At 48.2% G+C, this 118,308-nt stretch overlaps 8 protein-coding genes and 1 non-coding gene across 12 annotated transcripts; 4 read left to right on the forward strand and 5 right to left on the reverse strand.

The window, feature by feature from the left end:
* Positions 1-7,463: 7,463 nt before the first annotated feature.
* Positions 7,464-7,567, reverse strand: LOC127232050 (U6 spliceosomal RNA). Its single transcript, XR_007835344.1, has one exon. It is a non-coding gene; the product is annotated as a U6 spliceosomal RNA (small nuclear RNA).
* Positions 7,568-9,617: 2,050 nt separating this feature from the next.
* S1pr2 (sphingosine-1-phosphate receptor 2) lies at positions 9,618-19,002 on the reverse strand. Of its 2 annotated transcripts, XM_051196749.1 has the most exons (3): positions 18,762-19,002; positions 12,748-12,841; positions 9,618-12,190 (listed from the first exon to the last, which is right to left on the reverse strand). In XM_051196749.1, the coding sequence occupies exons 2-3, from the start codon at positions 12,756-12,758 to the stop codon at positions 11,092-11,094; spliced, it is 1,110 nt and encodes a 369-aa protein (XP_051052706.1). In that variant the 5' UTR covers positions 12,759-12,841; positions 18,762-19,002; the 3' UTR covers positions 9,618-11,091. The 2 variants fall into 2 exon arrangements, with proteins under 2 accessions (XP_051052706.1, XP_051052707.1); XM_051196750.1 differs by lacking the exon at positions 12,748-12,841 and having other exon boundaries at positions 18,762-18,998.
* A 24,838-nt stretch (positions 19,003-43,840) lies between these two features.
* On the forward strand, positions 43,841-48,534 carry Mrpl4 (mitochondrial ribosomal protein L4). The gene is made up of 9 exons (XM_051197006.1): positions 43,841-43,912; positions 44,001-44,067; positions 44,169-44,319; positions 45,492-45,543; positions 46,399-46,516; positions 47,116-47,222; positions 47,309-47,418; positions 47,505-47,581; positions 48,200-48,534. Exons 1-9 carry the CDS (start codon positions 43,856-43,858, stop codon positions 48,343-48,345), a joined length of 885 nt encoding a protein of 294 aa, XP_051052963.1. The 5' UTR covers positions 43,841-43,855; the 3' UTR covers positions 48,346-48,534.
* A 6,016-nt stretch (positions 48,535-54,550) lies between these two features.
* Positions 54,551-62,178, forward strand: Icam1 (intercellular adhesion molecule 1). Its single transcript, XM_051196939.1, has 7 exons — positions 54,551-54,648; positions 56,537-56,797; positions 58,883-59,197; positions 59,505-59,786; positions 60,279-60,536; positions 60,630-60,878; positions 60,969-62,178. Exons 1-7 carry the CDS (start codon positions 54,582-54,584, stop codon positions 61,136-61,138), a joined length of 1,602 nt encoding a protein of 533 aa, XP_051052896.1. The 5' UTR covers positions 54,551-54,581; the 3' UTR covers positions 61,139-62,178.
* A 557-nt stretch (positions 62,179-62,735) lies between these two features.
* Icam4 (intercellular adhesion molecule 4 (Landsteiner-Wiener blood group)) lies at positions 62,736-63,880 on the forward strand. The gene is made up of 3 exons (XM_051197215.1): positions 62,736-63,102; positions 63,217-63,522; positions 63,668-63,880. Exons 1-3 carry the CDS (start codon positions 62,736-62,738, stop codon positions 63,784-63,786), a joined length of 792 nt encoding a protein of 263 aa, XP_051053172.1. The 3' UTR covers positions 63,787-63,880.
* A 1,306-nt stretch (positions 63,881-65,186) lies between these two features.
* Positions 65,187-72,441, forward strand: Icam5 (intercellular adhesion molecule 5). Its single transcript, XM_051197079.1, has 11 exons — positions 65,187-65,537; positions 66,432-66,701; positions 66,838-67,158; positions 67,730-68,017; positions 68,252-68,506; positions 68,607-68,855; positions 69,553-69,795; positions 69,875-70,153; positions 70,249-70,488; positions 71,026-71,289; positions 72,035-72,441. Exons 1-11 carry the CDS (start codon positions 65,456-65,458, stop codon positions 72,295-72,297), a joined length of 2,754 nt encoding a protein of 917 aa, XP_051053036.1. The 5' UTR covers positions 65,187-65,455; the 3' UTR covers positions 72,298-72,441.
* A 14,762-nt stretch (positions 72,442-87,203) lies between these two features.
* Zglp1 (zinc finger GATA like protein 1) lies at positions 87,204-91,625 on the reverse strand. Its single transcript, XM_051197031.1, has 5 exons — positions 91,483-91,625; positions 90,562-90,915; positions 88,141-88,223; positions 87,699-87,792; positions 87,204-87,550 (listed from the first exon to the last, which is right to left on the reverse strand). The coding sequence occupies exons 1-5, from the start codon at positions 91,623-91,625 to the stop codon at positions 87,430-87,432; spliced, it is 795 nt and encodes a 264-aa protein (XP_051052988.1). The 3' UTR covers positions 87,204-87,429.
* A 448-nt stretch (positions 91,626-92,073) lies between these two features.
* Positions 92,074-97,224, reverse strand: Fdx2 (ferredoxin 2). The gene is made up of 5 exons (XM_051197030.1): positions 97,061-97,224; positions 96,938-96,992; positions 96,739-96,845; positions 92,597-92,684; positions 92,074-92,477 (listed from the first exon to the last, which is right to left on the reverse strand). The coding sequence occupies exons 1-5, from the start codon at positions 97,176-97,178 to the stop codon at positions 92,321-92,323; spliced, it is 525 nt and encodes a 174-aa protein (XP_051052987.1). The 5' UTR covers positions 97,179-97,224; the 3' UTR covers positions 92,074-92,320.
* A 593-nt stretch (positions 97,225-97,817) lies between these two features.
* Positions 97,818-114,597, reverse strand: Raver1 (ribonucleoprotein, PTB binding 1). Of its 3 annotated transcripts, XM_051196753.1 has the most exons (13): positions 114,266-114,597; positions 112,833-112,899; positions 108,735-109,204; positions 104,525-104,716; positions 104,316-104,445; positions 104,000-104,094; positions 103,394-103,481; positions 102,900-103,111; positions 102,511-102,813; positions 100,380-100,454; positions 99,630-99,773; positions 99,268-99,351; positions 97,818-99,170 (listed from the first exon to the last, which is right to left on the reverse strand). In XM_051196753.1, the coding sequence occupies exons 1-13, from the start codon at positions 114,557-114,559 to the stop codon at positions 99,024-99,026; spliced, it is 2,301 nt and encodes a 766-aa protein (XP_051052710.1). In that variant the 5' UTR covers positions 114,560-114,597; the 3' UTR covers positions 97,818-99,023. The 3 variants fall into 3 exon arrangements, with proteins under 3 accessions (XP_051052710.1, XP_051052711.1, XP_051052712.1); XM_051196754.1 differs by lacking the exon at positions 99,268-99,351; XM_051196755.1 differs by lacking the exons at positions 97,818-99,170; positions 99,268-99,351; positions 99,630-99,773; positions 100,380-100,454 and adding an exon at positions 101,169-101,314.
* Between the last annotated feature and the right edge of the window lie 3,711 nt (positions 114,598-118,308).

The raw sequence follows: 118,308 nt of genomic DNA on the forward strand, positions 1-118,308 counted from the left end.
TCTCTCTCTCTCTCACACACACACACACACACACACACACACACACACACACGTACACAAAATTTAAAAAAAAAAAATTGATGGCCAGGTGGTGGTAGTGCAGGCCTTTAATCCCAGCACTTGGGAAGCAGAAGCAGGTGGATCTCTGTGAGTTCCAGGCCAGCCTGGTCTACATAACTAGTTTTGAGATAGGCTGCAAAAGTACACAGAAACACTGTCTTGAAAGAAAAAAAAAAATTGACAAAGAGAGGCCTCTGAAACTCTTGGATCAGTCTTAGTTATCATTACAAGTGGTAGACAGACAGACATCAATGGCTTCTAAAAATGTTTCCAGAACTATCTATGATAAGCTGAAGGGCTGAAGAGGAAGTTAAATAGCATAAGGAGATGTCAGCAGCATCTGAACTATGGCAAAGTCTCCAATTAAGCTAGTCATTCCACAAACTAATTACAAGGCTAGAGAGATGGCTGAATGGTTCGGATTGTTAACTGCTCTTCCAGAGCACCTGGGTTCAACTGCCAGCACCCACATACCAGCCCACAACCATGTGCAACTCAAGTTCCAGGCCTTTTGACCTCCATGGACACTAGGCACATGGTGCATCTATTCATGTATGCAACACACCAAACACATAAACATACACACACAAATTACAAGAAGGGGAGGGTTGGAGGTCTGAAGATCTACAGGTTAAACAAAGTCCTTGATGAAATGCCTTGTGAAAACCTTGTTTTTTGTTTTTGTTTTTGCTTTTTTAAATCCAATCCAAAGAAGGAAAGTGGAAACTAGATGTAGTGGCTCAAGTTACATTCTCAATGGTTGGGAGGCTGAAGCAGGAGCAGTTCAAGGCTAGCCTGGGCTACTTTTGTTTTGCTTGTTTTGTTTTGGGGTTTGTTTTGTTTTATTTTTGAGGGAGGGTTTCTCTGTGTAGCCCTGGCTGTCCTGGAACTTGGCCTCGAACTCACAGAGTTATGTCTGCTTCTGCCTCCAAAGTACTGGGATTAAAAGTGTGAGCTGCTATGACCCAGCAAAGCCTAGGTAGGCTACTTTAATGAGAGACCCTGCATCACAAGAAAGAAATGTGGAAGGGAAGGAAGGAAAATTTAATTTATTATTCTTTGGAAATTCCCTACATGCGTAAATGTTATTTGGTCTTTTTCTACCCTGTGACCTTCTCTCTTCCTCCTTCCCACTCTTGTTCAGTCCTCCTTCCCAAGAAGTCCACATGGGGGACTTTTAACTCTGATACTTAAAAAAAAGTTTAAATTATGACCAAAGTAGTAGAGCAAGCCTTTAATCCTAGCACTCCAGAAGCAGGTGGATCTATGTGAGTTCGAGGCCAGCCTGATCTACATAATGAGCTTTAGGAGAGCCAGGGCTACAAAGAGAAACCCTGTTTCATAGAACAAACAAACAATATTTTAATTAGGTTATTTATTGTGTGGGGGCATGGAGATCAGAGGGTACCCACTAGAGCAGTTAGTTCTCGCCTTCTAGCTTGTGGGTTCTACGGATGGAACTTTGGTCTTCTACCTCAGTCAGTGACAAGTGCCCTCACCAGGTGAGTCATCTCAGTTCAATTCTTCTTTTTTGGAGGGTTTTTGTTTTGTTTTGTTTTTGTTTTGGAGTCAGGGTCATTCAAGACAGGGTTCCTTGTATAGCCTTAGCTGTCCTGGAACTCCTCTATAGACCAGTCAGGCCTCCAACTCAGAGATCTACCTGCCTCTACTGGGATTAAAGGTGTGTGCCACCATGCCTGGCCAATTGTGATACTCTTGATAAGCGTGATGCTGGTATTGTGGTTAAGCTTTATTTTTTCCCCCATGTTGACTATTCTTTAGAAATATTTCACTTCTCATGTTTGCTTCTAAATAATGAGTGAGAATAGGGCTAAGCAAGAACTGGTGAGAAAAGGTGAGAGTGGGCTGAGTCATACTTGAAGTTGCACTCTGAGGAGATTTCACTGCAGGACCTTCACAATTATGAACCAGGAAATAGCAGCCTCAATGGGGAGGAAGACAGACAGACAGACATTGACTCAGCTAAGTGAGTGCTAGGAGTGCATAAGATCAGCAATGGGGCTGTCAACGGGTGCCTCCTGAGTATGGGAAACATCTAGGAACTAACAGACCTCTGTTCCCAATGTGTTGAGGCTGTGAAAGACCAGAGGAAAGTGATACTTCCAACTGACAGAGACACTGGACACGGGATGACCTGATCAGTAGAGAGGTCATTGGTGAAATCTGATGTGGTTTGCAGATTGCTACTTTTTAGAGTTATTGGGGTTTTGTAGAAAAGTGCCTTGATCTTAGGAAATTCGCGGGAGTATTTACATTGAATAGATAGATGGGTGGATGAACGGTTAGCTGGCTAGATGGATAGATGGATGGATGGATGAGTAAGTGGGTGGGTGGATAAGTAGATGGATGAGTAAGTTGGAGGATGAATAGGTGGGTAGATGGGTAAGATCAATGGATAGATTGTAGGTGTATGAATGGATGGATGGAAGGAAGGATGTATGGGTAGATGGATGAATAGATGATAAAATTGTTAGTACTTTGAATCTCTTTTAAAGGTGAAAAAAACTCACTTTTCCTGTCATTGAATTCAGTAAGATTAGTATCAGTAATTGTCAATTAAAACTGTGTCTAATTTAGATATCAATGAGAAAAAGAACTAACCTGAGTCATAAAGCAAAATTCAGAAATTACCCTGTCATAATCATAGCAATAAGCATGGTAGATTCCTGTTGCTATGATAATACAGTGCCAGTACACACTTGATCCAAGGCAACCCAAAGCAGAAGCATGTGTACTGGTACATGGACAAAGGTTGTAGGCTCAAGACCCTGACTTCCAAGACTGGCTATTTGGGCAACATACTACTCTTGTCTAGACTGTTTGACTTCATGCTGTATAAAATGAACATACAGGACCCACAGGAAAATGACTGCTGAAACAAGATGGACATTACTGCAGGGTTCCTGTTTCATAGAAGAGTCTGCCAGACATTCTGCAGGACACAGAGAAAAGAGACTGACAAACTGCCAATAAAGGTGGACAGTTTAAAGTTTCCTGCTTTGCTGAGGAGTCTGCCAGACACACTATGGCCTATAGGCTGAAAATGGAACATTACAGAAGAATTTTTTGGGTGACTGACCAGGCTCTATCAATGCTAGAGTTTATATATTATCCTTCTGTGGTCTTTGATGGAGTTTAAGACAGTTATGGTTATAATTTTCCTTGGTTAGTATTAAAGATAAGTTACATATAAAACTTTAGACTCACAAAGATAGATGATAGAACATTTTCTTTAATTCCTGATGTTAATAGACTAAATATTATTAACTATAATTCTTATTTGATAACTGTTTTGTTATATGTAATTTTACTATGTTAAAGTTAAAGCCTTTTTTATTTAGACAGAAAAGAGGAGATGATGGGAGATGTCATTCTGTAAATATGTTTCTCTTATTGTTGGTTAATGAATAAAACACTGTTGGCTTATAGGAAAGCAAGATAAACAGGGCTAGGAGACAAGGAGGATTCTGGAAAATGTAGTAGAAGGAGACAAGATGTATGACATGGGAGATATAAGAGGTCTTGACCCTTTTTCCAGGAAGATAAGACCATGTAGAAACACTTAGATTGATAGACATGGGTTAATATTTAAGACAGAGCTAGCCAGTAATAAGCTCTAAGCTATTGGCCAACAGCTTTATAACAAATAGACTCTCTGTGTGTTTATTTTGGGGCTGATGTGGCTGTGGGACCAGGCTGGCAGGAAAGTGCTTCTAACAAAATAAATGATAAGTGAAAAAAATTTTTTGTTCTTTGAAACAGGATTTCTCTGAGTAGCTTTGTAGACCAGGCTGGCCTTGAATTCACAGAGATCTGCCTGCCTCTACCTCTCAAGTGCTGGGATCAAAGGTGTGGGCTACCACTGCCCAGCTAATAAGTGAAAATTTTAAGACAACAAAAAAAATTGATACAAATGCCCACACATGCTAATTAAAATTAGTAGGAGGCTGGGAGAATAGCTCAGTAGATGCAATTGTCAGCAACACACACACACACACACACACACACTGGTTGATGTATCATCTGTAATTTCAATACTTGGGAGGCTGATACAGGAGGATTTCTGGGAGTTTGAGACCAGCCTGGGTCACATAATGAGTTCTAGGCTAGCCTGGGCTACAGAATAATAGTCTATCTCAAAAAAGAAATTTAAAAAGATAACTAATTAATTACAATTTAAAATTCAATCTTTATATTATGCTAATCACACTTTAAACATCCTTGAATCTCACTGCTCAGGACTAAAGAATGCTTGTATTTATTATTTTATGTGTACAAGTGCTTTGCCAGAATAAGTATCATATAGATTTCTGGGGCTTATGGAAGTCAGAAGTTGCCAGATTCCCTGGAACTGGAGTTACAAATAGTTGTTTGTGCTAGGAACCAAAACTAGCTCCTGTGAAGCCCTCCCTATAACCTGCCATGCCATGTTAGTGATGGACCCTGGGGCCCTGTGTGTGCTCAGTGAGAGCTGTGTTATGGAACTGGAGTCCAGACCAAGACCAATTACAGAAGTGGCTATTATGGTTAAAGACACTTTTATAGACAATCGATTTTTAATTTCAAATGTGGTGGCACATGCTTTTAGTCCCAGCACTTGGGAGGCAGAGGCAGGCAGGATTTCTTGAGTTTGAGGCCAGCCTGATATGCAGAGTGAGTTCCAGGACAGCCAGGACTACACAGAGAAACCATGTCTTAGGGGGGGAAAAAGTATGACCATGCATTTTTATTTATTCATTTGGTTTATTTCTTTTTTTAAAGATTTATTTATTTATTCATTCATTCATTATATATACAGTATGCCTACAGACCAGAAGAGGACACCAGATCTCATTACAGATGGTTCTGAGCCATCATGTCCTAGCTGGGAATTGAACTCAGGACCTGTGGGAGACCAACTAGTGTTTGTAACCACTGAGCCATCTCTCCATCCCCTTTTTATTTCTTTACTAGGCAGGGCTTTTCTGTGTTGTGGAACTAGCTCTGCAAACCAGGCTGGCCTTCAACTCACAGAAATCCACCTGCCTGTGCCTCCTGAGGACTGGGATTGAAGGCATATGCCACCACCACTGGGTTTATGTATTTGTTTTTATGTGTATGGGTGCTCTGCCTGCATGCATGTCTGTGCACCACATGGGTGACTGGTACCCTTGGTAGTTAGAAGATGATTTTAGATTCCCTGGGACTGGAGTAACTGACAGTTATGAGCCATCATGTGAGTGTTGGAAATCAAAATTCAGGTCATCTGTAAGAGAACTCAGCTCTTAGTCTCTGAACCATTCCTTCAGCCTCCTTTTAAGACTGTTTGGAATGTTTGATGAAAACATGTTCATGGGTCAACTCAGACCTTCTTGATTTGAAATTATTTCTTCAAGAGTTTAAGAATCTGAATGGGTGTGCATTCCTTTAATCCCAGTATTCTGGAAGCAGAAGCAGGTGGATCTCTGTGGGTTTGAGGTCAGTTTGGTCTACAAAGTAAGTTCCAGCTAGGGCTATTACTCAGAGAAATCCTGTCTTGAAAACAAACAAACAAAAATCTACATTTGTTTTGTGATAGACTTAAAAAAAAAAAAAAAAGATTTATTTATTATGTGTCCATTGTTCTATTTGCACGTATGCCTCCAGGCCAGAAGAGGGCACCAGATCTCATTATAGATGAGCCACCATGTAGTTGCTGGGAAATGAACTCCGGACCTCTAGAAGAGCAGTCAGTACTCTTAACCTCTGAGTTATCTCTCCAACCCCAAGACAGGTTCTTATGTAGCCCAGGCTAGCCTTGAACTCACAAAGTAGCTGAGGCTGACCTTGACCATCTCATCTTCTTGCTGCTACCGCCTCAGTTCTGAGAGTAGAGGTATGGGCCACCATGGTCTGTATATGCAGTGATGGAGATGGAGTACAGGACTAGACTGCCAAGCCAGTATTCTACAAACTGAGCCTAGTCTGAGGTAATGAAATCAGCTGGGGATCCAGACTCAAGTCCTGCTGCTTGAATAACAGGCACTTTGCTGAGCCACCCCCCCCCCAGCCCCAGCTGCTCCTATTCTAATGGGACAGACTAATGCTGAAGGTATAAAAGGGAATCAGGTATATTCTGAGGAGGTGGCATTTGACCAAGACTTAAATGTGTGGGTATTTGGGATTAAATTTCAGACTACACAGCAAATTTTAGCTCAGTATGTTAAACTCACTGTGTGTGTGTGTACTATGTGCAAAGCCTTGGGCTTGATTCCAAGCACTAGATAGAAAGATCCTTGATAACTGGACATTGGTGGTTCATGCCTTTAATCCCAGCTCTCAGGAGGCAGAGGCAAGCGAATCTCTGTGAGTTCAAAGCCAGTCTTGCCTACAGAGCTAGTTCCAGGACAGGCTCCAAAGCCACAGAGAAACCTTGTCTTGAAAACAAAACAAAAGATCCTTGATAAGGATTCTAGCTGGAGGCTGGAGGCCCACCCAGCACACAAAGGTAGCCAGTGGAAGGGAAGACAGGACAGGCATGTGCAACCTACAGGTTGCATGCATCTCAAGATAGCTATGAATGTAGACCAACACAAAATTAGAAACGGGCCTGGAAGGATGGCTCATTTGTTAAGAGCACTTGCTGCTCTTGCAGAGGAAGGACATGTGTTCAATTCCCAGCATCCACGTTAGGCCCCCACCACCATCTGTAACTTCAGCTCCCACAAGGTCTGATTGATATCTTTGGCCTCCTAGGCACCTGCATTCACATGCTCATTCAAGAACACACACACACACACACACACACACACGTTTTAAAAAGAAAAAAATTTCAAAATCAGAAACTTACATGATTTTTTTCTTTTTGTTTGGTTTTCCAAGACAGGATTTCTCTGAGTAGTCCTAGCTGTCCTGGAACTCACTCTGTAGACCATGTTAGCCTCAAATTCTTAGAGATCTACCTGCCTGTCTCCTGACTGCTAGGATTAAGGTGTGTGCCACCACCACTTGCCTTTTTTACATTATTTTTAACTTGTTGGCTTGGTTCTAGTTCATGAACTCTGTCAATTGTCTGTTGCAATGTTGGAAGGCTACATAAATCTGAAAGAGGACAGAGGCCACAGGCCTGCACCCCACTGGAATTTCCCCTCTCTGGACAATTTAGAGATGATCACTATTGGGTAACTTAAACCCTGTCTGGGACTGGAGTTGTATTAAAGGCCAGGCTGGAGAGCCTCTCTGTGTGTGCATGCGCGTGCTGCAGTGCATGTGTGCAGGTAAGAGTACAATTTGCAGGAGTTGGTTCTCTTCTTCCACCATGAGGTCCCAGGGAGTAAACACAGGTAGTCAGGTGGCAAGAGTCTTTACCTATTGAGCAACCTCAACAGTCCCTCTTTGTTTTTGTTTCTTCCTTAAACTATTTTGAAAACATAGAATGCTTTATGAATTTTTCTGTCATTCTCAAGTAGGAGTCATGCTAATCTCCATATTGTTCCAATTTTTGTATAAATGCTGCCAGAGTGGGGATACACACACACGTTTTAAACAGGGTTTTGGTATGTAACTCAGGCTAGCCTGGAACTCAGTATGTAGTCTGGGATGGATCCAAAATTCCAGTTCTCCTGCCTTCATCTTCCCAGTGCAGTGATTATAGATGTGAATGGCCACATCTAATTCAGATTCTTCTCACCTTTGTGTGTGTGTGTGTCTGCATATGCCTGAGTTCACAGGAGCAGGTATGTATGCAGAGGCCAGAGGTTGACTTCAGGTGTCTTTTCTCCATTTGTCTCCTCTTAATTTACTTAAGCAAGGTCTCTATCACAACCCAGAGCTCACCAGCCAGGCTGGTCTGGATTAGCCAGATTGGTCTTTTGCCCCACCCCCAAAACTCTCTGCCTCTACTCACCAGTGCAGAGATTCCAGGCAGCTTCCAAGCCCACCTGACTCTTACTACCACGTGTGTCCTAAAGATGCAAACTCTGGAATGTCAGACACTGAGCTGTCACCTCAGCCCTAGATCAAGCTCTTGGGACCCTTGCCTCTGGCAGTGGAGGAAAGATCATCCCTTGAGCCCATTTAGGGAAACAAAGAAAAACACAAAGAACTAGACAATTGAGGCTGGGGTGGGACTCAGCTGACAGAGCAATGCCTAGGATGCAGGAAGCCCTGGGTTCCATCCTTAGCAAAACATAAACCCAGTTTGTGATGTAACTCTAGTTTAGGAGGTGGAGGCAAGAAAATCACAATTTCAAGGTCATCCTCAGCTATTATTACATAGTGAATCTGAGGGGCGCCTACGCTGCATAACACCCTGTCTCTATATATATATATATATATATATATATATATATATATATACACACACATATATATATACATACATACACACATACATACATATACATACACACATATATGTATATAATCACTTCACAGTGGTAGACTGCTTGGCCAGCAGGCTTGTCATCCCCAGTAGCAGAGGAAAAAGGAGGAATGAAAAGGGACTGGAGAGCCAGGTGTTGGCAGCACACACCTTTAATCCCAGCATTTGGGAGGCAGACAGATCTCTGTGAGTTCAAGTCCAGCCTGGACTCTGTGAGTTTCAGGACAGGTTCCAAAGCTACAGAGAAACCCTGTCTTGAATAAAAAAAAAAAAAAAAAAAACGAAAGGAAGGAAGGAAAGAGGCTGGAGATGGTTCCAATGTTAAGAGCACTTGCTTCTTCTTCTAGAAGACCTATGTTCTGTTCTGAGCATCCACAACAGGTCAATTACAAACACCTCCAATTCTAGCACCAGAAAATCCAATTTCCCTGGCCTGCACATATCCATGATCTTCTCTCTCTCTCTCTCTCTCTCTCTCTCTCTCTCTCTCTCTCTCACTCACACACACACACACACACACACACACACACACATATGCATACACACATGCAAGCACATACTTTAAAACTTTTAAAACCCTTATAAAACTAAGTATTGAGTGAGCAGGGTGTTGGTGGAGCATACTTTAGTCCCAGCACTCAGGAGGTACAGACAGGCAGATCTCTGTGAGTTCAAGGCCAGCCTGTCTACAGAGTGAGTTCCAGGACAGCGTTGTTACACAAAGAAACCCTGTCTTGAAAAAAAAAAGAAAGTGATGGTAGTCAGCCATGACTTTGGGAAGTAAGAGTAGCTAGGCTTGTCTATCCCTCTGAAATCACCTCTCCAATTCCCCAGACTATTCAAAGACTTGGGATGGAGAGCAGCCTCATCTCACCTGCTAAAACATACCTTTGAAAGAAACATGGAGGCCCTGGGCCTAATGAGTCACTGTGAGGAGCAAAACAGCCTCCCAACAGCCCCAGGGAAAAGGTCAAGGCTGGCTCCTGTGTTCCCAGAAGTCACTGAGTGCAATTCCAGCTCAGGCAGAGCTAAGAGTTGGGGGTGGGAGCATGGAATAGAGAAATGGGGAAGGCTAAGGTGTCTTGGCAGTTGATAATTTCCCTTACTCCATCTGCTTCAGGCCAAGGACACTAATAGGAAGAAATGGTTGTCTATAATCCACACACACACACAACTAATAACCACCAGCAGCAAGAGAAATTGAACTGTTTATTAGCCCAGATCTGGGTCTCCAGCACAAGTAGGGTATCTGGGAAGCTATATGAGAGGAGATACACCTCCAACTGGCTCCTTGCATCCCAAATTTTCCCTTCCTCCACCTTTTCTTTCACAAACCTGAGGCAAAGGTTTCTATGTGTGGAAGAGATGAACCAGCGATTCCCAAGGGGTCTATGCATGGCCAGAGCCCACCCCTATATATCTCTCTGGCAGTTTCAACAGGGATGTGAACACAAGCAGTCCGACAACACCCACACTGGGATATGTCACACACGGGCACACAGACATATATAAATACATTTTGTACCGCATTGGACTTTCTATTTCACCACAGGATTTAGCAAAGTCCTTCAAGGGAAGGTTACATATGAGTACCCAGGAATATCCTTGGCCACCTCACATCTCTGTTAACTATGTTATTCATGATAACTTGCAAAACAGGTGTTGGTGGTGAACCCCTGTGATACCAACATCCAGGAAGTAGAGGCAGGAGAATCAGAAGTCCAAAGCCAGCCTTGGCTACATAGTGAGTTGGAGGTCAGGCTGGGCTACAGAAGACCCTGTCACAATTTTTAAAAACAACAAAGACAATTTGCAAGGCTGCCGTGCCTTAGAGGACCTGGTACCTGGGGTAAGATGAAGGTGGGAATAGTTTGTGAGGAGGGAGGCTGGATTTGGGAATGGGAGTTCCAGGAATGACCAATATCTCCCCGAGAGTTTTCTCCTGAGGAAGACCAAAGCCTCCTTAGCATCTGCCCCACATTGATTTCCCCAGCCCTCAATTGATTCCTCTGTACTCTCCAATAGAGCAAGTAGCCAATGAGGTCTGAGGATGAAGACTAGGATCCTAGGCTCCTCCTCCCTGTACCCACACAGGTTTCCTTTCCCAGAACATGAAAGGAAAGGGAAGAAGTAACTGAGTTGGTGAAATTGGGGAAGCTGTGGATTTAGGCCTCAGACAGACAGGGAGGAAGCCTTGGGTCCCCTGAGGACAGTGTTTCCACTATGGAAGTCTATGGAAGGTGGCAGGAGATGGGTATGATGGTACACAGCTTTTAAATCTCAGCATTTAGAAGGAAGAGACAGGCGACCTCTGTGAGCTCCTGGCCAGGCTGGTCTGCATAGCAAGTTCTAGGGCAGCCAGGGCAACATAGAGAGGTCCTGTCTTAAAAGCAGCAGGCAGGGAGCCAGGTGGCTGGAAGGTAGGATAGGATACTGACACCCTTTGTACCAAATGGCAAATGCTCTAGCCCTAAGCTCCAGCCTGCTGTGTCCCTGGACCCTTAACAGTCCCCACAGTTATGGTACTACAATCTGTTTAGTCAGTGTCTACATTGGCCAACTGACCTATGAGTTATGGTCAGTTCTACTAGGCCTGTGGCACTCCCCACAGAGCTCTCCCCACAGAGCTCTCTCTGTGGCTTGGTTGTCTGTCAGTTCACCCCTTCCTTTCAGACCACTGTGTTGCCCTCCAGAAATGTGGGTGATGTAGGCATATGCAAACCCCTCTCCAGTGAACTGGAGCTGCGGAGGGGCAGGAGCCGGTGACCCGGAGTCCCACCTCTACGGCCTGTCACTCTGTTTCCCTGCCGCCAGCACTGTAGGGGCCTCAGCACCTCCCTCCGAAGGTCCCGGCTACACCATGTATAGATGACAGGGTTGAGCAGTGAGTTAAGGGTGGCAAAGGCAAAAAAATAATGGGCTTTGTAGAGGACAGGACATGCCCGGACAGGACAGGTAGAGTCTAAGAGAAGGATGCTAAAAGCTGGGAGCCAGCAAATGATGAAAACACCCAGTACAATGGTAACTGTCTTGAGCAGGGCCAGTGTCTGAGGACCAGCAATATCCGCATGGCTGGAACGGACTACAAAGTAGATTCGAACATACAATGCCACGATAGCCAATAAGATGACAGAAAAGATGGTGACCACGCAAAGCACATAGTACTTGGCATAGAGGGGCAGGACAGTGGAACAGGCTTCCAGATGGTCCAGACAATTCCAGCCCAGGATGGGCAAGCCACCCAGAACCAGTGACAACAGCCAAGAGGCCCCAATGAGCATCAACATTCGACAGCTCTTGTCACTGCCATAAAGCTTGACCTTGGCGATGGCGACATGTCTCTCAATGGCAATAGCCAGGAGGCTGAAGACCGAGGCAGAGAGAGTGATGAAGGCTGAACCCTCTCGGGCAAACCACTGCAAAGGTGTCAGTGACAGAGTGACAGGCCCTGAGAGCAAGGTGTTGGCCACGAAGGCCACACCTGCCAGCAGGTCGGAGGCAGCCAGGTTGCCAAGGAACAGGTACATTGCTGAGTGGAACTTGCTGTTCCTTGCCACAGCGATTAACACCAGAAGGTTCTCCACCACAATGGCACAGCATAGGAGGATGATGAAGGCCGAGGCCACCTTGCGGGAGAGCGTCTCCTGCATGTCCAGCGTCTCCTTGGTGTAATTGTAGTGTTCCAGGACCTTCTCAGGATTGAGGTACTCTGAATATAAGCCACCCATGGTGGGGCTCAGTGGCCAGCTGGGGCCATGGGGATGAGAACTGCAGAGAAAAGGGACAACAGATTAGACCTGTGGCTTTCCAGGAACTCTACAGTGAGGTTATACTATAGAGGTTTAGGATGCGTGCATAGAGGAATCAATTCAGATTTCTTTCTTTTTTCTGTTTTTTTTTTTTTTTTTTTTTTTTTTCATGACAGGATTTCTCTGTGTAGCCCTAGCTCTCCTGGTACAGGTCAGCCTCCAACTCAGAGATTCTCCTATCTCTGCCTTCCAAGTGCTGGGATGGGATTAAACATGTGCCACCATTTATGACCTGAAATCATTTTCATACAAAAACATTATATGGACTGAACAGGTTGTGTTTATATATTTAGAAATATACATATATGTATATATGCATTTTATATACATATATACATATACATACATACATATATACATACATACATATATATATATAGAGAGAATTAAAGAAATAGAGGCCATGAATTTGAGAGAGAAGGAGGGGACTGCTAGCCTGGGCTGTATTACAAGATCCTATCTCAAGAAAAAAGAAAGGATCAGACAGAAGATTCTTGGGACTCCTAGAAACCTCACCTGCCTTCCATAGAGCAAGTCCAAGGTAGGGCTTGGACAGCTTGTCAGTTCTGTCCTACACACAGGCACCTCAGGCTTCATGCCACCTGCTGACCTGGGTAAGTGAGATTCTTAGTACCCGCAGCACCAACCCCTGATCATTACCACCCACTGCCTGATTCCTGGCTGGGTCTAAGCCTTGCGGCCATGGGCACACCCAAAGATAAGGACTTGGGGAGACACCAGGACGGCCCTGAGGTCCAAGCTTCCCAGAGCTGCATTATCTTGAAGGACATAGACCTTGGTAGCAAGTCAGAGTTTATCTGTTCCTACTCCAAGTCTGACTTTCAGACTGACCTGCTGAAGGCTCAGACTCTTGACCTCAACATATTCATTTGTACAATGGGTACCAAAAAGATCCCTTCATAAGGGATGAGAAAATCCTTTTCAAGGATGTGTGAAACCTGGATGGTGATATGTACCTGTAATCACAGCACCCCAGGGGCTGAAGTGGGATGACAGCTTGAGCCCAAGAGTGACAACCAGCCTCAGTGAGAACAAGAACAAAGGGATCATGTGAGATGGGTAGATGGGTAAAAGCACTTACTGAGCAAGCCTGACACCCTGAATTGGAGTCCCCAAAGCCACAGTAAAAGAAGAGAACTGAGTCCCAAATATTAACCTGTGACCTCCATGTTGGGTGCCAGTGGCATGGGTGTGCCCACACTCACATATACACTATGCTCCCCACAATAATAAACTTTAAAAAGAAAAGGCAAGAAGGGGAAGGAAGGAAAGAGAAAAGAAGGAAAAAGTTTCACAGATTGCCTTCTAATTGTGAAGACCAGAGTTTGATTGCCACATAAAATAAGACCAGTAGCATGCGGGAATCTGAGACAGGTGGATCCCCCTGGAAGCTCAAAGAGAAAGAATTAAAAAGAAAAGAAAAAGATACACACATAGCCTGAAGAGATGGCTTAGTAGTAGGTAGAGTGCTTGCCTTGCAAGGATGAGGACCAGAGTCCAATCCCTAACACCCACATAAAAAAGCCAAGGGCGATGGCTCAAACTTGTAACCCCAGCACTGGGCAAACAGACAGGAGGATCCCCAGGCCCGCTGGTCGTTCAGCCTAATCTACCTGGAGAGTTTCAGGCCATTGAGAGATCCTGTCTCAAAAACAAAGCAAAACAGGGTGGGATGTAATCTGAGGGGCAATAGGTGAACTCGTCCTATGTCTCCCACACATGTGTGCATACACATGCACATGTACCAACACACACAACACATACAGAGAGCATAGGAAATGTCCAACAAGTATTAACTAATGTCTTCAGTGTCCCCTTCCACAGCACACACAAGCTTTGGGGCTACCTCCACTCACTCTGGAAAAGGATGCTGATTTAGCCATTTAAAAACAAACAAACAAACCACTCCAACAGCCGTTTTCCATTCCCACCATCTCACACTACCCAAGGACACTAGGTCCCAGGTGGGTGGGCAGGGTGCTGGCACCCCCTCCAGGGCCAGGATGCAATCCAGATGTGTCAAGCACCTGGGACAAACATGGTAGAGCCCTTGTCACATCCAATGTGGGCAAGTCTGGGGGTGGGAATGGAGAGAATGAAGAGGGAATGGAGAGATTGAAGAAGTCACCAGTGACCTGGTCTTGGAGGTCCTGGCTAATAAGATGAGGCAACTGCTAAAATCATGTGAGCTGCGAAGGGCCCCCTGGAGCAATCTGTGCAGAAGGGTTGGGAGGGGGGGTTAGAAATTTGTTTCCATGAAAAGTCTGAATCACCCACCCCTCCTTTGCAAGGAAAACTGAGCATCCCTGGGAAGGGATGGGGAGGGGACCTGTGTGGGCAGAGAACATGAGATGCTGAGCACACCATGGCCAGCTAGAGTAGGAGGGGGCTGGGGCAATGCACAGAGTATGCTCCCGTCCTTGGTTACAGGGAGGGGCCACATGCTAAGAACTCTCCCAAGCCTGGGCTTGGAAAGAGGCCTGACAAGGGCCACGTGTTTCCCAGAAAGAGCACAGTTCCAGAAGCTGGCTGGAAGAGCCGGTTCCTGGTGAGTACTGAGAATGATGGGGGTCTTCCGGGGTCGCCCAGCCATCTCCTTTGCCAGATGCCCCCTCGGTAGGACACTCTGGCCTTTGACGGGGGTGGGGGATCGAGGAGGTGTTACAGACACAGCTGCTCCCCACCCCCTAGGCAAGGGGACATCCGTCCTACTTTGTGAACAGAGAAGAGCTTGTACGTGTCCTCCGGGACAGTTGCCCCACCCATATCCTCACACAGAGGCCCCTTGTTTCCCCAGCCTGGACAGAGCCCCCGGGCGCACCAATGCCCTCAGCTTGTTGCAGCCGGTCTCAGACCAGCTTGGCCCAGGACACACAGACAGGTCTTCAGGCCGAAGCAGCCTGGAGCCTGATTGGCTCATTTTCAATCCTCCAGGGTGCATCCTCGGCATCCGATTGGTCCAGCTGGGGGCGCTCTGAGAAGAATCTTACAGCGGCTCCCTTTTGAAAGCTGCTGGGACTTCTCTCTTCAGGAGCTGTGTGATTGTCCCTGTGGGGCTATTTGAACCACAGTCTGACCACTGGGTCACCCTTCCTCAGACACCTCAGTTCTGCCTTGATCGTCTGGGCCCCATATTTGAGAATCAACCCCCCCCCACAACTGCAAGCCTAGTAGGCATGAAGCCCAGGGTGTGTCCCTTAGGATCCCTCTGAGACTCCCAAGGATAGCCACCACCCCTTCTCCAGTGTCTGGTGGTGTAGAAAAGAAAGAATTACGGCCGTTTCCTGCAGAAATAAACGTGACCAGCCCCGCCAGAGCACCCCAGGGACTGACCAGAAAATCTGTCTTCCCAGAGGCGAAAGAGGGAGTGAGCGCTAGATTCACAGTTGTGCAGAAGCTAAAACTCTGCACACGGGCATATGTGCGCGCGCAGCCATACACAGTCCAGTAAAGAGGGGAAACTAGGGTCCAGGCTGTCTCCCCAGTCTCTTCTTCCCTTCTTGAACCTTCCTAACCAAAGAGCTTAAGCGGTTTAAGGACTCCCTGAAAGAGGAAGCTAGGCCCAAGGGCTAGTGCCTTGGAGGAAGAGTCTCTCCAGGCAGATAGAAGTTGGCCTGGCCTCCTCCTCTCTTTGTCCAGACTTCAAGATCTGGTTAAACCTTGAGTCTCTTCTCATGTCACCCTCCACCACAGTGGTCCAGGCTGCCTGGGGGGGGGGGGGTAGGGGAAGTTGCCACTAAACCCTGAACTGAAAACGAGCTTGACCAGGTAGTTCACACCTATAATCCCAGCTGCATAGGAAGCTAAGGAAGATGGAGAGTTCAAGACCAGCCTGGGCTACATAATGAGTTTAAAGTTAACTTGAGTAGCATAGGCAGACCTTGACTCAAGTAGAAATTAAAAGGGTGGGCTGGGAGATGTTGAGATGGTTCTTTGGCTAAAGGCACTTGCTACCAAGCTTGAAGACTTGATCTAGTCCCAGAGCCCACGTAGTGGGGAAAAGGACTGTCTCCCAAGTTATCTTCTGGCCTCCACACTCATGCCATGAACCAGACATGCCCATATAGACACAGCCACAAAATAAATAAATGTAACCTTTAAAATGTAAATATGGCCCGGCAGTGGTGGTACACACCTTTAATCCTAGCACTCTGGAGGCAGAGGCAGGAGGACCTCTATAAGTTTGAGACCAGCCTGGTCTACAAGAGCTAGTTCCAGGACAGGCTTCAAAACTACAGAGAAACCCTGTCTTGAAAAAACGAAAAGAAAGAAAGAAAGAAAGAACGAAAGAAAGAAAGGAAAGGAAATATATTAAAAAGCCCAGTGTGGCAGGGCACTTTTAATGGCAGGATTTGGGAGAAAGAGGTAGGTGGATCTCTGTGAATTTGAGGCAAGCATGATCTACAGAGTGAGTTTCAGGATAGCCACTGCTACATAGTGAGATTCTGTTTATAAATAAATAAAATTAAGAATGGGAGCTCTGTGTAGCTCGGGGGCACAACATTATTTTGAACCCCTGGGTTCCCAGGATGCAGAACACAAGTGAGAGGCTTGAGAGGGAAGGCAGACATCAGACAGGACTGCCTGGCTAAAGATTAGCAGAGAGGAAGGCTGGAGGAAGACCCAGTGGCTTAGTGGCTCTGCTCCTGTCCCACCCCTTCCAGAGCTCATCCTCCCCAGCTCTATCCTGCACTCACTCACCTTTTCTCTCTTTCGGTTACAGTGTGACTGTAGCCCCTCCCACGCTGCTGCTGCCCACCAGGCCTTCAGGGGAGAACTTAATCTTCACTCCCCACCCCCAATCTTACTGCTCCCTAGAACTTCAATGGATACCCCTCACTAACCTCCTAAGGACCATTTGAATCTCGACCTCAGGGCCTTCCCTATATCCTACAGCCACTCCCCCACCCCACCCCACCCCACCCCACTTCCCCCCATACAAACGTGTTTTCTGGCAGATGATATCATCTTTGGATTTCATTTGAATGTCACTTTCAAGGTCTTCAGAAATTACCTTCTTTTTGTTTTTGAGACAGGGTATTACTGTGTATCCTAGACTGATCAGGAACTCTATGTAGATCAGGCTGGCCTTGAACTCACAAGAATCCTCCTGCCTCAGTCTCCAGAGTGCTGGGGTTAAAGGCATAGGGCATCGTGTCCAGCCCATCCCTGAATTCTTTCTATCAGAGCATCTAGCTTTACCATCAGAAATTATCTTGTTTTCCACCGTACCCCATGAGGCCAGCTATCAAGTTCAAGCTCAGCCTCTCGCGCCTAACGCAAAGGAGGCAGACACAGAATGAATGAAAGGGCCCTAAATGAAGGGCTCCCAGGCGGAGCTTGGGGACATCTCAGTTCCCCTAGCAGCACCCCAACTCAGCCACTAGGCGAAGCCAGGCGACGACGGTAAGACCCGCCCGGCCCAGGCAGCACTCTTCGGCTCCTTATCAGGCGGAGGAATGCGCGGTATCCACACTCTCTCGCTCTGGGGCGGCGCCATCTCTCTCTCGAGATCCTGACACGCGCGCAGGATGGCCCCCTCCCCGTACCAGGCAATAGGGGAAGGCGACATCTCTACATCACATCAGAGAGCCCCCACACCTAGATTCCCCAGGCACTGGGGAGAGGGGAAGACCCAAGATGCATCCCCCCTCCCCCAACCCCCTACAGTGATGCTCCCATGTCCCGCCACAGGGGACCGTGGGCTCAGAGAGTGTCGCCTTAGGCATCTAACAAGAATACAGACGAGGGTAAGCAGGGGAGGTGGAAATCCCCGGGTGAGTCAACCCGTGCCAGAGAAGGGGGCAAGTCCCAACGCAGTGTAGCCCGCGACAATGTGGACTCCACGCCACGCGTGCCTTCCTTCGCCCCTACGCCCCATCCCTGGGCTAGGATAGGAAGAGGAGGCATCTGTACTATACAGTACTGTTCCTCTCCTTCTGAAACAAAACCGGAGGAGAGGGCCAACTTAGAGAAACTGAGGCAATAAATAAATAAATAAATAAATAAATAAATAAATACTAGCCTCACAGGCGGTGTGGGGCGATGGCCTTCCCTGGGGACCCCGCCCATGAACTCCGAGCGTCCGCCGCTCCTACGTAGCACCTTTCCTCCTACTTCAAGCCAGAAACTGGGAAGGGATGCTGTACCTCTCCCCAACAATCCCACTGCCCCAAACCTTGCTTCCTGAGAAACCCCATCCTGTCTTGCAAAGTCGCCAACCCAAAGCGCTTGGATTCCGCCTTTCTCTTCAGCACCAACTTCCTGCCCCGAGGAAGGCGGGGAGCTCTGTCTGGGGGTGCGCCACTGAGTAGGTGGGAAACTGCCTGGAGTGGTGGACACGAGTGCAGGGGGGGGGGGTGATCGGTCCCTTCCGTACAGCAGAGCCTGGAGCAGCGCATGCTAAGCCTGTATGAGCTCCTGACCCTGGGCTGGAGCTCCCAACTCGTATCCCCGCAGTCTCAGCGGGCCGCCCAGATCGGAACCTCCCCTTGGCCCCGCGCGCTCACCTGGCTAGGCCGGCCGGGGTCCCTGCCCTGGCCTGAGTGGCCTTGGCGTCTGCGCCCCGGGACAGCCAGTGACTGGGTTTGGAGGCTGCTAGCTAGGCTCGGTCTACGTCCCGGAGTTGGGGACCCAGGACAAGAGGGAGGCGGGCAGAGCCGCCGCCTCCGGCCCCCACTCCCTATTCGCCCCGCCCTTCTCTCCTCCTCTTTCCGGCGGCGACTTGCAATGAATTCCAGATGTGGTCCGCCAGTCAGCCAGGGCGCGCGCTGGAGAAGTGGAGGGCCCCTTTGTCCGCACCCCCCTCCTGTCCTGCCCCTCCCAGTCCCCACCGTGAGAACCGCCGTCTCATGATGTCACGGCAGCGTGACGTCACACCTTTCCTAACCCTAGACCTGACACAACTGTGTTCCTTTTGGAAGACAATGAAGGCCTTGCTCCAGGCTCGTGCCTGGGACCTGGAAACGGAGGAAATAGTGCTTACCTACTACGAGAAGACTTGGCAATTCAGGATTAAGCACCTACTATGTGTTCCTTCAAGAAACAAATTCCTACTTTGTGCCACGCCCAGCCCCCAAAACAGAACTGGTTGTGGTGGCACATGCACCTACACCTAGGACCTGGGATTTAGGGGGATCAGGAAATTCAGACTTGCTAGGACAGGCTGGGCAAGTGAGACCCTTTCTGGAGAGCAACAGGTTGAGATATGGATCTGGGTGGTAGAGTGCTTGCCTAGCTCACACAAAGCCCTGGGTTCCAGCCTCAGCACCACATAAGCAGGGCATGGCGGTTTGGGCCTCTAATCTCAGCACTTAGGAAGTAGAAGTAGGTTTGTTCTGAAGTTTGACTATATGATCCTGTTGTCTCCTTCCCTCTAAATAACGCTGAGTGAAAAAAATTCCAAAATTAAGAGTAACAGCAGATCAGCTACATGGCTCACTAAGCAGGGGAAAGTAATTGCCTGGAAGCCTGACCTGAGTTCAGTCCCTAGCAAAGTTGTCCTCTGACCTCCACATGACACCATGCATTGCTGCACCTGCATTTATACACAAAAACATGTACAATAATAATAAATGATTTTTTAAAAACAGTAACAGGCTAACTGACTTAGTGGAGGCCATTCTATATGGAGAGATACCTTGCTCAGCCTAGGGTTGAAGAGTCCTGCCTCAATGAAATGATGGGAGAGACTTAGTAGACTTTCTAGGGGAGGACTTACCCTCACTGAGGAGGAGATGGGAGGGGAGGGAGTGAGGGAGTCAGAGCACAGGAGGGAGGGGGAACTGGGATTGGAATGTAAAAAATAAATTAATGAAAAAAGAAAAAACCAATAGGTCTGAAAGTCTGAGTTTGATGTCTGGGTCCCACACAGTAGAAAGTGAGAACCAATTCCTACAAGTTGTCCTCTGACTTCCAAGGCCAGCTGCGACACCTGCACACACACACACACACACACACACACAATAAAGTTAAAAGTAATAATTTTTTGGGAGGGGTTTCTCTGTATTGTTTTGGAGCCTGTCCTGGCACAAACTCTGTAGACTAGTCTGGCCTCAAACTCACAGAGATCCACCAGCCTCTGCCTCCTGAGTGCTGGGATTAAAGGGGTGCACCACCAATGCCCCGTAAAATTAATAAATTTTTAAAAGGTGCACAAGACATGGCTCAATGAGCACCCACAGACCTGACAACCTCCTATGACTCCAGCCTCAGGGTATCCAACATCCCCAGCCTCATGGGCACCTGCACTCACATGCACATACCCATACATGCATGCACACAATTACACATAATTAAAAACAAAAATATTTAAGCACAACAAAACAAAAGGTAAATTACCCACCCAAACATAAGCTCCATAAGAGAGAGAATATTTTCCCCCTTGACTTATTTAAGACTGTGCCCCATAACTGCTTCAAAACATTTGTGACCAGGCACGGTGGCACACACATTGAATCTCAGCACTCAGGAGGCAGAGCAGGTGGATCTCTGTGAGTTCGAGGCCAGTCTGGTCTACAAAGCAAGTTCCAGAACAGCCTGAGCGTTACACAGAGAAACCCTGTCTGGAAACACCAAAAAACAAAAACAAAAAAACCCAAACCAAAATAAACAAACAAACAAGCAAAAAAACTCAACCATTTGTGGAGGTGTGTGGCTCAGTATTACAGAACTTGCCTCTCATACACAGGGCCCTGTGCTCCGTCTCCTGCACCACAAAAAATAAATAAGTGGTGATCTGAATACAAGCCTGTAATCCAAGCACTTGAGTAGGTGGAGGCAGGAAAATCAAGAGTTCAAGCATCTTCTGTTACACAGTGGGTTCTAGGGTTCATCACTTGCTAGATAGATTAAGCTTTTCAATAGGGTACAAAAGGTGATAGAACAATGGACTAGAATCCCCCAGTTGAGTGTCTGGAGGTGTGGCTCAGGGATAGAGGCCCTGCCTGTGATACATAAAGCCCTGGATTATGTCCCCAGCATGGAAAATAAGATAAAATGAAATAGAAGAGTACCATTTGCACAAGTGAAAGAGTCTGTGTATTTGCCATCTAAACACTCCAGTGCTTCAGAAACTAAAGGCTGGAGGCAGGACAGTGAACAGCATGGTACACCCTGTCCCCAAGGACCTTAGATTCAGTGTAAGTGTAAGTGGGAAGAGTCCACAATCACGCAGGGAAAAGAAAGTACTTGACTTCCTGGAAGAGGAACTGAGAGAAGAGCTGGGAGGGGAGGAAGGCAACTCTGCCTGCATTATGGAAATCCTTTGTGCTTCCTGGCTTTGCTGACAAGTTATATTCCAGCAACAAATTAAACCGAAGAATTGAAGACAGCCTGGGATCCAGGCGAGGTAAAGCAATGAAACCAAGGGAATGGGGAGTCTCACTCCCAGACTTCAGTAGAAAGGATCTGAAGTTGGATTGTCATCCTAGCACTCAGGAAGCAGAGAGCAGGGTCAGGAGTTCATGCTAGGCTACAAACCTATTAGGAGCCAACCTGGCACCACCAGTCCCTGTCTCAATAAATAAATAAAAATAAATAGGGCAGCCTTGATATTGGAAAGACTAAAGGCACTTGCTGCCAATCTTGACAGCCTGAGTTCCAGTCCCAGGATCCACATGATAGAAGGAGAGAACCACTCTTTCAAGTCATTTTGAGACCTCTACACACCCAGGGGGGAGGGAGGAAGGGAGGGAGGGAGGGAGGGAGAGGAGAGAGAGAGAAAGAAGGGGGCTGGAGAGATGGCCCAGCAGTTAAACCATTGGCTTCTCCTCCAGAAGACCTTAGTTAAATTCCCAGCACCCATATGGCAGCTTGCAACTGCCTACAATTCCAGCTACAAGGAAGCCAGTGTTCTTCTGACCTGCAAGGACACCTGCACACACATACATGCATGCAAGATATTTATACACAGAATAAAAAAAAAAACCAAATCTTTCAAAACAATCAATAAAAGTGCTTTTTTGTTTGTTTGTTTGTTATCAGGAGGCAAGTAAAGCATAGCTCAGCTGAGTGTGCTTGGCATGTGCAGGGGCTCTAGCTTCCACCCTCACATGGACAAGAGGGTAAATACTGAAGTGAAACTGGCATAGTAGACCATATCAGGAAAAGTGAGCTGCAAACTAATACACATGGTGAGGGTAGTTATAACGATGGTATAAATACACCCACATTTGCCTGTGAACTCATGCAAGGGAAAATTCAACAGATACTTGTCACACTTGTTACCCAGTAGGGGACCAGAAAACCATGTGAGAAGAAGCCACTTCTCCTGAGGACACTAGAGGACCCTTTTATGGTCACATTTGTATACTAACTCCAAACTTTACAAATGTGGGCTGACAGGATGACTCAAAAGGTAAAGCTGCTTATGACCAAACCAGACAACCTGGACTTGATCCCCAGGACCCACATGATTGAAGGAAAGAGCCAGCTCCTGGAAGTCATCCTCTGACCTCCACAACCACACCATGGTACATGTGTGGGCATGTGCACATGCATAAATAAGTAAATGAATATAAAATAATTTCATTACAAAGACAAAGAAAATTATGAGATCATAAAAGACAAAAAAGCAAATGCTTATCAGACTCCTAGTTGAAAAAACAATCATAATTAATAACAAACATTAATTGGTAGCTTTTTTGTAGAGCTGGGGATGGAACCCAGGACTCTTGCACGTGCTAGGTCAGTGTTTTACTCTATCACTGAGCAATCCAGGCCTAGTAACAGTGTTCACATATTGTCATTTAACAAATTGAGCACCCTAAAATTGAAGAGATGAACACTTGCTGCTCTTGCAAAAGATGGAAGATCATAGCCACCTGTGACTCTAGTTCCAGGGAACCCAGTGCCCTCTTTTGACATCAGAGGGTACCAGCACACATTCATATGCATATGAAATTTTTTAAAAAATTGAATATCCATTTTATGTAAGTTTTTGAGACAGGATCATGATATAGTAAGAATATGTTAATTGACAATGAAAGAGCTGGCGTAAGGCTGACTTAGAAGATGAGAAGTCTTGAGCTGTATCCACAGCATCACAAAAATAAACAAACAATAAAGAAATGGATATTAAGAAAAACAGGACTGGGGGAGACTTACCTGGGGAATGGGAGAGAGGATAACACAAAAGAAGAAAGAGAAGGAGCATAAATATCCCTAGAGATGTTTGAAAAAGCAATAGGGAATCATGCTATTTTATATTTACTTACAATTATATGTATGTCTTACAGCACTTGGGGAGACAATGTTCTCCAGCCCAAAACCATAGACGAAACCAACCAACCAACCAACCAACCAACCAACCAAACAAACAAACAAACAAAAAAAAAAAAAAACAGGTGTAGGAAAACTTCCTTCAAGTTATTGGTCAGGGGAGTCTGACCAACAATACAGGCTACTGCCATGGCCCTTGATTCCTGCCCAGATAGGGATGTAAGTCCCTATTGCACCTGCACTTCAGACACAGGACTTGAAGGAATCAAGCTGGAACTGGCCTGGAAGCCTCCTCCCCAAGGACTGGCTCTCATATCTCATAATACAGGAAGGTGATGTGCAAACTTGCAAGGGAGAAAAGCAATCAAGAGTCCTACCCATTAGTTAAGCCTTTGAGCCATAGCAATGAGGAGACCACCAAGATATTCCTCAAGATACAATAGTGGCACATCCATCCTCTGGGGTGACCATCTCATTGGACTTAAGGACCACTCAACAGGAGAAAATAACCTAACCTATTACCTGTGTTTCATGTGTTTGGTGAGATTATAGACCCTAGAGGAGAACCCACTGCTGCCACTTTCCTAAACCAGCATTATTTCTAATGGCTTTCTTTTTTCTTTTTTGTCTGTTTGTCTGTTTGTTAGGGACAGGGTTTCTCTGTGTGACCTTGGCTGTCCTAGAAGTTGCTCTGCAGAACAGGCTGCCTCTGCCTCCTGAGTGCTGGGATTAAAGGCGTGTACCCCCACTGCCCAGTCCTAACTGCTTTCTAAACACTTAGCCTTCTACCCACCAAAAAGACCTCACCCTCTTTGAATAGGCTTCTTTCTGCAGCAGGCAGAGACTGTCACAGAAAACCACAACTGGTCAAAATGCAGAGAACAACTGCCCTCGGGTTGCATCTACAACACAATCTGTACCTTCCAAAGCTCTGGGAACATTGCGGGAAAGGGGTGGAAAGACTCTGAGAGCCAGAGGCATCCATTGAGAGATAGTCACTCTTATGACAGGGAAGTTGCATTCATGAAATCTTAGTGATAAGTTTATTATCCACACAAGGTCAGCCCCAGCTGATAGTATGGATCTTCCAGCAAGGGGTTGGGGATGTGGCTCAGTCGGGGAACATCTGCCTAGAATTCCCCAGTTGAGAGAAAAAGGCAAAGAGTTAGTGGTTCTAGACTTTAATCCTTGCCCTGAGCAAGTTTCAAGCCTGATGTATTATCTTACCCCTGAAACCAGCATTCAAGGATGCAGAGGCACAAGGGTATGAATTTGAGGTCAGCTTGGGATGCACAGCAAGATCACAGCAAGTCTATGTGTGTGTAAGCCAGTCGGCGCAGTTCTCAGGAGATGGGGGCAAAGAAGATGTAGCAGCCAGCCTGGGCTACAGTAGACCCTGTCTCAAGAAAACAAAAACAGGAGGTTGGAAGGATGGCTCAGGGGCTAAGAGAAATTGTTGGTCTTATAGAAAACCCAGGTTCAGGTGAACCTAGTGGCTCACAACTTTCCACAAACTCCAATTCTAGGAGATTTGATGATCTTTTCTGGCCTCTACTGGCACCAGGCATGTATGCAGTACACAGACACACATGTGAGCAAAACATTCATAAACATTAAAAAAAAATGAGTCAGATGGGGTGGTACATGCTTTTAATCTCACAAGTAGTGAGACAGAGACAGGTGCATCTCTGTGGGTTTGAGGCCAGCATGGTCTACAAAGTGAGTTCCAGAATAGACAGGGTTACAAAGAGAAACCTGTTTAAAAAAAAAAACCAAGAAAAGATACATTTTATCTTTTAAATTTTCATTTATTTTTTGTTTTTGCATGCATGCGAGCAAGTGTAATCTAGCAAGCATATGCTATGGCATGCATGAAAGTCAGGTGACATCTTGTAAATGTTTTCATTTACATGGACATGTGTATCCTCTGCCAATGCAGATTTGTTCTCAGGACAGGGTCTAGAACCCAGGTATTCATCAGAGGGGAGAGGTATGCAAAGAGAAAACAATAGCCTGAGTCCTGTCCTTGGAGAAAGAGCAATTTGAACGGAAGTGTCATCTCTTTGGGAAACTATAGCAGGGAGGAAGTGCCCCCCCATGCTAGCCTCAGCTGGCTCAGCAATTTACTATCTCCCTAGAGACCTGCGGGTGGGGGTGATTTCAAAACAGCAGACATATTTGGCTGGCTGTCAGGAGACTTTCAGACAAAAGTGATGTCCCCAGGGAAATGCAGATATTTCCTCTAGTCACCTTACCCCATCTTCCACGTGGACAGTCAAGGTCTCATACTGGTCATCAGGAAAAGACTTGAGGACTGAACTCCTGGATAGCTTAAGAAGGTGGGGGTGGGGGGAAGCTAGGCCTTTTCCAGAGGCCAGAGTGAAGGAAAAGGAAGCAAGCAAAACTCTGTCCATGAAGAACTTTCAGAGAGGAGAAATAGAAACCAAGAGATTCCAGAAGCTTCTACTAATTATTGGTCACCAATGGTATTAGGAGGTAGACTGTTAGGTATCAAAGGGTGACCTTTAACCCCTGAACCTCCTGCCTCCACCTCCTGAGTGCTGGGATCATAGTTGTACTCCCAAAGCCCTGTTTATGGGGAGCTGAGTATTGAACCCACAGGTTCAAGCACATAACACTGAGCCATGCCCCTAGCCTGCCACTATAAATATTTGCCTGCATGTATGCCTGTGTATCTCCTTAGTGTTTGTTGCTCTCAGAGGTCAGAAGAAGAGTTTGGGATTCCCCAGAACTGGGATTACAGATGATTTTGAGCCACCATGTGGTTACTGGGAACTGAACCCTGGTCCTCTGTGAGAGAAGCCAGTACTCCACCCCTGATCATTCTCCAGCCCCTTGTTTTATTTTATTTATTTTGAGACAAGTTCTCTCTAGGTAGTGCAGGCTGGCCTCAAACTCACACCTCTTGCTTCAGCTTTCCAAGTGCTGGGATGACAAGTATGAGTGCCCACCTAAGAGGACCTTATTCTTGTCTTTCCCGAGTTTTATTCTGGAACTTTCTATGTAGACCAGGCTGATCTTGAACTCACAGAAATCTACCTGCCTTTGCTTCCCAGGTGCTGAGTTTAAAAGCCTGAGCCAGCACTCCCAGCACCCCTCCCCCCACCTTTTTTTTTTTTTTTTTTTTTTTTTTTTTTTTGAGACAGTGTTTCTCTGTGTGTAGCCCTGGCTGTCCTAGAACTCGCTCTGTAGACCAGGTTGGGCTTGAACTGCCTCCCCAGTGCTGGGATTAAAGGTGTGCCCCACCACTGCCATCTTCCTGCTCTCCCCCATTGTTTTGGCCATCACCCTACTTTTTTTTTCTTTGCCATCAGTCCACTTTAAGAGTGAGGAAAACTGAGCTAGCAATAGGACTCAGCCAGTAAAGCATATAATCCTCATGCTACTTACCTCAAGCCTGAGTTCCATTCCCAAAACCAAGATGATGGAAGGAGAGAAAGGCTCCTACAAGTTGTCCATTGATTCACACGTGTACAAAGACAAGCGTGTGCCTGCATACAGCTAACACACACACGAGAGAGCGAGAGAGAGAGAGAGAGAAATAAAATGAAAGTTTGAGTTATGTGGTTCAGATATGTTTGAGTGGATCTTTCAGGGTTCATTGTTAAAACATTTGGGAATGTGTCAAAATAGTAGACAATCCTACTGGTGTCTATAGGTGTGGCCTGTGGGCAGTGACTAGAATTAGAGACTATATTATGGTAGAGTCTCCATGAGTGAATTTGAGTAGCTTTATGAAAAGAGAGAAACAGAGTAAACATCTCAGCAGTAGAACTGCCTAGAATCTCCCAGTGAGAACCTGGGAGGGTAGCTCAGAGTAGAGGCCCTACCTAGAATCCCTCAGTGAGGGGCTGGGGGTAGCTTATCTGTAAAGTAAAAGCCTAGCTTGTGTTAATTCCTGGGATTCATCTGCCATATGAATGTTTAAAAAAACAATGAAGAAAGGGGAAGAAGACCAACCAGTAGAATGGCATACATTCCTGTCTCTCATATACCAAACCCCCATATGCTAGGACTCCATCATTCTGCAGTCCCTGTACTTGAGAAGCTGAAGAAGAATGACTGTGATGTGGGTCCCAGTCTAGCTCCATAGTGGGATCCCATCTCAGAAAAATAAAACAATAGGGGCTGACAAGATGGTTCAGCAGTATGGAGTTTGCTGCCAAGTCAGACCAGTTCAGCTGAGTTATACCCTGGGACCCACATAGTAGAACGACAAAACTTATTACTACCTATTGTCCATGACATCTACAAATGCTATGGCATAACACACACAAACACACAGACACACAGACACACAGACACACACACACACACACACACACACACACATTCTGGTTTTGTAGAAGACCCAGGTTCATCTGTAACTCCAGATGCTATCCTTGGCCTCGGTAGGAACCAGGCACACATACAGTGCACATACAGACATGCAGGCAGACACTCATAAAATAAAATGAATTTAAAGAATTGTCCCATAAAGGGCCTTCACCCTGACCATGAGCCAGAATGAACCCCTTTCTTGTATGGAAGAACATTTGCATTGAATGAACAAGGCCCTAAGTTTTGTCTTTAGCACTGAAACAAAAGTCATCTTGTCCTGGGTAATTTGTTACAGCAACCCCACACAGAATAAGACACTGGGTTACACAGAGGTATTGGATTAGAAGAGCCACCGGGTTCTTTTTAACTGCCCACCCCTGGCTGACCGGCTGTTCCCCAGTTTATCTTGCTTCCTCACCCTCGTCTCATTTGGTGGCTCCTGTCCATTTCTCCAGTGGAATGTAACTGGAGGGCAGTGGTTAACTTTCAGCACTGCATGAGGTAACAAAGAAACTATGGGATGTTCCTTTGTAATCTAAGTTTGATGGCTAATTTATGTATGTATTTAGAGACAGGGTCTAATTATGTAGCCTTAGTGATCCTGAAACTGTGTTGTTTAGTGAAAACATTCCTTGGGAGATGCAACACACACATCTACTCACGACAGATATGGAATCCAAACAGACCAAAGTACAGGTACCACCAAAGTCCAACTTGGTGAACCAGTGAGTTTTATTGGGGTCACTTTCAGGAAAATGGGTGAGGGGTTACTTACAGGAGAAGAAATGACTGTTAAGACAGCTGCATCACCAAGGCCCACCCCAGCATGAGTGACAGCTCACAAAGCTGGGAACCTGGAGCACAGTGCACAGCCTGCAGGCAGCTGCACAGGGTGGATGGAGTGTGTCCTTTCCAGGTGCCCAGGCGGCCTAAACCAACTCCTGGCAGCTGGGCTGCCTTCTGTCTCTCCCAGGCAGCTGGGCTGGCTTCTGTCTCTCCCAGGCAGCTGGGCTGGCCTCACGATTTTCTTTGTAGTCAGGTTCACTTCATTTGAGGGAGCTCTGGGTTTTTATTGCCTACACTGGCAAGGAGGGGCCTAGTGAATCTTGATAGTTTCAGGGACTTCCTGAAGCTATTTTCAGTTGTTTGCTCTTCCTGCTTATGGAGTGTCCCCGCAAGATGGACTGTTTCTATCTCAGAGAAAACCTTCACAAAACATGTGTAGACCAAAGTTGCCTGCCTCTGCTTCCCAGAGCTGGGATTAAAGGTGAGTGCCTCACAACCAGCTAGCTAGTGGTCGATCTTCATCAACATTTTGACAGGACGTAGAATAACTTAGGGGACAAACCTCTGGGCTTGGCTGTGATACTTCTAGACTGGATTAACTGAGGCGGGAAGACCTGCCCTAAATGTAGTTGTCACCAGCATTTGGCTAAGATCCTAAACTGAATGAAAAGAAAGCCAGCTGAATATGGTTGCCACTAGCCCCTGCCACCATGCCTTACCCACCATCACAGGCCATACCCTCGAGCTGGGAGCCAAGACAACCCTTTCCTTAAGTCACTTTTGTCAGGCATTTTCCCCCAGCAGACCAAATGTCCTTTTCTAAGCTCAGCTATCATGAACTCCTCCAAATCATGAGGCCTGAGTCTGATTTCTGTCCTCTGTGGGGCTCCCGGCCTGCCCCACTTGCTTTCTGTTTTTTTTTTTTTTTTTTTTTTTTTTTCAGTGGAAAGAACTGGCTGGAGATGAGTCTCTACTTGGTCATCCCAGCCCCAGCTTGGGGAGAAGCCCGGGGCTGCAAAGAAACCTTCCAGATGTCTGTCTTGGCGGCTACAGAGCTGAAGATGCCTCTCAACTGGCTGTGGGCTTGGTGCCCATTTTCAACTGAAATGGATGGGGGCGGGGGGGGGGGCGACTCTGGGTGGAGACTAGTCTGCCACGTCTGCACCAGATGTGTTCTTGGCCCTGGGAGCCTAAAAAGGGTGGGATTTTGTGTTCAATCCCAGGGAGGCGTGGGCAGTGGGGGAAACAGGGACATGGTTCCCAGGAAGGCTCCACCATCCTTACACTATAAAAACAGCTGAACTGAGAATGGCTAGCACTCTGTGATCCCATGACTGAAGAGGCTGAATAAGAAGGGTTGTGAGTTTGAGGCCAGCCTAGGCTACCTACATACATACAGAGTTCAAGTTCGGACCTTGTCTCAAAAATTGAAGAAGAAAAAAGTCAGAAGCTGAGCGTGATGGTGTATGCCTTTAATCCCAGCATTTGGGAGACAGATGCAGGTGTATCTCTGTGAGTTCGAGGCTAGCCTGGGCTACGGCTGTATAGTGATTTTCAGACCAGCCAGAACTGTACAGAGACCCTGTCTCAAAAAAAAAAAAAAGTTAATGCATTTTCAATTTTTTATTTATGTGGTTTTGTAGGTATGTGCGCACTTGTACCACAGAATAACTTGCTGCAATCGGTTCTCTCTTTCTATCAGTGGGTGGGTCACCACGCTGGGACGCAAGCGCCTTTATCCACTGCATCTTTTCGTCAGCCTAGGACGCTTTTATTGTTTGCAGACACCTGGCTTCCCGAAACCCCAGAGCATTTTCAGTCTCCTCTCGGTCTAGCCAGCTGCTCAGACAACCGCAGCCAATGGAAATGATTATGCAAATAAGCGCCCCCATCTCTCGCCCCCCCCCCACCCCGCTTCTTGACCTGCAGAAGACTCCTCCTCCCTAGGTTTGGTAAGTCACACACAAGCTGAGCACAGATCAAGCCCACAGCAGGTGTTCCCTGTGGTTGGTGGGGGAGGAGAGCTTTTGGGCCAAACTGTCCCTCACCTTCTACCTACCCTGACTCCGCAGGGTCTCACCCCTGATCTCTGATTTTCATGAAGGCAGAATACGGGGAGCTGGGAGAGGCCAGACCTTGGGGGGGGGTCCCTCCAGCCTCCAGTTAGCACCCCTAAATTGCTGAGATGTCCACAGCCAGTACAGATGGACACTCTGTAAAGCCAGGCAGTTTCTGGCTCCACACCAGTGGAAAAGAGGTCGTCTGCATTTGAGCCTTTCCCTGAAGGACAGGTGGATTTGCCACTGCCTTTAACTCCTTTCTGCTCTACCAGCCTTGGTCAAACTCTAAAACAGTCTCCCTTTCAACACCTCTTGTTTTTGTTTGTTTATCTATTGATCCATCCATCGACCCATTGTGCAAGGCTGGCTGGGATCTTCCTCTTGCCACTCTTTACCGACACTGGGATTCCAATCATGGGTGGCCACACCAGGCTTTTTATGTGGATTCTGGGGATCCAAACTCAGGTCCTCATGTTTCTGAATCAGGCATTTTACCTACAGAAGCATTGCTTCAACCCCTATTTAATGCTTGGTGTTTTCTGTTGTTGTTTTGTTTTCTAGCTAGCTTAGAACTCAGCATATAAACCAGGCTGGCCTCAAACTTAGAGAGGTCCATCTGCCTCTGGCTCCCAAGTACTGATATTAAAGGCATGTACCACCACACCTAGTCATATTTACATATTTTTGAGACAGGGTCTCACGAAGCCCAGGTTGGCCACAAAAATCACAATAGCCAAGGATAGCTTAGAGCTCTTGACCTTCCTGCTTCACCTCCCATATGTTGGGACTATAGGACTATGACACAATGTCAGGTTCATGAGGGCTAGGATGGAACTCCATGGTCATCTCATGCCATCAAGGCCGCACTCTACCAACTAAGACACATCCACAATACTTGCTAATTATTATTGTATTTTTATTTGTTTTGTTTTGGTTTAGTTTGGTTTTTCGAGACAGGTTTCTCTGTATAATAGCCCTGGCTCTCCAAGAGCTCACACTGTAGCCCAGGCTGGCCTTGAACTCACAGAGATCTGCCTGCCTCAGCCTCCTGAGTGCTGAAATTAAAGGTGTGTGCCACTACCACCCAGCATTATCATTGTATTTTTACATGACATTTTATTTTATTCTAAATGTATTTATTTACTTGATATATCCACACCACCTTGCAGGTGCAGAGCTCAGAGGATAATTTGACTGTCTCCTTCCATGTGGGTCTCAGGGCTCAAACTCAGGTCACCTAACTTGCTCAGTATGCTGCCTAACACTCTGAGCCATCTTGCTGGCCCTTATTTTGGTGTTTCGAGACTATCTCAAGTGGTCTTAAACTCACTGGGTAGTCAAGGTTCCAGCCGAGGCCTGGAACTCCTCATCTTCCTGTCTTCATCTCCCAAGCAACAGGGTTACAGGTGTGCATCACCACTCTTATTTTGTATTGAGCACCTAAGGAATGCCAGGCACCCATGTTATCCACAAACAGGGCCCCATCTTAGAAGAAACAAAATCTCTATCTTGGAGAAGCTAAACAAAAAACAAATAAACAGAAATAAATGAGAACCTGGTGGTAGAGCCAGTGGTGGGGCACGCCTTTAATCCCAGCACTTGGGAGGCAGAGGCAGGTGGATCTTGGTGAGTTCGAGGCCAGCCTGGTCTACAGAATCAGTTCCAGGACAGCCAAGGTTACACAGAGAAACCCTGTCTTGAAAACAAAAACAAAGAGCCTGACATCCCAGCACACTTGGTCACTTTGTCATCCCAGCACTCTGGAGGTTGAAGCAGGGGGATTAATAGTTCTAAGCCAGCCTGGGCTACCTAGGAAAAGTGAAAATAGACTGGAAGGTCAGAAGGCGAGAGAGAAGAGAGGGCTGGGCTGGGGATGGTGCTTATTGGCAGAGCACCCGACAGCCATGCACGAGGCCCTAGGTTCCATCCCTAGTATGAAAAAGAGGAAAGGTGGAGAGATGGTTCAGTGGGTAGAGAGCTGTCTGTACAAGCCTGCCAAACCGATACAGATGTGGCGGTACACACCTGTCTCCCTCAACACTCTGAAAGCAGAGAAGGTAGATCTCCAGGGCGGTAGCAAGGCAGTCTTGAAAAAAAAAAAAAAGACTCTCTGTATTCACTGAGAGATTAAGTTGAAAAAATAAGAAAGGTCTGGAGCAATGGCTCCCTGGGTAAAGTACTTGCCAAGCAAGCCTGATGACCTGGACTTGGATCCCCAGAAGCCACATAAAAGAGGAGCACATCAAAGGTTGTCCTCTGGCTTCAACAAATGCTGTGGTGTGCACACCCACCCATGCACACACTCACACACACAAAACAAAAAGCAAATAAAACCAAAGCCTGGTAAAGAACAACAAAGGGATACACACAATGCCAGGCATGGCACTGGTGAGCACACCCTACACACACACACTGACAAAGTGAGGGTCAGCAAGATGGCTCAGTAGGTAAAGACACCTAACGAGAACCACAAATTGGTCTCTGACCCCCCCACATGAATGTCATGACACTGATAAACACACACTAAATAAATTCACGTTAAAAAAAAGTAAGTCTAGGCTGGCTGTGGTGGCACATGCCTCTAATCCTACAACTCAGGAGGCAGAGGTAGGAGGGCTCTGTGAGTTCTTAGGCAGCCTGGTCTGCATAGACAGTTCCAGGACAGCCAGAAATAGAGATTCACTGTCTCAAAATTAAAAAAAAAAAAAAAAAAAAAAAAGTAAGCCTATCTAATATTTAAAAACATGAAATCAACTGAAAAAGGAATTGCAAGCCATTACTAGGTAAAATGTAACGAAAGGAAGCACAGCTACAGTGAGGGCTGGGCAGGAAGAGGAGGGGTCTCAGTCAAGTTGGCTGAACTCCAGCATTGGGGGGACGAGGAGTGGAACCGGTCCAGGTAGAAGCATCGTGACCAGGGCAAACATTAAGGTGGAAAAGTTGTAAGTGTGGCTTCAGCACTGGATGATGAGTTAGTGGGTGGGAGGAGGTAAAGGCAGGGCCCTGGGGCTACAAAAAAGGAGCGAGAGTGAGAGTGGACAAGTGAAGGGTAAGGGACCTTCAGATTAAGGAGAGAGGGAGGGACGACTCTGATCCCAGGGCAAGGCTCAGCAGGGAAGGCTTTGTGAGTGGACCTTCTCTAGATTAGGAAGCCAGGGGCTGGGGAGATGGATCAGTGGATAAAGTGATTACTGCCGAGCAAAACTGAGGATTTGATTTGGAGCCCCAGAACTCACACAAATGTGAAGTAGGCATGGAGACCTCAAAAAGCAGAGGCAGAGAATTCCCAGAGTAAGCTGCCCAAAGATACTAACCCTATCCAGAGCTCTGGCTTTGACTGACAGATCTTGCCTCTATAAGACAGAACCATGGAGGAAGACTGCAAACATCAACCTCAGCCTCCACAGGCATCCACCCACCCACCCACCCATACACACACATACACACAAGTATCCACACATGCAACAATGCACAAACACATTAAAAATAGGCAAAACAACCAGAGCTTAATCTTGACACTTTTTCAGAGGCCTCCAGTCAGTAAGTGACTGCTCCCCAGGTTTGTCTTTCTGTATAAGACTTCAGGGCCAGGGCCAGTGGTGGAGCATACCTTTAATCCCAGTACGTAAGAGGCAGAGGCACACAGATCTCTGTGAGTTCAAGGCCAGCCTGGTCTACAAGAGCTAGTTCCAGGACAGCTTCCAAAGCCACTCGAAAAACCAAAAGCAAAAAAAAAAAAAAAAAAAAAAAAAAAAAAAACCCTTCAGAGTATTTGGGTCAAAATTCATTTGGATGAGGTGTTGGCTCATTGGTAAAGCACCTCACAAAAATGAGGACTTGATTTTGAACCCCTAAAATCCAAATGCAAAGCTGGGTATGTGGGCTGGAGAGACAGCTCAATGTGTTAAGAACACTGACTATTCTTCAATGGACTCGGGTTCAATTCCCAGCATCCACATGGTGGCCCACAAACATTTGTGGCTTTAGTTCCAGGGGATCTGATGCCCTCTTCTGGCCTCCTAGGGCATCAAGTATTTACATAGCATACATATACATTTATGTAAACAAAACATTCTATCTATCTATAAGACAGATGCAGTGGCTCATGCCTGTAATCCCATGCAACCATGACAAAGATGGGAAGCAGGGTCAGGCAGGTCCCTGGAAGCTCTCTGGCCAGGATGCCTCACCTACATGGTGAAGTTCCAGGCCAATGACAGAATGGGTCTCAAACATGAGGTGTCTGAAGTATAATATCCTAGTCTGTCTTACAGCCACCACATACATGACCATGCATGTGTGCACTATACACAGACAAATATATCCAAATGTTTTATACACATCTTATTTGCTGAATGACCACAGAGTGACAGAGGGTTTTAAAGCCAAATTCTTGAGGTGGTAAAAGAGGCATAAAGTGCTTATCAGCAAAGCATGACCTGGGTTATATCTCCATTCCCACATGGTAGAAGGAAAAAACTATCTCCTGTAAGTTCTCCTTTGGCTCCATAGAAATTAGCCTGCCTTTGCCTTTGTGGGGAGTGCCATAAAGACCTGTGCCACCACACCTGGCTTTATTCTCTTCCATTCTATACATTGATCTGTATGGAGTGTGTGTGTGTGATCTGATGTACACATGAACATTCATATTCCTCCTTATGTGCCCACCTGCAGAGGCCGGAAGAGAACGTTGGGTGCTCTCCTCCATTACTCTCTCTGTGCCATTCCCTTGAGACAAACTCACTGAACAAGAAACTCACCATTTCCGCTAGGCTGGGAGCTCTTAGGGACCACTTTCTTCCCCCAGTGCTTGGGCTACAAGAATGAGCTGCCACACCCACCTTTCTGTGAAGGTACTGGGTATTTAACTGAGGTCTTTATCTGGCAGAACAAGTGCTCTTACTTGCTGGACCATATCCCCAACCCCTCACCCCTGCCCAGCTTCTTGTGTTCATTCCTCAGCTGGGCATACATTTTATCTTCAGGTCAAAGTCCTCATCATGGACAGGGGGTCCAAGGGCTGGAGCCAGTGGGACAGCAGCTGAAGCATCTAGGGTCCATACCCACTATTGCCAGACTGGTTGAGAGGAGTCCTCACACAGATCCTTAATAGGTAGCTGTCAAGTATGAGCGAGGCAGGGGTTATGCTCAGAAGAAGCCTCCAGACTGCGCTGACCCCTCACTCCTGTTCTGCTACCTCATTCTTTCTCTGTGGAGCTGTCCCTGCAGGACACACAGGCAGCTAAAAAGTCATTAATTGACTACTTGACATTCCACTGTGTAACATAAAAGCAAGATTTTCCCAGCATAGGCAAACATTCCAGTCTGCCTGGGAAACATCAGCTGGAGACTGGGCATGGGAGACTGGGCATGGTGGCTCTAGGCTACCATCACAGAATGTGGGAGGCTGAGGCAGGAGGATCATGTGAGTTCAAGGCCAACCTAGATCAACCTGATCCCATTTCAAGAAAACAAAAGCCAACAACAAGGAAAATAAACTGGTAGTGTGCACCTCTGATCCCAGGACTAGGGAGATTGAGGCAGGAAGATGAGACATTTAAGCCAGCCAGGACTACACTAGACCGTGTCTCAATATAAAAGAAAAACAGAAAGTGCAAACTTGATGAGCTGAGCTGCACCTCTGAGAAACACATAGTGTAAGAGAACAGACTTCCACAGGTGACCTCTGACCTCTACATGTGTGCTGTGCCCTGCATATATACATACAGAAATAAATGTAACAAAACATTTATTATGTTAAATACAGACTAGGGAGTGAGGGAGAAGGCACACAAGGCACACCAGCAGACCTGAAGCTGGATGTGGTGCCACACTTTTAATCCCAGCACTGGGGAGGCAGAGGCAAGTAGATTTCTTAGTTTGAGGCCAGCCTGGGCTATATATGAAGCCCTGTCTCAAAAGTAAATAAATAAGCTGGAGGCTGACTGGATGTCAACCTCTAACTTCCACATACACGTGTGTGTACACACCTCTAAACACACAGTGGATCTGAAGGTACACAACCACACAAATAGTTCATATACTGGTTGGGAAGAGAGCCTAATGGTTGCTTGTAATATAGTCATGGAGCATACTACAGGAGACAAAATTTTCATTCTGTCATTGTGGTGCTAGGGTTGACACCAGGGCTTTGTGCATGCTGGACTATCTGTTTGTGTACTGGGGGTAACATGGCACAGTGCACACAAGGAGGTCAGAGGGCAACATGCAAAAGAACTTTCCTTTCCACCTCATGAGTCTAAGGGATTGAACTTGAGTAATCAGGCTTGGCAGCTAGGACCTTTACCTGCTGAGCCATAGTATCTGTCCTTGTTTCTGGGTTTTGAGACAGGTTCTCACATTGCAGCTCAGGCTGACATAGTACTCATGACATAGTACACCAAGCTGGCCTCAAAATAGAGGCAATCCTCCTGCCTTGGTACCTAGTGGTGGGGTCACAGGTGGGCACCACCACAGGCATTTCCTTTTGTACTGGTGCAGTGCTCTTTATCAGGTGTGTGAATACCAAAGATTACATAAAGTGAGAAAGGCATGCTAGTACATGCCTGTAATCTCAGGACTAGGGAAGTAGAAGCAACCTGAGCTAAACAAAACCCTGTCCAAACAGACAAACAGGCAGATAACTACACATAGAGAATGACCGAGAAGCAGACAAAACAAGTGAAATCCCACAACATGAAGGATTAAAAAACTTTTTTAAAAAACATTTTTAGAGGGCACACCTTTTATCCCAGCACTCTGGGGGTAGAGGCAGGTAGATTTCTGTGAGTTCAAAGCCATCTTGGTCTACACAGTGAGTTCTAGGACAGCTACGGCTACACAGAGAAACAAACAAAATTTTTAGAGGGGGTGTTGGTAGTAAACATCTTTAATTCTAGCACTTGGGAGGCAGAGGCAGGCGGATCTCTGAATTTGAAGCCAGCCTGGTCTACAGAGCAAGTTTCAAGACAGGCAGGGCTACACAGAGAAACCTTATCTTGAAAAAAAATGACAATGACAAATTTTAGATTTATTTCTCTCACATGCATGAATGTTTCTCCTGCATGTATGTCTGTGCACTACATTCTTGAGGTCCCTGTGGGTCTCAGAAGAGGACATGATCCCATGGAACTGGAGTTACAGATGGCTATGCACCACCATGTGGGTGCTGGGAACTGAACCTTTGTCCTCTGGGAGAGCAGCCAGTGCTATTAACAGTTGAGTCATCTCTCACAGCCCCTAAAAGAACTTTTAAATCACAGAATATTGGGCCTGAAGAGATGGCTCAGAGAGTGATTGCTGCTGTGCCAGACTTTGTGGGATCTAAGTTTGGTTTCTATCACCCAGATCAGATACTGGAAACCATCTGTACCTCCAATTCCAGGAGATCCTTCACCCTCTTCTGGCCTCTGTGCCCCCTGCACTCATGTATATAAAGAAACACACATACACACATAATTAAAAAATAAAGGTAGCCATGTATGATGAGATACACCTTCAATCCTAGCACTTGAGAAGCAGAGGCAGACCAATCTCTGAGTTTAAGACCAGCTTGATCTACATAGGAAGAAAAGAAAAGGAAAGAAACTAAAAATACATAAAGTGAAATAAAAACCACAAGATAAGCCAGCAAAAACTGTATGAAAGTGTGCTCACTATCGGTAACCAGCTGTAAATCAAAACCACAAGCAGAAGGCATCATTCCACAGATAGCTGGATCATAGGAGAAGAAACCAGAAATCAAGGGACCTGCTGAGGATGCAGAGAAAGGGAACTCGCCAGTGAGGAAAATGCAAACGAGCAAGGCTTCTATGGAAAACAGAAGGGAGGTTCCTCAAAACACTAAAAATAACATTAACATATGACTCCGATGTCCCATACTGGGTACAGGAGCAACAACAAAAAATAACTTGCTGTTTCAAGAAGATCTCTGAACGTCAATGTCTATTTATCTTTATTCCTCACTCACAGAGATCTACCTGCCTCTGCCATCTGGAGTGCTAGGACTAAAGGCATGTGCCACCATTGCCCAGCCAGAAGACAGTTTTGTGAGGATAGTTTTCTCCTTCCACCTTTATGTGGCTTCTGATGACTGAACTTGGGTTGTCAAGCTGGTATTGTAATTTAAAAAGCTCCTCGAAGATAAGTCACATTCATGCATGTCTCACAAAGGGGGTTTCTTGTAAGAGGAGAGAGAAGGGACAGAGAAGGGGGCAAAGAGGGGACAGTGAGGAGGCAGAGGTGGGGGCAAAGACCCATCCCTGGGGACAAGAGTGGCAGAAGAGAAACAGAAAGGGAAAGAGGAAGAGAAAAAGAGAAAGAGACAGGAGGTGGGTGAGGCCCACGTTTGAGAAGGGAGCATAGTGTATGTGTACAGGAGGTGCTCTTAGTGGCTGCAGCTGAGGGTGAATCTTTCCAGGACCCCAAGGGCAAGTTATTTTACCCACTGAACCATTTGTCAGTGTTCTTCCCTCCCTCACCCGCCTCACCCCCCCCCCCAGGACTGGGGAAACAGGGTCTCATATATCTAAGCCTGGCTTCGAATTCTTTAAGTAGCCAAGGCTGGTGATCTTGCTTTCACTTATGGAATTAACAGATTTACATCTCACCCAGTTTATGCAATACTGGGCATTGGACCCAGAGCCTTCCTGTATGCTTTCTAGGAATGGATGCTCAGGTAGGCACTCTAGCAATGAACTATAAACACTGTGCCAAGTGAGCTATAAGCACCATGTCAAAAGACTACAAGCACCGTGCCAACTGAGATGTTTCCTCAGGATCCTTTATTAAAGCCAGTATGTGAAGTCAACAGAGGTACCCATTGGCAGGTGAATGAATAAAGAAAATGTGGGCACAGGGTATGGTGGTACAGGCCTGTAATTTTAATTATGCCAGAGGATGATATAGGAGCAATACAATCAGGAGGACACTCGGGGAAATTTTCAAAACTCTGTCTCAAATAAATATTAAAAAGGACAGGAGAGGGACTGGAGAATTAGCTCAGCAGGTAAGAGCACTGGCTGCTTTTCCAGAGGTCCTGAGTTCAACTCCCAGCAACCACAAGACAGCTCAAAACCATCTATAATGAGATCTAGTGCCCTCTTCTGGCAACAGGCAAACATGCAGACTGAACACTATATATATAATAAATTTAAAAAAAAAAAAAAAAAAAAGGAAGGGGGAACTGGGGAGGTGGCTCAGATAGTAAAGAGCTGGCTGTGCAAGCATGAAGGACCTGAGTTCTGATTCCCAACACCTGTATAAAAGCCAGGCTCAGTGGCATTGCTTGAGGCCAAGACAAGAAGACAAGAAGACAAGAGTCACTGGCCAGCCTGCCAGGCAGAATCCAAGAGTTGCAGATTGAGTGAGAAACCCTGCCTCAAAAACTAAGGTGAGAGCCAGGCAGTGGTGGTGCTCACCTTTAATCCCAGCACTCGGGAGGCAGAGGCAGGAGGCTCTCTGGTCTCCAACACAGCCTGGTCTACAGAATGAGTTCCAGAACACCCAGGGCTGTTACACAAAGAAACACTGTCTGGAAACCACCCCCAAAAAATACTAAGGTGAAGAAGTCTGAGGACACTCCATTTGACCTTGGAGTTGCATATACAGGTGCACCACCCACTCATACACTAAGCACTCACACACTAAGGACAGAAGGCCTAGGTATGCCCTCTACAAAAGAAAAAAGCAGAAGCATAGGCCATACCTTTAATCCCAGCACCCTAGAGACAGAGGCAGGAGGCTCTCTGGTCTCCAACACAGCCTGCTCTACTAGTGAACTCTAGACCAATTGTACAGAGTGAGACCCTGAATAAATGAATGAGAAAGACCTAGAAGAGAGAGAGTGACAGAGGAAGGGAGGGGAAAGAAAACAAAGGATATTGTGGCCTATTTGGGTGATGGGATGCTATAGTGGATAGAGATGGAGGATGTTATAAACTAGGCAGCCAGAAACACATTATCACATGTTCTTACCGATGAGGAAATTAAAAGGTGGATACAGCCAGGCAGGGTGGATCTCTGAATTCAAGAGTAGCCTGGTGTACATAGTGAGTTCTAGGACAGCCAGAGCTATATAGTAAGACCCAGGGTTTGCACATGCAAAAACCTGGATTTAGGCTGTCAAGAGAGCTCCACAGGTTAAGGTGCTTCCTGCCAAGGTTTTCATCTGAGTTCTCAAGACCTAAGGCCCATATGATAGAGGGAGAGAACCAGTTCCAACAGTCGTCTTTTGACTTCCACATCCACATGTATGCCCCAAACTCAAATAAATAAATAAATAAATAAATAAATGTATGTTACAAAGAAACCCTGTCTCAAAAAACCAAACAAACAAATGTTAATAATAAAAACAACCCCCTACCCTCAACGCTGGTTGGACCAATGAGATGGCTCAGCAGATAAAGGGCCTTGCTGCTGCATCTGACAGCCTGAGTTTGATCCATAGAACCAATGTGGTGGAAGGAAAGGGTTAATAACCGAAAATTGTCCTCTGACCTCCACATGTGCTGCTTGGCATATATGTGCACACTTGCACTTGCACATACACATTTGAAAAACACCTTGGCTAGAAGGAGACATTCTTCTGTTTGTAATGCTAGGGATAGAGCCAAGGACCTCACACTTATGGTTTAAAACTGATTAGGCAATTTAATAGTATATCATAGAAATGTCCACAAAATATGTTAATGGGGTTGGGGCTGTGTAGGGTGCTTGCCTAACAAACAGGGGACCCTAGAGTCCAGCCTTACTCAGTACCATACTAGCATATTAGCACAAGGCAGTCCCAGCACTGGGGAGGAGGAGGCAGAATGATTATTTCAGTCATTCTCAGCTACCAGTCTAAAAAGAAATAAATTAATGATAAAGAACAATAATAAAGCTCCACATATTTAGCTCAATAGTTAAATTCCCCAGAGTCTGCTCCACCAATGTATCATGGTTCTTGTTGGCTGTTTGTTTTGTTTTGTTTTGACTTTGGTCAAAGTGTGTGTGGTTTGGTTTGGGGGTTTTGTTTTGTGGTGTTTGAGACAGAAAGAATATCACTGTGTAGCCATGACTGGACCTGAACTCCATATGTAGACCAAGGTGGACTGAACTCATTGAGATCCTCCTGCCTTGGTCTTGCCTCTTATCACTGATGCTGTTTACTGCGTTTTCATCTCGTGCCAGAAATTCCAGCCATTGCACCCTCATTTCACTAATGTCTCACTGTTTCCCCATTATCCGGGTGATGAAAACGGGGTTGGCACGGAGACCATTTGTTCAGTCTCAGTTAAGTTCTGTCCCCAAGTGGGCGGCTTTGAGTCATTGTGAGCTCACAGCGCCCTCTGAAGGTCATGTGTGGAACAGAGACAATACCATAAACTCGATCATTTAGATTATTGTTTGTAAAGGATCTTAGTGAAGTGATCCAAATCTTTTCATCCCTTGATTTTGTTTCTGTCCTGGGAAAGTTCAAGAAGGTGTAAGAGGGGGGTAGGATCCTGGATTAGATGTGTGTGAGGCAGGGCGGGCACAAAGAATTGATGGGAGGGATTCCAGAGGGTCATAGCCAGCCCTGGAGGGTCTAAGTAGGCCTAAAAAATAGTGAAGGTGGGCAGAAGGGATGGTTCAGTGGTTAAGAGCACTGGCTACTCTTTCAGAGGTCCTGGGTTCAATTCCCAGAATCCATATGAGAGTGATGTACATTTTCTGTATCATAACTCCAGATCCAGGTCATCTGATGCCTTCTTTTAGCCTTCAAGGGCAACAAACAACATACCTGCAAGCAAAACACCCACACACATAAAATAAATATTATATATATATATATATATATATATATATATATATATATATATATATATTTCCCCCCAGACAGGTTTCTCTGTGTGGCTTTGGAGCCTATCGTGGTACTTGCTCTGTACACCAGGCTGGCCTTGAACTCACATAAATCTGCCTGCCTCTGCCTCCCAAGTGCTAGGATTAAAAGTGTTTGCCACCACTGCCAGGCATAAAAATTAACTTAAAAAAAAAAAGGAAATAAAGAAAGCTTTCTGCTGGGAGTCTTTAGACTTGGAAAGAGGAGACTCTGGAGGTGTAGGCAAGAGAATCAGAAGCTCAAGGTTATCCTTGACTACATAGTTTTCAAGGCCAGCCTGGGCTACATCAGACCCTGTCACACACCAAAAAGGGGAATACATAAAATTAGGTTCCCCTGAACATGTGAGCATAGTGCTGTGTGCCACTGGCAACCCGAGGGGCCTGAGTTCAAACCACAAAGTAGGACAGCTCCAATTCCCTTGAGTACGTACACACACCAGAGAGAGAGAGACTGTGGCTTTGGAGGCTGTCCTGGAACTAGCTAGCTCTTGTAGACCAGGCTGGTCTCGAACTCATAGAGATCCGACTGCCTCTGTCTCACGGGTGCTGGGATTAAAGGCATGTGCCACCACCGCCTGACCCAAAAATAAATTTAAAAAATTAAAATATTACTGAAAAAGCAAAGAATAGAAGTCAGATGTCGTGCCACACACCTTTTCATTTATTTATTTATTTTTAATTTTTCCAGACAGAATTTCACTGACTGTTCTGAAATTCACTACATAGGCGAGGCTGGCCTCAAACTTAGAGATCCCCCTGCCTTTTCCTCCCGAGTGCTGAGATTAAAGGCGCCCACCACTACACCCACTCTGGCACACATCTTTAATCTCACCATTTAGGAAGCAAAATCAGGTGGATTTCTGAATTCGAAGCCACCCTGGGCTACATAGTTTCAAGCTAGTCAGGACAAACACCAAATCATATCAATAACGGTAAAAGGAGGGAAAGTTTGACGCAGAAAAAGTTGTAGTCAAAATAAGAAGCGTGACAGGAGGCTTATCCAAAGCCAATCAAAAGATATAAAAAAAAAATGAAAACTTATTTATCAGGTAGCACCCACCCATGGGCGTGCCGGCCTTTCACCTATCCTTGAGTTCATTGGCTGAAGCAAAAGGTTCAGAGCAACCTCATTGGTCATCTTTCGGTTCCGCGCTCCTTAGGGGCGGGGTTTCCGGCTGTCCGCAAAGCTAGCGGGCATCAGCAAAATTTCGCTTTTCGGAGCTGAGGGCCGCGGAGTCGCATTGGTGATAGTGGCGTCTCAGTCGACGTCATCAACATTCGCCGGGAGTGTCTAAAGGGCTTGGCCTCTCTGCTGTGAGATTTGACCCGAGATGCTGCGGCTATTCCGGGCTGCTTCGCACGCCTGGGTTCGACCCCCTGTCTCCCGGGTAGGGCACCGAGCTAAGGTCAAGGACGGAGGTCAAAGGTTGGGAACTCTTAGGGAGCGTCTCTAACTAAATGCCCATGGTTTTCCAGGTCCTCAACTCGCTAGCGGAGGACTCCGCACGGCCAGCGGAGAGCTCGGAGCCGGGGGTTAGAGCGGGTGAGGCGGCGGGGATCACACCCTGACACAGGTTGGAGAGGATGCACCGAAAGTGTTGATTTTTATTTCTGACACCTGTTCACTCATTCCCCGACTCCCAGGTCTCCTAGATCCTGTGGTGCGCAAGTGCAAGCACCTGATCCCGGCGCACCGGCGCCCGGTACAGGCCTGGGTCGAGTCACTGAGAGGCTTCGAGCAGGAGCGCATTGGTCTGGCGGAGCTGCACCCTGAAGTGTTTGCTACGGCGCCCCGGTGAGTGCATGCAGGAGTGGGAGAACTTTTGCCACTGTTTCTCCATGTGACAAAAGGGGTGATCAGGACGACTAAGGACACAGCCCTACAGCCACCCTGGGCTGTTACATCCTTCCTTACTGTCGGTCCCCTTTTATCAGACCTCAGCAAGTTGGGTGATGACTAGGTAGGTTAATCTAGCACACAGGAAATTTTCTAGAAACGTTGATTATTAGAGCAGCGGATGTGCACAGTTGGAGGGTTTGCCTAGCGTGAACGAGGCCCTGGGTTCCCTTCCACTATTGCACACAACGACCATAGGAACCCACAACTCCAAATCCAACACTATGGAGGTGGAAATAGGAAGACAGAGAAATTAATGGTCAAGGTTGCAAAGTGAGTTCCAGGTCAGTCTGGGCTATGTGGCACCATACATGAAAGTAAAAATACTAAATATCATGAATTAACGTTTTTAAAAATAACTGATAAGAAAGCCAGACTTAGCTGAGTGATGTTGGCACACACCCAGCACTCGGGAGGTAGAGGCAGGTGGATCTCTGTGGGGTTGAAGCCAGCCTGGTCAACAGAGTGAGTTCCAGGACAGCCAGGGCTGCACAGATTTTTTATTTCCTGTGTGAAGTGTCTTTCTGAACGTATCTTTATCACATGTGTGCAGTGCTTTCAGAGGTCCAAAAAAGGAAGGGTCAGGACTGCAGTTAAAACCAGCTGTGAGCTGTTTTGAGTGCTGGGAATTGGACCTGGGCTCTCCACAAGAGCAGAAGCATTCTTAACCATAGAGCCATCTCTCCAGCCTCCCTCCCCTCACACTTGGACCTGCTGGATCCAGCCAAGACAAAATATTTCAGTTAGAGAGCAGGTATAAAAGTTCTGATGTTTGACTCCACTCTGGTTTTCAGAAGCAGATTCTTACCATGAAGCATGGCTGGGCCTTTAATTTTCCATCCTCCTGCTTTAGCCTCTTGAGTACCAAAAGGTCAGGCATAGTCACCACATCCGGCTGGACTCTGTCGTACATAGACTGGCTTGAGTTAAGGTGTCAGCTGTGGTCAGGAAAGAGAAGGACATAGGGTCCTGAATATCCAAGGAAGAATCAGGTCTCCTCTACTGGGATGCAGGTGTGGGAGAGTTTCAATTGGGGTGTCTCTCTTAGGTCTCCCTTCTGTTTTTTCCAGGCTGGACATCCTACACCAGGTTGCTACCTGGCAGAAGAACTTCAAGAGAATTGTAAGTGTCCTGAGTGGCATGGCAGAGTTTCCCACTGGGCTCAGAGGCCTGTGAATGTGCTCTTTGGAAACAGTCCAGTTCAGGCCTTGTACATACAGAGGCAGGTTACTTCTCCGATATCTCAACATTCATCCCTGTCCTGAGGACTCAGTCTAGTAGGAGAGGTAAACAAAAAATCAGTAGTTAGACTAGGCACATATCTTTCCAGAGAGAGGTACTTAGTGCTGTGTTCTGGGTAATAAGCCCAGAGCCTCAGAAGTTGGGCAATTGCTCTATTAATAAGCAAACCCCCCTCATTTTGGTATTTCTACTATTAAGCCATGTCACCAGACCCTCATTAGAGATTGTAGACAGGTGCTCTACTATTGAGCCATGTTCCAGCCATAAAGGGACATTTAACTTATTCGGTCTATAGTCTGACCTAACTAGCTGACAGGGAGTATGGCTAGAGTGGAGTTAATAGGCAAGGCATGCATGAATACTCTGTGGAAAGTACCATACAGAGCCTACTATGACCATTTAGTCAGTGAGAGCAAAGAGTTTTGTGCCATCAACATTCAGGAGTCAACAGGGGAGGAGCCAGGTGTGATGGTTCATGCTTGCAATTGCAACACTACAGAGGCTGAGGAGGGGAAATTGAAAATTCAGGGTCAGCCTGGGCTATGTAGGGAGGACTTGGTCTCAGTCCAGTGAGCTAGTACTCAGAGGTGTCAGGTGCTTCTGTGAACTGAGCAGCATGGCCCTACCTCACAAGGGAGGGACTCTGGTCCCTTTACTCTCATTCTTTCCCTAAGACAGTCTTCACTGGCATTTGTCTGAAACACCCCCCCCACCCCCAATCTCTTTTACTCACAGAGCTATGCTAAGACCAAGACCAGGGCTGAGGTGAGTGGTGGTGGCCGCAAGCCCTGGCAACAGAAAGGCAGTGGCCGGGCCCGACATGGCAGCATCCGTTCCCCCATATGGCGGGGAGGTGAGTGGGACCCAGTTGGGAGGGAGTCCCTGATGACCCTTTCCATGCAGGTGCCCACAACTGCCCAGCTAAGAGACATCTGACTCCCTAGCTTATTAGCCTACTGGGATAGGCACTGGAACTCAAGCATGCTGAGTAGTGGGGGGGGGGGGGCAGAGATCTGGGAACCTTACACCACCAAGCCTATTTATGCAGTGCTGGGGATGGGACCCACAGTTCTGTGCACACTAGGCAAGCATTCCCAACCGAACCACAGCCCTAGCCCTCAACCTTCTCTTTGATAACTTAATCGTTTACTTTTTACTTTTGAGACTGTGTCTTGCTATATAGCGAAAGCTGGTCTTGAACTCTTACTCTTCAGTTTCTTGTACTAGAGTTAGATGACTATGACTATACCTTCATGCGTGTCCACAGGCCATCACCCACCTCTTGTCTAGTCTTTCCTACTCTCCCCATGGTTCCTAGTGAGGTCTCTGGCCCCTCCCAGCTCCTCTAGCTACTGTTCATTGCCTACTCACTTTGTCTCACGCATCAGGCTGATTTCTGACCTCCCAGGCTAGCAGTGTCCAGCACCTGTTCACATACCACTGTCCTTGCAGGAGGCGTAGCCCATGGTCCCCGGGGTCCTACAAGTTACTACTACATGTTGCCTATGAAAGTACGGGCACTGGGCCTCAAGGTGGCCTTGACAGTCAAGCTGATGCAGGTATGGTACAGTATAGCTGGGAGGGAAAACAGCTGGTTCCTGGGGGTCCTAGTACAGACCCCCCCCAATCCTGTTTTTCTCCACAGGATGACCTACACATTGTGGATTCCCTGGAGCTGCCCACTGCAGACCCTCAGTACCTGACAGAGCTGGCCCAGTACCGACACTGGGGGAGTTCCGTGCTCCTTGTAGACTTGTGAGGGCATAGGGCAGGATGGGGAAGTGGAGGTCAAGTCTTCTGTGTCCTGCCAGGCTCACTCTCTCAGCCTCCATCTGTTCCAGGACACACGAGGAGATGCCAGAGAATGTTGTGGCAGCAACCTCCAGGCTCAAGAACTTCAACCTGATCCCCACAGTTGGTAAGTGAAGCACTCAGCCCTCACCTTGGAGCAAACTAGCACACAAGTCCCATTGTTAATCTTGGGCAGTTCAAACCCTGTACCAATCACACCATGACTGAATGACATGTCTAAGAATTCACCATTTAGTTGTGCTGGGGTGGAAGCCAGTGCCCAGAGCCTCCTGTGCTAGGCATGTGCTCTGTTCAGAGCCACCCCTCCATCCTTCAGCTGCCCCAGCTACAAGAAGCATTGTGAAGGGTCATATCTGTTAAAAGTATTTTCACATGTAGCCTGCAGGGGGGTGAGCATGGGCACCTGGGTGAAAGCTGGGTCCGTTTGTCAGTCCCTTGTGCCCCCCCACCCCCTTTTCCTCCCCTCTCAACAACTCCTGCTGATTCTGATCTCCCAGTGATACTGAAGTGTCTAATCACTTCCTAGGGCTTCCTCACTGGAATGTGGTATGGGAATCACAGTCAAATACTGGGCAGATGTAAAGGCAGGTAGTTTCTTAGCACTGATGTGGGATCTGAAGACTAGCAGTAGACCTCAGAGGAGGGCAAGGGTCAGGCTTCAGATAAGATGGATTTGGGCTGAACTAGAAGGCAGCCACATCCTGACCATGTCCTCACATCCCAGGCCTGAATGTATACAGCATGCTCAAACACCAGACTCTGGTTCTCACCCTGCCTTCCGTTGCCTTCTTGGAGGATAAGCTACTCTGGCAGGATTCAAGATACACTCCACTCTACCCCTTCCACCTTCCCTACAATGACTTCCCCTAACCCTGCCCTGGTCACCTAGAAGCTCATCCCACTTGGGGGCCAAGTCAGCAGATGCTGGAGTGTGCTTAGGTGCTAAGCCAGCAGCCTGTATTCATCTCTGGGAAGATCTGCTACCTGTGTGACATGCAGGCTTCTTCTGATAATCTTGTGTTCTTGTGATAAAATAAATAAATTTGTTTAAAGACATCATGCCAGTATTCTCAGCTTTGTTTTTTGTTTTGTTTTTCTTTTTGAGACATGGTTTCTCTGTAACAACTCTGGCTGTCCTAGAACTCACTTTTTAGACTAGGCTGGCTTCAGACTTACTGAGATCCGCCTGCCTCTGCCATCCACATGCTTGGATTAAAGGCATGTGCCACCACCTGGCTAAATTCTCAGTTAAACAAAACAACAGCCGGGCACACCTTTAATCCCAGCACTAGGGAGGCAGAGGCAGGAGGATCTCTGAGTTTGAGGCCAGCCTGGTCTACAGAGTGAGTTCCAGGACAGGCTCCAAAGCTACACAGAGAAACCCTATCTCAAAAAGACAACAACAAAACTAGGCTGGAGTGATGACTTGGCAATGAAGAGCACTGGCTATTCTCCAGAAGATCTCAGTTGGGATTCCCAGCACCTACATGACAGCTCGGCTTGTAGCTCTCTTCAACTTCAGTTCCAGAAGAGCCAGACACCCTCATTTGGCCTCTGCTGACAACAGGCACAAACATGGTGCACAGACATGGCATGTAGACAGAGTACATAAAATAAGAAAAATTAAGCCGGGTAGCGGTGGTGCACACCTTTAATCTAAGCGCTTGGGAGACAGAAGCAGACTAATCTCTCCTAGTTCAAGGTCAGCCTGATCTACAGAGCTAGTTCCAGGACAAGCTCCAAAAACGACCCAGAAACCCCCCCCCAAAGGGGGGCTTAAAAGAAAACGTTTTCCCCCTCTATGATACTGAGCATAGAGTCCAGGGCCTTGTGTCTGGGCAGTCTGCAGGGGGGGGGATGATCCGACCACAATCCAAGACAGAGCCAGTCCCTCATTTTCATTGTAAGGGGTCATGTCCGAACACTTGAAGCCACACCCTAAGATGTGCCCATCACCCCAAGTCCACTGGTAGAATAAGATGCCACTACAGAGGACTTCAAATTTGTTTGTTTATGAGACAGGGTTTCTCTGTATAGAAGCCTTGGCTGTCCTGGAACTCACTCTATAGATCAGGCTGGCCTCAAATTCACAGATGTCTGTGTCTACTTCCTGAGTAAGGTGTGCACCACTACCTGGCCATAGGACTGAAATTTTAAGGATAGCTTGAACTACATAGTAAGACCAGATAGGCATGGTGGCATACACCTTCATTCTAGCACTTGAGACAGAAGCAGGAGAGAAGGTTGGAAAAGTCACTCTTGGCTGCATAGCTTGAAGCCAGCCTGATCTGCCAAGACCCTACCTCAAAAACACTAAACAATGCCAGGTAGAGGCACTCAAGAGGCAGAGGCAGTGCATTCCAGGGGACCAAGACTACACAGAGAAACCCTGCCTCGAAAAAGGAAAACAAACAAACAAAAACCCAAACACTAAAACACTGAAGAGTGTTCCTGTCATAGACTCCTCACCCTTTGGGGATCTTTCTTCTTATTCCTTAATAAACCTATGCTTCCTCTGCTCCGAAACAATACAAAACAAAACCACCAAACACATCTTTAATCCTAGCACTCAGGAGTCAGAGGTATGCAGATCTCTGAGTTCAAGACCAACCTGATCTACAAGTGAGTTCCAGGTCAGCCAGATTGCAAAACAAAAATTTGCCAGGCAATGGTGGTACATGTCTTTAGTCCAGCACTTGGGAGGCAGAGACAGCCTGGTCTACAAAAGCAAGTTCCAGGACAGCAAGAACTGTTACATAGAGAAACCCTACTTCAAAAAACAGCAACCCCCCCCCCAAATCCTACTGTACAAGCCAGTGGAATAAGTTATAGGTGTGCTGATGTTTGCCCAGTGTGTGCGGGCCACTATTACATGTCTCTGTTCCTGTTGTGCAGCTAAAGGCATGGAGGTGGAGAGTTTCGGTCTAAGGGGACAGATGTACCTAGACATACATGCAGTTCCAACCAACATCAGAACTTTAAGGAAGCAGTAAGACTCACTACCACCCACAGGGAAAAACAAAACAGAACTGTCCACACTGATGGACAGTTCCAGGGGCAAAAGGTATCCGAAGAAAGTGATACTGTATCTGGAATGTACTTTCAAGTCATTAGGACATAGCCAGGCAAGGTGAATGCACTTGGGAAGTTGAGGCAGGAGGACCAGGAGTTTAAGGTCACCCTGGGCTGCATAGTAAGTCTGAATCTAGCCTGAGCTACTTGAGATTTTGTCTCAAAAAACAAAACATCAGGGCTGGGCATGTGGCTCAGCTGGTAGAGCTTTCACTTACAACCCACAGCTGTGGGAAATGTTAATAGGGTGCGGTAGTGCATGCCTGAAATCCTAGCTCATGGGTATTGGAGCAGAAGCTCCGGAGTTCCAGGCCAGGCCTGGATACAGAGACCAAGAGTGTATCTCAAAGTAGAGAAATAAAAACAGAGGCTGCTGGGGGTCCAGAAGGGAGGACAAACCATGTTGGGAAGAGAGGAAAAGCATGGCAGGCTGAGGGATCTGCAAGGTGTCACCACCAGAACTCACAGCAAATGAGACTGGAAGTTTCAGAACATTTGTGTGAGATGATTTGGCACCAGGGAGGAAGTCATGTCCTTCCTGCAGACTGAGGCACAGGCAGGGGAGGAAACTGTAAAGGAATATAATTCTAGAATGTACTACATTGAAGCCTGTTGCCTCTCACCTTCCCATCAGCAAATGGCCCTCCCAGGATCTCAGACCTGAACCAAGGAATTGCCTTTGGACCTGCCCCCAAGCCTCAACAAGTCCAGTGGGTCTAGCCTGAGAATGGGTCCAAGTCCAAGTGATGTCCAGTGGACTCACATATATATCAGGTTAGCCTCTAACTTTTTTTTTTTTTGAGACAAGGTTTCTCAGTGTAGCCTTGGCTCTACTGGAACTCACTCTGTAGAGCAGGCTGGCCCTGAAGTCCTAGAGATCCACCTGTCTCTGGTTCCCCAGTGCTGGGATTAAAGGCATATGCTACCAACACCCAGGTTACCTTTCTTTTTTTAAACGAGTGCTCTGTCTGCATTGCATTTGCCTACCAGAAGAGGGTATCAGACCCCATTGTAGATGGTTGTGAGCCACTATGTGGTTGCAGGGAATTGAACTCAACCTCTGCAAGAGCAGCCAGTGTTCTTAACTGCTGCACTGTTTCTCCACACACTTTTTTTTTTTTTTTTCCATGACAGGGTTTCTCTTTGTAGCCCTGGATATCTTAAAACTAGCTTTGTAGACCAGGCTGGCCTCGAACTCACAGAGATCTGCCTGCCTCTGTCTCTCGAGTGCTGGGATTAAAGGTGTGTGCTACCAACGCCTGACATCCTCTTTTATTTTTAAAAAAGTCTTGTGTGTGTGCCACATGCATATAGGTGTCTGTGGAAGCCAGAAGACAGCATGGGATCTGCTGGAGCTTGGGTTACAAGCAATTGTGAGCCTCTGGATATACTGGGAGCCAAACCTAGTTCCTCTGGAAGAGATGCAAGTGCTCCTAACCACTGGGTGTTCCCTCCACCCCTTCAATGTTTTGTCACCACACCAATTCTTTTTAACCATCAAACACTCTATCCTTGCTTTAGCTTTCCACTTTACCACTAGTCACAAATACTCCATACTTTTTTTTTTTTAATCTGGGAGGCTCTTATGTGTAGCTCAGGCTGACTGTCAGCATGTAGCAGAGGATAATCCTGAATTCCTGACCCTCCCTGCTCCCCGTGGGCTTTGTGCTTGTCCATTTACTTATTTTGGTTTTTCTTTTCCTTCTTTCTGTTCTTTGTTTTCTATGTGTAGCCCTGGTTGTCCTGGAATTCACTCTGTAGACCAGACTGACTTCCTTGCCTTTGGGATTAAAGGCTTGTGCCACCAGATTTAGCCAGGGCTTTATGCTGGTTAAACAGGCACTTGAAGCAGTTGAGAAACCCTGTCTCAAAAAACCAACCCCCTCCAAAAAACAAACAAGCAAACAAAACAAAACAAAAAACAGGCACTCTACTAACTAGCTTATTTTTTAAATTATTGCATTATATTAATTTTATTTTATATGTGAATGCTTTGCCCGCATGTGTACTATATATATGCTTGCTGCTTGACATGGTGCTACTAACTGAACTTATCACACTGCCAAGCTATCTCGTGTGGTGTGTGTGTGCGTGTGTGTTCCTGCTGATGCTAGGGAGCCCAAAAGATAAAGAATATCACATGAATCCCTAGAGCTGGAGTTACAGATTGTTGTGAGCTGCCATATGGGTGATGGGAATTGAACCAGGGCTCTCTGCAAGACAACTTGCTTTTATCTATAACAAACCATCTCTCCAGCCCCCAGTTGATGGTTTCTGAAAACAAACTCTCATGTGAGACTAGCCTTGAACTTGTGTAGCTGAGGTTGACCTCAATCAGCTGTTCTTTGCCCCACCTCCCGAGTCACAGGTTGTTCTAGGCTGCTGAGCCTTTCAGTCGCAATAGAGTTGTGTTCTGCCGGTCACCGCTCAGCTGAGTATCCCAGCAGGATTTTCCAATATTCAGCTCTGGGAACCATGGTGCCCTGCACATAGTAGGCAGCACTTAAACAACCTCGCTCTCAGGGCTGCAAATGGAAACTTACATGGCCCTGAAGGCCCCAGCACGTGAAGTAGGAACCAAAGATTCTCAGTGACACCCTGAGAAAGATCCACTCTGAGGGCTTTCCCAGACCTCCCTGAGGTCACCCTGCAACTCTGCCAAAGTCGTCCCGGGGCAGGGACTGAGTATCCCCCCAAGATCAAAAGATCCCCGTGGAAATTCTTTAGGAATGCCCAGGCTGGGGGTGTGGGTTGTGGAATGTCCCAGGAGCTGCGGCCGCGGGAGGAAGAGCGAGTGCATCTCGACCTCTCCCTTCCGCATCTGCAGCACGACCTCCTGGCCCAGCATAGGTCTCCACGGCAACCATACCGCCCCACAACAGGAAGCCTCGGGTTCCAGATCTCTCTTCGCCCGACCCGCGAAGTTCAGGGTCTGCCTCAGTTTTTCTGAAAAAGCAAAGGTTAAAATAACCAAGCACGAGGCAGGATCCGGAGTTCAATGTAGCTACAGAGTGTTTGAGGCCAGCCTGGGCTAGTTGATACCCAGTTTTCAGAAAAGAGACAGTGGTGGGGTGAGATGTGAGGGGAAGAGGGAGAGACAGAAAGGACAGGGGGGGAGGGAGAAAGGGGGATAGGGAAGAGGGGGAAAGGAGGAGAGGGAAGAGAAGACAAAGGGGGGTGGATGAGGAGGCTAGGCCCCTCTCTAAGAGATGCCTCTCTTAAGTTACTCTCAGTTTCTCATCCAGCCTGGGGAAGGGTGGCTCACGACTCCAGGCCACAGGACCAGACTTCTTCCTTCCTCCTTGGGGAGCTGTCAAGATGTCCGTCCCAGGGATCAAAGCAGAAAGAAAGGGGAAGCAAGGCCGCCGGGCAGGAGCACTTGTGGGTGGGAGGAATTGAACACTTCTGTGGCAGGACTCACCCTCGCTGGATCTGTCCAAGCCTGCTTGGCCTGCTGCCCTGAAAATCTCTAGTGTCAAATGGGTGGGGTATGACCCTGGGGAGAGGGCCACTTCCAGGGAACTCTTATCTTTGTCTAAGGCTTGTCTGGTGGGGTGGGTTAAAGAGTTGTAGGTGCTGGGGGTTCAGGATTACCGAGCCTCAGTTTAACCCTCGAGGGGATGGCAGTCCCGATGGTGCAGGGGACTAGGCATTAGTTACCCAATTAACCTGAAGCATGACTGGAAGAGGTCCCGAGCCTTCTCTCCTAAACTCAACGTTCTGGTCGTTGACACCCTCTCCCTCACACAGCCCGCCCCCAACTTGTCATTGCTTCAGTTTGGAAATCCCTGGGCCACAGTGGCCAGCGAGGCAGGACCACCCCTCTCGGCCAGGGCACAATCTCCATCCGGAAATACCAAAGTCCTCGTTCCGGAGGGGAAGGCGCGAGATTTCCGGGAAAGTGCCAGCACCACCCCTCGGCCCCCCGTGGCCAGCAGCTATAAAGGAGCAATGCGTGCCGAGCGGCACCGCAGTTCGCAAGCAGTGCTTGTCCCTGGGCGCTGCTACCTGCTGCTCTCGGTCCTGACCTTGCTATGGCTCCCCGGAGCGCCAGGCCCACGCTGCCTCAGCTCCTGGCCCTGGTGGCCGTTGTGATTCCAGGTGAGTCCGAGGTGGGGTCGCTTTTAGGGACAAGTCTCCGGACTCCAGGTGAACCCAGACACGCGCCAGAGAATCAGAGTACACGGACAGTACTTAGGCGTCTGTTAACGGGAAGTGGGACTGGAAACGAAAGGTTGAAAACCAGCAGCCCCGAGTAGTTCAAATCCCGCGGATGGGCTGCAGAACACAATTCTGTCTGCTTGTCCGTGTCTGCCTGTCTGTCTCTGTCTCTCTCTCTCTCCCTCTACCCCCTTCCCCCTTTTTTTTCCTGTTTTGAGACACTTAGCCTAGGCTAGCCTTGAACTTTCGACCTCATGGACCCCTCCTTTTCCCCCTTCAGCCTGGGATGACAGGCTCAAGACGTACTACTTCTCTATAAACTTGTACGTTTAGACCAATGGGAACCGTGGTCACAGCCCTTGTCTTGGGGCAGTCAGAATGTGGCCCGGGGGGGGGGGGGGGAACAGATAGTAGGGGGACCAGCTACTACCAAGCTGAGTCTTGAGGTCCGGTTCCCTCCCCACAGATACCTTGTTCCTCATCCTCACCCCTGGGGAAGTCCAGGCTGCTTCTGAGTTGGGGAATTCCAGGGTTGGTGTACTCAGAAGCCAGAGGCAGAGAAGTGAGACGGCTCAGGGCTCCCCACGCTGCCCTCCCTTGTGCAGCCTGGGGCAGTACCAGCTGTCCTCCAATGAAAGGAAGATCCCGAACTTGCTCAGCAGCTCACAGGAGGCTTCTGACCTGGACTCTCAGAATCTATTACTCCTTGCTGGATCAAGTCTTTTTAGCCTCAGGGTTCTCCATAGAACCAGAATAATTCCAGAAGTGCCTGAGAGAGTCTCCAGAGGGAATACCCAGACTGCTAATCAGAGCACTTGGGGCGGGTTGTTTTACCTCCCTTGCCTGGGTTTCTCTGTGTAGCCCTGGCTGTCCTTGAACTCACCCTGTAGACCAGGCTGGTCTTGAATTCAGAGAGATACACCTGCCTTTGCCTCTGCCTCCTGAGTGCTGAGATTAAAAATGTGCACCATCACACCTGGCATTAGGGACACATTTTTAAAAATAATTTATTTTGTGTGTATTGGTGTTCTACCTGCATATCTGTGTGAGGGTGTTAGATCTTGGAGTTACAGAGAGTTGTGAGCTGCCATATCTCTTCAACCCTAGAGACACATTTGGAATGTGACCACCACTACACAGAGGATACTCTGATTTCCTTTCTTTCCTCTCTCCTACTGCCCACTCTTTCAGACCCTGCTGGGCCTTTATGTTCTTTGTTCTATCTATAATTGGCTTCTTTTCAGGCAGTGCCTTGTCATCCTTCAGATCTCTGCTCAAATCTGCTTCCAAGGAGCTATATGATATACCCTACTCTGCTTTGGTTTTACCAAAACTCTTATTACCAACCACTATTGAAACTTTGTGATAGCACACCCCTTTGGTCCCAGCACTCCAGAGGCAGACAGGCAAATCTTTGTGTGTGGTGGCTAGCCTGGTCTACACAGGAAGTTCCAGGACAGCCAGGGCTACATAATGAGACCATGTCTCAAAAAACAAACAAATAAACAAACAAAGCAAAAACAAAGTAACAACAACAACAACAAAAACCCAACAGCTACTATCTGGGGCTGGGCTTATAGTGCTGTTACATCCATGTTTTGGGGTACTGAGGGTGAAACTCTGACTTCAGGCATGCTAGTGGTGCTCTGCCCACTATGCACACCCCCTCTCAGGCCCTCAACACTCATATTTATCTCGTGTGCTCAAGCATGGCTGCCTCCTGCATTGAGGGCAACATCCTGTCTGACTCAAGGCTGCATGCATGCCCAGCACCTAGCTCTGAAGTCACATGGCTGAACCAGCCTATCATCTCTCCCCTTTGTTCCAGGGCCTGGTGGTGCTCAAGTGTCCATCCACCCCAAAGAAGCCTTCTTGCCTCGGGGTGCATCCATGTGGGTGAACTGTTCCTCCTCCTGCAGCAAGAGTCACAACCTGGGCCTGGAGACTCAGTGGCCCAAAGTAGAACTAGATCATGGACACAACTGGAAGCTATTTGAACTGAGTGACATTGAAGAAGACAGCAATCCACTGTGCTTTGAGAACTGTGGTCCCACCCAGTCCTCAGCCTCTGCCACCATCATCTTGTACTGTGAGTGACACCTGGGGGTGGGGTGTAGGGAGACTCACTGGGGATATGGCAGCTGGCACCAGGAGGCAGCTTTGGAAAGTCTCACTATCACTTAGAGATCTCTTTAAACTTTTGCCAGGAGAGTGTACCACAGGAATTTAGAATATTCCAGAATGCCACCATTTGATGCCTGGATTGTTCTGCTGAGGAGGGTGCTGTAACAATGTGTGTATTCAGGAGCAGTGGGGGCAGAATGAGGGAGGCTATATTTATACATGGAACCCAGGCAGGCTTCACATGCTGCACTAGCACTAACCAACCAACCCACCTCCCAGCTTCTCTGGGTATTCTAGGCAGGGGTTCTGCCCTTGAACCATGCCCCTAGCCCCTAACTGGGGAATTCCAGGCAGAGGTTATACCCAGCTGGCTTTGGCTTTGGAATTGGCACCGAGGAACTGGGTAACCACTGGGCACTTGGCATCTTGGTTTATTTGTTGACCATGTCAAGCTTTCCTCAGATTGTTCTAATACAGGGAAGCCTAAAGGCCACCAATCTTATCGGTATCAGGACAAAAGCCTTATGTGGTTTGGAGGATGTGGGCTTATGTATCAATGCTGCCCCAGAGGGAAGTCCCCAAGCATTCCTGGTGGCCTCAGGAAGTACCTCTGCAGAGCTTTTTTCAGTGTACCTGATCTTGGGAGCCCAGGCTGTGGCTGTAATTGTCTTTGCTGCATTTCTGTATCTGTCACTTTGGCTGTGCCTTAATTTCTACTCTATGAACACAATGAACCTGAGCCAGGTGTGGTGGTTGCATGCCTTTAATCCCAGTACTTGGGAGGCAGAGTTCAAGGCCAGCCTGGTCTACATAGTGATTTCCAGGTCAGTGGGGTTTGGGGAAGGCACCAACAAACAACAACCAAAAAACCCAACTGGGGATGAGGATGCTCTAGGCAGAGGGTACAACCCAGAGCAAGGCTGGAATAGGAAACTACAACCTTGCTGGAAGAGAGAGGGCTGCACATGGTGAGTCAGGTGCTAGCATTTTCTCCCTTGGGAGTCAGGGAGCCATGAAGGGTGTGGAATAATACCCAAAATGTGGATAACAGAAAGCTGGATTACTAGAAGCTGGACAGCAATTGGCATCCAGCCACAGCCTGTCTGCACTTACTGCTTGTGATTGCAGCATCCAAGATGGGAAGGGCAAACAAATATTTGAAGAATGGAGCAACCAGGACTTGATGAGAGACTGCAGTTCAGAGACAAGAAGGAAGATGAAGAACTATGCCCTCTCCCATGGGCCCGTGTTTTAAGACAGGGAGGCAGCTCTGCAGTTGTTTGGGGACGTATGTTTGAAAGGACCTCCAATTCTACAAGTTGTATTTTTAAATTTTTATTTATTTTGCATGTGAAAGGGGTGGCACAATATGTGTGGATGTCAGAGGTCAACTTTTACAAAAAGATTCATTTTTATTTTGTGTGTGGATGTTTTGCTTGTAAGTCTGTACACCAAGTGCCTACCTGGTGCCCGAGAAGAGGGAGCCAGATTCCCTTGGATCCTGAGCCACAATGTAGGTGCTTGGTCCTCTGTGGAGTTTGTTTGTTTATTTATTTATTTATTTTTGTTCAGCTTTACATTGGGTCCAGGGATTGGACTCAGGCACGCAGGCACAAACACTTTTATCCACTGAGCCAGATCACTGGCACATTTTCATTTAACCTAATCTTACTTTATCTGTGGGACTGGGCATGGAATCCAGGGGTTTCCTCCTGATAGGCAAGACCTCTAAGACTGGGCCACCACCCCCTCTGTCTTGAGGGGTGAGATCAACCTCCAGCACACCCAGGTGCTTAGATTTCTACTTATTTGCCCAGTGTTCTGCTGATAGAATTTGGAGTTCATTTCCACCTCTCAGATACTGCTTCTGGGAATGGTTATAGTCCCTGTGCAAACACTCCTGGCCTCCTCCCTAGCTTTCCCCAAAACTCTCTGCATTCCTGGCTGCTTAGGTGGTGGGGTGTGTTGGGGAGACTGAGGGTTTTAGATAGGTGTGGTCATTTTGGGGCGGTCCATCTTACAGGATCCCCAACCCTCTGTCTCCCTGCAGCCTTCCCGGAGCGTGTGGAGCTGGACCCTCTGCCTGCCTGGCAGCCAGTGGGCAAGAACCTCACCCTGCGCTGCATGGTGGATGGTGGAACACCACGGAACCAACTCTCTGTCAAGCTGCTCCGAGGGGAAGAGGTGCTGCACCAGGAGTCAGTAGATGTGGACTCCATGAACCCCAAGGAGATCACAACCACGGTACTGGCGAGCAGAGATGACCACGGAGCCAATTTCTCATGTCGCACAGAACTGGACCTCAGGCCACAAGGGCTAGCACTGTTCCCAAATGTCTCCATGGTCAGGCAGCTCCGGACTTTTGGTGAGATCCTGGGAATCAAGGTGTTCCTACATACCTTGGGAATGTATGCAGGCACGGGTGGGATTTCCGGAAGAAACCACCCCGTGTAATGTGGGTGAGGTGCTGAGAAAATGGTGATCTTGATAGTGGAAGTTTTGGGATCATCGAGATAACTAGATGACGTGAGTTCAATTTCCAACTTCCAGAGGTGAAAACTGACTCTTGAAAGTTGTACACGTACACACAGTAAATACAATAAATGAATACAAAGAAGAAAGAGGTTTGTGGGTGGCCATAGCTCTTACTCAATCCTGTCTTCTCTCTTAAGATCTTCCTGTGACCATCCTGAAGCTAGACACCCCTGACCTCCTGGAGGTGGGCACCGTGCAGAAAGTAATGTGCTCCTTGGGCGGCCTGTTTCCTGCCTCTGAAGCCCAGATAACTCTGGAGCTGGGAGGCCACACACTGACCTCCAAGAGCACAAACCACAGAGACTTGGTGTCAGCCACTGCCTTGGTGACTGCAGAGCTGGAGGGAACTCAGCAGCTGCGCTGTGTTTTGGAGCTGGCAGACCAGATCCTGGAGGCAGAGAGGAACTTGAGCATCTATAGTAAGAAGGGGTGGAACTTAGTCCAGAGATAGCTGGAGCCTTGTTTGATACCAAGGAAGGGTATTAAAAGGGGAGCGACTCAGTGTAGGGGCACAGGTATGGGACTTCAGGAGGCAGTGGCCTACTGTGGGGTAGCCCATGCAAGAGTCAGGACTGGCACCAGGTGCAGGGCTAATAGGCTAATGGCACTTTCAAGAGGAACTCAGGCAGTAGTGACACATGTATTAATCCCAGCACAGGGGTGGCAGAGGCAGGTGGAATTCTTATAAGTTCGAGGCCAGCTAGAGCTACACAGTGAGACCCTTTCTCAAAAAATAGCAACAAAAATACGCTAGGCTTTTGAAAAGGAGGAATCCACTCCAGGGATGGCCATTGCTGGAAGTTGGGGCTGACACTAGAGGGAACCTTGGAGTCAAGTCCACCCACACTTGAAGCTAGCCATTGAGGGCGGGGCTTGAACTGGGCGGGGCTCACGGTGTGTACTGTCCACAGATTTCTCAGCTCCGGTCCTGACCCTGAGCCAAAAAGAGGTCTCAGAAGGGAGCCAAGTGACTGTGAAGTGTGAAGTTCACGGAGGAGCACAGGTGGTGTGGCTGAGTGGTGCTCCGCCCAGGCCCCCATCCTCGAAGACCCAGTTCACACTGAATGCCAGCGCTAAGGATAACAAGAAACGCTTCTTTTGCTCTGCAGCTCTGAAGGTGGCTGGGCAGGTGCTGTTAAAAAATCAGACCCTGGAACTCCACGTGTTGTGTGAGTGGGGCTGCGGGGTGGTGATTGCGGTCCCCTAAAACCCCAAGTGCCCTGAGCCCTCCGTGATCTGTGTCCACACTATCATTTCTCCAGATGGCCCCCGGCTGGATGAGGTGGACTGCCTGGGGAACTGGACCTGGCCTGAGAGGTCTCAGCAGACTTTGAAATGCCAGGCCTGGGGAAACCCATCCCCCAAACTAACCTGCAGCCGGAAAACAGATGGAGCCCCGCTGCCCACTGGGGAAGTGAAGAGCGTCACACGAGAGATGAACGGTACCTATGTGTGCCATGCTGTGAGCTCCCATGGAAATGTCACCAGGGATGTGTTCCTGATAGTGCTTTGTGAGTGTCCCAGGGTATAGAGCTGGGTGCCTGGTGGGCAGGGTGCCAGGTCCTCAATCCTTACCATCCCCTTCTGTCTCTACTACACAGATCACCAGCCTAATAGCTGGGTCATCATCCTTGTGGTGACAATGCTGGCTACTGTGCTCCTTGTGGGGGGCCCGACCATTTACCTTTATAACCGACAGAGAAAGATCAGGATATACAAACTGCAGAGGGCACAGGAGGAGGCCATGAAACTCAAGGCCCCACCTCACTGACCCACAAGGACACCAACACCTCCCTGGACCCCCCTGTGGGCAGCAGCCAGTACTACTTTTGAACAGAAAGGTAGACAGATAGTGTTTACCCTTGCCCCCTCCTCAGGCTGTGACAAGACAAGATGGTGGCCTGGGGAGCAATCAGACCTCCTCACACTTGTGGCTTCAGGACTTCGTGGAGAGGACCTAACAAGATCAAGGTTGTGTTTCTGTGACCTGAACACACCCACAGCCTGTGGCCTTCAGTCAGGAAATGCTGACCTCATTCCCATTGCCCATGCTTGGGGCCCCTGCTTAAGGAAAAGTGATATCCAATAGACACAAGCAAGAGTCGGAACATAAGACCATACTTTCTCTGGCACAGGAATGCTGGGACATTGTCCCCAACTCTTCATCATGATGTATTTATTAATTCAAAGTTTTACCTGGAGGTGGGGATGTAGCTCAGTGGTAGAGCACTTGCTTAGCAAGCACAAGGCCCTTGGTTCGGTCCTCAGCTCCAAAAAGAGAGAAAAAAAGTTTTACCTATTTATTGAGTACCTTGCATAGATACTAGAGCAGTGAGCAGACGAATATACAGGTTCTTGTCAGGATACTGTTGCAGGAGCTATGTACACAACAGAGCTTGGAGAAAGGTTCACATGGGGCTGGGGTGCCTCTGTTGGCCAGGATGATTTTTCAAAAAGAGCCGTCATAAGAATACTAAGTGGATGAACAATGGTTCCCTGCTCATAGGCCTCTCTTGGAGTCCTGACTCCAGCACCACCATCAAGAGTAACCACTTCTCCATCCACATACATTCCTACCTTTGCTCCCTGAGTCAACCATCATACCCAAATATGGATGACCACCCTTGGCAGCTGAACAATGGAGTCCCTGCATGCCCCCACCTGGCTCCACCTCAAACAGCCTGGAAGCAGCCTGGAAGATGCTGCAGCCACTCAGTAGGGCCCTGCATGCTGGGGGCGGGGAGGGGGCACAACTCCCCTTCCAGCTCAGAAGCTTTTCATTTGAGTAAATAAAGTGTTATGTTGGTTTCAGCCTCTTGTGAATTTAAGGATACGCATTATATCCGTCAGCTAGAGCCCTTTCTAAGTATTCCTGACTCTCCTGCTTCTTCAAAGGGTTGTCTGATATCTAACCCCGAGTCTGAAACTGTGTGTGTGTGTGTGTGTGTGTGTGTGTCTGTCTGTCTGTCTGTCTGTCTGTCTGTCTGTCTGTCTTTGCTTTTTAAGATAAAGTATGTAGCCCTGGCTGTCCTGGAACATGCTGTGTGGAATGAACTGGCCTCTAACTCACAGAGATCCACCTGCCTGACTCCTGGATGCTTGGAATAAAGGCCTGAGCCACTAATGACCTTTTGGGAGTTAAGTGAAAACGAAAGCCCAGTTCAGAAACGTGCAATAACTTCTCATTGACAGTGGGGTCTGATGTGTCATTTTAGAGTCCAGGATAGACGGTGTCTTCAACAGGTTTTCTGGGCCCACTCTGGGGTGTGGCCAGGGAACCTTATCTCCAGGGAGCCTTATCTCCAGGGCCAGCTGAAGCTTCCTCCCCCCCCCCCCCCCCCCGCGCAACTCACCGCGGGCTTTGTGCCATGGAGTCTGTCCTGTTCTCGTCGCTTTTGCTAGTAGCTGCCTATCCAAGGAGTGGGAGCCTCCAGCATGAGTGGATGCAAAGCCCTCCCATGCCTTCCAGGGCCTCAATGCCTTTCTTGGTACGTTTAAGCCCAGAGGTGGAGGCTGTGCCTCCTGGGGGCTCCGTGTGGCTTAACTGCAGCCACAGCTGCCCCCTGCCGGTGCGTTCCAGCCTGCGCACTCAGCTGCGGCAGGGAAAGACACTCAATGGCTCGGGTTGGGTATCTTACCAGCTACTGGATGTGAGGGCCTGGAATTCCAAGGTGCGCTGCGTCGTCACTTGCGCAGGAGAAACGCGCGAGGCCACCGCCAGGATCACCGCTTACAGTGAGGGAAATGGGGGCTCAGGCCGGGGTGGGGGTGAGGGGAGAAGGGTGGAGGAAGGGGGTAGTTTGCTTTTGCTTTAGGAGGTGACTGCTGGTCTTACCCTCCTTGCCTTAGAACGGCCGAGAAGTGTGATCATGGAGCCTCCTGTCCTAGTAGGCCACAAGTACACTCTACGCTGCTATGTGATACACGTGTTCCCCGTGGGGTTCTTGGTGGTGAGCCTAAGGAAAGGTGGCCAGGTGGTTTATTTTGAAAGTCTGGAGCGCTTCACCGGTTCAGATCTGGCTAATGTCACTTTGACCTACGTGATACGGGCAGGACCCAACGACCTCTGGCAACCACTCACTTGCCATGCACGCCTCAATCTTGATGGACTAGTAGTGCGCAGCAGTTCTGCACCTGTTATGTTCACGATGATCGGTGAGGCACCCTGCAACCTGGGGGGGGGGGAATTGGTGCGGGAGAGGGGATGTTGCCATTCCAAAAGGGCCCACAGAACAGGCATGGGCTCCAGTCTTGGAGGTCCTCAAACCTCCTCGTTCCTGATTTTCATTTCCGCTCCCAGCTTTGAACCCAGCATCCAAAGCCTTGGCTTCTGCCTCCATTGTGGCCCTGGTGGGGATCCTCCTGGCTGTGGGGGCTGTCTACGTGCGCAAGTACCAGGCCGTGCAGACTCAGTTATAAACGGGTGTTTGATGCCTGACAAGAGGGATAAAAAAAGAAGCTCAGAGCAACTAATTCAGATACTCTTGTTGGATCAATAAAGCCTTCCTCAGTCTCTGTTTTATGGTTTTTGGAGGAAGTGGTTTCCTTTTTAGGTGACCCTGTTTTCTCCAAATACCTTGCCTACGGGCTGAAGATTTGTAGCTCAGGGGTAGTCCGTTTGCCTGGTTTCAATACTGGAAACAATACCCATGTGTCTCAAGGCACCTGGAGTTTCTCACCCATGTGTCTCAAGGCACCTGGAGTTTCTCCTTCAACACAGGCGTGTTGTCCCAGAATCCGAGTTACTCAGCATAGTGTTTTCCCCGGTTTTATCCCTGCGGGCTAAACTGGCCTCCCCTCCAGGCCCTGGGTTGGATAAGAGCTGGCTCTTGGTATGGCTTTTCCTGATTGGCTCCGCGGATACACACCACAGCTCTGATTGGAAGCTAAGTTTCCCTTCACCTATCTTCTTTTCCACTACAGATCTTGCACGTTACTAACGGGGGCCAGTGGGTGGAGCTAGACCCGGTACCCCGAGGTTACAATTAATGAAAAGGAGGGGGAACAAGATTGGGCGGGGCCTCTTGCACGGAGTAGAGGAAGCGGATACCCAGATAAGAAATCTAGCATAGCAACAAGTTAAGGATGATTGCTCAGGCCACATGGGCTGTCACAGACTTCCATCCTAGCAACGTGTTTGTTGTCACCGAGCCTGGTATGCCTGTGAGGAGGAGTGTCAAAGCTTGGGGACAGATGCGAGGTCACACGTGTCACCAATTGATCTCAGGTCCAGCTTAGATTGCAGAATCTCGCACTGGTTATCCCCCAGAGGCTGCGGTGCCCTCGGCGAGGAACGTGGCAGATGATCTCTTGAAAGACTTGGTTCAAAACAGCATTGTAGACACATTCCCGCTGCACTCTGGGTAAATACAGATCAGGTGCCGGAACTGACTCTAATTTAGACGCCTGCGAACACTGCGCACACGCACACGTGTCCGCGACTGGCAGGCACTTGATGCCCTCCTTTGCCGTGTGCGCGGAGGAGGTCTTAGGGGCGTGGCTCCCATCCTCAATCTGTTGGAGGTCAAAGAGAAGCATCAGTTACAAGAGGCATTCCCACACCCTCCTCTTAAAACCACCTTTTCAGCATACTATGACTCCCCAAGATTCTACAAGCAACCCCACCTGCTCCAAGGGGCGCTGGTGGGAGGGGCCGAAGATGGGCGTGGCTTGAAGCCCTAGCGCTTTATCCCAGAATCTATACTTAGGGTGGTGGAGTTTGGGCAGGGCTTCACAGCATCCCTCCCATACTTCGCCACATATGACGCAGGAGACCACTGTCGCCCCCAGAAGTCTTTAGACCATTAGGCCGACTTCCACGGGGTACCGCTCTTGCCTGGTCAGCTTGTCTCACTAAGGCCGCGAGCAGCCCAGTGCGCTCTTGCCTCCCGCCAGTTCGCCCCCCATCACCGCCTCGGCCACCGCCTCCTCCTTGGAAACCAAGTTACCAACGTTTAAACCAATCCCCGGGCGCAATTCTACCACCCCCACACTCCACCCGCTGCGCTGCGCCGTCCTCCCAGCCCGGTTCTCCATCACTCGCGCTCCCCTCGCTTCCTGCGTTCTCCCCTCCCCGGCAGCGGCGGCGATGCCGGGGCCTTCGCCAGGGCTGCGCCGAGCACTCCTCGGCCTGTGGGTTGCCCTGGGCCTGGGGATCCTCGGCACCTCAGGTAAGAAGAGCCTGCCCGTGGAGCCAGGTGGACAAGGCGGGGGCGGTTTTGAAAGGACCCGAGAGGGCGGCCCGGGTGTCCCCTCCAAGCTCCGCCCTCTTCTTGCTTCCCACGTTTCTGCTGCCACCTGGAGCCCTGGGTTTCTCCCCGTCCGTCTTCCACCCCAACAAACCTCGATCTTTCAGATCTGAACCCAGCACCTTTTCTGGATTCGAGGTTTGGCACCCAACCCCGCTCAGGAGACACTGTGGCTTTCCTATTTTTTTTTTTTTTCCTGCTCTGTTGTGCCCTATGGTTCACGAACTGGCATCATCCCTATTCATGATGCTCAAAGACCCCCCCCCATCTCCTCAACTGTTATGACTCAGGCTCTGTTCCCCCTCTACCTGTAGCCCTAGCAACCGGCTTTCTGGGGCTTTTCCAGCTGTTCCTTTCCGGAGTCCAGCCTTGAGGCTTCCTGTCCAAGTTATTCGAGTTTGGGGACAGTCTCTTTTAAGCCTTTGGCTCAGTCTCGTCTCTACTTTGCTTTCTCCCCCCCCCCCCAATATCAGTGTTTCCTCACCTCCAATTATTGACGATCTGCCACAGTCTTGAGACTCACTTGGCTCCCCATCCCCCCTCTGTAGTCTCCTCCCCACTATTGACGTGTGCATTGGAGACCCCATTTTCTCTGCACCGAGTTTCCCCATCTCTGCCTTAGAAAGCAAGGCTTCCAGAGACGCCCCTCTGAGAATGTGCCAGCCTCGAAGCTTGAATGGGGTGCGGGACTCCCTTGCTATTTCTTGGCGGTGGCCTCTCCTCGTCCTTGCAGACACCCCTGATTTGGGATATAGGGGCGCTAAGATTTCAGAGAGGGGTCCCCCCCCCCGGCTGAACCCGCGTTTTCCCGGACAGAGATCGCGCTAGAACCTTTCTGGGCAGACCTTCAGCCCCGCGTGGCGCTCGTGGAGCGCGGGGGCTCGCTGTGGCTCAACTGCAGCACTAATTGTCCACGGCCGGAGCGCGGTGGCTTGGAGACATCACTGCGCAGGAATGGGACCCAAAGGGGTCTGCGCTGGCTGGCTCGGCAGCTGGTGGACATCCGAGAGCCAGAGACGCAACCTGTCTGCTTCTTCCGCTGCGCGCGCCGAACACTACAAGCGCGTGGGCTCATTCGAACTTTCCGTAAGTTCTGGGTGGTCATGCCCCTTAGGTCCCCGAACCTCCCCTTCAAACTCCGCCCACCGGCCCTCACGCCCTCGTTCCCACGCGCAACAGGTTGATTGCAGCTTACTAGAGCCAACGTTTCGGTCCCTTGCAGAGCGGCCGGATCGGGTAGAGCTAATGCCATTGCCTCCTTGGCAGCCTGTGGGCGAGAACTTCACCTTGAGCTGCCGGGTTCCGGGAGCAGGACCCCGAGCCAGCCTCACGTTGACTCTGCTGCGGGGCGCCAAAGAGCTGATCCGCCGCAGTTTCGCTGGAGAGCCACCCCGAGCGCGCGGCGCAGTGCTCACCGCCACGGTCCTGGCACGCAGGGAAGACCACGGAGTCAATTTCTCATGCCTCGCTGAGCTGGACCTGCGGCCACACGGCCTGGGACTCTTTGAAAAAAGCTCCACCCTCAGACAGCTCCGCACCTTTGGTGAGTGTGAACCGTAACTGACAGGTTTTATGAAATTTAGGGGCAGCCAGGTGTAGTGATGCACGCCTCTAGTCCCAGAACTTGGGAGACAGAAGCAGAGGTAAGCAGATGTCTGTGAATTTAAGTCCAGTCTGGACTACACGGGGCTGTGTAGTGAGATCGCCTTAAATTTAGCGCCTAGACCTTACTTCAACACTAGTACTAGCTTAAGTGTTTACCTCTGTGGGGTTTTTTAGTTTGTTTTTGTATTTATTTATTGAGTGGGGAAAGAGGGAGAGTAATTGGGAGAGAGGGGGAGAGGAGGAGAGAGAGAGCATGCATGTATGCACACGCCACGATGCATATATGGAAGTTAAAGGACAACTTTATTGGGAGTTGGTTCTCTTCTTCCGCCATGTGGGTCCTAGGGATCGAATCAGGTCGTCAGGCTTGGCGGCAAGCGCCTTTATTCGCTGAGCCATATTGCTGGCCCTTTTGTATTTTTATGAAACCAAGCAATGCATGTAAATTGTTTGGTCCACACTGAATGCTTAATACTTAAACTCAAACTCTAGTTGTTTATCTCCCCCAGCCCTGCCTCCAATTCCCCCGAGCCTGATTACTCCTCGATTCTTAGAAGTGGGCTCAGAAAGGCTGGTGAGCTGCACTTTGGATGGACTGTTTCCTGCCCCGGAAGCCGGGATTTACCTCTGGCTGGGAGATCAGAGGCTGCATCCTGATGTGACCTTCGATAAAGACAGCCTCGTGGCCACTGCCATAGCTATGCCAAGCGCAGAACAGGAAGGCACCAGACAGCTGATGTGCAGCGTGACCCTCGGGGGCCAAAGCAGGGAGACCCAGGAAAATCTGACTGTCTACAGTAAGGGGAATCGAGGAGAGGGTTTCAATGGCTGTGACTCAGGCCAGAGTCTCACCTAGGCAGAGCCTATAAGTGGGCGGGCCTCCACACCGGAACAGGCAGGGCGGGAGAGTTCCAAGGCTGGAGGAGCAGAAGGAACCTGGAAATGAATGGAAATGAATAAATGGGGGGGGGGGTGATGAGTTACCTGAGCGGGGAGTGCCAGTGAACCCCACCCAATGCTCCACCCACCAGGTTTCCCTGCTCCTCTTCTGACTTTAAGTGAGCCAGAACCCCCAGAAGGGAAGGTAGTAACCATAAGCTGCTGGGCTGGGGCTCGAGCCCTTGTGACCTTGGAGGGAATTTCAGCCGCAGTCCCTGGGCAACCCGCTGAGCTCCAGTTAAATGTCACGGAGAACGATGACAAGCGGGACTTCTTCTGCGACGCTGCCCTCGAAGTGGATGGGGAGACACTAAGAAAGAACCAGAGCGCTGAGCTTCGTGTCCTGTGTGAGTAGGTGTTCACCATAGCTATCTTTGTGACCTCCTGGACCATGTCTTCGGGCCCCATCTTTAACCTTACTGTAGTCCCTCTGCTTCATGCCTGCAGATTCACCTCGGCTGGATGACTCAGATTGTCCCAGGAACTGGACATGGCCCGAGGGTCCAGAGCAGATCCTCCGCTGCGAGGCCCGTGGAAACCCAGAGCCCTCAGTGCATTGTGCTAGGCCTGATAGCGGGGCGGTGCTGGCGTTGGGGCTGCTGGGTCCAGTGACTCGCGCCCTCGCAGGCACTTACCATTGCACAGCAGTCAATGGCCAAGGCCAGGCAGTCAAGGACGTAACCCTGACTGTAGAGTGTGAGTAGGGAGAGGTGGGCACCTGCATCTCTTTTGGTTCTTAGTTGAGGAGGCTGGCCAACACAAGAAGGAAATAGGCAGGACTCCAGGAAGAATTGGGGAAACACTGAAGGGAAGCGGTAGGGTGTTCATAAACTTGGTCATGGTGCCTGGGCACAGTCCAAAGAACAGGCAATCAAAACAGTGTACCTGGGAAGGACCCATGGGCTCTTTGTAGGAATCAGTCAAAAGCACCCTGAGACCTCAGAAAGGGGCCTGACCAACAGTTGGTCTCCAGAACCCATGTAAAGGTGGAAGGAGAGAACTGACTCCAACCTCCACACATGGGCTGGGTCATGCTTTCCCACACAAATATCACAGAGTAAATGAAGAAACAAAACAGTTCAGGCAGGACTAAGGAGACAGGGGCAGGGGGTGGGGGTGTAGTGGCAAGTCTTTAATCCCAGCACTCAGAAGGCAGAGGCAGAAAGGTCTCAGTGAGTTCCAGGCCAGCCTGGTCTACACAATGATCAATAGGTAGATTAGTAGCATGTGTGAATTTCTGGGTTCCACCCTTTGCATGACATAAAACAGTTAAAGTCCAGAACTTGGGAGTAGGAGGTAGGAGGATCATGAGTTCAATATAGGTACATAATAAGTTCGAGGCCAGCCTGAGCTATAAACATCCTGCCTTGAAAAAAAAAAAAATCCGTTCCAGATGCCCCAGCGCTGGACAGCATAGGCTGCCCAGAACATATTACTTGGCTGGAGGGAACAGAGGCATCGTTTAGCTGTGTGGCACACGGGGTCCCACCACCTAGTGTGAGTTGTGTGCGCTCTGGGAAGGAGGAAGTCATGGAAGGTCCGCTGCGTGTGGCTCGAGAGCACGCTGGCACTTACCGATGCGAAGCCATCAACGCTAGAGGATCAGCGGCCAAAAATGTGATGGTCACGGTGGAATGTGAGTAGGGGTGGTTGGAGAGAAGCCCACGTATGTATCCTCTGTCCTCAGTGTGAACTCCTATTTCCCTGCTTCCTAGATGGACCCAGTTTTGAGGAGCTGAGCTGCCCGAGCAACTGGACGTGGGTAGAAGGATCTGGAAGGCTGTTTTCCTGTGAAGTTGATGGGAAGCCAAAACCACACTTGGAATGCCTGGGCTCCCAGGGTGCCGGCGAGGGGGCGGTATTGCCACTGGTATCCTCAAACCCTGGTCCTAGAAACTCTATGGCCTCGAGTAACCTTTCACCGGGTATCTACCTCTGCAATGCCACCAACCGGCACGGTTCCACAGTCAAAACTGTCGTCGTGAACGCGGAGTGTGAGCGGGGAGGGGAAGGGGAAGGTGGGCGGGAAATACGGGGTATCCCAGGGCCCCTGTCTTCCCTGACGCCCCTCCTGGTGGCTGCTCTGCAGCGCCACCACAGATGGATGAATTCAGCTGCCCAAGTCACCAAACTTGGCTGGAAGGAGCTGAAGCTACCGCGTTGGCCTGCAGTGCCAGGGGCCGCCCCTCTCCACGGGTTCGCTGTTCCAGGGAGGGTGCCGCCAGGCTGGAGAGGCTGCTTGTGTCCCGGGAGGATGCGGGGACCTACCGCTGTGTGGCCACCAACGCACATGGCGCGGATTCACGGACCGTCACTGTTGGCGTGGAATGTGAGTGAGGAGAATAATGCTGAATGGAAGCAACTCAGACCATTAGAAAAACACCTTGAGGGCTAGGGATGTAGTCCAGTGGATGGAGATCTCAGTTAGCACGCACAAAGCTGTGCGTTCTATTCCCAGATTTCTTTCATTCTAACACCCAGGAGGCAAAGGCAGGCAGATTTCTTTTCCAGGACAGCCTGATTTCTGTTCAGGACAGCGACAGCCTGGTCTATAAAGGAACTACAGCCCCCCCCCCCCCCATTACAAAGGCCTTCTCTCGCTCGCTGTCTCTTTCCTCTCCACCTCAGCCATGGGGAAAATCTCAAACCCATGGAAATTCAGAGGGACATCTTTCAATACCCCTCAGTAAGAAATAAGCACTTTTGTTCCCGCAGCAGGTGGGTGGTGGGAGTTAGACTCTCATAGGAGGAAGTGGTTTTGCCCGCACATCCCAGGAGGGGTGATCTCCGGCTGCTTGTGGATATCCCCATCCCGAGGATGCTTGATTAACGCCCAGTGGTGAGCAGCCTCTTCGTGTTCCTGCAGACCGGCCTGTTGTGGCCGAGCTGGCGGCCTCGCCCCCAAGTGTGCAGCCGGGAGGTAACTTCACCCTGACATGCCGTGCAGAGGCCTGGCCTCCAGCACAGATCAGCTGGCGTGCACCCCCTGGAGCTCTCAACCTCGGCCTCTCCAGCAACAACAGCACGCTGAGCGTCTCAGGCGCCATGGGCAGCCACGGCGGCGAGTATGAGTGCGCAGCCACCAATGCGCATGGGCGCCACGCGCGACGCATCACGGTGCGCGTGGCTGGTGAGTGGCGGGCTCCTGGGGTGGAGGTGGGGCGAGGGACATGCAACACGGAATGACTAGACTTTGGGGTGACTGACCCAGACTCTGCTTCTCAGTATGCGAGACCAAAGGGGGCCAATGTAGAGGTCAAGGGGAAGGAAGTGGAGGCAGAGAATTGACGAGCCAGAACAAAGCTGCTCCTGTGTTCCGTGCTGGAGGGCCATATATGAGGTGAAGGCAGAATAATCCAGGTCACCCTCAGCTATACAGAGTATAAGACCAGCCTATGCCACATAAGACCTTTTCAGACACACACAAAAAGGGAGAAAGGACCTCCTAGGACGGGCTGGTGTGTGTGTGCGTATGTGAGTGTGTGGGGTCCTTTATAGAGTGGGCACTAGGAGCTAAGAAACACTTGACCCAGCTCTCTCTTCACATGTGACTGTGGGGCACTGGGGTCAGAGATGTCCTCAGAGTAGTTTATGGTGGCCCCAATTCTTGTCTGTTGTGGGGCTGGGGTGTGACAGAGCTAGAAGAAAGCTGAGCATACCCTTAGGGGTATGGGAGGAGTTGGGTCATTTGAAGAGTATAGGGAGTCTAAGGGCTTATAAATGGCCTAAGAGGGGTATACATTGGTATTTTGGGGTTGTCCCGATGCTGGAGTGGTCTTCCTGAGGTCTCTTCCAACAGGCTGCAGTAACAGGTGCATGGAGGGCTTGGGGGAGACTAGGGGCTTGCCCACCCTGGCGAGGATGTGCGCCCACAGGTCCGTGGCTGTGGGTCGCTGTGGGCGGTGCTGCAGGGGGCGCGGCGTTGCTGGCCGCGGGGGCTGGCCTGGCCTTCTACGTACAATCCACGGCCTGCAAGAAGGGCGAGTACAACGTCCAGGAGGCTGAGAGCTCCGGCGAGGCGGTGTGTCTCAATGGCGCGGGCGGGACACCGGGCGCGGAAGGCGGAGCCGAGACCCCTGGCACTGCCGAGTCACCTGCAGATGGGGAGGTTTTTGCCATCCAACTGACGACCTCATAAGCCGGCAGCCAGTTCCTCCCACCCCGGGGGGAGGGGTCCACAAGCATTGAGGCGGGCATATGTATTGTTCAGGCTCTTTATTCATCTCCAGGGGCATCACCTCCATTTTCTACCCATTCCCCTCAATAAAGTTTTTATAAAGGACTCTGGATCTCTGTAATGTACAATAATGGGGGTTGAATTCCAATCTCAAGGGACATACACATTTTATTAAATCCTTATACACACACACACACACACACACACACTGAGACAGGCTTTTGAATAGCCAAGGTTGGCCTGAAACTTGCCATGTGGCTGAGGATGACCTTGGCCTTCTGATCCTCTGTAATTCCAGTGTAATTGCTTGAGACTGGGTCCTATGTAACCCAGGCTGGACTGCAACTCCCTCTGCTTCCACCTCTTGGGCCATCACTCAAGAGTTATTTATTGAGCTAATCATGGTGGCATATGCTTTTAATCCCAGAATCCGGAGGCAGGGGCAGGTGGATCTCTGAGTTCAAGGTCAACCTGGTTTACAAAGAAAGTTCCAGGACAGCCAGAGCTCCACAGAGAAACTCTGTCTTGAAAAAACAAAACAAAACAGTTATTACTGATGGACTGGAGAGATGCTCAGAGGTTAAGACTGCATATTGTTCTCTCTTAAAGAGAACCCAAGTTCAGTTCCTACCTTTAGAGGATCCAATCTCCTCTCTGGCCTCCACAGACAGACACATACAAATACACATAGATAAAATTAAATTAAGAAATAGTCCTTCATTCAAGGACTATTTTTTTTTTTTATGAACTCCTGTGTTTCCAGTATATTCCAAACCATCTGTGCCCATGAGACCTCCTGGTACATTGCAGCTTCCTGCAATGAAAGGACACTTGGGCAGGGTGGAGACCAGCTCCTTTTCCGTCCCTACCACTTATCTCTTCCGCCCAGTTGCTGCCCTCTGACCCCACAGTTCTCCAAAGTTCCCCCAGGCCTGGTTATAGTCACAGTAATGGTCCTTTTCCAGCATGTGCACTGCCATCTCCCCCCTTCCCAGTGGTCTGTGGATTTCCAGCATGAGTAAAAGGCTAAAAGTGTCAGGGCAGGTATGAGTGACAAGTCCCTGCATTCTTGGCACTAGAGACTGGGGACAGGAGAATCAGAAGTTCAAACTAATCCTTGGGTAAGTAGCTAGTTGGAGCCAGTCTGGGGCAAAAACAAATCAACAGAAAATGTTAAGGGGACTCAGTTGGTAAAGATCTGAGTTCAAACCCCAACACCCGTGTAAAAGTAGAGGTAGATGTGGACCAGCCAAAGAGCTCAGTGGGTAAACGTACTCGCTGCACAAGTGTGGCAACAGGAGTTTGGTCCCTGGAAATCACAAAAAGGTAGAAGGAAACAACACACTAAGGATGCCACAGCCATGGGGAGGGAGAGACAAGCAGATACCTTTGGCTTTACCATCCATCAGTTTAGCCTTGTCAGCAAGATCCAGATAGCTACAGATCCTGGTGGAGATGACACCAAGCCTGATGATGTGAGTTCAGTCCCAGGACTTCCATGGTGGAAGAAGAAAATTGACTCTGAAAATTGTCCTCTGACCACCACCTGTGTGCTGTGACACACAGACACAGACACACACACACACACACACACACACACACACACACACACACACCACAGCAATGGATTCAAGCCCTTGGGTTGCCTTTCATCTTAAAGAATAATTGACACCTGTGTCCACCTGTATCTTGGTTTCTCCATCTTGGTTCCTTTCCACTCTGCCTGTCACAGTCCACTGTCAATAAGTAAACACAGGGATCAGCTGCAACCCCCACAGCGCAGTACCTCCCCTGCTGCCTCCCAGAGCAAAGGCAGAAGGCGAGAACAGCTGGGCCTTCTCTCTGCAGCCTCCTCCTCATTTTTTGCTCCCTGAAAAGCAGGAACACACAGCTCTGGTGAGGGAAGTGGGTCTAGGGCAGCTCCTACCTCTATTGGTTGCTCAGATGCAAACATTTAATCAGCAAAGATGAGAGCAGGAAGCAGGGCAGGAGATAGCAAAGCTATGCCAGGGACACAAGTAAGACAGCAGTGGCTAAGTGTGAGCCCCTGCAGGGCTCTCAACACCCTCACCCCCACAGTCATCTCTCCACTCCTATCTGCCTCCTCAAGCTTTCTCCAGGGTTACAAAATCCTGCTGCCCAGGGCAGTTCCTGTTAGCTTCTCTCTCTCTCTCTTTCTCTCTCAGGATTTCTCTGTGTAGCTTTGACTGTCCTGGAACTCACTTAGTAGACCAGGGTGGCCTTAAACACACAGAGACCCACCTGACTCTGCTTTCCGAGTGCTGAGGTTAAAGGTGTGTGCCACCATGGCTAGGGAGCTGAAGCTCCTAAGCAAAAATTCGATAGAAAGCCCAAACTGAGGAGCAGTTCACGGAAGACACCAGTCTGCCTTACTATTGGCAGACTGGCCCTAACTGGAATACCCTTTTACACAGGCTTGTATTCAAAAGACCTAATTATCAAAGCCGCAAATACATGTTCAACTAACTAGTACAGTGACATGCCCAAGCCTCTCCCAGGGTAGGTAACCAACACCCCTGATTTCTCTCCAGAAAAAGATTATGTTAGGGGCGCAGATGGTTTGCCCAGTCAGGAACTTCCCGAACACCTAGGGGTGGTGAATGGGGAGGCAACAGCAACCTTGCCAACTCAGGGCCTGTCTGACCTAGGGAGCCTGCAGGTGCAGCAGGAGAAGCTGGGTCACATTCACTTTTGTAACTGAGTAGCTCTGAGCAGATTGAGTCAGGGATAGAAATGCAGGGAGGTTCTATGGAAGAACTCTGGGACATGGAAATGTAATGGCTCAGAGAGAATGGGCTGAGAGTTACAGGGGGCTAATTAAGTTAGTGCCTCCTGTCCATGCTTTGTATCCAACCTTGATCTGGGAAAAAGCAGCTATATTAGACCTTCCTTATGTTTAACTTTAGTATCTTCCTAACTGAACTTCCGGGGTCACCTGACAACTGCTGAGAACAGGTGACAACAGACTTTCAGAGTACTTCACCAAGGTTGTCTTTGTAACCCCACTGTTCATTATGGGATGGGGTCTTGGGATGTTGCATTGTCCTGTCCTTCTGAGGAACAGAATTTGTGTGTGTAATTATATATACTTATATATAATATACTTTATTTACAACTATACAGGCATATACACATATATAAATGGAATTATGAGAATGGCTTACAGGCTATGCTATTCAAAAAATAGGATGCTTATCAAAGCTCCTACCATTTACATCTTCGTGCCTTACTATTGGCAGACTGGCCCTAACTGGAATACCCTTTTACACAGGCTTGTATTCAAAAGACCTAATTATCAAAGCCGCAAATACATGTTCAACTAACTAGTCCAGCAATGGTCAGCTGTCTAAAAACAGAAGGCCCAAGAATCCAATAGTAAATGGACAGAACTAGAGAGTACCACCCTGAGTGAGGTAACCTAGACTAAGAAAGACAAATATAATATGTACTCACTCATAAAGTAAAAGACAACCAGCCTACTGTAACATCTCCCATCAGCCTACAGTCCACAACCCCAGAGAACCTAGGCAACAAGGAGGACTCTAAGAGAGACATACATGCATCTGCCTAGGAAGGGGAAAAAAGACAAGATCTCCTTAATAAATTGTGAGTTAGCTGGGCAGTGGTGGCTCACACCTTTAATCCCAGCATGTGGGAGGCAGAGGCAGGTGGATCTCTGTGAGTTCAAAACCAGTCTAGTCCAAGAGCTAATTCCAGGACAACCTCCAAAGCCACAGAGAAACCCTGACTCAAAAAACCAAATAAGTAAGTAAGTAAATAAATAAATAAATAGGGAGTGGGGGAGGATGGAGGATGGACTGGGAAAGGGGAAGAGAAAAAAAAAGGGGGAGTGGGGAAAATGTATAGCTCAATAAAATAAAATAAACAAAAAATAGTAGAAAAAGTTAAATTGGAGGGAAAAAAAAAAAAAAGAATCCTTCAGTCCATGAGGCTGGATGTTTCAGTTTGTCTTCAGTATATTCTGGAATCCCAAAGAAGTAGGTTCTAAACTGCGGTGGTGGCTCACATCTTTAATCCCACCAATAGGGAGGCAGAGGCAGGTGGATCTCTGTGAGTTCAAGGCCCGCCTGGTCTACAGAGCCAGTTCCAGGACAGGCTCCAAAGATACACAGAGAAACCCTGCTGGGGAAAAAAACAGACTCTAATGCCAGTGAAGGAATGGACTTGCCAGTAAGAGTTAGAGCCAGCAGGCAAGGAAAGAAAGCTTCCTTCTTCTATGTCCTTTAAAGAGGCTGCCACCAGATGTGGCCCAGATTAAAGGTGGATTGTCCCACCTCAAAGATCTGGATCAAAAAGGGTCTTCCTACTTCAAAAGATTTAATTTAAAAAATAATACCTCACAGGTGTTTCCACTCATTTAGGTTTTTGTTGACAAGTCCACCCCTTGTCAATTTGACAAATTCATATTTCCTTATGTCTTGCTTAATTTTTGAATAAAAACAGTAACCATGTCATAATTATGCTTAACATGATATAACTATCTCTTATATACTGTGAAAGTGTTATAAATTTAGATTGTGTGGCAATGTCCCTCAAGGGACATTTTTTTAGAATATCAAGCTTAAATGTGATAATCATTGATATTCTCTTAAATGATGCTACATAATAAAGAAATTACAGAAAGTAAATGTAGATATTTGTACAAACACATTCTTAACAAAATAAGACAGAAACACTTGTCAATTATAATCCTCTTTCTGTGATGGTCACTTGGCCTTAGTTGGTATTTACATCTGCCTTCCTCTGCCTCTCATTCTGGATTTCCTCCACTCTCAGCAAAAACCTCAGCAGTCTTGTCTCTTCCCTCAAGGAGTGACCCATACCTTCATCCCTGAAGGGTCTGTGCCCTTCCTCATCCTGTCTGCACTGGTTTGCTGTAACTTCCCATTGACATTAATCACAGGTCACGGTAGCAACAAGAGACAATGATCTCCTACACTCCAGAATAATCTTTCTTACTAGCATGTGGGAAGGCAATCTGATTTCCCCATGGTAATCTGGATCAGTCACCCCTCCAGACGCTGTTACTCCTTTTTTAGCTTAAAGGTACCAGAAGCCCTAAGTGGCCTGGGGAGTTGGAGCTTCCAGTTCAAAGCATGTTTGTTGTGTTTCCCCGCACTAGGTCACCACTCTGGAATCAAAACTTCTAGGCCAGCAGAACTTCAGGTCACAGGACCAGGAAGCAAAAAGCTGGCTAGTGGGCCACTAGGGGTGAAGGCCAGTGGGACCATTCCCTTTGCCATCCCTAGATTTCTGGATGTGTGAATCCTGATTGTGGGAGAAACTGTACCATGTATTGGATGATGACTCAAAGATTATATTTCCTTCTGGAGAATGGTGCCCTAGCCCTCCAGGCTGCTGCTGGTGTTGTAACTGTGGTTTTTTGTTTGTTTTGTCTCCAGTTTTGTTGTTTGTTTTGTATTTTTTTCCAAGATAAGTTTTCTCTGTGTATCTCTAGCAATCAGCCTGGCCTTGAACTCAAAGATTTGCCTGGCTGTGTTGCCCCAACTTCCAGGTGCTGGGATTAAAGAGGTGGGCCACCATGTCCATAACTGTTTTCAAAAGGCTATTCCATCTTTCTATCAAGCCAGTTGCTTCGGGATGTTGGGTAACATGGTGAAACCAGTGGATTCCATGGGCGGGCATAGGCCCACTGTCACACTTCTCTAGCTGTGCAGTGAGTTCCTTGGTCAGAAGCAGTACTGTGTAGAATACTATGACAGTGCCCTTCTTCCTTGGCGCTACCTACAAGGTGGCTGCCATCACTTTTGCGGCATCATAGCTGTCCTCCGCCCACTGGTGAAGCCCGAGATCATCAAAAAGAGGAACAAAAACTTCTTCCGGCACCAGTCAGGCTGACATGTCAAAATTAAGTGAAACTGGTGGAAACCCAGAGGTATTGACAACAGGGTTCGGAGAAGATTCAAGGGCCAGATCCTGATGCCCAACATTGGTTATGGGAACAACAAAAAACCAAGCACATGCTGCCTAGAGGCTTCCGGAAGTTTCTGGTTCACAAAGTCAAGGAGCTGGAAGTGCTGCTGATGTGCAAGAGATCTCACTGTGCTGAGATTGCTCACATTTCCTCTAAGAACCGAAAAGCCATCGTAGAAAGAGCAGCACAGCTGGCCATCAGAATCACCAGTCCCAATGCCAGGCTTCACAGTGAAGAAAATGAGTAGATGGCTGGTGTGCGTGTGTTATTTGTGCTTAAATAACTCAAAAAAAACTGAAAAAAAAAGAATACCATGACATTATTCTGTGGATACGGCATTTTGTAAGTCTGTGGATGGTTTTTGGCAGATGAATTACAATATCTGCTCCAGTAAGTACAAAGCTTTGTCCTTTCCATTTAGTCATCTTGTCACCAGGTCACCAGGTCACTGGCTGATCACCCCAGAGAATGGTGCTGTATCTGGGACTCGCTGCTGGTCTCTGTTGTTGGCAGGTCTGGCACTCAGCAGCAGCTGTAGGCAGGTAAGCCTTGGTGGAGTGGAGGTCCATTTCACTGACCTGTACTTAACTTTCATCTCTGTTACTATGGTCACTTTGTTCATGGGCCTAATGCTAATGGACAGTGACAAGGATGGCTGGGGAAAGAGCCTCACTGTACACAGAATGGATCAACGCCTGTGCAGCTGTTTATTTATTTTTTGAGACAGGGTTTCTCTGTGTAGCTCTGGCTATTCTGGAAATAGCTCTGTAGACCAGGCTGGCCTGGAACTCTCAGAGATCCACCTGCTGCTTCATGACCCAATTAAACCTGTTGCATTTAATCCATCAAACTGAGCAGCAGTGTCCTCAACCCTCAGGTCAGTATGAGGGAAAGGGCAACAACAAATCTCTTCAGATGTGCGAGTGTCCCTCTCACCATTTTACATCTTGCAGCATTAGTAAAGGGCATGTCTATGGGCCTTCCACATGTTGAGGATTAGGTTTACAGTGTACCTGCTTTGGCATTACAAGTTCCCTGAGCCTTAACATCCCTTCATCAATACTAAGCCAAGGGATATCAGGAATCTCCAACTCCTTTTCAGCAGGCCATCTTTTGACAAATGCCTCAGCCAACTATTCACTTTTGACACCTTTTATTCTTTTTGGTTTTTCAAGACAGAGTTTCTCTGTAGGTTTGGAATCTGTCCTGGAACTCTCTTTGAAGACCAGGCTGGCTTCAAACTCACAGAGATCCACCTGCCTTTGACTCCCGAGTGTTGGGATTAAAGATGTAAACTACCACTGCCTGGCTTGACACCTTTTTTTTTTTTTTTTAAGTTGTGGGAGCTTCCATATTAAACCTAGAATATCCAGAGGGTCCATATCCCATATCAATAAACTCAGCCTGATCCAGTTTCATGTTCATTCTCTGGAAAAGTCTTTGTTATGCAGATGACATAAAGTGTTCTGCAGATTAGGAAAGTCATTCGAGACAATCAGGTACAATGGTGCTTCTGTCATGAAACCCTACTGGGGCTGGGTTAATTATAAGAAATAAATCCAATGCTGGGCTGTGGTGGTGCACTCAGAAAGCAGAGGCAGGTAGTTTGAGGACAGGTTGGACTACAGAATGAGTTCCAGGACAGCCAGGGCTACACAGAGAAACCCTGTCTCTTTGGGGGAAAAAAAATTGAACAAATCAAAAGATATCCTACGCGGGGCGTTGGTGGCACGTGCCTTTAATCCCAGCACTCGGGAAGCAGAGGCAGGCGGATCTCTGTGGGTTCGAGGACAGCCTGGTCTACAAAGCTAGTTCCAGGACAGATTCAAAGATACAGAGAAACCCTGTCTTGAAAAACAAAAGACAAATAAACCAAAAGATATTCTACAAGAGTGAAAAAAGACACTCCTAAAGGTCACAAATTTATTGAATTGGAAACCCCAGTACCAAGGGTGAACTTCCTTAAGAGTTACAGCTCTGAAGGGAAAGGCTTTCCCAGTGGAAATGTTGCAGCTCTGAAGGGAAGGGTATCCCGGCAGGCAATCGGGAGCCAAGGACTACCACAAAGTCACACTGCACAGCAAATCTCACACTGTTGTGCCTGAAATTCGGAACCTGAATCACCACAAGACCGACTCTGACACAAAAACAGAGTCTTTATTTGTGAGTTAACTCGATTTCGTCTGTCTGTCCGAAGGTCCGAACTTGCAATGGCAGCAACAGCAGCAGTGACAGCAGCAACAATAACAAGAGTTAGGAACAGAGCAGGAGAGACCCCAGCAGAGGGAAGGGAATTTGTATAGTAGCCCGCCAGGAGGGAGGGGCTTGGGGAACTCCAAACCTGCCTAGTTACAGGCTTGTGATTGGCTTACACCCTCCAAAACTGCATAGTTACAGCCTTGGGATTGCCTCAAACCTCGACTGAGCTGATTGGCTACCCTGGGTCCCAAGCCCTCTGGATGGTGATTGGCTGCCCCCATGAAGTGGCAGGAAATCCCAATCCAGGGGAATCCCCTGCTGGAGAGAATTCCAAACCCTGGAGGGAAATGCCAAGCCTACTGGCCTGGGATTGGTCAGTTTTTCTAGCTCAGCGATTGGTTAGTCTTGAATCAGGGCCGAGATGGCTCTGATTCCAGGGCTAAACTGTGTTTCTTTCTATAGTTCTTTTTGGCTTTTTGGTTCTATTTCTAGGGCCGGAACGAATTTCTTTTACATGTCCCGAATCTAGGGGCCAAGTGTATTCTTTTGGCGCCAGTTTTGGAGTTAGGATGCTTTTCCCTGACTATATGCTTGGGAGTAAAGTGTCTCTTTCGCTGGCTTGGTCCCGAATCCTGGGTGTGTTTCTTTTATTGGGTTGGGGCTTGGGGCCCAAACCATTCAGGGTCTGCGTTGGGGCTGCAGACCAGGGATTTTCTGGGGTCTGGGTCTCCCAACACAAGAGATGTATTGAAAAACTCAGGAGAGTGGCTGCCTTTGCTTGGGGGAAGAAACAGCAAGCAAGACTTATATAGGATTTCTTGGGGGCAGAGAGTTCGAGGGTGGGGACTTCCAGGGTGGGAATTGGTGGGATTTCAAGTCGTGAGCTTCAATCTCAGGGTTTCATAGGTTTTGTTGGGTTTTCAAATCTGTGAGCTCAGACCTTTTACTGTACACTACCTCCCTGTGAGTTGTTGTTGGGGAAGCCCCTGAGGTCCCACAAAGAAAGGCTTTGCTAACGCTGTTGGTTATAAGCCAGGACTAAATAATGACACCGATTGCTGAAGACACTTCATGTGCATGCTCTGACTGTAGGACATGGAGAAACTAAGCTGGTATTGAATTGGAAACTCCCTGGATTTTGTAGTGTCAGAGGGGGCCATATAGGCTGCTGGTGGAGAACCTTTCCACCATCTCACCTGGCTAAGGACATTCAAAGCAGGATGTGTCTCGGCTATTGTAAGACCAACAATCATCCAATTAGATTTAAGGCCCACTCCACAAGAGAAAGTTCATGTCTGGTACTATAAGCCAGACAAAATCCCACAGCTGGGGAGGTCACTGGTCCCTGTGGGGAAGCCACTTGCATGGTCTTCCTAGATGGATGTGATGTGCCTGTCAGACTGCCTTCTAAACATGTGTGTTTATACTCAGAGATCACTGTTGTCATACTCAACCACTGGTGAAGCTCCTGAGAACCAGTTACTGTTCCTGGGGCGTGGTGGTCTATTTCTTAGCCACAGGTGGACACACACTTAGTCACCCCCAACAAGGCTCAGAGGTCATTGTGAAAGAGGGGACACAAAGAAAAGAAGAGCAGGATGCTGTGTAACAGTTTCCTCAGAGATTGAAACATTCCATCCTGCTATTGGTTAAAAAGGAGGGCAAACAACTCAAACTACCTTCAGGAAGTCACTGAAACTAACCGGATTCAGTAGGCTCCTCTTGGCCACAGTAAGCAGAGCCATGCTGCAAAGATGAGTCTGACCAGATGGCTTTCCAAAAGATGTAGAAACCAGCCAAGCTACCTGGAAGAGGTTTAGACCAACCGAGGTACCTAGAAAGGACACTTTCCACCCAACCTGTTGGGTTTTCTGCAGGCTGAAGGAAGGAGGGAAGAAGAGAGGGAGGGAGGAAGGGAAGGAAGGAAGGAGCAAAGAAGGACACACCTGAGTTACGAGTTACATCCCCAGTACCACATAAAGGCCCAGCATGGATGAGTCTGCCTGTAATCTCAGTGCTGGGGAAGCAGAGACTGAAAGATTCATTAGACAGGCAGCCTACTCAAACACTGAGTTCCAAGTTCAGTGAAAAATTTCATCTCAAAAAATAAAGGGAAGGGGCTGGAGCTATGTCTCAATGGTTGAGAGCACCTTGCTGCTCTTGCAGAGGCCCCTGGTTAAGAAACTCCAGTTCTAGATGATCCAATACTGGTACTCTTCCTGACCTGCCACAGGCTCCTGTGTGCAGAAACACATACACAGATGAGTAGCTTGGCATGGTGGTGCACATTGATTCCAGCATTTGGAAGGCAAAATCAGATGGTCTCAGAGTTTGAAGCCAGCCTGGCCTATAGTGAGTTCCTAGAAATCTAGGGCTATGTAGAGACACCCTGTCTCAAAAACAACAATAAGAAGACAAATCCAGGGAGGAGTAGGAAGATAGAGATGATAAGAGCAAGTGAGACAGACCAAGCAGGGTGGACATTAAAGTCTGTTCACGCCTGGTGTTTAGGAGCATGGTGGCTTTCCATGAGTGCCCAAGGCCTTTGTCACTTTCATTCCATGTAGCCACTCTCTTGGGCTATATCCTTAGGTGACTGTAGCTTTTCTTGGTAGACCTACTCTCCATGATCTTGGCATCACCCAACACCCTGGGTGGCTCTACTGCAGCCTTGGCTTCCCTCCCCCAGCTTCACACAGGACCCTCTCAGAGATCCCCCAACTGCAATCTGTCTTCTATAGACCACACTGATTCCCAGGTTTTCCTCTGTGATGCTATAGTCTTTGCTGTGTGTATGCTGTTCAAACCAGCATCCCATGAACCATGGCAAACACTGACACTGGCGTAAACAGTACCCTCATTCCTTGTACCATAACTATAGCAGCCTCTTAAGTGCCGGTGTAGCTAAACCTGGGGCTATATTCCTCTGGATGTTAAGCTTGAGTGCAGGGAATCCAGAGCTCTGGTCTCAAAACATTTCAACTGAATTAGAATTGGTTTTGTTCAAGATTTATTTTATATGCATACATATATGCAAATGTATGTCACAAGCATGGGGGTATGCCTTAGTTGGGGTTATTATTGCTACGATGAAACACCATGATCAAAAACAAGTTGGGTCCCAGCACTCGGGAGGGAGAGGCAGGTGGATCTCTGTGAGTTCAAGGCCAGCCTGGTCTACAGAGTTAATTCCGAGACAGGCTCCAAAGCTACAGTGAAACCCTGTCTCAAAAAACCAAAAAAAAAAAAAAAAAAAAAAAAAAAGTAGTTTATTTGGCTTACACTTCCAAATTGTAGTCCATCATTGAAGGAAGTCAGAACAAGAACTCAAACAGGACTGGATCCTGGAGGCAGGACCTGATGCACAGGCCATGGAGAGGTACTGTTTAGTTAGTGGCTTGCTTCTCTCTCTCTCTCTCTCTCTCTTTCTCTTTCTGAGACAAGAGGTTTTTTTTTTTTTTTGTATAACCTTGGAACTTGCTCTGTAGACCAAGCTGACCTCAAACTTACAGAGATTTGCCTTCTGAGTTCTGCGATTAAAGGTATGTGCCATCACTGCCTCGCTTCAGCCTGCTTTGTTGTAAAACCCAGGGCTACTAGCCCAGGAATGGCACCACCCTCAATGGGCTGGGTTCTACCCCATCAATCACTAATTAAGAAAATGCCTTGCAGCTGGATCTTACAGAGGCATTTTTCTCAGATGAGGCTCCCGGTTTTGGTAGACATAATACTAGCTATCACATGGGTATATGTGTTAGTCAAAAGGGTGTAGTGAGATATTCACTTTGTCCGCACCTGTGGCTCTGACCATGCCCATGGGGGGTAGGGACAGGGCAGACATGACCTGGGGGAGCAAGATCTGGGGAAGGGGCCCCTGAGAGCTCTCTTGCTTGCTGGATAGGGACAGAGAGCATCCGGAGGCATCCTTAGGATCAGGAACCTGCTGGTGTTCATCTGTCTCTGTTGTAAGTTATTTCTCCCTGAATAAACATCTTTTCAGTCTGTTTTTCTGATCCTTATTAAACCACAACAAAAGGGGGCATAAGATTCCCTTGAAACTAGAGTTACAGGCAGTTGTGAGCCACTTAAATACTACTACAAATGCTCTTTAACTGTTGAGCCATCCAAAGTTTAAATGTAATTTTTATTATGTACCCACAGGTACACCCACATGCCCATATAGAGTAAGTGTGTCACTGAAGATGGGCTTTGAGATTTCAAATGCTCAAGTCAGGCTCAGTGTTTCTCTTTTCTTGCTTCCTTCAGATACAGATAAAGAACTCTTGGCTCCTTCTCCAGCCCATGTCTGCCTGTGTGCTGACATACTTTAAGCCACGATGATAATGGACTAGATCTTTGAATGTAAGCCAGCCCCAGTTAAATGTTTTTCTTATAAGAGTTTCTGTGGTCATTGTGTCTCTTCTCTTCACAGTTAATAATATCCTAAGACAGAAGCTGGTACCAGGAGTGGGGTGTTACTGTGATAGGCTGGGCCATGTTTTTGTTTGGAGGAATATGAAACCACTTTAGGACTCTGGACTAGAAAGGTGATTGGACATTTTAAGTATGGCTTAATGAGGCATCCTAGGAGCACAGGAGTCAATGGTACTGAGGATAATATGAACTGTAGGGATTCAGCTCACAAAATTTCAGACAATATTTCTGTGTGGCCTTGAGCCAGTTCTTGTGATATTTTGGTGAAGACTGGCTGTTTTGAAGGAAACCCTTGTCTGAAAAGTCTGCCTGAGGCTAAATTGAAGAGTTTAGGATTAATTACTTTGGCAGAGGAGATTTCAAAACAGCCCAATCTGGACTGTGTTGTGTGGTTATTAGTGGCCAGTTTTATGCAGATCTATAATGGAAGGGAGCAGTCCAAGCACAAGGAAAAATATAAAATGTACATACAGTTTGGGGAGAAAAGGGGAGCCAGGAAGTGTAACTAGATTAAAGAAAAGGCTAGCTAGGTGGAATAAAGGGAGTGGTCACCTCAGGGCAAGACCCTCCCCAGCTAAATTTCTAATTTGTGAAAAGGAACTAAAGAAAAGCTTCAGGCCAGGTGTGGTGGCACATGCTTGTAACCCCAGCGCTGGGAAAGCAGAGGTGAGTGGATCTCTGAGTTTGAGGCAAGCCTAGGCTACAGAGTGAGTTCCAGGACAGCCAAGCCTAGGTAGTGAAGAAAACCATCAAAACAGAAAGCTTGTGAAAATGTATTTGAAAGAGAGGGCCATATTCCAGCCTCAGCAAAGAGGAAAACTTAGCAGCCTTGGCTACTAGGTTCCGGCTTAAGAGTAAGGATGCAAGAATGGAGTTGTGGAAACACCCTGCTCCACCCCCCCCCCCAATTGACTAAGGAAAGAGGAAAGCTGCTGAGGCCAGGCATGTGTCAGGGGTGTCCCTGCATGGAGGCCTGGACAAGCCATTTCATGAAGCTGTGAGGGTGGAGCCTGGGTTGCCTTGGAGACGCCAAAATGTAAGAGCTGCTGGAGCTGTGGGACACCTGCCTAGGAGGACAGCCGATAACGGGAGTGGAACCAGCCCAAGAGAAAGAAGTGTGCTGTAGTCAAGGAAAGGAGCTGGGGATGTGAGGAGCACTTTGACATCAGACATGGAGATTCAGAGTTTGGAGTTTGCCCAGCTGGTTTCTGGTCCTGTATTTCCTCATTGTGCTCCCTTTCCGCTGTTTTGGAATGGTAATGAATGTATACCCTGTGCCATTGTATGTTGGAAGTATGTGATCTGCTTTTTGATTTCACAGGGTTACAGTTAAGAGATTACTGTGAGTCTCAGAAGAGACTTGAAACCTTTTTTTTTTTTTTCCCCTAAGACAGAAAGGTTTATCTGTGTAGCCCTAGCTGTCCTGTAACTCACACTGTACACCACACTGCCCTCCAACTCACAGAGCTCTGCCTGCCTCTGCCTCCCAAGTGCTGGGATTAAAGTCATGCACCACCACCCTCCCGATTTCTTTCCATTCTTAACATAATCTTGCTGTTGACCAAGCTGGTCTCAAACTCCTGGACTTAATCCATCCTGCCTCAGCCTCAAAGAGCTGGGATTGCATGCATGCACCTCCATCTCTCCACCAGCGATCAGTGCACTTCTCAGAAATTTGTAGGTTTGCATTCATTTTAGTTTTCAAACAGTCCTGTTTGGCCTGGACCTCACTCTGTAGACAACACTGGCTTTGAATTCATAGAGATCTGCCTGCCTCTGCCTCCAGAGTGCTGGGATTAAAGAGCGCCACCATTCTGGCTACAATCCATGATTTTTTTTTTTTTTTTTTTTTTTTTTTACCACCACGGAAGAGTAAACACCTGTTACCTTCTCAGGCTGGCGTGTGTGTGTGTGTGTGTGTGTGTGTGTGTGTGTGTGTGTGTGTGTGTGTGTGTGTGTGTGTGTTATGCAGGGTACCTAGGGTGGGATCCAGAGCTCTTGAGTAGCTCAACCTTCAACATAGTGTTAACAGCAATAGTGAGAATTGCCTAGGGTTGGTTGTACTGCCCAGCAGGAAAAGATGTTTGTATGGAAACCTGATGACCTGAGTTCAATTCCCACAATTCACATAGCTTTGGGAGGTGAGAACCAACTCCTAAAAGTTGTCTTCTGTTTTCTGAAACCATATCATACCTGCATGCACATACATACACACAAATGTAAAAGAAAATCTAAAGTAAAACATAATTAAAAATAATCATTTCTGAAATTATTTCCTTTTATTTGGGGTTCAGCCAAGACTGAGTAGAAAAGGGGGAAGCCAAAGTGTGGGTGACACCCACAGGTAGACTCTGGACCTGAGGTGTGTCTCTCTAATTGAGATTGCTACCAGTAAGGCAGCTGGGTGCTTCCAAGTATTCTAATCTCCCTATTCTCCCTTGGAGAAACTGAGGCAAAACTGACTTGGCTGGATAAAGAAGGGCTTACAGTTCCTGAGTTGGGTTTAGGTGGGACATCCCACATCTGCCACACAACCTCTTTGGTTGGACACTTTTCCTTGGAACCAGCCAGCAACTGGAACAGCGAATGCCATATTTCTTGTACCTGGAGGTGAGAGTGAGGGGGTAGGATATAAGAAACCACCATTTCGGAAACCATTTTCCTCAACAGGTGGCGGTTTTTCTTTCCCTAGTTCCCCCACCACCTGAATCAGGTTTGATTGGCCCATCCCCAACACCTCTGGGTTGAGGACCTGATGCCACAGGCATTGCAGAGAGGGGTCCCATCTTCAGCATCTCTCCAAAGTGGGGTTCTCTGGGTCCTACAAGAAGCACAGCGCCGGGGCCCTACAGTGTCAGAATCAAAAGGCACAAGGTCAAAGGCCAGAAGTCAATTTCAGAGACCTATGTTGGGTGGAGAAATCCAGGGATGGTCTCTTAAGGCTTCAGTAGCTCTGGGTGTGCCTGGGTTTCTCTGGACAGAAGACAGTGGGAGAGCTGGGCACCGGGACAGACGGTGAGTCAGATGGCAAGAGTCTCTGATGAGGAGGAAGCTGGGGGTGGGGGTGACTCAGTGCTGGGGGGGGATCCTCTGAGCAGGTCTAAATGAGGAATTGGGATGAAGGATGGAGAAAGGCAGAGAGGATGTGAAAATGGCACCTCAAGATATTCCTAGCTTGTGTCTTTATATCTCACCGAGCGCCTTGCTACCTCCTGGGCTGACAAGGGCCTTGGAAGGGCTTGCAGGGGGCTTTTGTAAACAACTTCTGCCAGGCAAGCTGCAAAAGGATAAGACATAGCATTGGGGAGAATACTTCCATCCCTCTCTACCTTCTTTTAAAATCAAAGAATTTTATATACTTATTTATTTATGGATATATTAAATCATAATAAAATAAACTTAAAAGTAACATTGTCACAGGAAAAATAAAAAAATTAACAAATTCTCTACTTTTTTTTCTGAGACAGGGTTTCCCTGTGTAACAATCCTGGCTGTCCTGGAACTCGTTTTGTAGACCTGGCTGGCCTCAAACTCTCATAGATCCCCCTGCCTCTGCCTCCAGAGTACTGGGATTAAAGGTGTGTGCCACCGCCCAGCCTCTCCTTTACTTTTGAGAAAAGGTCTTAGTAAACTGCCCTGCTTCAGCCTCTGGTGTGACTGCACTGACAGACCTGCATTCTCTCTTGTTTTTCTTGTTAAGACAGGCTCTCTGGCCAGGCAGTGATGGTGCTTGCCTTTAGTCCCAGCACTTGGGTGGTAGAGGCAGGTGAATCTCTTTAAGTTCCAGGTCAGCATGGTCTACAGAGAGAGAGTTCCAGGTCAGGCTCCAAAACAATACAGAGAAACCCTGTCTCGGAAAACAAAACAAAACACAGGGCCTCTCTATATAATCAAGGCTGGCCTGGAACTTGTTCAGCCTCCTGAGTGCTGTGATTGCAGGTGTATGGCATCATGCTTGGCTGGAGGTAATGGTCTCTCAAGTATCCCAGGTATTTGTGTATGCTAGGCAAGCACTCAATCCAGTAAGCCCCAGCTCCAAACTAAAATTCATTATCAAGATTAACAGGCAACCCCTCAGGAGGCATCTGATGTCAAAGTCCTGGCTTTCTATCCCACTAGCAGCAATAAAATATTTAATATTGTATTTAGTCAGGTATGCTACATTCCTGTTATTCTAGTCTTAAAGAGCTGACTGCAGTGGTGAAATTCTGGGCCAACCTAGTCTACATACATAATGAGACCTTGTCGAAAAAATAAAGAAAAAACAAACAAACAAACAAGTAATTGAATAAAAATTAGCTGGATGTGGTGGTGCACACAGATAATTCCAGCTTCGTAGAGGTGCAGGTGGCAAGATTAGAAGTTCAAGGCTAGGCTAGGCTATATGAAATCCTGTTTCAAAAAACAGTAGTGTTGCCGGGCATTGGTGGCGCACGCCTTTAGTCCCAGCACTTGAGAGGCAGAGGCAGGTGGATCTCTGTGAGTTCCAGTCAAGCATGGTCTACAGAGTGAGTTCCAGGACAGCCTCCAAAGCCTCAGAGAAACCCTGCCTCCAAAAACCAAACCAAACCAACCAACCAAACAAAAAACAGTAGTGTTAACAGAATCCCACTCAGTGGGTAAAGGGACTTATTGCCAAGCCTGATAACCTCTTTGAACCTTGGAACATACACAATGGAAAGAAACAACTGCAAGTTGTCCTCTGACCTGCACACACACACAAACACACACATACAGGTATCCCTGAAATAAATGTAATAAAAATAAAATTTTTATATGAGGATGTATGTTGATTATAAGAAAGCACAAATAATCCCTTCTTAGTCTTTATTGTGTGCTGTGTGTGTGTTAGTGTGTATGTGTATGGAAGTCAGAGGACAACTTTTGGGAGTCAGTTCTCTTCTTCCACATTGGTGCTAGGGATGGATTCAGGTCATCAGGCTTGGCTGCAAACCCCTTTATCCACTGAGCAACCCAACCAGCCTATATCTGTGGGTTTTTTATTTGTTTGGTTTTTGAGACAGGGTTTCTTTGTGTAGCCTTGGCTGTCCTGGAATTTACCTGGTAAACCATGCTAACTTACAGAGATCCCCTTGCCTCTGCCTCCGAATGCTGGGACTAAAGGCTATTTTTAAAATTACTTTTATTTATTTAAGTTATGTTTGCTTGCTAGTACAGGAGCTGCAGGCAGTTTTGAGTCATATAGGGGTTGCTGGAAGTGGAACCAAGTTCCACTATATCTACAAGAGCAGTCAGTACTCTTAATTGCTGAGCCATCCTTCCAGGCCTGAGGGGTTTTGTTTGCTTAATTTTTTTTTTTTTTCTGAGCCAGGGTCTAGCTGTGTAATCAGGCTGGCTTTAAATGTGCTTCAGCTCTTTCCCAACATGCTTTTATACATGGTTCCCAGCCCTTTTCATTCTGTCTTGAGACAGTCTCATTAAGTTATACAAGCTGGCCTTGAACTCACTCTATAGTTCAGGCTGGCTTTGAACTTTCCATGTCCTTCCTCAGTCTCCCAAATAGTTTGGATGACAGGCCTCTACTATCAGCCCTGGCCTATAAATGTACCGTTATAATATTTAGGAATACATTATCATGGCTTAAGAGTTCCTACCTGTAGGTGGGTACAATCTGGAGGCTAGAATCCGGCTGTATCTGAAACTCCAAAGTCACTCCCTTGAACATGGGGTCCACTTTCTCAATGCCTTTTCGGGGGTTCGGTTGCTTCCGTGGTCTTCTCTGGAGTGAGGCTGGGGAAGCAGCACTGGAAGGTGCCGGGTTGGGGCACTGTGTGCTCCTGGGACTCCTGGCCATACTTAGGGGGTCTGACATCCCTATGACCATCAGCTCCCAGCACGGCCCCAGGGCCTGAGTGGCTGGTGAAGGGGACCCCAGTGGCCCCTTTTCTTTCTCTTGGAGAAAAGGCAATGCTGTGCTGCCCGAGTCCTGGCACACAGGCCACAGGGATCTGAGGGATAAGAAGCAGTAAGGTGTGGCCACCCCTTTCCTGGGGGCTTGGATTTGATAGGTATGGAGAGGGTGGAGTATCAACCAGTTCGTGCCTCTCCTTTGGTAACCTAGTGTTCCACCTGAGGCCAAAATCTTGGGTTATTAGGTTTAAAAGTTGCAAAATAATTGTTAGCAGAGACAATCCCGAATCTGTGGCTGGCTATCAGCTCCCATCAGTCACCCCCCTCCACTAACAAAGCAGGAACCCACCCTAGGCAATCTGTCCAATGCAGGCCTCTGTCAGCAGCAACCATTAGTCAGTCAATCACCCCATCAACTGTTGTTAGTAGGTTACCCTCATCACAACACGAATGACCCTTCATTTGCACCTCCTTGGGTCACAAACCAAAGCAGGGTGGGTGGGATGGAAATCACCTGTCCCTTTTGTGTGTAGGGGCTGAAACTTGTTCTGTGCCAATAACTAAGAGGGGGCAGCCTCAGAAGCCAGGGATCGTGACCCCCTCAATCTCCGGGCCTGGTAAGGCATTAGATGGGATGGACAGTGGAGGAGTCTTGCCCCACGCACCTGCCATTTGGAGTGAGGCATCTCAAGGCTCCAGGCTCCCGCACGGGGGGTCGGCTCTTACGGAGCGACTCGGTGTCCAGACAAGGTGGCGCCAGAAGTTCCTGCCGGCGGCGTGTCAAGTCACGGGCTGGTGCTGCCTCCATGCCCACTCTAGGCCTAGCAGCAAAATCTCTCTGCCCCGCTCCCCCTAGGGATAAACCCGAGGATGAGGGAGGTGAGAGTGATGACGATGGGCGCCACCTGGGCGGAGCCGGCTGGCCGGCCGGCCGGCGCAGAGTCACGTGGGGGCGCTGTTTGCACCTGGGAGCACTTTTTGCAGTGGCTGCTAGGAGCCTCAGCTGTGCGGCTCGTGATCAGGAAGGTCCCGCTGGGTGACCCTCTCTTTGTTATCTTCTGATCACTTAGTACAGCCTTGAAGGTCAAGTAACGCCGTGGATCCCTTCTCTGTGGCTGGGGCGGAGCCTGGCCACGCAGGGGCGTCCCAGGAAGGACGAAGTGGCAGGTGCTGTCAAGGGAGCACACCCAAGGCCCCTGCATTTGGAGCTGGACAAACAGCTCCCCCCCCAACAAGGATACAAAACATGCCGCATATGTGTATGACTTTTTATTGCAGCTCTGGTGTGAGTCCATCCCTAATTTATAGTTCGATTCTCCCTGGTGGACCGACACACCCAAGATGGAGACCCATCCCCCTCAGGGCCCAGACACTGGCTGTCCCCAGCATTGGCATTGGTCTCACACTGTGCTCCCAACTTCTATTTCCCGACCAGTCTGTGCTCTGGGGCAGAAGCATGGTTTTTCTTTTTCAGTTCAGTGACCTTGGTGCAGCGGTCTCATCTCAGTGGGGCTTGGGGACGTGGCCATCCACGTAGAAGTTCCTGGTGACCTTGGGAAGAGCAAACTCGACTCCTTCCAGCTCAGGGGTCAGCACAATCTGGCAGCCCAGTCTTGAGTTCTCCTGAAGCAGCGGGGCCATGTCCAACATGTCATCCTCCCTGGGACAAAGGGCAGAGTCAGGGTGATGTGGGACCTATGGCAGCTAGCTGGAGGTGGGTAGAAGAGCCAGGTACAGGGAGGCAGATGCCTGCGATGTTGCTGGGGGCTGCCCACTCACCTCTCCTCAGGAGGAGGCAGGAGATCCAAGTGGGCCTCACTCACATACACATGGCAGGTGGAACATGCCAGGGAGGCTTCGCAGGCCCCTGCGGACAGGAAGGGAAAGGGATAGCCTTAGTGAGGAGCAAGCCCCACCTCAGCTCCTTAGCCCCATCCTTTTCAGAGTTGAGCTGTAGGCTTTTTGTTGTTTGTTTGAGAGTCTCATGTAGCCCAGGCTAGTCTTATACTCACTATGTAGTCAAGGCTGACCTGGGACCCTCTTGCCACTACCTCCCAAATGATATGATGACAATTGTGAATCATTATGTGTAGTCCTACGGGGACTCTCACTACATGAACTTCACTCCCACCTCAGGACCTTTGTACTCCTGTACCCATGGCCTAGAATGTTCTTTACTTTGCCTAGCTGCATTTATTCAAGGCTTCAACCCAATTCCCCCTTTCCTTTCTTCACGTTTTTTATGGCATTTATCACCATGAAACTTAAAAAAAAAAAAAAAAAAAAAAAAAAAAAAAAAAGGAAAGGAAAAAAAAAGGGTATCAGGCCAGGTGGTGTACACCTTTAATCTTAGCGCTAGGGTGGATTTATCTGAGTTCAAGGCCAGTCTGGTCTACAGCGCAATTCCAGGACAGCTAGGGCTACACAGAGAAACCCTGTCTTGGGAAAAAAAGTATTAGGGATTGACTCTAATCCACACTGTTACAACCCAGTCTTTTAAAAAACCTTTTCTAAATACATTTTGTTATGATTATGCCTGCTTAGGGGAACGGGTTTGCCATGCATCCATATGTAAGTCAAAAGGCAGCTCTGTAGAGCTGGTGCTCTCCACACATCTTCCCCAGGTCCTGAGGACTGAAATCAGTTCAAGTGCCCTGACCCAGCGAACCCATCCTCATCCTCTCAAATTTGTCATTTTTGAGACAGAGACTCCTGGTACGTTATCTAGGCTTGGTTTGAATCTAAATAGGCACTGAACCTTCTTTTTTGGGGGACAAAATTTTGTTTTGTTTTTTTGAGGCTTTGTTTTTACTCTGTTGTAGCCTTGGCTGTCCTGGAACTCACCCTGTACACCAGGCTGGCCTCAAAGTCAAGAGATCTGCCTGCCTCTGCCTCCCAAGTGCTTAGACTAAAGGCGTGCACCACCATGCCCAGCTCTTGAAGGCTTTTTAAACATTCATTTATGTATTATGTGAATTGTGGGAATGTGCACACCATCACAGGACACATGTGAAGGTCAGAGGACTCTTGAGTTGCTTCTCTTGCCAAGTCAGTTCTGGGAATGCATTCAGGTCATAAGGCTTGGTGGCAAGTGCCCTTTAACCAATAAGCCATCGTATCAGCCCAGATCCTGAACTTTCCATTCTCCTGGTTTGGCTTCCCACAGGCCTGAGCCACCAGGTCTCACTTGTTCTGTTTACAGTGGGTCTATGTTGCCTAGGTTGGTTTTGAACTCCTAGACTCAGGTAGCCCTGGTGCTCAGCTTCTGAAGCAGCAGGGACTAAAGGGATGGCCACCATCACCCAGCTAATCTACAGCTACCTTCTAATGTTAAGGTTGGCTGCTGATCTACCCTCCTATCTACCGAGTATTAAACATGTTCATCCTCACAGCAAGCTGCTGGGAGCATGCTAAATCACCCTTTTATAGAGAAGAGACAAAAGGCTCAGAAATGGGCTTTGAACTCACACAGCTAGTGAGGCACCAGAGACACGGCCTGCTTGCTTTGAGACTGCTGGACTCACAGTTCCTTTCCCAACACCTCTAGGGAATTTTACTGGGTTTTGTTTGAGAAAGAAGTCTTACCACCTGGCTGTTCTGGAACTCGCTGTGTAGACCAACCTGGCCTCAAAGCACAGAGATCCACCTGCCTCTCCAGCTACGTGTTGGTATCAGACATGTGAGCCACCATGCTCAGCCCCATCTTCCAGCTTTAGACTAAAAGTTTTAGTCAGGCCCCTCTCCCATTAACCCATCAGATCCTTCTAACCATTCTGTCAATGAAACCTATAGTCTCTTTATTCCTGGGCTTATAGTTCCTCTTAGGCTCAGGCTAGTGTGATATGACAGAAGCCTTGTCACTTTGTTACTCAAGGACTCTCATTTTTTGAGACATATTTTTTTCTTCATAATTTCATTATTTTTGAGACAGGGACTCTTGCTAAGTTACCCAGATTGGGTATGAATCTAAGCAGACATTATCCTTTTCGTTTTGTTTTTCTAGACAGGGTTTCTCTGTGTAGCCCTAGCTGTCCTGGAACTCACTCTGTAGACCAGGCTGGCCTTGAAGTCACAGAGATCTGCCTGCCTCTGCCTCCCACCTGGCAAAGTTTTTTTTTTTTTTGTTTGCTTGTTTTTTTTTTTTTTTTTTTTTTTTTTTTTTTTGAGACAGGGTCTCACTATGTAGCTCTCTCTGGCTGTCCTGGCACTCAATATGAAGACCAGGCTGGAGGCTGGTCCTGAACTCAGAGATCTGCCTGCCTCTGCCTCCTGAGTTCTGAGATTAAAGGCATGCGTGACACTACACTGAACTTTTTTTTTTTTTTTTAAAGACAGGGTCTCACCAAAAATCCTTGGCTTGCCTACAATGCACTCATTGGGTAAAGGGATTGCCACTAAGCCTAAAGACCTGAGTTCAATCCCTAGCAAAACAATATGGCAGGAGCGAACTGAGTCCCTCAAGTTGTTCTTTAACCTCTACAGAGGCATACGAATGCACACTAAATTCAGTAAAGAAAATATCCATTGATAATTGTAAGAGCAGCGTGGGAGGACTAAAATGCCCAGTGTTCTTGCTTCTGAACCCCACCTACCATCACATTGTGTAGTTTTCTTCTCTGCAAGGTGGAATTATTGCCTCCTCTATTCATAAAGCTATCACAAGGAACTGGCACTCATACACTGAGGATCATCACAGGCCCAGGTATATAAATGAAGCTCACTCACTGTGGGACAGGGTGAAAAAATGCCAGTCAGTCAGTTCTAAAGAAAGAGCTCAGCAATGTACTGGGAAAGCACTTGTGGTAGAGTACAAAGGGCTGGGATAGTTCTGAGCTCTGCAGCCTGAAGCACAGTGGAGGGGCAGAGCCACACCTATGGTTCCAGCCCTGGGAGGGCAGAGCTCAGTCTGAGCTGCACAGAAACCGTCTCAAAACCACCTCTCCCAGTGCAGGTATCAATAGTAAGAATCCACAAGCTACAACAGAATGCATATTTTAGTAGCCTCTAGTAAAGTTCAGTAAGGGCTGCTCCAAGACTAACTCTTAGTTTAGTGTTACATTTTTAATTTTAAGTGTTTGTTTGTATGTCTGTGTGTGTTAGACATGAGATTGAAGTGTGCAGGGAAGTCAGGTGATGACTTTTGTTACAGGCTGTGAACTGTCTGGCATCGAGTGGGTGGAAGGAACAGAACAGGTCTTCTGCAAGAGCCATCTGCATTCTTCAGCACTGAGCAACCTTTCCAGTTCTATTATTTTCTTTACTTTAAAATGTATTATTACTGTTACAACGTGCATGTGCCTGCCTCATCCCTGTGGTGGTCAGCTTCTCTCCTACCTTTATGTGGTCTCAGGGAATTGGCAGGTTTGTGTAGGAGCTAGACTACCAGCTCAGACTGTAACCCCAGAACTGAGAACTCTGAGGCAGGAGGGTCATCCAATGGATTTAAGGCTAAATTATGGAGACTGTTTTAACCTTCTCAGCACCTAAGAGGCAGAGGCAGGAGGATCAATCACTACAGTGGGTTTCAGCCTAGCCTTGTTACATGTAGTCTATCTCAGTCCCCCATCCCTAATATGGTGGTGTGGTAGCACATGCTTCTAGTCCCAGTACTCAGAAAGTGGAGGCAGGAGGATCACTATAATGGGTTGCAGGATAGCCTGGATTACACACTTGTTTATGGACAGCCTGAGTTAAAGCATGAGGACCTGATTACCGAACCACTCATACCACACTAACAAAACTAGTGGGTATGGTGTTATGGTGGTGCATAACTAACACCAGCACTCAGGAGACAGGAAGGTCAGAAGTTCCAAGCCAACCTCTGATAGTAAGTTCGAGGACAGCCTGGGCTATTTGAGGCCCTGTCTCAAAAATACAAAAAGGAATAAAAAAGAGTGGCAGGGGTCATCCCAATTTCCTACCTTCCAGGTCCACCCCGTGGCGCTGGGCCAGGTGAAGTACATTGTCCCCGACTCTGCCCCTCACAGGGATCCGCCGACCAGAGCGGTCCACGAAGACCACGTTGACCCTGGGGACAGACAGGGTGCAGGCGCTGTGAGCCGAGGCCAGCTAGCGGCCGAGTGGCAGGGCGGGGCAGGGCGTGGCGTGGCGGGCACTCACGCGTCCCGGGGCAGCTCCGGGCCGTCTGCCTCGTCCTCGCCTGCGCGCCGCTCTCCTGAAAAACACGATGAGTGAGCGGCTGCAGCCTCGCTGTCAGGCGCAAACCAACCCGGTCCCAGGTACCTGTCGTCACAAGACTCCTGGACGCCACTGCCACATGTCCAGCCCAGGTACCCCAAGATCCTCCGGCGGCCCGCAACAGGACCCGGGCACTCACGCCGCGGGCCATGGAGGCGGCCATGTTAGGCCACGTGACCGGAAGGCCGAGTATACCCAGTGCGTAGGCTGCGACTGTAATCGCAGTGTTTGAATGCAGTATGAGGTCAGAGGTGATGTACCAGGATCCAGCTTGACTTCCGGCATGGTCCCATGGTTGCACACACCCTCCCTCGCTTTGGGTCTTACTGTATGTGTTCTACTTGTTTGCGTGAGCACCAAATGGGTGCCTGTGAAGCCCAGAAGAGTTAGAGGGCTGTGTGAACATTGGGAACTGCAGATACAACATGACCAAACTAGCCTTGAAGTCAGAACCACTTGCCTCTGCTGGAATTAAGGGTTATAGACCACCATGCCCAGGCTTTAAGCAATTTGAGACAGGCTCTCTCATATAGACTGAAACGTTGTAGAATTTGCTATATAGACCAGGCTAGCCAGGAACTCAAGATTCTCTTCTCTCTGCCTCCCATGTGCCACCATGCCCAACTACAATCTTAGGGGTTGTGTGTGTGAAAACTTATGGGAGTCAGTTCTTTCCTATAATTTGGGCCCCAGGGATAAAATTCAGGTTGTCAGGCTTGGTGGTTAAGTGTCCTTACTGTAATACTGAGCTATCTTGCTGGGCCCATGGTTTATCTCAAGAACCAGCCAGCTCTGATATATATATATTTTTTTAAACCGTTTACTTACAAACTTTAATTCAGCAAAGGTCTGTGTGGGAGGAAAGGGAGGGGACATCTCCATGGAGTAGGTTTGGAACATCGGGTTTGGGGAGGGAGGCTGGTGGCACAGCTGGCCAGGGGCAAGAGTCCCAGTCCTCTCAAGCAGGCAAGCTGTAGTTTGTGTGGGCAGAGGCCAGCTCCAGTGGTCTGGCCTAGGGACGGTGGTGATCTGGGTTAGGAGTGACGTGGTTAGAGGCCCAGTGACCTGGATACAATGGTCAGCTTTCACAGACAGTAGCAAAGACTATTGAAGTCAGCAGAGAACAGTGGTTTCTGCACCCAGGCTTTGGGCTAAGGGGTGGTTTGCCAAGACCAAGGCTTTGGCCTTCTGTCCACAGGGCACACAATCCTGGAGAAAGGATGATCTCTAGGTCAGAGCTCTTTGGTCCTGAGTCGAGCTTCCGGAGCTCGGCATCTGAGAAGCTCTGACCCACTGGGACCTGTGGCCCAACTTTAAGGCATCAGAAGGCAAGAAGGCTATGGCAGGGAGGGGCTGGAGGCCCTGGGATTGGGGTACTGGCCGAGTAGGCAGGCAGGGAAGGGGGTTATGAGACAGCTATAACTGCAGCAGGTGACTGGGAAAATAGGGCTAAGCTGTTGGAAACCGAAGTGTAGAATGGAGATCCGGGTAGACCAGACCCTGAAGGAATCAAAGTTGAGGCTTTTCTGGGGTGGGGATGGGGATGGATGTGGTCATCATCCTGGATGTTTTAAAAAATAAAAATTAGAAAAGGAAATCAAAGTCAATTGTAAGTTTAAAAAAGGGGACTGTCCCTGATCCTCACAGGTCAGGGACACCTCCAAAGGCACTCAAAAGGCCAGAACACAGGAGTGGCGAGGAGGCCTGGAGAGCTGGGCACAGGAGGCTAGGAGTTGGGGAGGGGAAGAGAGCAGGCCGGGCCCCTCTCTCTTAAGGCTGCAGGGTTTTGGCTCCAGGAGCAAGCCCACAGGTGTGGCCCCAGACACCCCCACATTCTTTGAGCTCCGGCTGGTTGGTCAGCAAAGTCTTTTTCAGAGATTTCTCTATTACCCAAAAAACGGATATTAAAAAAATAATAATAAAAATAAAATCCCACAAAACACAAATACCAGAAAAAACCCAAAAGCAATTTGGTGCAGGCCCTTGGAGCATCTCTGGTGCCGATGCCTTAGAAAATCCTCTTCCGCTTCAGGTAGGAGTCTGCGTAGTGGCCACCGAGGCCCTGGGAGTGTTGGCCCACGTAGCTGCCCTCTGGGCTGGGCTCAGGCGAAGGGAGCAGGTGGGAAAAACTGCGTTTCTGGCCGCCCAGTGGGGTCTAGAGACAGATGGCAGGAAAGGCCGGTTCAGGGGCCTTCCAGGGCCCAGGGCTCCTCCCCAGCCCTGTGCCTCCCTTCCCTTCCCCCTGCCCGTACCTTTAGCAGGTGGCTGTGGCCATTGGGCCCAGGGCCAAGGCCCAGGAGCCCTTCACTGGAGCCCATTGGGGAGGAGCCAACTGCCTGAGGAAATCAAAGAGGTGGGGTGTCACCCCTGGAAGAAATCCTGAGAGTCCACTTCTAGCCTTGTACCTGCCACCCAGGGCCTGCCACAAGGCCTGGTAATGGAACCCTTTCTCACCTATCTTTGGGGATAAGACAACCCACATCTTAGGTGAGTTTGAGATGAGGGGAAGCTGAACAGTGTTAGGCTCCACACACACTGCAGGGAGACATATCTGAGGCATAGACATACATGGGTACACAGGGCCCCGTCTTTACTGGTGGGGCAGGCTCCTCACCTTGTTGAGGTGGCTCTGCTTGAGGCCAGCCTGTAGGCCACTGGTGAAGTAAGAGGTGGGTGAACCGGAATAAAAATGAGAGAGGGGTCCCCCACTGCCTCCACCACTCCGAGGCTCATTGAAGCTGCTAGGTGGGGGGGACATCTGCAGAGAAAAGCCCAGCCCAGTGAGGAAGATAATGGTAGAAACCTGCCCCTCACACACACCATGACTTGGTCATGTTGCTCTTCTGGGGACTGTAGGACCCACAAACTCAGGATGGAACAAAAAAGGATGAACTGTGTGGCTCACCCTGAGCCCAGCAACCTTCACTTCAAAAGACCATTGACTACCTGTGTGTATGGTCAAGGAATTGAGTCCCCGGTGAGCTCCCAGGAAACCACCCACTACTCCTAGGGTGAGAAATAAATGCTTTAGCCTAGAAATCTGAATTGGACACACAGCAAGATTGCCTCAAAAATTTGTGGAAGCAGGTGGTGGTGGTGGCTCATGCCTTTCATCCCGGCACTTGGGAGGCAGAGGCAGGCGGATCTCTGAGTCCTAGGCCAGCCTGGTCTACAAATTGAGTTCCAGGACAGCCAGGGCTGTTATACAGAGAAATCCTGTCTCGAAAAACCAAAGAAAAGAAAAAAGTTTGTGGAGTTCAGTAATGAAGGAATGGTATTTCTTGTTACACAGCTAATGCTGACTATCATATCCACTTTATGTACTATATATTTAGGCTGCAGAACATGGTGTCTTGGCTCTTACCTTATGTCGGCTGGGTCCATGAGGCCCTAGGGCTGGCTCCCGAGGGTGGGAGAAAAGCCGTCGAGGTCCCACATCCTAAAATTAAAGGGGCAAAGCATGGGGGGTGAGGTGTTGGTGTTTGCTAACCTTCCCCTGAAGCAGGGGCTTCAGTGGGTAGCACAGCTGAAGCCAAAGCAGATGAGTGCCCTGTCCCAGGGGCCAGCTGTGAACCTGGGCTCCAAGAATGGGTTCTGTGAAAAGACTATGTGTTGTGCTCAAAATGGGAAAGACAAGACAGACAAGGTGCTAAGGTCTTGGTCTTTCTCATAGGAGAAAGCATGCCTTGGGACTTAGGCTGGCTTCCTTCTTCAATACTATGTAAAATGGGTGTGATGGTGAATGCCTGAGACCCTAGCACTCAGGTGGTAAAGAAACATTCAGAGGTGTCTCAGCTACATAGTCAGTATGGGTTACATGGTGACTTGTCTCAAAAAAAATCCAAAACCAAGTAAAAAGCCAGCATTGACTAATGTCTGAAAGAGACAGACATGAACAGGAGATTTAAGAAAAGGGAATGTGTCAGCACAAACTCCTGACTGCCCACCTAATACTAGAGAAAATTCATGTGGCTGAGTGCCTTTGACACAAGTGCCTGGAACCAGGAGTGTTTCTGACTCTTGAGTTGCCTTGATTTGGGAATACCACATAAATAGACATTGGGGGAGAGGGAGCATCCCTAAGTCCAGTGAGAAATTCACCAGTGTCTCAGGTACAATTCACATACATTTTACACTATTTCAAAAAATTTATTATGTTTTTATTTTTGAGACAGCTTTGTAGCTGTGTAGCTTTGGCTGTCCTGGAATTTACTCTGAAGACCAGGTTGGTCTCAAACTCAGAGATCTGCCTGCCTCTGCCTCCTGGGTGCTGAGATTAAAGCCGTGTGCTACCACCTCCTGGCAAAAAAAAAATTAATTACCCCATTTGAGCCTTTGTGTACCATGTGTAGGGAGAGGACAACTTGTGGGATAGGTTCTCCTGCCTACCACATGGGCCCAGAACAGATAGGTCTTCAGGCTCTAGATAAGCACATTAGAAACCTGGGAGTCTCACCAGCCCACATCTTTACTGTTTTGTTTCCTTTTTTCCTGAGACAGGGTTTCTCTGTGTAGCCCTCCCTGGCTGTCCTGTAACTTACTCTGTAGACCAGGATAGCCTCAAAATCAAGAGATCTGCCTGTCTCATCCACCTGAGCCATGGGATTAAAGGCGTGAACCACCACCGCCAAGCCATACCTTTATTTTAATTTCCTGATTTTGAGGGTCTTTGTGTAACCTGCTTTGTCCTGTGACCTACCACACAAGGTCAGATGTGGAATGTCCTGTGTGTGTGTGTGTGTGTGTGTGCGCCAGAGGATGTCCTTGGGTGCTGTTCCTCAGAAGACATCCACTTTATTTTCTGATATTCTGTAGTTCTGTTCATGTGTTTGCACACCATATGTATGGAGGACAGAGGATTACTCTGGGATCTTTTTCCACTTTGTTCACTGAAGTAAGGTTTCTCAACAGTATCCAGAGCTTGCCAATTCCATTTATCTAGCTAGTCAGCTTCCCCCAGAAATGTCCTTTCCGCCTCATACTCATTGGGATTACAGGTAAACTGCCACACTTGCCCAGTGTTTACTCTAGTTCTGAGGCTCCAAACTCCAGTCCTTACACACTTCATATACTAAACCACTGATTAGCCTAGCCCCGTCTACCTTTTGGAAACAGCTATGGTTTGCCTGGAATTTGCTATGTAGACCAGGCTGTCCTCAAATTCAGAGCAATCTTCCTGCCTCACAAGCAAATCCAATAGAGATAGGGTCTCTTCACTGGCCTGCAATTTACCTACTGGACTAGCCTTCCTGCCTGTCCTTACCTCTTCAGAACTGGGTTTACAAGCATGCTAGCCCTCCGGGCTCTATCTGTGTGAACTGAGACTGAGACTCAGGTCTTCAAGCCTGTGACTGAGCTATCTCCCGAGCTCCATTTCACACTTGGGATGTCTGAACCAGGGAACTTCAGCCTGCATGGTTTGTAGATGGAACTGTTCTTCAGATGCAAAGGGCCACTCTCAAGACAGGCAGAGTACAAGGCAGGGTGGTACTCACCGAGGGGTAATCAAAGCCATAGCTGTCAGGCAGCCCTGGCTCAGGGGGCAGGCGGTTGCTGGCAATGGGGCTAAGCAGGCGGGACTTCATTTGGAAGGTTTTGCTGCCACTGCTGCCACTGCCTCCAGCAGAAACTGCAGGACTGGGCAAAGGGGGCTCAGCTGGGCGGCGGCCTCTCCCAGAGCCCCCCCAGCCCCTGGTCTCCTTGCCTGCCAGGTTGCTGGATGGAAGCAGGCTGTGCAGATTCAGGTAGGGGTTCAGGGGGATGCGGTAGTCCTTTGGGGGCTCCCCCAACAGTGAGACCTGTAACAGGAGGGTTGTTTTTTGCTAGGGTCCTGGGTGGAGGGGACTTCAAAGGGAGGGAAGCTGGAAACAGGGTGGCACCTTACCCCAGGGGGTGTTGGCAGGGGCCCACTGTCCTTCGGGAGACCTCTAAGACTGGAGCCTCGGAGCCCCACAGGGGCTGGGGGTGGAGTGAGCTGGGATGCTGGGGGACCCAGACCCATGGGCTCCCGGTCACCCCCAGAAGGGCCCAGCAGTGGTGGTAGTAAGGGCTGTGGCTTCCCTCGGCGGGGCGGCAGTTCCGGGGCCAGGCCCCCCCCTAAAGAGAGAAGGAAGGTGTCAGCTAAGGGCCCAGACCAGAAGAGCCACTCTACCCATGGCCCTGGGACAAGGACAACAACCCTGTACCCTAGAGGCAGTTAGTAACTCAAGGTCTCATTGGGCACCAGCATTCTAAGACACTCCCAGCTGCCCTATGAGGTGGGTACCAAAGCAACAAGAGAATGACTCAGATAAGTGATCTGCCCATGGTTACACAGAATCCACCGGCGAAGGGCAGTGGTAGGACAGTATCTTTACAGAAGAGGGGTATCAACTTTACCTGCAGACAGCTCCCCAAGGATGGAGTTGCCAGGTTGGGCCCCGGCCTGGAGGGTACCCAGAGGTGAGTCTCCCAGGATCCCAGGCTTCTAGAACAGAGTACAGTCAGCTAGAGGTGGGGACAGTGTGGTCTAGGCAGCAGACGTGGGACCCCCATAGTCCTGGCAGTCACATGCCCAGCACCACCAACTCCCAAGTTAATCACAGGCACACACACAGCCCCCCAGTACCTGTAAGCCCCACCCATCACCTATTCATGTGGCCTATGGGTTCCCAAATGCCAGGCCCTGTCCTATGCACTGGGGATTATATGGGAAACACCATGTCAGGGTTGTCACTCGGGGACTTTCCACCATTGTCTCAACACACGTAATGACAGTCCTTAGCACCCAGGCCCTTGCTCGTCACAACAATGCTGACCAAGGGTAACTATATCCCAACTGCACAAGGTCAGGCTTTCTTAGCCACATTCACTTTGGAAATAGATATGGATGCCCTGGCCATCAGAGCACACATATCTTCAGAGCAGAGGGAAATGTAACTTCTGATATAAGGGATGGGCTAGATAAGGCGCCTGGTGGGGTGGTCCCCACTATAAGGCTATTACCTTCTGGCTCTGGCTTTGCAGGGCTAACTGCAGCAGTGCAGTGGACAGGGCAGGCCCGCTGAGCAGTGGCATGGCAGGGGGCGCACCCAGGAGGCCTGGAACGAGACATGGATGTTCTGTGATAACCCACTACCAGTACAACCCTGAGTTCTCAGAAGTGATGGATGGTCCTGAAGGGACCGTGCAGGGAATGGTGGGTCTTTTCCTGCTGCAAGTTCTCCTCCCTTTAGGGACATTCATCTTCATGCCACAGCTACCAATATGGTAACAGTGGCCTCTGCAAGACACCCCTACAGTCATGTGTAGCCCATCTCACCCTGCTTGCCACTGGTGCCTGCATGCAACAGAGGGTTGAGAAGCAGCTGGAGAGACGCAGATGGGCCCAGGTTGTTCAACAGCTGCAGAATGTTTGGCTCAGGCAGAAGTCCCTTGCCTCGATTGAGAGCCTGAGGAAAGAACAAGAGGAAGGCTCAGAGTAAAGGCCATGGAGAGGAGACACTGGTGGCTGGGTGTACCCCTACTCACCGTGGCCTGAGCAGCAATGAGTGCTGCCAGCATGCTGCGGCCAGGAGGACCTGGAGCACAGAAGGACACACGTAGGTGACAGCCACCCAAGGCCAGGCCATCTGCCCGCTGTTGTGCAGCCTCTGCCATCTCTGCTGTCTCGTACTCCAGCACCGCAAAGCCCTTCAGCTGCCCATCCTGGCCACATGCCAGCTGTGGGAGATGCACTTATGAGCATCAGGCAAGTAACCACAAAGACCAGACACTGACCCCAACCACTGGCAGTGAGCCCTTGGAGAGGGTGACTACTTGCTATTCACTGTTCTCAGCCTTGTGTCCATTAATTAACTAGATGGTCACTAAATCTGTGCAGTGCCTATGGAGGCCCTAGAAAGTCAGCTTGCCCAAGGCTCGTGGCTAGCCAGAGGGCAGAAATAGGACCCATCTCAACTGAAGCCACTACTGTTATTTGTGTTGACATGCTAAGAACAAATTCTGACAGGAACATCAGGTGGTAAGGGATGGTTGCAGAGTATGCCCTGAACACACACATACCTAGGGCCATACTCTGGCAGGGGACTGATTTAGGAAGCAGTCAGGCCTGCTAGGTAGCTGGGGCCCACAGTCTAGCTATTCGAGGCTGCTATTGCTGGGTGGATGTGGGGGTCATGGTGCCAGTACAGAGAAGCAGAGCTGTGCCATTGCACCAACTTCCTCCAAAGTAGCCCAGTGGTTTGTTGGGTCCATATTCCCCATACAGAAGCTCACATTGGGTGTATTCCAGCAATGAGATTGGATGGCAACTAGACTGGTCCAATGCTGCCCATGATGTATTATTGTATTTTATAATTTTTATTAGGATCTCACTGTATTGATCTGGGTAGCCTGGAACTCATGAACTAACATGATCTTGAACTCACAGGTACCTGTCTGCCTCTGTCTCCTAGGTGTTGCATTAAAGGCACATGCTGCCATACCCAGCCCTTCAAGCTCAAGAAAATAGATTTTGATGTGTGTGTGTATGTGTGTTATCACTTGTGTACAGAGAAGGACAATTGTTCCCTATCCAGTTTCCATTCCTTTGAGTCAGGCACTCTCTTGATCCTGGGGCTCACATTTTCTGGGCTAAGCTGGAAAATAGCAAGGAATCTTCCTGTCTCCACCTCCAGTGCTGGGTTTACACAGTGAGACACTATTTTGAAAGATACTGTCTCAAAAGAAAAGAAAAGGAATAAGGGAGGAAAAAAGGATGGCAGGATAAAAGCGAGGTATGTTGGCATACCCCTGTAACCACAGCACTCTGTTAACAGAAACAAGGTCAAGAGTTCAAAGCTGGCCTGGACTACATAGAAAATTTCAAAATAGCCTTGGCTACATCGTGATAACTTTGTCTCAGAAGTAACTATCAGGCTGGAGAGATGGCTCAGTGGTTAAGAGCACTGCCTGCTCTTCTGAGGTTCTGAGTTCAGTTCCCAGCAACCACGTGTTGGCTAACAGCCATCTGTAATGTGGTGCCTTCTTCTGGCCTGTAGACATACATGCAGGCAGAACACTGTATACATAATAAATAAATCTTTTTAATTCCAGCACTAAGGAGGCTGAGGCAGGCAGATCTCTGAATTTGAGGTTAGCCTGGTGTACAACCCAGTTCTAGGACAGTCAAGGCTGTTATACAGTGAAAATCTGACTTTAAAAGACCAACACTCAAACAAACATACAGCAGGCCAGTGCCAGTCAATAAGATCCAGGTTTAGTTCCCAGTACCCATGGAGAACCCAGGCAGGGAAAGCAATGAGAGAATCTAAGCATAGTCAGGTACAACAGACACGGAACTCTCAACCCAGGAAGACAGTTACTGAGTATATTTCCATAGCAACTCCCTTGCCTGGGAGTCCAGGCAGAGCCCTCATCCAGTTTTCTTACTTTTTTTTTTTTTTTTTTTTTTGTTAAAGACGGGTCTTACTATATAGGGCAGGCTGACCTTGAACTCAGAGATCTTTCTGCTTCTACTTTTTTTTGTTTGTTTGTTTGTTTTGTTATTTTGTTTTTTCGAGACAGGGTTTCTCTGTGGCTTTGGAGGCTGTCATGGAACTAGCTCTTGTGGACCAGGCTGGTCACAGAGATCTGCCTGCCTCTGCCTCCCAGTGCTGGGATTAAAGGTGTGTGCCACCAACACCTGGGCCCTGCTTCTACTTATGCAGTGCTAGGATTTAAAGGCATATATCACAGCCTGGCTTGGTGGCACACATCTTTAATTTCAGCACTCAGGAGGCAGAGTCAGGTGGATCTCTGAGTTCAGGGTCAGGCTGGTCTACAGTGTGAGTTCCAAGACAGTCAGAGCTATGTAGAGAGACCCTGAGAAAGAAAGGAAGGAAGGAAGGAAGGAAGGATGGAAGGAAGGAAGGAAGGGTGTGAAAATATATATTTTACTTATTTCATGTGTGTGAGTTCATACGCGTCATGGGACATGTGTGGAGATCAGTGGACAACCTGAGGGAATTGGTTCTCTTTCTACTGTGTAGGGTCCAGGAATCAAACTCATGTCACCAGGCTTGTCCTTACTACTGAGCTGGGATGAATCCAGGTCCTTGCACAGGCTAGGCAACTGTTCTAAAGCTGAGCCATACCTCTAACCTCTCCCTGGTGGATTCTAGCAGGCATACTAACCATGAACTACACCCAAGGCTCATAACTGTGCCCATCTTATGAACCAACAGAGACAGATACAAAGGGGTCACAATGTGACCAGGACCACGTAAGTTCTCAACGGGGAGATGGAGACCCAGACCTTGATCTCTCTGACCTTCAAGCCATGTCATTTCTATTCAGGGCACCAGAACACAACTGCAGACCCAACACCACTCAGGAAGTATCTAATATAGCTCTGTGGTAAAGCACTTGCAGAGCAAGGCCCTGAGTTACAGTCTCAGCACTGGCAAAATAAATAGTACATGGAAACACAAGAATGAAGGAGCAAGCTTTTATAATATTCATTCATAAGGGCCAGTGAGATGACTCAGTAGGCAAAGGCACTTGCTGTTAAGCCTCACAAACTGAGTTTGATTCCCCAGTACCCACATAGGAGAAATGACACTTGTAAGTTGTACTCTGAACACTGTACAGGTAAGGTAGTATGCATACATACACAGAAATATACAAATAAGTATGTTGTTTGTTGTTGTTTTTTTTTTTTTTTAAGATCCTATGGTGGTTAGGATCCAAAGGGAGGAGCACTATTAGGAGGTAGGAGATGTGGCCTTGTTGGGAAAAGTGTGTCACGGTGGGGGTAGGCTTTATTTCTCCTATGTTCAAGCTACTGCTGGTGTCACAGTTCACTTCCTGTTGTCTTCTGATCAATATTGTAGCCAGCACCATATCTCATCATGATAATGGACTAAAACCTTTAAAACTGTAAGCCACCATCTCAATTAAATATTTTCTAGAAGTTCTAACAGAAACCCTTTTAATACTTAGCCTTCTAGGCTAAGTACTATGGTAAATGTCTTTAATCCCATCACTCAGGAAGCAAAGGTAGACAGATCTCTAAGTTCCAGGCTACCCAGGGCTACAAAATGAGAGCCTGTCTAGAAAAAGGGTGGGGAGAACAAGAGAGAGAAAACAAGGTACAGACAGAGGCTCTTGCTAAGGACATAGAGGGCTAGAATCCATCCAAGCCCAGCTTGGTGCTGGGATCCCACAAAGCTCAAGAAGCCTTTGATGAGGACTGGGGCTGGTACTGAGCAGGTAGAATACTTGCCTAGAATGCAGGAAGCCCTAGGGAATGCCAACTCCTACACCACATAAACTTAGCATGATGGAACATGCCTTATTTGAGAAGCAGAGCCAGGAGGTTCTGAAATTTAAGCTCATCCTCAGCTACATTTCAAGTTCAGGGTCAGTATGGGCTACACGAGATGCTATCTCAAAAAAAATAAGAAAGAAAGAAAGAGAAAGAAAGAAAGAAAAAACCCGAAGCAACAAACAAACAACATGAGCCAGAGTACCACCCTACCCATAATTCTGGCAATCATAAGGGTTAGATGGTGTTTTTAGGCTAGCCTGGGCTACATTGCATAATTAATGAATGAGTGAACTATGAGAGTATGAGCAGGACTCCTATGATACTTATAATAATACATCTGGGCTCTCAACCACCATCCCCAGAACTGCTCCCCAAGAGCCCCATTCAAAACTGTGTGAAGCTGCTTTCATAAAAGGGTCTAGGACCTACCTGACAGAAGGTGGGGGTATAGACAGCTGACAGTGCCTGGCGAAGAGCATCCACATCGCTGAAGCCTGGTGGCAGGTGGTCAACACAGAGGCACCGGGAGTGCAACAAGGCAGGAGTCAGCTGCCCTGCATCTGTCCAGTGAACATACAATGTACGTGGGCCCAGTGGCTTGCCCAACAAATCGGACTTGGCCCTGGCAGCTGAGTCTTTCTTCATGTACTCTGCAAAGCCATAGCCCTTAGAGTGGCCTGTTCGCTCGCTGTACACTAGGAAGCAGCGCTCTAGGCTGCCAAAGGGTCGCACCAGCTCCTCAAACTGTGCCTGTGTCAGACTAGGTGGCAGGTTGGCCACGCACAACAGAGCATCGGTAGGCTGCAACTGAACTGACAGCTCCCGCTCTCGAAGGCGGCTCTGGTGGAAGGCGTTGATGGCAGCTTCAGCCTGCTCCCCATTCAGCAAGGTCACAAAAGCTGCAAAGTACGAGAGGACTTAGGGTCAGAGTGGACTTCTGACTCCCTATCCTGGGACAAAACCAGGAACATCAACTGCCACTGGCAAGCACAAACCAATAAGCTGGAGCCTTGAATTTCTCCCAGTCCCTTACCCTGACTGACATATCCCCACAGCAGCTCATAACCCTGAGCAGTTATTCCCTGTGCACATGGCTCTGCCCAATGTGTCACTCAGGTGACAAAGAAGTTAATGGTGGTCACTAGAGCTCAAGCTTTTTTTTTTTTTTTTCCTAAGACAGGGTTTCTCTGTATAACAGCCCTAGCTGTCCTGGAATTCTCTTTGTAGAGCTCACAAAGATCTGCCTGCCTCTGCTTCCTGAGTATTGATTGAGACAGAAGGTGTGGGCCACCACTGCCTGGATTTTTTAAAAATTGTATTTTGTTATGTTCATACTTGCCTGTCTGTGTACCACCTATGTGCCTGGTACCTGTGAAGGTCAGAAAAGGGTACCAGATCCCCTGAAACTGAAGTTACAGATGCTTGTGAACTACACTGTGGGTGCTGGGCACTGAACCTGGGTCCTCTGGAAGAGCAGTCAGTGTTCTTAACCACTGAGCAATCTCTATACAGCCCTAGGGCCCAAGCTCTTAAAATGTATTAGCATCCAGAGAACATCTGTCAAATGGGAACAGACTAACCATCTACCATTTCTGGTGGAGAATAAACAGACCCAGATCAGCAGCCCAAGAGCCAAGCTATGGGGGGGAATGGTAACAATGTCTATGATCCCAGCATTTGCAAGACTACAGACAGTTCAAAGTCATCCTGGACTATCTAGTGAGATTCTGCCTTAAAGAACCAAGGGCTGGGACTGGAAACACAGCTCAGTTGGTACAGTGCTTGCCTAGCATGCATGAGGTCTTGGGTTCCATGTATAGACCAGGTGTGGTAGACCACACCTGTGACTTCAGCACATGGAAGACTGAAGCAGAAGGACAGAAATTCAAGTTCATCCTTGGCAACATAGTGAGTTGAGGCCATCCTGGGCTACATGACACACTGTCTCAAAAACACAAACTGAGGGCTAGGTATATAGTTCAGTATTAAGAGTATTTCTCTTTAGCACCACAAAATAAAAATTAAGAAAAGAAAGCAGTAGAGTACTTCCTTAGCATATTTGTGAGGCCCTAAACTCAAGCCCCAGTATCACACACAGACCAAGCCCTCACAAAATCAAGTAAAAAAGAGGACCAGATGGCTCAGGATGTAAAGGCCTTGCCACCAAACCTGGTAGCCTGAGTTTAATCCTCAGGGACATGAATGGAATGTGAGAATGACTCCTGCAAGTTATCCTCAGACGTAACATGCCAAGGCAGACATGTACATGCTTACACACACACAAATTAAAAAGCTACAAGATAATCAGAGATAGTTGAGTCTTCAGAGTCCCACTCTGCCCCCACTAGCCTCCTAACTCACACCCCATCCTATTGCCACAGGACGCCCAGTCTGTGTCCTCTTCAGTCCCCTCACAGCAATTAATGTGGCTTCCTGGACCCTGCCAGATATGCCCTGCCCTATACCTGACCTCCACCCTTTTGTTTTTGAATCCATAACCCCATTTTGCCTCTTTGTTTCTTTGGAGGTCTCATGTATCTCACTCAGGTTGTCCTCAAATGAATTATGTTGCATAGGAGCCTGAACTTCTGATCCTATACCTCCAAAGTCAGAGAATAACTTTCATGTATCAGTTCTCTGCTTTACCACATAGGTGCTAGGACTGACCTCAGGCCACCAGGATGGGTGGCAAGCCCCTCTACCCACTGAGCCATCCCACTCCTAGGGTATTTCTAAAAGGGACTTAAACATCCTTGGGTTTTGGTGTGCTCCAGGCCCTGTGGAGGTGACTGTGTTGGGTGCTAACTGTCTGACTTGTTGATGCCTATGACTATATTCTTTTTCATAGATGGTACATGTATGTTTACATATGAACATGTGTACAGGTACAGGTGGACAGGCTGGTTCCTTATTTGAAGCCTGGGCTTGCTGATCAGGCCAATCTACCTAGCCAGATTGTTCAGGAGAATCTGTCTCTACCTCCCACACCTTTTGATTATGAGTGGGTCATCAGGCCCACACAGCATTTACGTAGGTGCTGGGGTTCAACTTCGGTGCTCAAGATTATCTGGCAAGTGCCAAGTCATGTCCCTGGCCCTCGGCAGCTGTGTCATCTTCACTTGTTACTTGCACACAAAGTAAGCACAGTCCTCGTTCCAGCCTGTGCTCCACCTGCCTCCATGGCCCAGTATCTTAACTACTACCTCACCTACCAGGCAAGTCTTAAAAAAAGGGCACATTCTTCTCCACATTACATTGTCAGAGAAAGTTCTAGAGTCTCGTCACACGTGGCACAATACTGGAAAGCACTGACATTCGTTGATGGTCTCACACAGGATGTCAACACTGCCAAATCTTAACCCATGGGCACAGGGCTTACCATTTCATGTATGGGCAAATGTGCCATCCTCAACCTACAATGACAGAGTAGGGTGGCCAGTGGGCCTGGGTTATGAGGGGACAGGTAAATAGTGCTAGAGCTCAGCACAGTGATACATGCCTTGTATGCCCAGCACTTTGGAAGCGGAGGCAGGATATCTTGATGTTCAAGGCCATTCTCACAAATAAGTTTGACTCTAGGTCTGGTTTATATGAGATCTAATTTAAATAAAACCAAAAGTCAAAAAACAAAAATGGAGCCGAAGAGACAACTTGGCTCTTAAAAGCACTTGTTGCTCTTGCAAGGACCTGGGTTCACTTCCCAGCACCTTCTGTAACTGTTTCCACAGAACCTGGTGTCCTCTTCTAGCCTCTGTGGACACCAGGCATGCAATGCAAAACGCCCATACACATTAAATAAAGATAACTAAAATTTTTTTTTAAAAAAAGAAGAAAACAAAACAAAGAACAAAGCAGTAGGAGAAGCTATAGAAGGATTGCTACACGTTTCAGGTTAGCTGGGACTATATCAGGAACTCCAGGACAACCTGGGGTACAAAGTAAGCTCATGCCTCAGAATAAAGGAAATAAGGTTAGATAAAGGAGCCTCTGCCATTCGAAACAACCTGAGTTCTAGCCAGACTCACTGGCGTATGTACACCTGTAATCCCAGCCTTCCTACTCTAAGGTGAACTGGCCAGAGTACACAGCAAGATGGAAACAAGAGAGGTGACATCTCAGCAAGGTGAAAGAACGACTTTAGACACTTGTGCTCTAACTTCTACTCTGATTCCTTGTGTGTGTGTGTCTGCGCGCGCGCGCACACACACACACACACACACACAATAAGCTGGCATGGTGGTGCATGCCTATAATCCCAGCACTCAGGAAACAAAAGCAAAAGGTTAATCTCTATGATTTCAAGGCCAACCTGACCTACTGAGGTTCAGGCCAGTCAGGGCTATATAGGTTCTGTCAAAAAATTAAGAAATGGACAGCCAAGAAAAGAATCAGACAGGATCTCCTTTTGAGTGCATTCTCTAGGACAATATGGGACCCACAGTTCAAGAGAACAAATGCTGAGCCAGGTCCCTCCTGTCATAGTTGGGGACTGTCATCCTTGCCCTGGTCCGCCCATGATCCACAAACCTGTCCCTTTGTATTTGTCCACAAAGCAGTACTTCAGTTCGTAGTCACTCAGAAGATCGTGTACCTCCTGCAAAGACACAATCAGAATTGAGGAGTCACTAGCCAGGCCTGCCTGTAAGTGGACCTGCTATGTAAGTAGATAAATGGACATCTCCATTATAACATCTTCTACCCAAGTCTTTGCAGGGCAAGGTTGTAGATTACATGCTAGGAACACCAACAACTCAAACCAAATGCCTTCAGGGAGGTTGCCCAACCTGTCTGATTAACTATGGAAGATCCCACCAATTTTACAACTACTCCTTAGCCACTTTGTCCACAGGAAGCTGAAGCTGTATTAGGTGAACCACACAAATTGTCAGGACAATAGGGAACATGCTACCTGGGGTACCTGACCAGAGATGCCATACACTTAATGACCATATACTGTGTGACTGGTTGCAAGGGCCACCCCAAACTCCCTCATGTTGACAGGGCTGCTATTAAAGTACACTGGCTTCAAGGGTAAGTTGCCTGTCCTGCTTGCACCTGATGACCTGTGTATGAGCCCAACAAGATAGGGTGTACAGTTTCATATATGCACTAGACCATGCACACAGGTATCTACTCCAGGCCTGTCCCCATATCATGTTCCCCACACTTTTGGAGCTTCAATAGCCATGTGCCCACACAGTAGTAGGTACTAGGGTGAGCCAGTGAGCAGAGGTCCATAGCAGCAAGCAGAAAGTGCCTATGCCACCACCACAGGGCAGGGCAACATAGATACCACTTTCTTGGGTTCAAAGAGCATTGCACGCCCTGCTCCATGTAGGTCCCCAAGAGAAGGGCACTTCCGGCAGACGAGATTAGCCATAGGGAAGTGCTACAAAATACACAATCCCACTTCCACACCACCCCGACCCGTTCATGTCGAAGGGAGAAGCCTTCTTTTTCTCAAAACAATTCTAGAAGGCCTCTGAGGGATGCAGATCCAACTTCGTGACTACCTCTTAAAGGTGTGGCTTCATCTTTGATAAGTAAGGCCATACCCTAATCCTGACACTTCAGATCTGAGCTCCCGCCACCCTATGACAGAAGAAGGAAAGCACCCTCTGAGTATGCACAGGCCAGTTGGATTCTCTATTTCAATCAATACATTCACTGTTACCCGCACTCACTTCAATGAGGCCACAGCTGCCCGCCCCCTGAAACTACCTAACCCTTCAACCACTTGGTCTCGCCCAAGCCCGGTGGTCGCCCTTAGCAACATCGGGCCATAGTCCAAAGTTGGGTTTTTGCCCTTCCTTCCTTTCCAACTCGTTCTTAGCCCGAACCAAGGAGAGGATAAGACTCTGGGCAAAGACCCCGCAAACAGCAGCGTTGGTATTGCCTGGTTCCCCCCTGCGCACGCGCATCGTGGTATTTCCCGCCACGCTCTCACACCCCCCCCATACCTGGTTGGTCACGTCCCCCGGGAGGCCTCGGATCAGTATCTTGCGGCGGTTACGGAACTGGCGTTCAGTATGTTCCAGGCGTTTCCGGATCTCTTCCGGATCGAGCGGCAGCAACTCTTGTTCAGGCGATCGGCGATCGGCGGTCTCGGGAGTTTCCGCTTCGGCCTCCGCCTCCGGGCTGAGAGGCGGCCGGTGAGTAACGGACACGTCGGCCGCCATCTTGGGAAACCCAGCGCCTTCTGGGACCAGCGAGCTCAGGGCGGAGCGACATAGAGCGGCAAGGAGGGCGCGCATACTGATTGGTTGGTGGAAGTCCCGCCTCTTTCCCAGCCCCTTTCAACCTATTGGCTTGATCGAGCACCGCCCCCTTCCCTGACTTTTGGCCATTGAGTAGAAGGGCGGAGCTGCAGCAGGGACCTCAATCAAGGCTGTGACGAAAATCCATTCTATCTGCATCACCGCCTAAATAGCAGGTGAGGCACACACCTGTAATTTCAGCTCTTGGGAGGTAAAGGCGGGAGGTCTTCTGATGTCATCCTTAGCTACATCCAAGTCAAGATCGTAGAGATCCTGTCTCAAAGGGAAAAAGGAGTCAAACCATAGACAAAAACTAGGTGTGGTGAGTAGGGCGTTGGTGGTGCACGCCTTTAATCCCAGCACTTGGGAGGCAGAGACAAGCAGAACTCACTCTGCGAGTTCCAGAACAGTCTCCAAAGCAATACAGAGAAAACCTGTCTCGAAAAACAAAACCAAACCAAAAACAACAACAGCAACAAAAAAACTAGGTGTGGGGATGTACATATGCAGTTCCAGCATAAGCGAAATTGATGTAGCAGGATCAAAAGTTAAATGTCATGCTCTATTTACTACACAACTCAAGTTTGAGACCAGCTTGATTAAAAAAGAAACCCAACCAAATGAATGGTGTACACCTTTAATCGGAGCACTCGGGAGGTAGAGGCAGGTGGATCTCTGTGAGTTTGAGGCTAGTTCCAGAACAGCTAGGATTGTTACATAGAGAAACTCTGTCTCAAAAAAAAACCAAAACAACAGAAACAAACAACAACAAAACCTGGCATTATTTCAGTACTCTGAAGGCCTATGAAGGTGAATCTGTGAGTCCTAAGCCATCGGAAGACTCAGTCTCAGAATAAATAAGTAAATAAATAAAAAGTAAAAGCACCTATTGCTAAGCATGGCAACCTGAGTTTGAATCCCCATACCACATGGTAGTAGTGCTAGAGACAGACAGCCTAAGAAGTAAAAGGCTAAGTAGGACCCAGAGAAGGAATTGGCAATGTCACAATCAGGAAAGAAGGTCAGCAGTTGATAATGACAGACATGGATCTAGCAGCAGAAAGCTGTTTTCAGGAGTGTATGGGCAAGTGCTATCCAATAATAATTATTATAAAGTGCTTTCTCAAACATTTTCTGGATTCACTTACTGAAATAAACTTGGGGTTTTTGTTTGTTTCTCAGTTAGAAAAAGAAATCAAAGCCATGGAATTTGAAGGTTTTATTGATGGGGAACTTGATACAGCCCAGTCACCCACCAATCTTGACCTAAGATTCCTCCAGCTCAGGTTTCTCACATGGTAGCTGACACTCTGGTTCTGCACAGTCCCCACCCACTGGGGCATGAACAGCCCTGTAATGATGCTGACCAACCTGGAGCCCTGATCTGCACAGAGATATCCAGGTAAATATGTGTGCCTTGGGATCCTGCTAAATGTGGCCCTGCAAACCTTGCAGGATCCCCCCTTACCTTGAATGTCAATGGTAAGAAAGGTGTCCTTGCCCTTGCCTTGGGCTGGCAGGGATAGGTGCCATTGTAGCTTAGGTTGACAAAGAATAGGGTTCTGAGGATACCTCATGCCTGGAGCCCTCATGCTGGAGCTTTGCCCTGGGCCTGGACCTCAAGAGGTGTATGTAAGCCCCTTGAGGTGCTAAGTGGCCAGGCCCTGCCCCTAGACTACTCTAATGACCAAACCCAACCCCTTGTGATTTGTGAATGGCCAGGTCCTGCTCCCCTACCCCCCCCCCAGGTCAGGCTACAAAATCCCACAAATCCCTACACACCCTGGAGGGACCCCCCTCCCAAAAAAGAAAACCTATATAAGCCTGCCTCCTGTTCAGCTCTTTCCTAAGCAGAGGCAGCCACCATCCTGTGTTTTTCCAATAACTCTCTTGTGTGAGCTTTGTTATGCTTTGTGACTTTGTGGCATTTCTTGGCTCTTGACTGCCAGGATACCTTTCTCCTCAGGGCTGTAATACTTACATAAGGTAGTCCTGTCTTTATACTCACACAAAGCATTGGGACAGACATTTATTGTTTTGTTTGTTTGTTTCTTATTTTGATTTTTCAAGACAGGGTTTCTCTGTGTAAGAGTCCTGGCTGACCTGGAACTCGATTTGTATACCAGACTGGCCTTGAACTCACTAAGATGTGCCTGCCTCTGCCTCCCTAGTGCTGAGATTAAAGGTGTGGTGTGTGCCACCATCTCCCAGGTAGTACAGTCCATCCCAGTTCCAGGGAGGGGCATACTCATTCTCAGCCTACTGCTAGAGGCATCCTTCCCCAGGGCACGCATGTACCTTCTCAGCTTGGACACCTACTACTCTGGCTCAGCTCAAACCCCTTACTAAAAGCTCACAGCTGTCTGGGCTGGGATATTCTGGTACAGCCCCAACCCTTGTGGATGGAGGTGGAGTTTGGCATGGCAGGAGAAACTAGCCCCATGGTTGCTTCTATTCTAACACTATGGCTGTGATCTCTGTAAGGTTCCCTCATCTTCTACAAGCTGTCAGGTCAACTCTTCCTCTCATGGAATAGGACCATGCTGAGGTGGTACTGAGGCTCACCACCCACCACCTGGCATTGCAGTGTAAAGTTTCTGCCCATGGGCTGCCAGGGGAGTGAGGGGTGTGTAGCTCAACACATTTAGGAAAGGGCAGGCATAGGCCAGAGACACCATCATAAGAACTAGAAGGAGACAGAGGATACCAGCTGAAGAACTATGAACTGAACCTTTTTTTACATACTATTTATTACAGGCATGAAAACAAGGGGCTGGAGGATTAGCTCAGCTATTAAAGGTTAGGCTCAGGGGCTAGAAGAGCTTAAGAGCACTGCCTGCTCTTCCAGAGGTCCTGAGTTCAATTTCCAGCAACCACATGGTGGTTCACAAACATCTGTAATGAGATCTGGTGCCCTCTTATGGCATGTAGGCATAACACTATATACATAATAGTAAATCTTAAAAAAAAAAAAAAAAAAAAGTTAGGCTCAGAACAAAAAAGCAAGAATAGATGTGGTGGCGTTATCTAGAGACCACACTGTGTTGCTGGGGATTTTCTTGTCCCACCAGGTCCTGCCACCCTTCTCAGCCCCAAATGAACATGAAGATTTATATTAATTATTAAACTGTTGGCTAATGGTTAGGACTACTTATTGGCTAGCTGCCTTAATTATTAACCTATTTCTATAAATCTATGAATTTTACCGTGATCTTAGCTTACTGGAGAATGCCTGGACTTGTTACTGCTTTGTGGTCTACATGATGACTCTCCCAGTCTCTCCCTGCCTACCTTTCCTAGTATTCTCCTCTCCTAGCCCTTCCCATCTTCCTGGCAAAACAGTGTTTTATTCATCAACCATTAAGGGAAACATATACAGAAGGACATCCCCCCCCATCAGCCCTGCTTCTAGGGAAGCTGAGGCAGGAGGATTGCTTGAGCCAAGCTATTCAGATCCAGGGCAGCATAGCAAGAGAAAAAAAAAAGGATATTAAACATCAGAACACACTGTTCAGGTGACCAATCTGAAATGCTTTTGGTAGAGTGTGGTGTCTTCAGTGTGACTGCATGCCCTCCATGTGTCCACATCTGTGTATATCCCTTTGTGTGTCCACATATATGGCTGTGTGGAAGTCTCCATGAATATCTGTATGTGCCAGTGGGTGTGGTGGCACATGCTGATAGGATTTGCTGAAGGAGATGGAGGCAGGAGGATCTTGAGTTCAAGACCAGCCGGAGCTACATAT

This window comes from Phodopus roborovskii, unplaced genomic scaffold (genome assembly GCF_943737965.1).
Source record: "Phodopus roborovskii unplaced genomic scaffold, PHOROB, whole genome shotgun sequence".
Classification (NCBI taxonomy): Eukaryota; Metazoa; Chordata; class Mammalia; order Rodentia; family Cricetidae; genus Phodopus; species Phodopus roborovskii.

Bases quoted from the DNA above. Each gene is read 5' to 3' on its own strand.
- Mrpl4 (XM_051197006.1), top strand. From the start codon at position 43,856: ATGCTGCGGCTATTCCGGGCTGCTTCGCACGCCTGGGTTCGACCCCCT. The intron at 45,544-46,398 runs GTAAGTGTCCTG...TTTTACTCACAG, and splicing joins AGAAGAACTTCAAGAGAATT to AGCTATGCTAAGACCAAGAC. The intron at 47,223-47,308 runs GTATGGTACAGT...TTTTCTCCACAG, and splicing joins TGACAGTCAAGCTGATGCAG to GATGACCTACACATTGTGGA.
- Icam1 (XM_051196939.1), top strand. From the start codon at position 54,582: ATGGCTCCCCGGAGCGCCAGGCCCACGCTGCCTCAGCTCCTGGCCCTG. The intron at 59,787-60,278 runs GTAAGAAGGGGT...TACTGTCCACAG, and splicing joins GAGGAACTTGAGCATCTATA to ATTTCTCAGCTCCGGTCCTG. The intron at 60,879-60,968 runs GTGAGTGTCCCA...TCTACTACACAG, and splicing joins TGTGTTCCTGATAGTGCTTT to ATCACCAGCCTAATAGCTGG.
- Icam4 (XM_051197215.1), top strand. From the start codon at position 62,736: ATGGAGTCTGTCCTGTTCTCGTCGCTTTTGCTAGTAGCTGCCTATCCA. The intron at 63,103-63,216 runs GTGAGGGAAATG...TCCTTGCCTTAG, and splicing joins CGCCAGGATCACCGCTTACA to AACGGCCGAGAAGTGTGATC. The intron at 63,523-63,667 runs GTGAGGCACCCT...TTCCGCTCCCAG, and splicing joins TGTTATGTTCACGATGATCG to CTTTGAACCCAGCATCCAAA.
- Icam5 (XM_051197079.1), top strand. From the start codon at position 65,456: ATGCCGGGGCCTTCGCCAGGGCTGCGCCGAGCACTCCTCGGCCTGTGG. The intron at 66,702-66,837 runs GTAAGTTCTGGG...GGTCCCTTGCAG, and splicing joins TGGGCTCATTCGAACTTTCC to AGCGGCCGGATCGGGTAGAG. The intron at 70,154-70,248 runs GTGAGCGGGGAG...GCTGCTCTGCAG, and splicing joins TGTCGTCGTGAACGCGGAGT to CGCCACCACAGATGGATGAA.
- Zglp1 (XM_051197031.1), bottom strand. From the start codon at position 91,625: ATGGAGGCAGCACCAGCCCGTGACTTGACACGCCGCCGGCAGGAACTT. The intron at 90,916-91,482 runs GTGCGTGGGGCA...CTTATCCCTCAG, and splicing joins TGCCTCACTCCAAATGGCAG to ATCCCTGTGGCCTGTGTGCC. The intron at 87,793-88,140 runs GTGAGATATAAA...CTGACACTGTAG, and splicing joins AGGAGGTAGCAAGGCGCTCG to GGCCCCGGCGCTGTGCTTCT.
- Fdx2 (XM_051197030.1), bottom strand. From the start codon at position 97,178: ATGGCCGCCTCCATGGCCCGCGGCGTGAGTGCCCGGGTCCTGTTGCGG. The intron at 92,685-96,738 runs GTAGGAAATTGG...TCCTGTCCGCAG, and splicing joins CCACGGGGTGGACCTGGAAG to GGGCCTGCGAAGCCTCCCTG. The intron at 92,478-92,596 runs GTGAGTGGGCAG...CCTTTGTCCCAG, and splicing joins CTGCCTCCTCCTGAGGAGAG to GGAGGATGACATGTTGGACA.
- Raver1 (XM_051196753.1), bottom strand. From the start codon at position 114,559: ATGCGCGCCCTCCTTGCCGCTCTATGTCGCTCCGCCCTGAGCTCGCTG. The intron at 104,717-108,734 runs GTAGGTCCTAGA...CATCTCCCACAG, and splicing joins ATACCCCCACCTTCTGTCAG to CTGGCATGTGGCCAGGATGG. The intron at 99,352-99,629 runs GTGAGGAGCCTG...TGATTTCCTCAG, and splicing joins AGCAGAGCCACCTCAACAAG to GCAGTTGGCTCCTCCCCAAT.